The following is a 144,179-nucleotide window of genomic DNA, read 5'->3' on the forward strand; positions in this document are numbered from 1 at the left end:
AGAACACTTTGGTTCGATTGAGGTGCTTTTATTTATTTATTTGTATTTTGTATTATATAACTTCTTAACATTAACTTATGTTCAAAATTTAATACACTTTGGTCTTGTAGCCTAATGATACTTTTCCGAAGTGTGAACTTGTATCTTGTAATTAAGGTCTAAAGGCCAATTGAATTTGTAAGGAATAGAGGGAAAAAAGGGTGAAAGTGTACCTTCATCATTTGAAAAGAAAACAATTAAAAAGTGAATGAGAGAAAAGAGAGATTCATTGTATAAGTATTTATAGAGAGGAAGGATCTAGTCATCCACTACTCCATTAATTTTAGGATGAAACTCGTGTTGCATATATGAATTTAGGTTTTGCGTAAAATTGTGAAGACAATTGTCTTTGAACTTTGTCATAAGCATAATAGAAACTAGATAATTTTTATTTTGCACTTGATTTACTTTTATATATATATATATATATATATATAGAAATTGATTTACTCTATTTTTGTGGATTAATATGCCACTAAGCAATAAGATCATAGCTTATACTTGACTTATTGATGAAACCCTTATTTTGCCATTGAGTTTCCTCATACCAAAAAAATTAGAGTTCAATAATCATAGAGCCACAACCATTTTCACAAAATATTTTATAATTGTTGAAATGGCAAGTTGTTAAATGTGAATAATAAAGTGATATTAATAATAAGTCCTAATAAGAACCAATAAAACCTTTCAACACAATTGTTCTTATAAAAAATTATTATGTTTATAGTATATTACTTGTAAGGGCTCGATTCGTAACGACCCAAAATGATACTGGGTTCGCACATAAAAAATGCCCAAACAATATCATTTGTAGAGCGTGGGTTTGAAAGGCTAGGCCTTAGTCACCGGACGGTGGTTTGCCGTGGTGTTCATACAGAATTAAGTCACGTTCACTCGAGGAGTCTTTCTCCTGGAGGCGGACTGGGAGGCTCTGGTTCTTGGCCATTTTTCCCCAACCCCTGTTTTTGGTGCATCAACCTTCACATTATATAGCCCTTCTTGGTTGATCTTAGCCCTCCACTTGTTGATCAGGCAAGTGTCTACTTCAGTACCCGTCCCATCAGCTGTCCCCCCTTACTTTTTGTTAGTTGCGATAATTGAAGTCACCCTGTCCAGGCGTCTTTTCTCATTAATATGGTTAGGACGTTGGCGGGTGCATTTAATGCGGAGGGGACGTATTTGCCTTGAACCAGTTTTACACCGTACCCCCACGTGGGTCCCATTCTACTCGCCTCTTCTTCAGGGGGCTTTTTGGGGGCAGCCTTTAACGGGATGTTACTCTTCCCTTTGAAGTCATGGAGTGCCGAGGACAGGGTCATCCTCGTCTGTTCCCCCCGACACTTCGGCCTTTCCCTATTCGTCCTCGGCAAATACCCTCATCGGCACGGGCCCCGGGCCCTAGTAGAGCGTGGGCCAGATCATAAGTTCCCTGGCCCCACATTACTCATTAGAAATATATTCACTCAACCAAGGGTAAATTTTATGGTAAGATAGAGATTTCATTATTATTTTCTATTTAATTATAAAACTCAAAAGGGGATTGTTATTTTTGTAAAATTTTGTGGTCATTTTCATTTTCTTATGCCTCACGGAGGATGGTGTAATTTAACCAAAAACTAGTTTCAACTTTCAACTATAATTAGATAGCTTTGCGAGATTAATAATGTAAATATATATTAATCCAGTTCCATTATTAATTAAATACATCAATTTAAAGAATGGGGAGAAATGATAGAGATGAGAATTTTTTTTTTTTTTTTATATTAAAAGGGAGGGTGAATTTTTGACAGAAAATTTTTTACTATGTGACTTTCTTCTTATTCTTGTTTCTTAAATTTTATTAATTAAAAGTTTTGAAATTTTTGAATAATAAGTACAATTTGTGCTCTAACTAATCCTCGATCAACAAAAGTTTTACTATTATTATTATTATTATTCAGGGGAATTAAGATTTTTTTTTTCTTGTTTTTGTTTTCCAAAGAGTAGGAAAGAATGAATCTAGATAGTGCACCAACCCCCACAAGGAAGTCATTGGCCTGAATTAAGAAATGATTTTGTTAGAATTAATGCCAAAACTTTACACTGAAAATTGAATATGTCAAACCAATTGGACAGTGGAACCGGATGTTTGTTAGAAAACAGTTTAGCTTACCCAGTAACTTTTCGATCGAATATTTCCTTTTGTTTTAAGTATACGACAAGTGGTAGTGGATTTTAATCTCCACCGTTTATTTAATTAGTGAGTGATGTGACAATTTATTATTAAAACAAAATGAAATTCCAATTAAAAAAATACTGAAAATAAACCAAACCCGTTAGAAGAAATAGGATAAAACACAAGAAATCCGGCATTAGTTAAAAGAATCTCAGAGAAAGTGCATCGTATAATTTTGTGAATTTGTAATGATGGATGAACCTTTTCCCTTATCCCTTTTTTTTTTTGGATAGGCGTTAGTGCAGGCATGACAAGAAAAAGGAAAATACTAGGAACATAAAAAGTCTCACAATTTTTGTCACAACTCATCACATTGCGAGTAATGAATAATGAAGGTCAAATAGTGGGTCCATATCTTCACTACTCACAACTCGTCACGTGACGAGTTATGTCAAAAATTGTGGGACTCTAGACTTCCCCTAACATTACTCCAAGAAAAATAATACCTTTTAAGGTTGTAATAAGAGCAGTACTGTCATCCATTTTCCCCATATATATGTGTGTGTTTCTCAAATAAATAAATAAAAGAGCAGTACTGTTCTTAATGGGATTTCACAGTTTTTTTTTTGTTTTTTGTTTTTGTTTTTGTTTTTTTTTTTTTTTTAAGCCTACTGGTCTATGTCTCTATGTTCGTACCATGAAATAGAAGTACTGTTTCCTCTCATCACAATAGCGCCTTTACAAAAATAAACATGTACCTAATAAAAAGGTATTTTAAAAAGTTATACACAATTTTTTAAATTAACAAACCATAAGCACAAACTATTGCATATATCAAATTCTATGTATTCACATCTTCATCACAAAGAACAAAAACTAATTAAGAAAGACATGTATATTGTTTAGTCCCTATGCCACTATTTAACACCTATCTAGTGCAATACCTTGCGTGGAAAGGCATATAAGCACTCAAGATGCCAACAAATGTCACTGATGAAAGACAAAATTAAGCTATACTAAAAAAAAAATAGAAAATGAAAAACAAAAAAAATAAAAAAGGTGGCAAGAAACTTCTTGAAGGGAATAAGTATCAAGACTGCTTTTTTTTCTTTTTCTTTTTTTTGATGAATAATTATAAAGACTACTTTTCCTCTTAGTGTTTGACTATTTTAATTGATGCTACTTGTAAAAAGTCGTAAAGACCTAATTGCCCGCCCAGTTGCCCTTAGGCCTTAGCCTCCTCGATCTATAAATTGAATTCCCCAAAGTTCTTGATAATATGAATTCATATGAAAATTTTTGTCTTGCTGCTTCATGTTCATGGCACTCTGATCAAATCTCTGATCGAAGTTAGCATTGATGAGCATTAATCATCTTCAAACATTTTTTCTATTCATACTTCTTCAGATTGTCACATCTCATCCACCAAGAAGGTGAGGTTTCTATAATTTAGATTCATACATCACAAATGCATGTTAATTTTCTTTGTTTCTAGTTTGATGTTTGGTAAAATTTAGAGAGCAAGCTTTGTTATTATATTTATATGTTCAATTTTGTTTATTTGTTATTTCTTTCATTAGGTTCATCATGGCATTTTCCACATTCATGTGCCAACAAACACAACCATTTCTAGATTTTCCATCTAGTGGGCTGAAAATGGATCTCTTCAATCCTCAAAGACACAAAGAAAAGGTAGTGATTGTAATGGGAGCAACAGGAACTGGCAAGTCAAGACTCTCCATTGATCTTGCTAGTCGGTTTCCGGCCGAGATCATCAACTCTGATAAAATGCAAGTGTACAAGGGACTTGACATAGTCACCAACAAAGTCACTGTAGAAGAGCAACGTGGTGTGCCTCACCATTTGCTAGGGATAGTAAATCCTAATGCTGATTTCACGGTAACAGAGTTTTGTGACAAAGCATCACATAAGATTGAGTCAATTGTAGGACAAGGCCGCCTTCCAATCATTGTTGGAGGCTCCAATTCTTACATTGAAGCCTTAATAGATGATGATGATTTTATATTTAGATCAAAGTATGAATGTTGCTTTCTTTGGGTGGATGTGTCAATGCCTTTGCTTCACTCATTTGTGTCAAAGCGAGTTGATCAAATGCTTGAAAAGGGCATGATAGATGAGGTAAGAAAAATGTTCAATCCCAATTTGGACTACTCAAGAGGGATTAGAAGGGCAATTGGGGTTCCGGAATTCGATCTATATATTCGAAGTGAACAATTTTTAGACAAAGAACAACGTGCAATGTTACTCCAAGAAGCAATATGTCACATTAAGGAAAATAATTGCAAATTAGCATGCCGCCAAAGGGAGAAAATTCACCGGCTTAGAAATATGAAAGGGTGGAATATGCACAGGCTTGACGCCACAGAAGTGTTTCGAAAGCACGGAAGAGAAGCAGATAAGGCATGGGAAGAGCTTGTAGCTGGACCAAGCGGTGAGATTGTTGGCCAATTTCTTTACAATTTGGCCACCAAGGTACCTACAAATGTCGCAGGCATTAAGATGAGGAATGTAGGAGCTGCCATTGCAACAGCAACTTATCAGAGGATGCAAAAGGTGGATACTTGCTTCTGACGATATAATTAAGAGAGAGACAACGGAGATCTACTTTTTGAACCAAATTTTGTACTAGATCACATTCTACTTCTCTTCTTCTTCTTCTTTTTTTTTTTTTAAACAAGATAACATTCTACTTGTGAATTGTGATTCCAACCATATACATCTCTATTTTTTTTTTTTTTTTTGAGTAAATTACAAAGTTGGTTCTTATCCTTTACACTATATCTCATTTTGGTTCCTAACTTTTTAGTTGTGTCAATTTAGTCCCTAATCTTTTTAATATTGTATCAATTTAGTCCCTGCCGTTATCTTTTAGATAGAAAAAACTTATGTGTCAAATGAGAAAAAATAAAAATTGTTTTTTCACGCCACACCAACTTCTAATTATTTTACCAAATCAGATTAAAATTAGTAATTCAGAAGTTTTTGTCCTCCGCCAGTCCACCCCCATAGTCCACTTCACCAACGTCAGGAAATTTCGGAACACACATCAGGTTGATCACAAGAAGATGTGGAAATTATAAGATGGTGTGGATGGGTTTACGGCTAGAGATAGGAGGTGCCAAAAAGCCGATTGGGTAGCTGAACTTTATTACCCAATAAGACAGGATGCAAAGTAGAGCAACAAGGTTGCCGATTGGGATTGTTTGCTGTTGGAGATTGGGCATAATGCTTCTGCAATGTAGTGATGTTCCCTATTGTTTGTGATCTATATTTGTAAATGTCTATATGATTCGAATGAATTGATATTAGTATTGTCTTCAGATTTTTGTATTGTTATATTTAACAATGATTAATATTAACAGATCCGGAAAGTTGTTTTCAATGTTTTTTATTTAAAATTCTAATCTTACTTGGTAATAGGTCTAGAGAAGGGAGACGGTGTTGGATTTATTTTCTTTGGAATCTTGGGTTGAATCAAAGCTTGCATCGATGGGTCTCTCATGCTTAAGTGATGGTGGCAAGCTGGCAATGTTGCAGAGAGAGGTGAGGTGAGGAAAAGAAGACGAGGAAATTACACTGATTAATAAGTGGGCTTCTTTTTTTTTAAACCGTAGGATTAGTAAATTGCCGTGCGTCATTTAACATTTCAATTTCAGTTTTTTTTTTTTTTTTTTTTTTTTTTTTTTTATTTATCTGACATGGCAGTATAGTTAGCGGTTGATGTGGCATGGAAAATCATTTTTTATTATTTCGTTTGACACATCAACTTTTCCCATCCAAGGGATAACGGCAAGTCGGCAATGACGAAATTAACACAGTATTAAAAATATTAGAGACCAAATTGACACAATTAAAATGTTAGGGACCAAATTGAGATATGTTGTAAAGGATAGGAATCAATTTTGTAATTTTCCCTTTTATTTATTTAAGTTTAATATAGTTTATGTTGCCAAGAATTTTGTCACTAAATTTACATCCCCTTTTATATATATATATATATATATATATATATATATAAATATATATATATATATTTATTTATTTATATATATATATATGTATGTATATATATATATATAGAGAGAGAGAGAGAGGGGGGGGGGTTGGGTTCAAGTTACACCAAGTGTAACTTTAAGCAATGTTATATTACTCAATATTTTTTAATTGGATGCGAATTTTGACAAATTCACCGTTAGATTACATTATCTTCGTATATTGTCCATACTTGTAAAATTTCAAAGTGGTCAAAAATTAATAGTTATATCATCAATTAATTGTTTAAATTCAAGCTTTTGTAATTTAAAATAATGCATAAAAGATGAGTTTATAGATTGAATGGTAAATAACATCCAATTGACATGAAAATTGGTATGAGTGTTAAGAACATATAAAACATGTAATTCAACAATAGGATTTTCAAAGTTACACCAGGTGTAACTTTAATCCAACTCATATATATATATATATATATATATATATTAAAAGCCAAAACTCAAAGAAAATCCAATTAGATTTCAATTGAAGTAACATCATAAACTCTTAACAATATTCTCTCATTGAGCTTAAGGTAACATAGACCCATCATTTATTTACTTATTTTAGGTGAACTTATTGGGATAATGAAGATGCCATTAAGCCAAAAGATCATTTGTATATGTGTGTGAAGTTTTTTTTTTATAGACTTGAATCACAGCCCTTATCCTCTCTCTCATTCCACAAGAACTAGTACTTATAAAGTGACCATTATGCTAAATGTATGCGGTAGTGGCAAAAAGGTCATTAATAGTACATATATGTATGTACAAAAGGCAAAAAAGCTAAAAACTGGAGTATTTAACTTTTGACAAAATAATCACGGGATCACGGTCTAATAATCCATGATTCAATAGTTGAAAATTTCATTAAAACACCTATAACTTGATCCCATCATACACAAGCTGATCAAATTCGACAAAATGTAATCAATTGTAAAGGAAAAAGTAATGCCTAACTTTCTTAAGGATAAATTGCTTTTGTTTTGTACTCTAATTTTCCTTATGGCCTATTTGGAAGTTAAAAAAAGAGCGGGAGTAGAGTAAAGGGAGGGAGACCTTGTTTGGAAGTTTTTTAAGGAAGGAGGGGGAGAGATTTGAAGGGGTTTCAACTACCTCTAACCCCTCATTTTTAATTCCCCCAAATTGGAGAGATTTGGAGGGAGAGTAGAGTAGATAAATTATTGACCAAATAAATTCCCCAATTTACCCTTTCTAAATTAACAAAATTACAAACCGATTATATAAAATAAATTCACATTATTTCATTTTCTGTTCTTTTCAAAAGGTTCTAAAGAAGGCAAAAAATTAGTAATTACACTAGAAAGTTCATTTTCCGAGCAACCAAATAGAGATTTGATACACATACTTCATAGAATGAACCAGAAATAGCGTATAAACCCCAACCTTTCCTTCTATCCCTCACAATCTTCAACCTCACCAAAACACCTCGCTGAGTCAACCTATTCTCACACTCCAACTTGCACCCACAACTCAATCTGCACTCGTTCCCCATATCCAACTCATCCATCTCAAAAAAACAAGGACACCCATCTGGGTCCTCATCGTCACACCTCTCGCAATCACACCCAGACACACTGTGCCCCAACTCGTCCACCAAACTCACCGACTCCACACCGAGTCTACTTGAGCTGCTAAAACCCAGCGAACCCCATGACTGGCGCTGGGGTTGTGAAGAAGAAGAAGAAGGGAAAATCTGTGAAGGGGTGTAGATGAAATGGGCATATGGGTGGTCATCTATGGTGTTGTGGAATGGGATGGAGAGGTTTTCGAAGGATCTGGAAGCATCCGAGGATCGACGAAGAGTGGTGGATTTGGAGAGTTGGTTTAGGGATTTGGAGGTTAGAGAAATGTTGGCTAATTCTATTGGGGTCAGCCATGGGAGAATTAGCTCGAAGCTTTGGAGGAAAGTTCCAATTGGGTTATTAGGCTCTTCTTGTTGTTGATGTTCATTGGTTTGGCAATGTGGTTTTAAAATTTTCACGGGAAAAAAAGAAAAACGATTTTCCCGAAAAATGGAAGGAGGAGAGACAGAGAGACAGAGTGGACTGAGAAATCGAGGTGTAGTAGTAGAAAGGGGAAAATAAAATAAAAAAAATTGAATTCACGTTCTAAGCAAAATAAAAAAAAATATATTAAAAATAATAATAAATGAGAGAAACACTCAAAATTTAATATTTTGTTGATTTTTTTAGTAAACAAACAAACCAAACATTTTTTTTCTTATTTTAATTATTATCAATTAAGGATGGTTTTTTTAGTATAATAAAAAAGCAGAAAAAATATTTCATCATAGACCAATGTTGATTATTTAATTCACATTAGAAAAAAAAATTATCAAAAAAAAAATTGCATGTTATAGTTATAATTATTTAATCTAACAAATTAATCATAGACCTAACCAATGTTGCAATTCCATTTTCAAATAAGGGTAAATTTGTCCATTTAAATCATTTTATCATCTTTCCATTATAATTTTAAAAACATCCAAACAAAAGGAATGACTAATTACTCCCTTCCCCCTTACTAATTTTAAAAACATCCAAACAAAGTGTAGGATAATCATTTATCTCTACTCTCCTCCCTTCTAAACTTCCAAACAAGCCACTAATGATTAAGACATTCAAAGAAAAATCTGAATGTAATAATTAGGAGTGTAGATTTTATTTTCTTTTTAAGGAACTTATCCATAGAAAGAAAAATGTTAATGCTCCCTAATAGTGGCCGTACAGTCAGAAAGCAACTTTGAAATATAAATCAATCCATGGTGGCGATTTAACCCAAAAAAAAAAAAAAATCAATCCATGGTGGCGGCGAAAACACACCGCACGCACGCGCATCTTCCGTACACAGTGCGCTGACTTACTTTTCCAATTCTATCGTTATTACAACTTGTTTGTTGGGCTCAAAATTTTTACTTTTTAATTTTTTTTCCCTTTTTATCAATTTTTTTATTTTTTAAAATTAATAAAATTATTAATTTTTTAAAATTAAGTAATTTTTGGCGATAAATATCATACAAATAACCTACCAAAAGTTATATAATCTTTTATTTTTTTGGCTGGTGTATTAGTGTCAGTGTGTATTGATTAAAGTTAAAAATTTTATTGCAATAAATCGTTTTTTTTATAGGGTCGCATAACATTTAACTAAAGTGATATTATTAGTTTTAATTACTTCTTAATGTGTGAAGCACCCTGTTAATAGTTTAAGTTTTCTTTTAAACAAGTTTATTACGAGGATACTTGAATTTGGAAGTGATTTTCTGTCACTTGAAGGATTCTAGTATAGTCAACAAGGGGTCATGAATCCAATCTTTTTTTCTTTGCAAAAAGAAAAAGAATCATAGATTTGGTTGAAAATTCTATATTGATTAAAAAATTGTTGTGTTAGTCAAATTAATGTGAAAATAATGACACTTTTAAAATTTAGATTTTCAAGATCATGATTTATAGGTCCAACTCATGATAATTAATTGACTTGTTAATGGTTTAATTTGAAAGCTTGAAAACAAAAAATATTTTAAATTCTCATGTAAGGTTTAGAAACACAATATTTTCAAAAGAAAAGCCGTAAGATAAATGTGGTTTTGAACCTCTTTCCCTATAATATTATAACTTATGTTTCTACTAAGAGATCACTTTATATATATGCAGATGATCAAACTTGAGTCTATGATGTCTATTCCACAGTAATGATTCTTTATCATCTAGTTTGATTCCATATTTCTTATTAGACAACAATAAGAAATCACTTATATTAACCTAAAATTTCTTGAATGGTGGAGTTAGAGTTTAGTGGATCTTAAAAATTCTTTTCCTAACTTTCATCTTGTTTTGTTAATCGATAATAAGAAAGGAACTCTTCAACATAACTGGTTTCTTCATATGATATGGCCACACCACTATGCTAAAATGACATAGAATCTATTCTAGAATGTAAGTTAAAAAAGAAAATAAGAGTAGGAATATTGATATATCGGACAGTCTGATCTAGAAAATCATTGCTATTTTTCAAGACGAATGATTCCAATCACAATCATAGAATATATCCCAAACATACCTTGATCAGACTAAAATTTGAAAGGCTTCAAATTATAAGTCACTTAATGATTGATTTGAGGCTTTTAGACAAATATTTGTCTTTGATGTGCAGCCATTATTTTTTAAAACCCCAATTGTTCAATGGGAGATTAAAGAAGAAACATGTCCACTACCTAACCAAAAATAAATTTGTCTCAGGCTTTTGGGGCCCTATACCTAATTAAATTTGTAAAACTTTACATAAACTTTTTTGTTTGCTATGAAATTGTTATTATTATCTTTAAACTAGCAGAAAAGAAAGTTTTTGGTGAGTGGAATGCATATGATGCGACTTGACACAGATTACATCTTTTTTTTTTTTTTTTTTGAGACCCGATTACTTCTACTATAAACAACTTGTAAGCCAATTATTCTTTTTGTATGTAAAAGCAGATGTAGAATAATCCAAAATGACATTAGTCACTTTCTTTAATTTGGAACATAACCATTTGGAACCTACTTGAATTGACTCACAAACAAATTGATGATAAAAGCATTGTATTGAATGGAGCAAAGAATACCAATCAAGTGGGGCCTCACTCTTGAAAGCAGTACTAGTATCTTTGGAATTAGCTGTCCAGATAAGAAAACTTTAGTTTTGTCCACTAGGAATGATGCGATGCGATCAGAGTCTAAGGCGGTAAAGTAAACCCAAACTTATTTGTCCACCCAAATTCGCCCATTCTAATTGAATCCAAACTCACCTAATTATTAATTGAATTAAATGGGCATCAACCCAATTAGACCCAGTAATTATTGGGTTTTAACTAAAACCCATTGAGACCCATTTAACCCAAAAACAAAATACCCAAATTCAAGCCAGCCCTTTCCATAAAAAATAAAAATAAAAATAAAAAGAAGAAAGAGAGAAATCTAGGCCTCAGACATTTCAGGGTTTCACAAGGGTTTTTTCATTTTCCCTCACTTTCTCGACCTCCAATCAAGTTTTAGTCGGAAACCCAACAATTTCATTGAGAGATTTTTAGATCTGAGAAAAAAAATTGCACAAAAAAAAAAAATCAAACATCAAAAAACCCATGCGAAGAAGAACCAAAAACACTAGTAAAAAAAAAAATATATATATATATATATATATATCGAAAACCCACAAACCCAGCAATCCAAAATCCATGAACCCAAAATTCTCTCCGTCGCTGATCATGGCGTCGTATTGCTGTCCGCTTTGACCAAGCACACATCATTGAAGAATGCGGTCCTCTCAATCGCTCCGCTGAAGCAACAGATCTCCGTCCCCTTCGTCCACGAGAATATCCGTCAAATGCTCCGTCAGCCCAATCTCGCTCCTCGACTCATTGTTCTCCCGCGAACCGCTCGAACTCACTCCGGATCCAACACCGCACAACAAAACCAAGTCCTCCATCGACATCGACAACAACAAGGAGTCTTTGTATTCCTCGCCGTCGTATTGGTTCACACAATCTTGACCGTCGATCTTCTCGTTAGCCATAGCAAATCTTTGAGAAAAAATAAAATAAAATTTCCCGGAAATTTCAGATCAAATCTCAATCGGAAATCAAACAGAAAGAGAGAAAGAGAGAGCAGAAGTGGGAGTTTTTTTGGTCAGAATTGAAGTGGGGAGGCAATGGAGGAGAAAGAAAAAGAAATTTTAGATCCAAGAAACGTTTTTTCTTTGTTTTTTCTTTTTTCGGGGAAAGTAGAGTGGGGCCAAGAAAGTATGGAGGTTTTCACTTTAATGGCATTTTGGTAATTTGAATAATTGGGTGAGTTGGAGTTTACCTATAATAATTGGGTTAGATTGAATTTTGATTAGAATTAATTAGTTAAATAGGTAAATGGGTTTTATATACCCAACCTAATTATGCTCACCCCAAACCCACCCATTTGACACCCCTAGAGCGATCCTATAAAAGTTGGCACAAAATTCCCATGACCATGAAAGTAAGGAAAAAGAAAATACAAAAAATAAAAACATTTCATTTTGTTTTTTGTGCTGAAAAATCATTACCTGATAAAGAAAAAGAATGCTAATGCTGAAACCGTGCTACACAATTGTGAATTGTGATTATCTAACTGGTTGATTCCAATTTCCAACCAGGCAATCACTTGAGTGCTTTCATAGATGCTTGGCGTAAAACATTTTCCAAAATTTTAAAATTTACATTTATAATTTAGTTCAATTTTGCAACAAGTATATAGGTGTCTCCAAAGTTGAAGGTATCGAATCTTTGTATTGAGAAATTGATAGCGTTGTTGAAGATCTTTTATTTTCCTTATAGTTCTTTTGTTTACATTACTAAATTGTCAAAATGTCAACTCCTTCGCCAAATAATCTTGCTACTTGGGCCATTTGTAACTCAACTCAAGGGTCTATCTCCATCTCAACTATTCTTGTTTGGGTTTTTTCCGAGCAAGTCTGACATGGTTAAAACTTTAATCCCTTTATGGTGGTGAACTTTTATTCTTTGCCTTCTTTCAGTCTGATACATACATATTCAGCAAAAATGTCCAAAACTTTTTTTTATTCCCATATGATCACTCTAAGTTTGTTATTACTTGGCCCCGAGCTTAAAATTTTTAGTTTTGCCACTGCAGTGTTGCATCCCAAATGTCCAACTAGCTATATGCCCATGCTTATCTATGAGAAGACCTGAGCTATCAAACTCAGGCCTCTTCTCATCTGTGTTTTTTACAAGCAGATATCAAAGCTCAAACACCATTTATATTTCTATTCTCTATGCATGAAAACTGCATTTTCCTCTTATATAAAGATGGATAAGAATATGAACATTTTGGTACATTCCCATGCCAACTTCTTTTAATTTATTATGAATTATCAAATTGGTACAGACAGAAACAGCTAGTAAATAACAAACTAGCACTCAGCAACAAGACCAGGTAGTATTAGCAGATAACCATAATTTAAACCAACAAAACCAAACATAATTAGACTAAACATTGGTATAATTACTTCCTCATTGCTATAAGCACTGCCTTGCATCATAACGTAAATGTATGTGATAATCAATGAGCTCTTCTTAGTGTCCCCGCACAAGTATAAGTAACCCTGCAACCTTCACCAGCACCAATATCAAGGGTGACTTCATGCACAGACCTCAGGAGGAAGCTTGCATAGGGAGGCAAATGATATAGAATTTGACAAACACATTTGCTGTCCACCTGTTGCGCCCACCGGCAACAATTCTCTTCTTGAGGTGACATGCCAGGGTTGACAGGAGGAAATGGGCCAACAGGCGGGGTTGGGCCAACAGGAGGAAATGGGCCGACAGGTGGGGTTGGGCCTACAGGCGGGGTTGGGCCATCAGGCGGGGTTGGGCCGGCAGGTGGGGTTGGGCCGACAGGTGGGGTTGGGCCAACAGGCGGGGTTGGGCTGACAGGCGGGGTGGGGGGAGCGAAGACGCCATACCAAGGGCTCTCCCTATGCTCGTGCCTATGTCTATGTCCATGTCCATGTCCATGCCTACTCCTGTGATGGTTCTCATCACCATCATCTCCTCCATCATCGTCATCATCTTCATTAGGAAACCATGTTGCGTACGGTGGAAGATTAGGAGATGGTTCAACAGGAGAAACTGGTGTTGGAGGAGGGACTGGGTAGAAGGGGGGGAGTCGAGAACATGCATAGTTTGCCAGTTGAAATTGTGATGCACAAAGTGGAGGGAAATTTGGATAATATGGAGTTGGATTTGGCATTGGAGTTGGAGTTGGAGTCGGAATTGGCATTGGCGGAGGTTGAACCTGGCACTCTGACTTGGGCACAAGCAACATGAATGCTGCAAAGAGTGTTATTGTAACAATGTTGAGTTTCTCCATGTTAGTAGTCCCTATCTGTTTCAACTATAACAAAAACAGGGAAGAGAATGGTTTTAGGTGATTCAGACTGGCCTTGCTTCGATTTATATACTTGTACATTCAAGGACTGCTCGTTTCAAAAAATTAGCTCTTTCTAGTGGGACGACACTAAAATATAGGATTGCCAAGAGAATGATGCTTATTTTCTGGTAGATGTATGGAAGAGTTTAGGTTCTAAAGAACTGAGAATGCCTCATTCATTTTATGTGATAATTTTGTTAGGTGACGTACACGCTCTTTTAATAGGTATTCCACTAACAACCTTCTTCATACCATAAGAATATTGTAATCTTCTTCCTTCCTTGAAAGAAGGGAGAAAAAATAAAAAGGCATATAATTCATGTTTTATTGGTTTGTTATATTGGCCCAATCAATCACCATATGATTCGCACTGCAATGATCATACAATTTATTGCTAGAAACGTATGCAGTCAAAACTTAATGCAATAATAATCTATATATATATATATATATATATTTTACTTTCACACCCCACAATTATTTATCATATATCAATCATTGCCGTTTGATAACCAAAAAAAAAAATCTACAAAAACCATTAATTTTTGGGGAAAGGAAGAACGTTGACACCAAATCTCTTCATATTTAAATTTAGTAGCATATGAGTTGTATACACATACACTAGTACAGGACTCAGGGGCGGCTCTACAGCCACCCTAGGAGTTCAAATGAACCCCCTAACTTGGACAAAAACAAAAATTTATATATAAAATTTCTTAAAATTTTTTGTTTTGACCCTTGAAAATAAAATTTTGAACATCTTGAATATTTTGTTTAAATCTAGCTAAAATAAGCTTGAATATGCTCAACTTAGTGCTACTTTCACAATATTTTCATAACAATTTTAAAATAAAAGGTAAGTAACAAGTTGTAACTGAATTTATCTAGACCAACAATTGACATCATTTTTTTTTACATACTATTAACAACTTGTCACTTAGATTTTGTTATGAAGGTGTTGTGCAGTAACACTACTCTTAAAATTGCTCATTTGTTTTAAAATAAATAAACCTTATCTAACTCTGGCTTACTTTACTATTGACGGTGGAATGAAACTATTTTTCCTTGCACTTTTTTTCTTCATTAGCGAAAAATTACACCACTTTTAGCACTAAAAATAAATTTACACCACCTCTACAACAAACCTATTTGTATCTACATCTGTGATTTTTTCCTCATTTTCTCTATCTCTCTTTCTCCCTTCTATGTTTTCTTTCTATCTAATCAAGTAAGTTGATAAGTGCTTTATAGATTTCCAAGTTTAAGAAGTCTTGTAGTGCTTTACTCCAATTCCAAGATAATGACCATGTGTATGGTAAAAAAGTCATACACTTCAAATGCAAAAACTTATATCAATTACTATTTTTTTTCTTAGTTTCACATTTACTCCTAGACCAAATCTTATGTGTGTTACTATTCTTATTTATCTTTTTTTTTTTAATTGTTAGTACATATAAATATAATAAAATTATTGTTAATTTGGCAAAAAATTTTATTTAGTTATTTAATTATATTTATTTATGCTGTGTGGGGACCGAGGACCGAAGAGTCAATACCAAGGAACAGTCTTCGTAATTCAGGGTTAGGGGGGTAAGCAAGTTTTGAGAACCTCATCTACCCGAGGAGAAAGAAAGAATCAAGGTAACGGGTATCCCTAAAAGGCCCAAGGAGAGGAAAGGTTATGGCAATCTGGGTAAGGAATGTGGGAGGAAGTTTCCTGAAGGATATCCCTTCCACCTCTGCATTCAATGCCCTCCACAAACCTTATCAGTTGCATTAATGTGGAAATGACCCATGAATAGGTAACTTCACAGCTAGCATTTCCTTCTACCACCTTCATTAGAGCCTTGATGGGACAAATATCTTGGGAGAATGCCTAGAAACGTACAAGTGGAGGGTCAAGATGTATAGGAAAGGACTATAAAAGGAGTGGAATCCACCTAAAAAAAGGGATGATCAATTTCCAAGAATTACTAGAACAAGAAAGAGAGTTGGAGAACACACTTAGTGTAAAACTTGAGCTGCTATTATATAAAAGAAGCTTGTCCTTGGGCCTTCCCGAGGAGATTACTAATTCTAGTTGTTGTTTAAATTCCGTTCATTTTACATCTCGGACTCCTCAATTTTAGGCTTGGACATAAAATAGAATTGCACTTGGTTAAATTCCTCACACTCTATACAAATTTTGTTGTTTGGGTCAAATTAAAGGACATGGTACCATTGGTCTAAGTGGGCTTGGGCCTTGAATTTTTGAGCACTTACATATGCATTCAATGATTGTTGTCTTATCGATCTTTAAACTATTTTAGATTATTGTATAATATAGTTTGTATACTAAATTATATTTAGAATACACTTTTAGACTATCTGTGTGTATATATATATATATATATATATATAAAACCGAAGCCTCTGGAGCTCCCATAATTTTTCACGTCACTACTATTTTCTTTTTCTTTTTATTTTAGATTCTTTTTATTTTAGGTTTTATATCTTATATATTTATTATTTCTCTTCAACGTGTAATTATCTTATCAAGTGTTACAATAATTTAGTTTAAGTAAAACTCTATTAGATATATGTTTCAAGAGCTTGAAAATTCTACTTCAACTAAAATTCTATAACAAAAATTTCAACAAATATAAACTCCTACTCTTTTTATTTAAGTATTTTTTTTCACGTAATATATTATATTTTCTTTTGAAAAACTTTCACTTAACTCTATTAGATATATGTTTCAAGAGCTTGAAAATTCTACTTTAACTAAAAATTCTATAACAAAAATTTCAACAAATATAAACCCCTGCCAAGGTCAAAACCCTTCATACTCACTCAAATTTTCATAAAGAAAACACACACAACAAATTGAAGATTTTGCAACGTTGTAATGTTGTATCTATGGAGTTGCTCAGAGTAAATGCAGAGGTAAGGACATGTTGCCATCTTTCATGCTTTAACTCTCTATGATTAGTTGATTACTACTTTATAATATTGATATTGTTGTGACTTATGAGTGAGTTTATTAATATGAAAAATCTACATGTGAAAATTTTAATTGTAAAAATTTGTTTTTACAATTAAAACATTAGATTTAATCGTAATTTTGATTTAATAATTAACAATTTCATCAATCAAATTTCTCTAACATTGGTGTAATTTGTATTGCTATGTATGTTATATATAGAACCCTCATATGATCTTGGAAAAATCACTCTATAAAAAAAAAAAAAAAAATTGTCATCAATAAAAAGAAGAAGAGCTTATTCCTAACCATCAAAACCACAAATTTCATGTCATCAATAATCAATTTTATATTAATGTTGTGATAAATTCCATAGGTTTTTTTTTTTTTTTTTTTTAAAGGACAAGTATAGTCCATATGGGAATGGTTTAGATGTTTCCTACTTGATTTTGGAATCTCAAATTGATTAGTAGAATAATATGGAGTGAGGAGGTGCATTATTCATATTAAAAGTGGCAATTCACATTGATAAAAAACTAAACAAGAGCTTGTAATAACCTCTATGCATATGGTGATGGTGTAGCGTTGGTGCATGTGAGAGTTAGAAGACAAAGTTTTGTTTTTTTTATTTATTTAAAATATGCATCATACTTGGTTGATACCTATACAATACTTATGAGAAACTATTTTAAATTATAAAATAATTTTTCTATTAACTTTTAATTAGTAGTTTTTTTTTATACAGGACTCTCTATTTGTTTTTTTAAAATATATGTGATTTTAAATTTAACTATCTCGTGCATCGCACGGATTAGTGACTAGTTTTATATAATATGAAAGTTGTATATACAAAATAATCATAATCATTTTATTTTTTGCTCCTCCCACAACAAATTTCTAGCTTTGACACTATTGACCCCTAAAAAGAAATACTAGAGCCGCCACTGACAGGAATACAGGCAGATAAGAGCTCCTTAGAATGATCCTAGACTCCTAGTTGAGCCCTGTTGTGCAGAATCTTTCAAGTAAATTAAGTGGTTATGGTTACATAAAAAATGGATCTTACTTAGTCAAACGAAAACCACGTATTCAGTTAAATCATTTTCTACCCAAGATGATCCTAATTTGATTTTATATATAAGCTCATGAAGGAAGAGGAGAACAAATTACAATCACAACTTGCACAACAAAGAGAAGACTGTAAAGAAACTGAATGTGAAAAACAACATTATGAAAACCACTTGAAAACCACCAAATTCTGTATAATGTGGGGGAGGGTAGCCATGTTAGTTTTTGGCATGACCCATGGTGTGGGCCTACTCCTTTGAAGGAACTCTTTCCTACTATGTATGCTTGCTCTTTATCTAAAGAAGAATGGCTCCCTGACTTGGTTGTAACTACTTCAGAAGGAGGTAGGAGCTAGAATTTGCTGTTCCGTCATGGTCCTCAGGATTGGCAGGCAGCCACGATCTATTCCTTTTTTGAGTTTATTTATTCCTCTATGCCAAGGGGTGAGAGGGATGATCAGCTGGTTTGGAGATTGACTAAGTCTGGTGTTTTTGATGTGCGCTCTTTTTATAAGTTATTATCTAGTCCTAACACTGATGCCTTTCCTTGGGAGTGTATTTGGCATACTAAGGTGCCTAAACGAGTGTCTTTCTTTCTTATGGATAGCAGCTAATGATGGGATACTCACCATTGATAATCTTATTAAGAAATGTCAATTTCTGCCTAATAGTTGTTGCTTATGTTGCTGCGATGGGGGATCAATGGACCACCTTCTTCTTCATTGTAAGTTCTCTCACGCCTTATGGTGTGAAGTTTTTGCAATGTTTGGGATCCAGTAGGTAATGCCAAGGTCAGTCCGCTTTTTTTTCTTTATTTGGAGAAACTGGTTTGGAAAGTATCTTTCAACCATTTGGAATTTGGTCCCGGCATATTTAATATGGTTAATTTGGCCAGAATGTAATGCTTGCATTTTTGAAGACAAGGCAAGAACATTAGAACATCTAAAATGTCTCCTTTTTCGTACTCTACTTCTTTGGGCTCGTGTTTGGGGGTGTACGAACTGTACTACTGTATCTAATTTTTTAGTTTCTATTTCCTTTAGCTCTTGATCTTTTTGTATTTGTTTTCTTGTTCAAAGTGTACACCATCGTGAACATGATGTTCAAGTTTTTCTCAATAAAAGTTTTATTACCTATAAAAAAATTAAAAAAAAAAAACCACTTGAATGCACAAGAGCTGAAACCCCAGGCATTGCAAAGGAAAAGTAGTATCTAGTATTACTGAACAAACTCATAAAATATGAGGAAAGGTTCAAAAATAATCATGTCAACATAGAACATTGGATAATGCTTTGCTGAAGAAACAATTTACTGCAACCATTTCAAGATCTACTCCAGGGTGCACAATCCTTTCAATTGCTACTATGAACCAAATGCAATGTCATTAAAAGTCTCATTCAACATCTAAGAATATAAAATAGTTTTCCTTAAACATTTTACAAAAAATCCAACTGCCTCATGGCTTTTACAAAATTCAAATGTTTTCTTGTAAATAAATTTCCAGAATATACTACAGGCTAGTTATTGTTTATCTCACGTAATAAATTCTAACCATCTCATTCACCCCCAGTGCACCCCCCCCCCCCCCTCAAAAAAAAAAAAACACAAAAACAAGTATTGTCAGTTGCATTAACAAGAGCGTAAAGAGCATGAATAGAGTTCTGTCTTATGGGATTCTTTATTATTAAAACTGTCATCAGAAAGCTAAGATCAGACAAAGAAACAGAGAAAATGCTTTGGGCCTCCTAAAAGTGTGCATTAGATCAAAACCTGAAAGAGATGGCCACAAGTGTGTTTATAGAATTAAAATTTGATATCACATCTGCACTACCAGCACATGAATATTATAATTATGAGAAGATCAATAAGCATACACATCAAAATTTTACAAGGTAACTGGTGCGGGAGATTCAAAAAGATTTTTATTTTATTTCACAAAGTCAATTGTATTTTAATTTAGGCCCTAGGATTTAAGTAGGTTTATGAGAATTTTTATTTAAAGTCGAGGTTATTTTTGTGGTAAGGCAATTATTGTTTCCTACGCCTATTAAAACTAGGGTTTAATATTCCTATAAAAACAAACTATGTACTCTCGTCAAGAGAGACTGATGAAATGAAATTTTGAATTGGAAAAATTCCAATTGCTGGGTAGTGATTCCTAGCAACTTTAATTCCTAAGTTTTTCTTTGCTTGGTGCTGATTCCAAACAAACCCCTAAGTGCTGATTAGGGTTTAGCATTTTTATTTTGTTCAATTTTCCCTTTTATCCCCCATTTGATACTGTACTTCATTAGCAACATATCTGAGATTAACAAATATCTTTAATGTAACATGCATAACCACACCAACATTGCTAGAAATATGACCATTGGGAAGGGAAAGACATGATCAATATTCTCTTTAAAATATCTTAGATTTATCCATTCCAAAATGTTCTCAAATATTCCTTCATAGACAGCAATCACAGTAATATATTATGACTTAATCTGAATCTAAAGCATGCAAAATGTAGATTTCATCTCCCATCACACCTTAAGCATGGCCAACACAATCAAGGCTTCAATATTTCTTTATCAAAGCAAAGGGGTGTATTTTTTTTTTTTTTTATTGATAAGTAATGGAAACTTTATTGATAAAAGAAACTAATCACCCAAGTATACAGGATGTATACAAAAGGGACAGTACAATATATTACAAATATCAATCAACTCAATAAAGGTTTTTATTTATTGATTGTTAAGTACTTAAGTTACATATGCACATAATGGGTCTTTAGCCCACAATCTCACCTTCCCTCTAGAACTTATAAGGGGTACCAGTTGAACTAGAGCTTAGGGGTAAATTTATGCAGAACACAGGCAAATGTAAGATATAGATTTCTTCTTCTTCTTTTTTTATTTATTTTTATGCGGAATGTCAGAACAGGATAAGGAGCTAAAGATAAATTTAAAAATTTTTCTTAATTTGATCCACAGCAGTTCATAACCTATGGAATGTGTAATTATTGTCGTTTTGTATTCCTAAAAAAAATTATTACAAGAGTAATCACAAATATGACAGAAATGATGATGACCATATCTAGTTGTAACTCGTAAGCAAATTAGCAATATCATAATTAATTAACAATGTTCACTCCTTGGGTCCAGCTGGTTAATCTAAAACCAGTTCTAGTGCTGAAATACATAACCCAAAAGCTTAGCTACATGCATTAGTGTCCCTTCCATGTGAACTGAACCCCATAACAGCAAAAATGGGTTTATAAATAAATAAATAAATAAAAACCTTAATCTAGCCATCATTTTTATGATGCTTGGTTGTGCAATGTGCAATCCATGAATTGCACCAATGTCAAAAAAAAAAAAAAAAAAAATGTCCACTCATGAAATGCATTCTATTTTCAATCAAATCCATAACATACACATGATTTAACTAACTCTGACAATTGTAAAAGTTTTACTCCGCAATTATGTTGAGAGGTCAGTCAGAAAACTTCTTATTTGAGGAAGAAGAAAACATATTAGAATATGCTTTCACATGCTGTCCTGTTGAAAGCACTTTCCAACTATGTTTCAGAGAATAAAGCAACACCTCATTTGTAAATTCAGTGACATCAACCATCTCCATTTATTTTGGATAAAAATTTTGGTTGTACTTTTTTACATAAAGGATACTACATTTCCTCACGATTGTTCAATTTCTCAACACAAATGCAGCATAATCTCTATAATCATCCCAAGTATTGATAAAGTCCTCTTTACCTGCAATGCTTGGTCTTGAAGCCATCCTTGCCATTCATGATCACAGAGTAGTTCTCCAAGCTGTAGTCATTCATCACACGCATGCTTGTCATATTCAACATTCTTCATTGCCATCATTTCCATGTCTTTATTAACTGCTTCCCTGTGATACCTCAACTGCTCTGCTCTCACTCTCCATCCCTCCTCCAACAACTCAGCAAACTTATCTTTTATCTGAAGCAGTGGATCCCGATCAATCAACTTATCACCCTTATATGCTTCTCTCAACATTGCTGTCTTGATCCCACCTTTCAACGACATGTAGAATATCCCCGAATGCCTAGTAAACACACTCGAGAAAGCATTTGAGAACCTATACTCATCACTGAACTTCCCCAATATCGGCACAGGAACCCTCTTATGCAATGAAAGCGAAAGCAACTCATGGAAAACCCCCACCATCCTCTTCTCCATTTCCCTAGATGCCTGATCCAACTGTGACACATCCTCATACGGGGACACATAATCAAGCTCCATCCAATCCCTAACCCACTCCCTCATCTCCTTCCTCAAGAAAAACCCCGACGGAAGCTTAACATGAAAATTAGGCCTAACCCGAATCCCCGTTAGCCTTGACTCCTCCTCTGCCCTCCTCTCAATAACCGATTTTGCAAACTCGGGTTCCCACGAAACCAACTCCAGAAACGATTGCCCCTCACCAGGACACCCTACTAACCTAAAATACTGAGGATACTTGGGCACCAAGTTAACCAAAAAATCATTTGGAAAACCAAATTCCCTCTTCACGTGTACCAACTTATCCACACTAAGAACCTTATCCTTAGACATCATCAATAATTTACACAACTTAGACATTATCCAATGCTCATTTTCACTATAAACCCTTTCCTCTTCTTCGAGAAAATCTTTGAGCCGGTCCGAAACTCTTATAAATTCGACCGGTTGGGTTTTGGGTTTTATTTTATCATAGTAACTAGTAAATAAACCAGGGTTTTTTGTGAGAAAGGTTCTAACTTTCACAGTTAGCCCCATTCTCTCACGGCGTTTTTCGAGGTATCGAAGTGGGATCACTTGGCCTGGTTCGTTAAGAACCTCCTTGACAACGCGAGCACATAGCCTGTACCGCTTGTCGATCTCTATTGCTTGGTCAAGTTTGGAGTCCTTGCGCCACACAACTTTGAGACTCGAAATGGGTTTGGTTTGGAAATTGATAAAAGGATTTGTGGGTGTGGATTTGAGATTATGGTTCAAGTAGGAAAATATGAACTGGGTTTTCGATAACATACCTGGAAATTGAAGTACCAGTCGAGAAAGCCACACTCGGTAATACAGCTACTGTGAAAGTCTCTCTCTCACACGCTCAGAGAGAGACAGGCAGTGTCAGCAAAAATTTCAGGGGTTTTTTTTTTGGGTTAGAGACTGTTTGATGAGTTTTTTGAGTTTTTACTTTTTAGCCCAATTGAAATATGAGTTGGGCCCATCAAAAAAAATATGAGTTGAGCTTGAGCCCTGCTTGTGTCAAATCCTGTATTTGAAGCTTTATGATTTTTTTTTTTTTTAATTTTTATTTATGTGAAGAAACTTTATGATTTTAATATGATATATATATATATATATATTTTTTTTTTTTTTTTTTGGGGGTGTGCTTGTAATATGTAGTCTAATTGTTAATTTTCCTTGACTTATTAGTTGAGTCTGTTCATGACAAGATCAAATTAAAGTAAAAGTTGATACAAAAATAAGGACAAGTCTTTTTCAGTTTTTGGTTTTTTGCATCCAAATGATAAAAGGGTTCAGCAAAAAAAAAAAAAAAAAAGAAGATAAAATGATCATGAGGGACCTTAAATGTGAAACTGTATTGTTTAGGGACCTTTAGATTGTGCATGGTTTGTTATAATCTCTAAATTTTAGTTGCAATAATTGAAATTATTGTCCTGTTAAAACAAAACAAGAAAAAAAAAAATCATTGCCCCGTAATGTGTTTTTCATATCCCAATTCATTTTTATATTGACTAGTGACATTACTTAGCATGTATTTTGATTCATTTTTTCCTGTTAACTTATTTGTCTATGTATAGCGTTTTTAAGCCTTTTAAAAAAAATTAAGGAGGTATTTGGTATATGAACTTAAAAACTAAAAACATGTGTTTGAAAACATGTGTGGAAATACGTATGGGTGAAAAAGTGTGTGAAAATACGTATAATATTGTTTAAAAATTGAAAACATGTGTTTGAGTGGGTGTAGCAAACAGAGCCTAAAATACAATTGTACCTTTACCAACTTTTAGAAGAAACCTAATTCAAACTTATTTAATTATTTTAGTTATTGGCTTGTGAATAATAACCATTTTGTGTAACTAATGAGTTGAATACTTATATATTACAAGCTCACAAGTCCAAACTTATTGTACATGCTCTCTTTTTTTTGAGAAAGAATTGTACATGCTATCTCAATTACATGATTCGTAGGTTACTGGCACATAATTTTATTGGTCCACATAAAAATTAAAACCCATATTTATTTTCAATTATAACTTAATCTCATGGTCTCAAGTTAAGCACAATTGAGTCAAGAGCTTTGTAGCTTAATAGCAAAGCCTACAATCCTATATTAGGAGACTTAGAGTTCAAATATCTCCTTCTCATTGTTGTAATTTGTAACTATCGAATTACCAACAAAAAAAACTAAACACAATTAGTTTTTTTTTTTTTTTTTTTTTTTTGAGAAAGAAACACAGTTAATAATGACATGAAAAATGCAAAAATTATTATGAAATTTAATTAAAAAAATTATGATCATTAATGACTATGAATGTGATTGGTATCACATTGACACATAAATTTATAAGACTTATGTATATTTTAATTAATTCAATTAATAAATGTTTTTATTGTCATCAAATAAGAGACCTTGTTTCAAATCCCATGTGCACCAAAACTCAATTTGTATCATGGTTTGATAATAATAACAATCATCATGAAACAAATTCTATCAAAGTTATTTTGAGAATTGGCCTATTTTGAATTTTCTAAATTTGAATTTGTCTCAAGAAGAGATGAGCTGTATGTGTAAATGAAACTTAACTTTTGAAGAAACAAATATATATATATATATATATATATATGTGTGTGTGTGTGTGTGTGTGTGTGTGTGTGTGTGTTTTGATAATTAGAAGAGTAGGATTTGAATCCTTTACATCTTTATTAAAATTATTTTCAATGATAAAAAGACTATATTTCCAAATACTTTTAAACGAATCATAACTAGTCGCTAACCCGTGCGATGCACGGGATAGTTGGTTAAATAACAATTACAAATAATCATACAAAGCTTGCAAAATATGTTCTTTAATTATAAATGTAGGGTGTTTCACATAACACATAAAGATCACACCTTGGTTTCTCTATGTCGATGAAAAAATTATTGCTGACATTCCAATAGCTCATACACAAATTTGGGCATAATATGAATTCACATAATGCTCAATTGCAAATCAATTTATAGTCTACCACCAATCTAAATCATATAAAAAAATTTATTGATAAAATGAATATTTAAAAGTGTAAATAATCTCATGACAGCATTAGCAAGACCATGCATTTGCTGCTAGGGAATAATATGCCACATAAACACATGGGGCACTATGCCACTATCTCTTATAAGAAGCAACTCATAAACACAATATGAAAAGAAACAGCTGACAAATAGTCTAAGTATCTCTGCTTATCTACTCTTTTTGGCCCCCAATTTTGATTATGCTGGCTTCTTGAAAACTATTGAGGAGATCATTTGCAGCAACATATATCTGTGTCAGATGCATCTAATTTCCTTTAGATACATCTTAAGTACATGCAAATAATAGTAGTTTGAAAGAGTGTCTATTTGAAAGGAATCAAACGAAATGCCTATATATTTCAATTTCAACTATCTCTATAAACAATTAAAACCAAATTTCATAAACTCTTGGGATACATCTTAAGTAAGACATACAATCAATTTCAAAAACACCAAATGTTGGGTTGAAAGTAATACACAATTATTCGAAGCAGTACTATTAGGCTTAACCAAGCCACTCTCTATGGAAAAAATTTAAAATACAGTAAGGTTCATTTAAATAGAGACAATGCAATAATGTATTAATAGCTATTTCTATGAGCAAGAAAATAAAAAATATTTGAAGCAATTGCATGAAATCATTTAAGTACATGCCATCAATGAAGCTGCTGGAAATCATTTTAAGTACATACCATCAATGAAGCTACAACATTAACATTGTTCATAACATTATTTTATTATTTGTAGCACAAGTTCTTTGTTCGTGATAAGCAATGTGGGATGTAAGATATACATTGGTGCATGGAAATCTACAAAATCACCTACACAAATACAAAAAAGGAGAGAGTTAAATCAATGATTGTGTAATAATCATAGTGCAGTTTAGATAGAGATGAATTCTAAATGCAGGTTTAGTCTCCTCCTTTTTCAAGTCTATAAAATTTACAAAATCATAGATGCATTGCAAACAAACACCAACCGATTTGATCAATCTATGATCAAATTAAAATGGAGTATATATGTTCATATTATGCTATTCTTCTTTATTATTAAACAAATTAACAACTTTCCTAATACCTGAACAACATGAACTTTTAAAAAGGAAAGAAGTGAGAGACCAGCCAAAACAAATTTATTTATTTCCTGATGTTTAGGGGCTGTTTGGTAACGTTGTTCTAGTAACGTTGTTTGTATTTTTTGGAAATATGTGTGGGTGAAAAAATGTGTGAAAATGCGTGTAATGTTGTTTAAAAACTGAAAACATGTGTTTAAACTCCTATACCAAACGACCCCTTAGTTTTTTAAAAGTTGGCAATATCCTGCAAAGGTTTGTGTAAGGACTCAATTTGTAACGACCCCAAATTGGTGTATTGGGTTCGAACGTTAAAGGCCCAAACAATAAAATTTGTAGAGAGTGGGCTAAAAAGTTAGGCCTTGGTGAACAGACAGCCGTTAGTCATGGTGTTCGTAATGATTGCACAGAGGTGAATTGAGCTTGTCTAAGAAGACTTTCTCCTCGGCACGGCCTGGGTGGCTCTGGTTCTTGGCCCTGGTCCCAGCCCCTTTTCTGGATTGCTTCCTTCTCCTTTTATACTAGCCTTTCCCCTCCCTTCAACGTCCACGTGTAGGTTCAGCTTTCTAGGGTTGATACTTGTCCTATCAGCCTATACCCAAAGTGGTTGGGGGTGGTTGTAAAAACTGAAAAGCATGGCTCTGTCAGGCGCAGAGTACTTAATTACAATAATGGCAACCTTTCCCTTGTCCTTTGTCGCCACATTGTTCAGGGGTCTTTTCCCCATCAATGCGGAGGTGTTAGCTTTTCCTTGAACCGCTCCTATACTGTATTCGCCCTTTCTTCTGGGAGTGCTTTGGGGACTGCTTTTGATGGTATGCCGTTCCTTCCTTCTAGGTTTTGGGATGCCGAGGACAGGATCGTCCTCAGCTATATCTCTAGGCCATTTGGACTTCCATTGCATGTCCTCGGCAATGCCTCTCCTCAGCGCGGGCCTTGGGCCCTAATGTAAAGTGGGCCGGGATCACAAATTCTCTGGCCCCCACAATTTGCATTTTGAATTTCTCAACTCCAAATATTTTCCTTGTTCATGACCTTTATTTATTTATTTATTTATTTTTGTATATAATACAACAATCACACTCATTACTTAAAATTAGGGCTCAGATTCATTAACTTATCATTAAAAGATTTTTAATGCACCTATCAAAATGAATACTCATGGCAATCTCAATTTTCAATCAATCTTGTATTCCCAAAATAAGGCTACATTGAACAAAGCAGAAATCTAACAAAGAGGCAAATGAATTACAATCTGCACAATATAGAAGTATTAAGGCATAAACAATGTAAGAATGGAACCTTTGTTGTTGCAGGGAAGGAACGGCACAGAAGCAGGAGAAGAAACTATACAGCATGAAGGAAGGAAAAAAAAGAGAGAAGCTATACAACAATAAAAACTAATCCAAAACCGTAAATTTTAAACTATCTTCACATTAAGACAGAGTTTTTATTGACATTAACAAAACCCACTACAGGCTCCAAACCCATCAATCTAAAAGAGAAAACACTCCCAAACAAAACCCTAAATCATATTTAACAGGAAAAATTATAAAACAAAATTAGAAAACTTAATGGTAATAGTGTCTAAGAAGAAAGACTGGTCTCTAATGGTGGTAAAAAGAAATCACAGAGTGGGCCTAATTTCTAAGCTTTTCTTTACAGCCAACGGCAACAACTAAAAATTGGAGTATGCCTCAATTTGATATACAAACCTTGTAGATATCAACGGCTCAACATCTAACAACTGATTGGCAAAATGGGTTTTGATTGGGTTTGCTTGTTATTCCAGTTCTAGCTGCCATCAAGATTAATAAAAAGGTATGGGATCTAAAAATTTAAAGCAACACAAATCAAGATTAATAACAAAATAAAAAACCAAACCTAACATACCATATCGTCCCCCCAACGGCCAAATGATTCTGGCGAAAACCCACTAAGAGAAATAACTGTAGCCTCTCTCCAACGGAATCGTTTTAGTCCCTGAAACTTGATTTGTCCCAATGTCCCATGAGAGGTGGTCTGTTAGATCTGATTGGCGTTTGGGTTTTGGGGAAGGAGAAGGGTAGAGAGATAGAGAAAGAGAGAGAAGGGTATGGGTCTTGCAGTGTTTGTTGGGCTGGGTTTGCGTTTGAAGGAGAGACAGAGATTGAGAAATAGGTTTTCCTATCAGGTATTGTTTAGAAGTTGAAGATTATCGGGTTTGTTTTGGGGAGAAATAATTATTGGGTTAGAAATAGTTACGGTGTTTAGGGTTTAATTTTTTTTAATAGTTTAATTTTTTTAAAATAATACTGACGTGGAAAATTGTGAGAGCTTTTTAATAGTTTTATTTTTTTAAAATAATGCTGACGTGGAAAATTATGGGAGTTTCAAAAGTTTCGGTTATATATATATATATATATATATATATAGATTAATAAGATTAGATAGTTTTCAAAATAATAATATTAATAAAAAAATGGCCTAATAAACTTTGTAATATACTTATGTATTATTATTAGTTTACTCTAATCAACAATGACAACTAATGGGGATCAATCTAAGGTCAACATGTCCATAGTGGTCGTCCAAACAGTCAAACCACATCTATAATAATAGCATCAGATAACCTTAAGGGAGAAGCCCAACAATAGCATCATGTATGACTGATACTCGTCCATCAGTAGCAAGACCATTCAATCTCATGATGGTCGTCTAGGACTAACACAAGGGCATGGATGACCAAAAGATACTAACGAATTCTAAAAGAAAGCTTCTCATAAAACTCCATGGAATCAGGCCATGATGCACTACTACTAAAACGTGGAAAGAATTCCCCATGATCTGCTCCATGTTTCCCATTTCCTCTATTAACCACCCATATCACCCATGATTATGGTGGATCCGAACAAGTAAACTCACTTTTAACTCTCTATAAAAGGAACAAGTCTTATTCACCCAAGGTAAGTCTCACCATCCACTATTTTTCCCTTCCTTGTGTTCTAGAGAAAAAACTGACTTAACCATCGGAAGGTCCTTGGCTGGGTTACACCGATCACCCATAACAATTCTTTCTTTATTTCAGGATCTATAGCCATTACCAAAGTCCGAAGCATTCCAACCTACTGATTTTCGTGCATCATCAATTGACGCCATCTGTGGGAATGAGACTAGTTAGTTAAATTTCTAAGTGTTAACTTCTTAGCTTTCCAAGACAGAAAGGCTGCATGGTTCGAACTAGGTCTATGGCCACTAGTCCAGGACACCTAGAGAGTGGAAACGCCTCCAGTCACCCAAATCATGCACCACCACCCCCCATGATCATCCAACAACAGTTGCAATCCATGGCAGCAGCAATGGCAGAATTGACACAACAAAACCAAGAGTTAACTAGAGAAGTTAATAGACAACGTCAACAGCGACGTGGTGAAAAGCGAGACTAGAATTTGGAGAATGAAGGGACTAAGAATAATGCTGAAGGAGACCAGTCTAGAGGTACCATTACTCATACGGTACCACATTTGGAAAGAGAGATAGACCAGATGAAAAGAGCCATGGAAGAGATGAAGGATTCCATAATGAGAGCAAATCATGTGGATGACCCCATCCATAGGACTAATTCCCCCTTCATTGGGTCTATCACGAGTCATCTTCTGCCCTTCAAGTTCAAAATGTCTACCCTGGACTCAAATGATGGGACGCGAGATCCTTGTGATCACATTGCTACGTTCAAGACAATCGTGCATCTCCAAGGTGTTCCAGACAAGATCATATGCAGAGCCTACCACATTGAAAGGCTCGGCAAGGGTATGGTTTGGTAAGTTACCACCAAATACCATAACCTTGTTTCAAGAATGAAGTAAGTTGTTTGTCAACAATTTTGTTGGAGGTCAAAGGCAAAAGCGTCCCTTGTCCAGCTTATTGAACACAGAGCAAGGAGAGAATGAGAGTATGCATTCCTTTATTAGCCGCTTTAACAGAGAAGCCTTTTTAGTGGACGAGATGGATGACAAGATCCTCTTAGTAGCTTTTTACAATGGTGTCAGTTCAGATTTGTTTAACCATAAGCTGTATGACCAGGAGCTACTTACCAAAGGCTAGTCAACCATATGTTTTGTCCACAAATTGGGTGAAATGTTGAAGTGTACGTGGAAGATATGCTAGTCAAGAATGCAAAGGAGACACAACATCTAGACGACTTCCAAGAAACCTTTGATACACTTAAGCAGTATAAGATGAAGCTGAATCTAAGCAAATGTGTCTTTGGAGTTGCATCAGGGAAATTCCTTAGTTTTATGGTTTCACATAGACGGATTGAAGCAAATCCTGATAAGATCCAAGCGATCTTGAACATGGAGCCCCCGAAGAATGTCAAAGACGTCCAGAGCCTCACTAGATGAGTAACTACCCTTAACAGGTTTGTTTCAAAAGCTACTGACAAGTGTTTACAGTTTTTCAAAGTACTAAGGAAAGCGTTTGAATGGATGAACGAGTGTCAACGAGCGTTTGAAGACTTGAAGGCTTATCTCACTTCAACTCCGCTGCTAAGCCCGTTCAAACTAGGAGAAGAGTTGTATCTTTACCTAGTGATGTCCCTTCATGCAGTGAGTTCAGCCTTGATCAAAGAAGAGGAAAAGGTATAGAAACCCGTCTACTACACTAGCAAAGCTTTAAGAGGAGTAGAAGAACGATATCCGCTAATCCAAAATTAGCATTTTCATTGGTGACAGCAGCAAGAAAGCTCAGGCCTTATTTTCAAGTTCATATAATCAACGTCTTGACAGATCACCCGCTAAAGAAGGCCATGAAAAAGTTAGAGGCCGCTAGACGACTAATCCAGTGGGCAGTAGAACTTAATGAGTTCGATGTACGGTACAGACCAAGAGAAGCAATAAAAGCTCAAGTCCTAGCGGACTTCATTGTCGAATTCACTTTTGCCAGTAGTTAGCAAAATGAAGACTAAGGGGCAAAGTAGTGGGTTGTCCGTGTGGATGGCTCGTCCACACAACATGTAGAAGGAATTGGGATGGTTTTACACTCACCAGAAGGGGATCATCTAGAGTATGCAGTCTATCTACAGTTCCAAACAACCAATAACAAGGTTGAATATGAAGTCCTACTTCAAGGCTTGGAGTTAACAAAATCATTTGGAGTAAATTCAATCCTAGTCTAAGGAGACTCACAGTTGGTAATAGGCCAAGTGAATGGAATGTGTGAAGCTAAGGAGGAACGAATGAAGAAATACTTGAATAAAGTTAGACAATGCATTAAAGGCTTCACAACAGCGCAATTTCAACAAATACCAAGGGAGGAAAATGCAGAAGCCAACTCCTTAGCCAAGACGACATCTACAGACAATATAGCAAGAGATTAAGTTCAAGTCCAGTATATTCCAAGTATTGACATTCCGGAAGTGAATTAGATAGACGGAGTTGCCAACTAGACCTCCCCCATTATGTCTTATCTCAAGCATGGAGTTCTTCCCGAAGATAAAGAAGAAGCAAGGAAGTTAAGGGAAAGAGCAATGAGGTTTGCCCTTGTAGACGAGGTGTTGTATAAAAGGGTTTTTCTTAGCCCTACCTCAGGTGTTTAGATCCAGACAAGTCCCTTTACGTCCTAAGAGACGTTCATGAAGGAGCCTGTGGAAACCATTCAGGGGCCAGGTCCCTCATCTATAAGATAGCCCACGCCGAATATTACTAGTCGTCCATGCAAGCAGATGTTAAAGCTTATGTCAAAGCGTGTGACAAGTGTCAGCGCTACAGCAACATACCTAGGCAACCATTAGAGTATCTCACTCCAATGGTGGACCCTTGGCCCTTTGCTCGGTGGGGACTTGACATCCTTGGTCCTTTTCCCATGGGGACGAGACAAATGAAGTTCTTGGTAGTAGGGATTGATTATTTTATCAAATGGATGGAAGCAAAGCCCGTGGCAAGAATCACTGAGTAGAATGTTAGAAGTTTCGTCTGGGAGAACATAGTTTGCCATTTTGGAATCCTTAGGGTGCTCGTCTTAGACAATGAACGTTAGTTTGACAATACACCTTTCAAAGAATTTTGCAAGCAATTAGGAATCAGGAATCACTACTCCTCGCCCTACCACCCACAAGCCAACGGACAAGCAAAAGTTGCAAACCGATCCTTGTTGAAGATCATCAAGACTCAGTTTAAGGGGTAAAAGGGATATGGCCAAATGAATTACCCAGTGTCCTTTGGGCATACAGGACAACAGTAAGGACTCCAACTAGAGAGACTCCTTTTAAGTGAGCATATGGAAGTGATACAGTGATACCTACGGAGGTTGGTCTAACTAGCTAGAAGGTGGCTACTATAACAATAAGGAGAATGAGAAACAGCTTCGTCCAAGCCTTGATCTTATTGACAAGGTAAGGATGGATGCAGAACAGAAGGTGACGCATTACAAGAACCTGATAACTAAGCACCATAACGCATTGGTAAAGCCAAGAAAATTCAATGTCGGAGATCTCGTCCTGAAAAGGGTGTCCTTGACTACAAAGGACCCTGCTCATGGAAAGTCGGAACCTAACTGGGAAGAACCATATAGAGTCATCAATTCCAAAAGATGAGGTTCATACTACTTAGAAGCCCTTGATGGACAAAAGCTAGAGCACCCATGGAATGTAGAGTACTTGAGAAAGTACCACTAGTGAAGAAGACTCGTCGGGAAGGCCAACATGGACAAGACTAAAGATTACTAGTGATTTATAGAGTTTATCTATGTTATCTTTCAGCACTTATGTTTTTCAGCAATATTTTATGTTTTCTAGCATGCATTTTGAATTCCCTAAAAAGCACTAGCTACTAGCGTGTGCTATGGACGATGTTATGAACAAAGTTCTTTTGTATATAAAGTAATTTGAATTCCCTAAAAAATGACTAAGTACTAAGCATGGATGATGTCTTTGGACGATGCTATGTACTAAGTCCTCTGATGTTTATGGACGATGTTATGTACAATTATTGTATGTAAAGCAGCTTGAATTCTCTAATTTAAGTGTTGATGATTTTGTGAAATTAATGTCCATATGAAATTAAAGACATTCAAAATCTCTGGACACAGAGATGTGTCGTCATGAGCCATCCTTAGACGAGGAAAAGACAAATTGCCACAAAACCTAAGGCAATAACATTAAGTACAAAGGGAATGAACAAACCTCCCAGTACACTCGTCCAAAAATAAAAGACGAAGAAAAGCATGCATGCAACACTTTATATGGATAACATGTCCAATTTGCTTGGCAATCCAAGCTATATAAACATATAGATATAAATATATATATATATATATATATATATATTTAGCCAAGCAAAATTCCAAGAATAAGTCTAAGGATGAGGATAATATTCATACTCCAAAATAAAGTCCTATCTATGGACAAAAAGTACTTGGAACTAAAATTGGCAATAAAAATATGGACAAAAATATGTTCATAAATAAAAGGTTAGACAACCTTCGTCCAAAAACCCTCGAATGTGTCAAGCCTAAAAAGGAATTGTATCAATGCCCGTCCTTAAACGTGGATGAGCTAAATGTAATTGCATAAATCCAAATGGTCCAAAACAACGGACCCTATAAAGAAAGAGAAAAACAAAGGAAATAAATAAAAGTGATTACAAATTCTTTTATAAACCACTGGGGGCATTATCTACAGACTTTGGTTCATCCATGGTAGGCTAGGTGGAGGCGTCATCTTTAACATTTATATCCTTGGAACTCGTCTGGAAAAGTGAGCTCTCAGCAGCGATGCGAAGCTTGATAGGGCTGAAGTCCATTTCAGGGAAGTGTTCAATCATGTCCATACAAAAGTCTCCAAACCCAGCAACATAGTTCCTGTCCAAAAAGTCAGTAAACTCGCTGGATGCCTTGAACTCCCTAATAGTAGCTGCTTTAGTTTCTCCTAGAATAGTGCAGAGCTCGTCACTTCTCTTTTGGAGGTGGTCAAGACAAGTGTCTTTCTCAATGGCATCTGCTTTTAACTCTTTGACGAGGTTCTTCAGCTCCTTTACCTCGTCCTCCAATTTAACCCTCACTTCAGCTCGATGACTGGATTCTTTCTCCATCTCACAAATCTTCGCCTGAAGACTGACCCTTTGCTTGTCCAATTCATAAGCTTGTTGGGACGCCGCCATAAACTTAGTTATAGCCTATATAAAAAGATATGGACATGAGACAAGTGGACTAGTATTTTAATTTATGAATGATTAAAGACGAGAAAAAGTACCTTAAAGAGGTCAGAATTGTAGAACGCTCAAATTCTTTAACAGACATATCATAGCATATGGCAACGTCCTCCTCAGGCACAACTTGTTGAAATCTCTCCCAAGCAAGGCCTTCACTCCTGAGAAGTGTCATGGGGCTACCACTTAGAGGTTTGGACGGGGTAACTTCAGGGGGATTAGATGAATCCAAGTTAAGGATTTGCACTGAAGGCTATTTGGCAGAGGTAGGAGGGACGATATAACCAGCCTTGATGACCCCAGGCTTAGACGACCCATGTTTAGCCTTCTTGTGGCCTCAATGACAAGGAAGACTCTCCATATCTATTGTCTTGGATAGAGTCTTCCTTTTCTCTACACCAGACGAATGAGGTTGGGAGTGGACTTCCTTATGGATGGCTTCTTTGTCTGCCAAGCCATTCCCCTTGTTCTCCTTCATGGTTGTCATCTCTATAAAAAGAAGGACGTGTTAGAATTTAGACAAATTAAACAATCAAGATACAATGTAAATAACTCACGTCTATGTGTAGTGAGTTCATGAGCGAGTGTTTCCTCAATTGGTTCAGGTCCAAGCTTCCAAGTGGCCAGATGACACAATGTTACTAGAGAATGAAAAGTCCTGTCTGTAAACGAGCGTGCCTGCTAGACACGGTTAAGATAGAACTTACTCAAAGAAGGTCGTCTTATAGCTATAAAAAAGAAAGCAAATAGAGTTAGATAAATATAACAAAAGAAGTAAAACGAGTAGTGAAAAGTAACATACCCTCTAGATGAAAATTTCCCATCTCACCAGTGTAGGGAGGAAATGGGTCTCTGCCTACCTCAACAGGTTTTCTAGCCTAGAACCTAGAGATGAAGAAAAATTTTGTCTTCCATCTCCTATCAAAAGTGAGGAGGGACTTGACCAACCTACAATTTGAACCCCTGGCAGAAAACTAGTAAAAGCCTAGGTGATAATGTCTGAAATCGTCAGTATGTTGTTCGTCCAATGGAGCCAACGTCTTCTTGTGTGTCTACAAAATAAAAGAAAGGTTTTGGTGGAGAAATCACCAGTGGGGTGTTTTCTTAAAACCCTCCGATGATAAAGTCAGAAATGGCAATAGATAATCGAGCAATCAGAGCTTCTTACGGGTATTCTAAGTATATTTTGTACGTATCTTGCTTCTCTTTTTGTTATTCCTTTTATAGGGGTTGAGCCTTTATGACCTGCCTTCATTACACTATTGATTGGGCTATATTACCTCTATAACGTTTCAGGCTATTGAATTTGGCCATCTTTAATAGTCATCGGTTATAGAACCTGCTGGAGGTTATGTCAATTACTGGTGCATTAATGTCCATTTAATATTGCTTGGACGAATTATTTTCTGATTCTTCAGTTGCCCCCTCATTCCGAAATTATTCATCTAGAACGAGACAATTTGTAGTAATGAATTTTGTTCGTCTATGCCACTTCGAATTCCGTTCTTGCCGCATTTATGAGACGCGACTTTTTTGGCCAAACTTCTACCACGTGTCATGTCTTGATTGGTGGTTCGTGCATTGGGACTCAGCGATCTTTCTTCGCCTTGATTTTTCGTTTGTGCTCTTAAAACTGTTCCCTTTCTTTTTTTCCTTATTCCTCCGTTTGGTTTTTAACTCCAGGCACTGTACTCCTTCACTCCCAAGTGAGTTCTTCTCTTTTGATCATTAATGGTTGATTACTCTCTTGTTTGGTTTGATTCCCCTTCGATTTCTTTTTTCTTTACTCGACTGTGTTTTTTCCTTCAAACTTCTGGTAGGAGAAAACCTAAAGTTGGTGTGTGTGTGACCCGAGAGACCCCTTTGAGGGAGGTTTTGCTGTTGTTGTACCCTTTGATTCATTTTTCAGTTGGTTTTGCTCAGTTTTTAGAAGAGAGAGTAATGTTTGAGGATAAAGTAAAATCTAGTGACTTAGAGACTAGCTTATCCTCTAGTGAAAAAATTTTGCTCAAGAGATGGACACCACTTCGTCTCTTGCAGTAACATTTCAGGCTTGGAAAGAAAATTGTGGGTTTTCAAGAAAAGATCATGAAAAAATGAGGGATAAGATTGTTAGTAAATACCAGTTTCCTCCCCTAGCCTTAGTTAGGCTTCTTAAGGTGGATGAAAGAGCTTGCACCTTCCTACCTGAGGAGGTGTGTTTCTATGAATCATATTTCTAGTGTGGGTTGCGTTTTCCCATCCACCCATTCTATAGAGAAGTTCTTTTTCGTCTAAAGATTGCTTCGGGACAACTCATTTCAAATGCTTGGAGGACGATGGTGTGTTGTATGGTGATTTGGTCTACTGTGAATGATGGAGATTTTATCAAGATGGACAAATTTTTATATTTGTATCATCTGATGGAGTCGAAACTCAAAGGTTATTGGGAGTTTAGGCCTTGGGATAAGAAGTCAAAAATTGTATTGGAGTCTCCCTCCTCTTATCGAGATTGGAAACAACGTTTCTTCTTTGTCTCGGGCGAAGGTTGGGAAACTCTTCCAAACGAGAACCTGGATGAAGCTCCTAGGTTTCTTCGTCAATGGGGGACCCCAGTGTCTGGTGTGTCTTTTTATGCCCCCTTCTTTCATTTCCTTTGTATTGTGCTTCTAACGATTTTGATCGTGTATTCCTTCTTTTAACAAAAACTCGTCTGCATTTGAAGAGTCGTTACAATGATCATTTGAAGAGGGTCCTAGGATACGTTGGTGAGGTGAAAGATTTTGACGAACTGATCAGTCCTGACAGTTTATCCCTTCATTTCCTTGGTCCAAAACCTTCTGGTGGTGTTTTGCAAACTCTTGAGACGAACAAAAGAAGTTAGTTCATTTTACTTCTTCTCCAGATTTCTTTTTTACATACACATAGTGCTTGCTTTTTGATGTATTTCTTTATGTAGGGATGACTAGTAGGTTTAACAAAGCTAGGTATGTAGAGCTTAAGCAAAAAGAGAGTGAAGAAACCCAACCTAGATGGAGTCTTCAAAACAAGAGGCATCGTTTGAAAAATGGTGGTGGTGGTGACTTAGAAAAATCTTTTTTTCCTTCTGTTGTCAAAAAAGCTCTCCAGATTTCTTTTTTACGTACACATAGTGCTTGCTTTTTGATGTATTTCTTTGTGTAGGGATGACTACTAGGTTTAACAAAGCTAGGTATGTAGAGCTTAAGCAAAAGGAGAGTGAAAAAAACCCAACCTAGATGGAGTCTTCAAAACAAGAGGCATTGTTTGAAAAAAGGTGGTGGTGGTGGTGACTTAGAGAAATATTTTGTTCCTTCTGCTATCAAAAAAGCTCCTTAGATTCCTTCATCTTCCCCAACAGTATCGATTAAAGAACTGACTCCTCCATTTCAATCTCTCAAAGGTCACAAGGGAAAGCTTGTTTCTGACTTTTGGGATGACCCTGGTTTAGATGTATCTAAGGCCCAAGACATGATTTTGACAGACGAATTAAAAATTTCTCATCCATTGAATCACTTGACTTAGTTACCTAACATCTTCACAAGAATGTTCAGGTTTGCCTTCTAAAACAACTTCTCTCTTGTCTTCATTGCCCCTTTTGATCTTTCTAACTTTCTCTATTCCAGATTCTGGCGGAGTCTATGTTCATGACTGCCAATTATTTGGAAGTGGAAGAGAAATTAGCTTTAGCGCAAGTTAAGGTCAAGAAGCTTTCTGCTGAGAACACTTCCTTGAATGAAAGCATGAAGAAAATAGCTACTAATAGTAGTGAGGTCAGTAAGCAATTGAAGACGGTCCAGGCTGATCTGGTAATAGAGAAAACTTTAAATGCTCAGAAGGGCGATCATTTGGCTAAGGCAAAGAAAGAAGTTAAAGATGTTGTAAAGAACTTTAAGGCGTCAGACGAATACTCTGACAAGCTAATGATGAAGTATATTGAAGGGCTGTCCGCAGGTCGGTTCGGGTCGGGTGAACCGACCCACTGAAATCGGGTGAACAACTTAACGACCCACCGCTGACCGTCAATGACCTCGGGTCGAGTCGGATCAGTCTTCGATGGACAACGGTTGGGTTGGTCGGCCTCAGTCTGAGTTTGAATCATCGAATCTTCACCAAATCAAGCTCAAGCTCAAAATCACCACATTAAGCCCAAATTTGAGCAAAAATCACCGGATCTCAGAAAAAGTCAAAGAAAAACCACAACATCAAGCTCATATTTAAGCGAAAATCACCGGATCTAAGCAAAAATTAAAGCAAAAACCCCCACATCAAGTTCAGATTTAAGCAAAAATTTCTTCTCATCGCCGTATCTAAGAAAAATCGAAGCAAAAGCACGCGCAAATCCGAGCAAAATCTTTATCTCACTGCCTGATCTAAGCAAGAAAACCTAGATCTTCACTGGATCTAACCAAAAACTACCAAACCTAGATCTAGGAACTCCATCCTTCTTTCATGGGTTTCATCGGTCGGATCGGGTATATTAGGTTTTGAAGAAGAAAACCCGCCATTTGACCCGCCTAAGTTGGTTTTTGGTGGCAGAGACCCATCTTTGACCATCACCAATATTGGGTCAGCTGGTTTTCGGGTCGGCCTAGGTGGTTTGGGTTGGTGGGTCGGTTCTCAGGTTCCCGTGGACACCCCTATTGATGGTTTTGAGCTTCTTCAGAAATATCTTGTCAAACGTTATCCTGACCTGAACTTTTCTTTGTTGGACATTGAGGAGGCCAAGAAGGAAATGCTGACTTGGGAAACTGGACCCAACGAATGTGTTGGAAAATCTGGTTTTGTATCCCATACAAAACACACAGTGGAAGCAACAATCACGGATCTACTTCATTCATGAAAGATAACATGTAACCTTGAATTCTAGAATAAAGAATAGAAAGCATACCTTGATGCAGTGAAATTCAAAACCAATACTTGAGAATACCTTTAATCTTCATTTCAATTCCATATAGTGCCCAAGAAGTGTGGTCTCTCAATCAGTCATTTTGTACATTGATTCTCAAAGAAAAATCATTCTTCTTCTCCTTGTGGAGAAAAACTGATTTCTTTTCTTTTCATCATACATACGTACAAACTACATTAGTAGTTTCTTTATTTAATAACTTTTATTAAATAAAAACTGATTATCTAATTGGGTTAGCCTTTTGGGCCTATCCAATTGGGCTTTAGTTTGTGACTTGAGATGGGACCAAAGGGAACAAATAAAACTCTAGCTCCAATGGGCTCTGTCAACTCTTGACAAATCCAAAGTTACCATTAATTATATTCAATACCACTATAAGAATATAATTGCACTCTAGGCCTTATTAATAAATTATATCCCAAGACTTTATTATACATACAACCCCTTCATTAAAATATTCGTAGTAATACAAAGTCATGAAATAGACTGCCACTTTGAAGATTACTACATTCTAATCTTTGAGTACCCGGTTTAATCCTTTATGTTATTCATCATATATTTATGAAATCTAATTCCATAAATATATACTTTAGTAACTCCTTACTAAAGTGGTTGGGCCCAACACTCTGAATAACCAAACTCATTAAACTTATCTCAAGGGAATATTTTATATCTCCGTTAAGAGATTATGAATTCCATCTTGAGAATATATGTTCCATCAACACTAAATGCGGCTGCCCAACATACTGAGGTTTTGATCGTGTCTTATAGATCTCACTCTTGATATATCAAAGCAACCTACACCTCATGATCAGGTCCATTATTCTCTCAGGATTTAGAGTTGATGTAAATAGAAGTCGTGAGATTTATTATTCATTTGACAGTCATTAGGAGAATAATAAATTTCACAGCAGTCCAATTCAATATGTCTTAACTCTTAAAACATATCAACATATCAACTAGAAGTCTTCAATTCTATGATCAAGACAAATCATCTTAGTTGAAATGCTATAATCTTCGCAGATGAAATGTCTAATTTCATCACCGACTACGAACTAAAATTCTAAGTTTACAAAAAACTTGTGATTTATATCTTCTGTGACTTTTCACATAAATCACATACTATACATCTTATGGACTAAAATAATGTCTCATTAGTTCATTATTAAATAGTCTCACATAATAAAACAATTTAATTATTTATGATATACCAATAAATTGGATTTTAGGGCATAAACCCCAACAGAATGCCACTGTAATGGACACTGAAGTAGGTGCTAGAGGTGGAGAGGGTGATGCTGGAAGTACCATCCCTGCTAGTGGTGATGCTACTGTAGTGTTTGTTTTTTAGCAAAGACAAAAAATTCTTTCTCTTTGGGCATGAGACAATATTCTATTTTCTTTTGGGCTCGTATGTTTTAGGCATAAGACAATATTGTTGGCTTTCTTTGTTTCTAATACTTTGTTGTCATTAGATGTTCTCTGCTTTTTTATTGAACCTTGTGAATTTGTGATAATATATCTGCTTTGTTTGCAATTGCTATGTCTTTGAAACTATATGTTGTAAGAAATTTTGTGTTGGACTATTAAATATATTCATTAGACGATAGAAATATCTTTGTTAAAAATTCTATGTTGGACGATGACAATACTTTGCGATTGATGCACGTGGCAAGGCAATTCATCTTTTGTTTGTAATTTGTCTTACATGCGTGAATGCTGCATGTCGCTGGGCGATTCTTCTTGCGAGTGCTACATGTTGCTGGGCAACTCGTCTTTTGGTGCGAAAGCTGCGTGTAGCAGTCAATTCGTCTTTCATCTTTGAGTGTTGCATGTCGTTGGGCAACTTGTCTTTTTGGGCGAATGCTGCGTGTCGCTGGGCAATTCGTCTTACATGTGCGAGTGTTGTGTGTCACTAGGCAACTCGTCTCTTTTCTTCATAACTTTTTTATGCTTTTTAGAACAAACAACTCCATTTTGGAAGAGAAATTTTAGGATCTTTTTTTTCAGGGTCTCTTGTTTAGGAAGGACCTTTATTCTTGAATGAAATACAAAAAAAAGGGGAAGTAGAACTTGAAGCTGGAAAAAAAAAAATGCTTACTGATAGTATTTCTTCAGATGTTCAACATTCCATGGACGAGGCAGATCTATCCCATCCATGCTTGTTAGACGAACTTCCTTCTCGCGTGTAGCTTTTGACTTTGTAGGGTTCCTCCTAGTTTGGGCCTAACTTTCCTTGTGTTGTCTTTGGTGGCTTGGGAGGCTTTTCTTAGGACCAAGTCGCCTTCTTCAAATCTTCTAGCTTTTACCTTGCTGTTGTAATATCTTGAAACTCGGTTATGGTACCTGGCCATTCTTGTACGGGTTCTTTCCCTCAATTCATTGAGCAGATCAAGATTGACTTTTAGTTCTTCGTCATTCTTTGATTCGTTGAACATTGTGGCTCTAAAGCTAGTGAGTCCAATTTCCTTTTCCAAGCCCTCCAAAACCCAAGACAATTCTCCATAAGGATTTTTTTTTTCTTTGGCTCTAGTTGCAAGCCTCTATTGCTGGTCGGGATGTACATGTAAAGCCATGAGTAAATGATATTTATTATAGAAGAATTTCTTATGTCATTCAGAATGTGGCCAATTCGTAAATTAATGGGGACCATTTGCATGTAGTTTCTTTAATCTCACTCTTCACCACTAAATCCTGAAGCCCTAACTCCAATGCAAATTGCATTGCACTGCATAATCTTAGAGCTTGTACTTCAACCTAATCATTTCATGCTTCTATTCTTGCACACATAGCCCAAATACAATGACACCCACTATCACGATCTCGGAAACGGAGCCAAAACCCAAACCCAAAAATCACGATCTTGACAACGGAGCGGCTTGGGTTTGTTGATCTTGGCACCAAAGGTCTGTTTTCTGGGTTGGTTTGTCTCTGGTGGTGGTCAGTTGTTTTCTAGGTTGGTCTGTCTTCGGTGGAATGTTTTTTGGATTGGTTCATTTGGGTTCTGGGTTTGAGGAAACTTGAGTCTTACAGATTCAAGTTTCACGTGTAACTTGATTTTTTAAGATTTGAGTTGTTACATTGAACTCATATCTAACAAACTCGAGATGTCAGTTTCCTAAATAATTTGAAAATAACTAAATAAGTTTGACCTGTTTTTTTTTTTCTAAATATTTCAAAAAATTATGCCTGTTTGGAAAAAAAAAAAAAGCTCTCATTTCTACTCTTCTGGATGAACCCTTTCGCAACTAAATAACATTTAAAGCAAAAGCTGCAAATTGCTCTTTTGTAATCATTAATTTTCTGACCTGAAATTCTAGACTGCCCCATATATACGCTGTCTTATAAAGGCATACCTGGACAGCAATAAAAATTAAAAAAAAAAAAAACCAATATTGAAAATAAAATAAATTAGTACAAAACTACAAATGAGAAATTGACCCTATAGTTTGTCGCATAGCCCATTAATAGTCATTATCTCTATTGTCTCTTTCCCATCGCATATAAAGAAAGTAACGAAAGCATCCATTCTCCTGCATTTCACCCACATACATCAACAAATCCAAACCATCCATTCCACGGGACCCACTTTCAAAACAAACAATCCAACATACGAGTACAACATCTTGATTTTGATTCCCCAAGCCCTAATAGCCCAGGTCATAATTTTTAATTGATGTGACATAGTCAATTAATCATATATTGATATATATACCTATGAAATCCATGAAGTATTTAAAAATAATAATAATAATAATAATAATAGCCTTTTAAATATATATCATTGTAAATTTTTTTTAAGACTTTCTTTCCTTTTTCTGTATGTATTAAAAAATACTTAGCATTTTCAGAAGGAAAAACAGTGTGTTAATTTTACATTGAAAAATGAGTGTGTGTTAAAGAAGTTTAAAATTTGTGCTGTGTATTCAAGAATTAAGTCATTTTAGATATACACCACTATAAGTTTCTTTAAAATCTTCTCACTTCTCATTGAGTGTGTTAAAAAATACTTAGTATCCTTAGAAAAAGAAATAATAATAATAATGGCTATGAGAAGAAACCGGATCAGGTCATGGGTGGGTTGAAATGAAAATATGAAAAATAACAAAATATCTTTTATTTAACTTATTTTGTTATGTTTTAATAATAATGAGATAAAGATGAGAGATAAATCAAAGGGATGAGAGTGAAAATGCCCATAGAAATATACCACTATTTTAGTTTGGAATGGTAATAAAATGTGTAATAAAAAAATAAATTCTAAATGTAATATATACATATAAGTTTAAATTGAAAATATAAATAATTTAAATAAAATACTTTCTCACTACAAACATATATGGGTGGGATTAAATATATATTGTAATAATTGTTGATTAGCAAGAAAAATGTACGGTTCTTCGAAAATGTATAATTTTGGGACTTCTGATGATTGTTCAATGGATACAAATTATGACCCAAATCTTACAAATATTTTGATCCCAACAAATGATGATGTTATAGCCTCAATTTGATTAATTCTTAACAGATTGGTATTTGCAATTTGTGACAATCGTTCTTTATATTAAATATATATATATATATAGATGAGTTGGAAAAATCAATCTTAGCCAATTTAAGAAAAGTCTATTTAGGATAGAGTGAAATAGAATATGGATCAAATGGGATATTTTTAGTCTAATTTTTTTAAGGAATTTTGATAATTCAATAATTTTTACAATAAGTGACTTGCAAGACAAATAAATAATATCACTTATCTTAAACTAAAAAAAAAAAAAAATGTTGCAAGAAGAGAAGCAGCAAAAGACAATGCTACTCCCGCGCCGCACGTGACATTTCCCCTCAGCACCAACAAAAGTACAAACAAAAGAATTAAAAAAAAAAATAGACACACAGTCACACTCTTTGTCTTTGTTTATTTCTGAACCTATCTCGGGCTCGGTTTCTTCGGTACTGTAATCACCACACCACCGAACTCCGACGACAAAGATCTAGACGTTCATGATGATGAAGATGAACGCGGCGGCGAACGGCATCGTTTTCGAGGCGGAAGATACTCGCTTCGGTACGCCATGGTGGTTCGTCTACGCCGGAATTTCTTGCTTTCTGGTCCTCTTCGCAGGTATCATGTCGGGCCTCACTTTGGGTCTCATGTCATTGGGCCTCGTTGACCTCGAAATCCTCCAACGTAGTGGCACTGTTACCGAGAAAAAACAGGCTGGTCTGTCCCTATCTACAACCCCTCTCTAACCCAAAATTAAAAAAAAAAAAAAAACACTTCCTTTGAGCTTCATATAAATTTTATACTTGTATTTATTGATTTGTTTATAGCATGGATTAAGATTCTTTAGAGTACTCAGCTTATGCCTATGTGAGAAATGAGTATAATTGAATATTGGCATCTGTATATTAAAATGGTGTTGTTTAGTATTTCAACTGTTTAAATAGATAGTATATGCCAAAATAGTGCTGGGTAAAATTTTTGTTTGGGGGATATGGTAAGGTGTCTAAAGCTCTTAGGATTTTAATATGATGGAGTTGTTAGAGTTATATCAGTACATTTTGAAATGAGTGATTTTTTAATGTTATTGATGAATTAAACAAATGTTGATTATCACAATTTTGGTATTTGTTTAAATTATTAATAGGATTTTGCTAATGTGTGCAGGCACACGTTAAGTCATCCATTTTTGAAAACATTTTTTCGGGAATTAAAAAAGCTGTTAATACTTTTTTAATAACCAATAAAATATTTCCAAATATTTCCAAATAACCCATTGTTAGTGCCAAAATTTTTGGATTGGTTATGGATTCTATAAGAACTTGTTAGGGTCTAATTAGGGTTGGCCGCCGGTATTATTTTCTTCATTCTATTCTATTCAAAGTCATAGTCTATATTGACGCTGGTGATGTTGGCAAATAGGATTTTGAGATGAATGGATGTTTAGACATTGTCATAAATTTAAAGGGTTATTCTATGACACCTTTTGGGAGTGGTACACACTATGGTCATAATTGTTAATCTCAAGTTTTAAAATTTAAAATTTTTATTTATGTTTGTGGAAGAATGGTGGAGAGTAAAACACTTGAAAATATATTGTAGATTCAAATAACACAGAGGTGCCATAGAATTGTTCAAATTTAAATAGATACTGAAGTTGTGTTGGTCAATATTTGTTTAAATGATGATGACATGGATGGATGGATGGATAGGATAAAATATTAAGAACTTCAGATGATTGTTTTCCTGATAACATAGTATATATTTGGTTTTTTTGCTAATTTTTTTATATGGGGTTGCTGACATGTATGCAGCGGTTATTTTACCGGTGGTGCAAAAGCAGCACCAGTTGCTGGTTACTTTGCTGCTGGGTAATGCTTGTGCTATGGAGGTAATTTAAAAGTTCCTTGCTAGAGGTTAGATATATTTGGTGGGTGACAGAGTTTAACCAGTTATAAAAGTTAAAACTAGGAAGGAAATGTGTTTGGTTTGTAATAAATGTGGTACTTTGGTTGTTGGGTCATTGGTAAGAGTGTAAGTGGAGTGATAAAAAATCGAATTGAGTTACATTTAATGGATATCATCTACTTCTCCTATTCAAATCTTTGTAAAGGAAAAAAAAAAACCCAAAAATGGTAGTTGAATTAACTAAATGACAAACAAGTGTGGAATACAATTCAATAGGATTTTGGTGTCAGTGAAAGTCAGAAAATTATTAAGTACCACAAGAGTACAGCTGATGAAGTACTCCAAACCAATAAATGCAAACCATGTAATATAAAAATGTACTTTTTTCACATTTTATGTCATGTTTTGTATTGGGTAACTTGTTTTTATTGGTGTGGAATACCACGTCGGCTATACTCTAGGAGTACCTACTAATTACTTATCGAGATGGTTTCTCTAAATAAGATTCCAAAAGTTTCTTAATAGCTTGGGGAACTTTTTATATACACATGTTCATTCTGACGTGTGTAAGTATAATTTACTATGTTTGGAAATATTGGACTTGTCTAGGTTTGAACTCATATGTAATAACCATGAAGGTTTCGCATGTGATTGACTATTGTTGATGTTTTGCATGTAAAAATTGTTTAAATGGTTTGTGCCTTGTGCTTGGTTTTGATTTTGCAGGCCCTTCCTATATATCTGGATAAAATTTTTCATCCATTTGTTGCCGTTTTGCTGTCTGTAACTTTTGTTCTGGCTTTTGGAGAGGTAACGGTGTATTTCTAATTAATTGGTGATGCTTCAAGTTGCAAAAACTATAGCCTCAACTGGCAGTGGCTTATAACTTACCATATTGGGTCAGATTATTCCACAAGCCATATGCTCAAGATATGGACTCGCAGTTGGTGCAAACTTAGTGTGGCTTGTGCGTATTCTAATGATCATCTGTTATCCAATTGCTTACCCAATTGGAAAGGTAATGTTTTAGAGTGAACAGATGAATTTAATTTTCTCATGAGAAACTTCTACATCATATGACTATAGATCCCTAGGGAAAGCATCTTGGGATCATTGTAATCATAATAAAGATCACCATGGTTATTTTACATACTATAATTTGCTGCATAATTGTTTTTGGTGTCCTAAGACATTTAATTTTTTTGCATTAGGAAATATATGGCTGTTTTCAGGTTATAGAGTTACAGATTATAAAATGTTTCCTGATCTGGACAGCTTCTTCTTTAAAACATAAAATATCACGATTAGGAGATGTTTCACTTCTAGATATTGCTATAGCAACCTTTTGAGTTGAATAATGAATTCATTGCCTGTTTTCTCAACAACTCAATCATGTTTGGTCATTTGTGAATAAGTTTGTAGTTGGTGGTTTTCAGGATGATGTTGAGATCCAAGCAAGTAGAAGTTTGCAGGTGGAATTATGCTTTATAGACCAAAAGGGGCTATTGTGAACTTGAACTTAATATGTTTTTTGCTGTGCTACATGAGTTTTTGGTGAGCCATTAGAAATGTGGGAACCATCAATGGTAATTCCTTGTCAAGTGGATGGAATCAAAGATAGCCCTCACGATTCTGCTTCTCTTCTTGCAACAGTCTGAGGTCATTTAACTTGAGAAGATGTCAAAAAATAGGGCAGCTGCTCTGATGTATATGTATTTAGACATCATTAAGCAGTTAATGGATGGCATTTAGTGGAAATAAAGTCTGAGATAATCATCGGTCTTGCCTAGAAGGATGCATATGTGGCAAAGAACTAAAACTGAAATATGATTTGGACTTGTTCATTTTAAAATTTTTATCAAATGTAAAAACATGAGCATATGAGAGTCCACAAGGAAGCTTAAATTAAGGGTTTCAGATGTTGATTGATATTTACAACATTGCATGCTTGTGGTTGGGCCAATTCAGGGGTAAGGCCACCAGACCATGCCATGTGAATGCTTTTTTTCTTTGCAGACACAAAAAGCATTCAGGTGTTATGGTCCCCCTTTGCCTGGGAAGAGAGAGGGGGGGGGGGGGGGAATGCATGGACACCTTTACTTGGTGGAATTGTTTTCATACTTTTCCAACTAGGTGGTGCTTGAGATTGGCTAGTTTCATAATTGACTTAAAACTTTTATTTCACCAAGTGCTCTGAATTTTTGAGCATATATTAAAGTTCTAAGTGGTTTCAGGTTCTGGATGCCGTACTTGGACATAATGATGCGCTGTTTAGACGAGCTCAATTGAAAGCCCTTGTCTCTATCCATGGCCAGGAGGTAACCTGCTCATATTGGAAGTCTCTATTTTTTGGTATTAATATTCCTTATTGGACAAGAAGTGCTAAGATGATTCAACTAACATACAGGAAAACATGATATAACCAGCTCATAAGTTTGTATGTAAATTTTGTGAAGCAGTGCAGAAATTGCTACAACTAGGATTTTAATTCTCTTGGTTTTTGTCTTGACTTTCTGTTTCTTAATTTTAGGCTGGTAAGGGGGGTGAACTCACACATGATGAGACAACAATTATCAGTGGAGCACTGGATTTGACTGAAAAGGTAATTGTTGCTATAAAAATATATTTATTTATTAAAGATTTCAAATGTTTTCTCTACTTGTACTTGATATTTAGATGTAGCAAAAAATTCCAATAGCCATCTAATTTTTCTGAAGGTGAAATATTGTGGCCTCTCACTTGGACACCTACTTTGTACAAACACAAAACTTCATATTATCAGTCATATGGTTTTCTTTTTTTGGTCAACACATAATCTTAGTTTTACCTGCTTAGTTGTTGGTATTTCTTCAAAATATATATATATATATATATATATTATGCTCATTCTGCTCCAAAAAGGTTTTAGTTTGTCGACAAGCCACACTTATATTATCATCCATATTGTTCTTTCTTGGTTAATGTGTAATCTTAGTTTTACCTGCTGAGTTAGCGGTATTTCTTCAAAAAAATTCTGATGCTCCTGCTTCAGAAAAAAAAATATATATTTTGACTAAAATTCCAGGCGAGTTCCTGTTATCTAATTTGAGTTAATTTTAAAATCTTTATGTTTTTATTACTTTGCCTTTGTTTTATAAAATGATCATAATTCTGAAGTTCCTTTTGATACACAGACTGCAAAGGAGGCTATGACACCCATCGAATCAACATTTTCCTTGGATGTCAATTCGAAATTGGACTGGTCAGTTTGGCTTCAGCCTGACTTTCTCTAAACTTCCTGTTCATTTTGCTTGTGGTTATGGCAATGAGTTGGTGACAGAAGCTCTAACTTCCTTCTATTTTGCTTCTGGATGGGCATTTAATTGTTGGGAGCTATTGTTGCCCAAAGAGGAGTTGAGTGAGCTATTAATTAAGCATATCATAATGGTCAGCATGTATAACCATGTGTACCATATTTATATTGTCTAGAATTGGAGTAGGTTGTTTAGGCAATTAGGCAATGAGGACAAGATGTGAAACAATGATAATGGGAGCTACAGTTAAGGCATAAGAACCTTGTCCCCTAGTCTGGATGACATTTCCTGGATGCTTATTTTTGCCAATGCTGCTCTTTTAAACAGAATATAAAAGAAAAAGAGATGGGCTTCTAGTTCTAGGACCACTTTTCGGTGAACAAGATGAGCATAACTCTTCTGTTCTGTTCCTTATTATTCAGGGATATTTTTTGCCTTAAATTTTAAATATACACTTATAGATCAGAAATAGAGTAATAAAAGATGTTTATCAACTTTTTTAAGCAGGGAAGCAATTGGAAAAATTCTTGCACGAGGTCATAGTCGTGTCCCTGTCTATTCTGGAAATCCCAAAAACGTTATTGGTCTCTTACTGGTAATGGCATGTCCTTCATCTTTTTTTCTCCTTTTATCTCCTTCCTTTTAAAATGTGAAAATTGGATTTCCTGTTATTGGTACTGAACTGATTTTTGAATTGGTTATTACATTTGGTAAATATTTGTGGGATTAAGGTGAAAAGTCTTCTCACAGTACGAGCAGAAACAGAAACTCCAGTCAGTGCTGTTTCCATTCGGAGAATTCCTAGGTGTGGCCTTTTCTCCTCAGTATCTCTTATTTCCATTCCTCTCTGAGCAAAATATGAATTCTCATGCATTGATGTCCCAGGGTTCCATCAGACATGCCTTTGTATGATATCCTCAATGAGTTTCAGAAAGGAAGCAGTCATATGGCAGCTGTTGTGAAGGTTAAAGGAAAGAGCAAGAACCCTCGGCCCCAAGGGGAGAAATTTGAGGAAGAAAAAGTAGCTAATGGGAATTCTCAAGTAACTGTCCCCTTCCTAACCAACCGTGATGATAAATCAGAAAGTGTTGTCGTTGACATTGAGAAACCTCCAAGGCCTATTACAAACAAGCAAAATGTTCATAAAAATGGTGCTGTCACAAGCAGCTTGCTATCTTTGTCTGAGGATATTGAAGATGGGGAAGTCATTGGTATCATCACCCTGGAGGATGTTTTTGAAGAGCTTCTGCAAGTAAGCCTCTATTTCCACCATTACTTATATCTGGAGTTCTCTGTTGATTTGCCTGACCTTTGGCTGAGCAGCAGCAATCCAGACTCACCAAAAATTGTACTTTTGAATGCTTGTACCAACCGATCCAATCTTCTAATTAAAACATAAATCCTCAAGTGGATTGGTCCAATTTGATTTTGTACACTTCAAAAGAAGTGCCCATATTATTTCAATTTGCACAGGAATTTTTTTTGGATACATTTTAAGTGGGAGAAGGATTCGACCCATGGATTTCTATGTGGGAAAGACCAAGAAATGCCCTTTTGATCAAAAGGCTATTTGTTAAATTTGCTCATCATTTATCCATAACTTATGGAAATCTTTTTTTTTCACCCTCCCCTTCCTAACTGCAGGAGGAAATTGTAGATGAGACAGATGTGTATGTTGATGTACATAAAAGGTATGATGTCATCTGATTTTGCTGGGTTTTAGTACTTGCAGTCAGTTATAATTCACTAAATGAATGTGAAATACGTGATGTCTTTTGCAGGATACGTGTGGCTGCTGCAGCAGCTGCAGCTGCTTCGTCTTTTACACGCCCTCCATCATATCGGAGGCTGACTGGTCAAAAGCCTGCAGTGAGTAAACCTCACTTATCTGTTAATTGTACATTTTTATGACTCTTGATTAAATCACTAGCATGGGAATATAAACTAGAACCTGAAAGTAGAGGTGAGATTTGGACATAAAAAAGTAGGGCAATGAATATCCTATTTGATGTGTTCTGTCTTCATGGAACACTTTTTATTTATAAATTTTTGGATAAGATTCATGGAGCACTTATTTTTAGCCATATCTTATGTGAATTATTCTATTTGATATCTATAGCCAAGCCCAAAATTTTGAGACTAAAGCTTGGTTGTAGTTGTTGTTTGGTAATGCAACTTCGTCTGTACATATTGGCTGCTAGCATGATTCTAAACTGCTTATGAGTACAAAGTCTTGGTTCATAACCTATGTTATATGTTTAGTGCAGTGAGTTAATCTGAAACTTAAATGATTTATCAGATTACATGCTGGATATTTTTCAGGGAGGTCAAAGTAAGCAAGGACAAGCCCTGAAGAAGTTTGGGGAGGATGATTCAAATCCAATGAAGTTTTCAGAGAGTCCAAAGGAACCTCTTCTGGGAAACAAGAGATAGTTTGAGAATTTTGCTTGCAACAAATGGCCTTCGAAGTTGGAGGTTATTGTTTCTGTATTACACCAACCAATGTAGTTTGCAAATATTTATAGATTTTAGGTTTGTTTTTTGGGGTGTGTGTGTTTCATGTGTGATATATGTCACATACTGAAAGTAGTTTTGTTTGTATGTGAAATTTTGGTCTAGATAAATTGGCAGGCTTTACAAGGTTATGGCAAAGGGCCGTTGTGGTAGGACAATCATCATGAAAGAAAAAGGCTTGTTCCTTTCTACTATACTATTCAACTTATTTCCAGATGCTATCTAAATGAAACAGAACTTTTTGATTTTCTTAACATTGGGATGTAAAAGACTCTGGAAGTTTCTCTTTCAGAAATGCTACTAACCCGTGAGATAAACAAGCTTGACTTAGGACGTGCATCGTGACTCTTTCTCTTTCTCTTTCATGATGCATGAATAGCTTTAGTGGGTTGCTGTTTTCAAACATGTGGAAATTGAAATATGATATCTTGTGATCAAGGAATAATTATGTCATGCATTATGGGTCCATTGTTGTGAAAGAGATTATGCATATGTTGAACAAAAGACAAGTTATAATACTATTAATGAAAATGATTGACATTACTCCAGGCTGCTTCTTTTTTTCTTTTTCTTTTTTCTTTTTTTCTTTTTTTTTTTGATTTATACTCCGGGTTGTTTTGGTTGTTCCCGGGAGCTGATGAATGTACATTTTTACTTGGAAAACACCTTGGAACTTGGAAGTTGAAACTCTTTTAGTCTTAAGCAATTCCAAGCCACTTAGATTAATGAAGGCTTAAATTAGGATGCCTGTTCTTGGAAAATCCTTTTAAGCTTTTAAGAAATTAAAAAAGAAAAAAGAAGTGTTACGATTACAACATTTTCACAACAAAACATAGATATTTAGTTGTTATTGGTTCAAATTTGAACCTACCACTGAGATTAGTTTTTCGTTCCAACAATAACAATCAGTAACAATCTGTCAAGTAAGATTTGTTGTGAAAATGTTGTGAACATAACAGTTCTTTATAAAAAAGGTCCATGTTTGAAAGGAGGGAGATGGGTGGATTTTTTTTGGGAAAGTGAGAGAGATAGGAGGTTAACAAAAAAGAGAAGAGAAGATGGAAAGGGTTGTGGAAAATTATACTAAATCTTCTTTAAGATTTGTTTAGAGAAGATCAAATTTTATATAGTATTGAATCGCTTTATTTGGAATTGTAAAACTTAAATTCAGTTTTTAAGGTGTATTATTTAAAATGTGGTACATAAATAGAGATGAATGCTATTGTTTTCCCCTACCCCCTAAAAGATACTTTATATTACTAATTGGTAATATTTGAGTTGTTGCAATTCAATTGATAACTAATATTATCAAGAGTTTTGTAACTCAACTAGTTGACAATTTGGCATCTCATAGTATTTCAATGACCTTTAAGGTTTAAATATCTCATTCTTGATGTAACTATCAAATTAAAAAAGAAAAAAGAAAAAAGATAACTGATGTTAAATTTCTTGGTTAGATTAGTGTAAATTTGAATGCATATTATTTACTCTTTCTAAAAAGAAAAAGCAGAAAGGAAAGAATTTTTTTAAAAAAAAAAAAATGTAGAGCATGTGTACGCCTGTCCTCAGCCCATGGATGTCCAATTCTTTCCATGCCAAGATACCTTCTTTTTTTTTTCTTTTTTTTGGTACTAAAAAAATGTATAAGGGGGATGGATAGTGACATCATTTTCGTAAAGTATATGAGGCACATCACTTCCCAAGTCTCAGCCGTAAGTCTACTCTCAGTCATGGTGCCTAAATACCCATAAAGAGAATCCCAAGAAATTTGAGTCCTGTTAGGAGTAGGACCCGATTCTCACAAATCATTAAAGTGATATGTTCTTAATGATAAGTTAGAACTTATACATACCAACTAAAATAGTCTATATCAACGATCACGAAAAATTTGTTTAAAATTTTGTGAAACTGAAATCTCCTTTTTTTTTTTTTATTTTACCCAAGTATTTTGTTTTTTGTTTTTTTGTTTTTGTTTTTATATTATTACCCCAATAAATGTTGACTTACATTTTCATCTTCTGTATATATTACTCTCTCCATCCCACTTTGTTTGTCCTATTAGAAAAGTCAAACTTTTTAAGGGAACATCATTTATTATCTTGTCTACCTTTTAAAAATGTATAAGTTTCCAAAACTACCCTTAAATAAATTTATCAAAAATTTGAATTATTAATAAAATAGGGGTATAATAGGAATATTAGTAAATTAATGACTTTTATTTTTAGAAACGGGACAATATTTTGGGACATCTCAAAATCGAATAGAGGACAAACAAAGTGGGACGGAGGGAGTAAGAGAATTCAAAAAGTTAGTTGTTATTGTCAAAAATACCCCTAAATTAATTAACCAACAACTTAAAAATGGGATTAAAATAGTAAATTGGAAAAGCGAAGTTAGTTATTACTTTTTTTTACTGTAAAAAATACTCTTACATAAAATTTAAAAATGAGGTTAAAATAGAAAATTGATAAAAATAATAAATTTCTACTTCTACGTTGAAATGTCTTCCTGATTCTAATAAACTCCTACTTTTACGTTAATTTAAATTCCTACTTCTACTCACTAACTTCCTACAAAATAGAATTACTCTTTTGTTAGTTTTAAAACTCCTTCAATCTACAAAACTCATCCCATGTATTCATTTTTTTTTAGTTCATCACGATGTATTTGTTTCTTCTGTCCTCCTTTTTTTCAATATTTAAAAAAAAAAAAATCATTACACCCTTAAGAACGCGCGTGCTGAGAGGTTAGTATTTTTTAAGATAGAATACTTAGAGCATTCGCATTTCATATCTTCAAACTATTTTATTTTACCACTCAAAGAGCATTCTCATCAAGTGTGCCAAATGCCAAATATTTGGCATTTGGCACACCAAACACTACTATTCAAGTTTCATGAGGTGTTCTATATGTTCTATAATTTTAGAACATTCTACAGTACCGTCTCAAATATAAGATGGTACGAACACAAATGCCATTTCAGAAAAATAGTTTTTTATTCAACATTTTCTCTTTCCTCTCAATATTTAATTCAACGTTTTCTCTCTCTTCTCACTGTTTTCACTCTTTCTGATCCATGTTCTCTCCCTCTTTCTTTTTCAGATCACCTCCCTCACCCTCAAAACAACAGTATGGCGACCTCACCGATCAAGCTGCCGAATCACAAATCACCCTCCCTCACCGTCTCATCGTTCTATGTACGCCATCGTTCAACGGTACGACGGCCTCACCGATCAACGGTACGCCATTGTTCTATGTCTTTATCTGGCATTCTCATCGCCGATCTCGAGTTTGTGGGTTTGTGCTGGTGGATGTGGGTTTGTGTCGGTGGTAGATGTGGGTTTGTGTCGGTGGTGAGTTTGGGATGTGGGTTTGTTTGGTTTGGTAAATGTGGGTTTGTGCCGATCTCTCTGGTTGTGTTTTGTTTTTGTTTTTGTTTTTGTTTTTTTTTTTTTTGAGGTGGCGTTGGTGGTTGTGAGTTTGTGCCGGTGGTGGCTGTCGGTGTTGTTGCGACAGTGGTTGTTGGTGGCCGTTGTTGCGACAGTGGGGGTTGTGTCGTTGTTGTTGACAATGAGAATGAGGATGATAGGGAGTAATTAATATATTATTTTAATGTATAGTAAATATTATTTTAATGTGTTGTAAATATTATTTTAATGTGTTGTAAATATTATTTTAATGTATAGAATTGAAGTATAGAACATCTGATAAATGGTATGTTGTAAAATGATGTGCTAAAATGATAAAGTAGGTTTTTGGAGTGTCAAAATGACATTTTTTATGAGAGAACTGATGAGAATGCTCTAAAAAGTCACTTTATCAATTATACAATACCATTTTACAGTACATAGCATTCCAACTTTTATTTTACCATATTACACATTAAAATAATATAAAAATATTTCTCTCTTCTCTCTCTTATCTCTATTTCTCTTACTCTCTCAACCATCCCCCCCCCACCACCATCGTCCAGCTTCTCAGTCCCACCACCTACCTCCATTGAGCAGAATCCAGCCAAAAAATCAAAATCCAAAATCCAAATTCAAAATCCAAAATCAAAATCAAAACCAAAATCCAAAATCAAACCAGAAACCCACCACTGCCAGAAACTTGTGCTGCCGCACCACCTGACTTGCGCCTACATCAGTCACAAACCCACTCGCCGATCTCCACCTGACCCACGCCCACTCACCGATCTCCACCGCTAGAAACCACAAAAAATACCCAGAAAAATACGTTAAAGATTGCATGCCGATCTCGCGCCAAAATCTACCTAAATCAGGCCGGTCTTGCCACAAAAAAAAAAAAAAAAAACCCAAAAAACAGTGAGTTGAGAATGGCAATCACACTGATCCACCTAAAGATTATCATGCCAATCTCGGAACATGCTTTGGCCAACAGCGAGTTAGAGAGTGAGAGAGGGTAGATGAGAAAACGATGAAGAAAGAGAGAGTTGAGAAAGATAGAGAGCATCTCAACCTAGAGAAAGAGAAGACAGAGGGAAGAGAGAATAAAAGTGATTAAAAAAGAAATACAATAGTGCTAAGTGTCATCCTACATTTAGAATGGTACTATAACAACATTGTAAAATTTTTTACAATCATCATCATTTAGCAGTTCGGATGGAGCATCATTTTAAAGGGTGTATGATAAATCAAACTTACATTTCCCATTTGGCAGTCGCAATGGGAATGCACTTATACATTTACTAATCACATCCTGCAAGTTGTGATAATGACAAAAAGCGCAGAAGAAAAAGCCTCGAAATAAAGAAAGAAAAAGAAACGACTATGAAGCTTCCAAGTCGTCTCTCTCTGACCCCACCCATAAAGTACTATGATGTATGAACCCCCACCATGCAATTGCAATGCCCTTTCTTTTTTGTAAGAGTATGGAAACATCAACTTTCACACACAAATTTTTATCATGCTTTGGATTAAATCTATTTACACAATTTTAATCACAACTCACTTATATGACTAGTTGTAAGACGCGAAAAAAATGAAGGGTCTATAATTTCACTACTTACAAGCTGTCACATGGACAATTTATAACAAAATTATGGAAACAGTTATGAACCTTATGATAATCGACTTACTCCCATGCTTATGTGTCAACTCATAATTAAATTTTAACACTTTTTTATGAGTCCACCACATATATTTGAAGATATGATACTGATATCCAATTGGGTAAGGCTTAAATCCAGTACATCCTCCACATTAGATCCATGCCTATCTAATTAAGAGCCGACACACAAGCTGAACGCAAGAATTGAGGTGTGAGAAATGAATAAATCTACTGTCATTAAAAAGTGACAAGTTATAAATAGTGAAAATAAAATAATAGGGTCATATAATTTTATGATTCCACCGCCCACAACTTGTCTATTTTGTGAGGGATAACTACATGACTAACATTATTACTCTAGAAAACCCCAATATATAGAGATTGCTTAGCTCCATAGGTCTCCTCGTTTACCTTTCCCCAAATCCCAATTCCCTCACGCTAAATAAATAGTAGTAATCCCAACACTCCAAAATTCCAAATACCCTTTTCATTTCAATTTCTGTGTGTGTGAGATATACGCAGTGGGAAAAACAAGGTCAGTGCTTCTCTTTCTCTCTCTCTCTCTCTCTGATTTACAACAGCAGAGAAGCATAGATGAATAAAGAAGAGAATTTGAGGAAACAAAAAGGTTTCAATCTTTTTTTCCTTTTCCTTCACTTCTAAAACCCTAAAATTCTTTGCTTTTCCTTTTTTTCTAGGCATCCAAACAGACCATTGTATGTTTTTATTAAAAAAGATTTCTTTTTTATTGTTTCTGCTAACGTTTTCGCACCAAAAATTAGTTATAAAAGAACTGAATTTTAAAATTATTATTTTTTCTGTAGTATGAAATTTAGTCGATTATCTCTATAATCAGTAATTAAAGTGCAGAAAAAAGTAAAAAGATTGTAACTTTTTTGTTTTTGGTTTCAATTTATGTGCAGATAACAAGTTATTGGAGATGGGTTTCAAGTCAGTTTACAAATGCTTACAGGAGATATTTCCAAAGGTATTAAATTTCACTTTATTGAAGCATTGGGTATCTTAATTTAAGGTTCAACTGAGTTTGCTACTTGTTATTTATGTTTGTTGTTTGATAGTTTTATGCACTCTTTTTTTTGTGTTTTTATTGAAGTGTTTAATGATTTTTTTAATGAGAATTTATATGTTGGATTCATTTTGTAGTTTATTCAAGAACCATTGTCTATATATTGTTGAGAATTGTGAATTTTATGTGAATCAGAATTTTTTTTTTCAAAGTTTTATTGTGAATCTTGGATCCATGATCTTGTCCTCTACTTTGGTAAATTTGTGGGAATAATATTGTGTTTTATTAGCTACTTTGTTTTTGTAATTAGTGAAAATTAGTTTTGTAAAATGCTTGCCTTTAGAATTGGTGTTGAATTTTGTTATTTTTCTTTTAATTGACTTGAAGCTTAAAGTTTTATGAATTAATATTTGAGTATGAAAACCTTTGCAATTGTTGTTCACGTAGTGTTTCTTATGATCAACACTTTACTCCCTACGGTTATTCTGAATATTTTCCTGTCTAATCCAATTCAACAACTTTTTTATTTATTTTAAAAAAAATTTAAAGTCTGACTGAAGACATTTTATGGATCTCATTCTGCCTAGGTTGATTCTCGCTTGCTGAGGGCTGTAGCTATTGAAAATTCCAAGGATGCTGATCAAGCTGTGGATGTTGTTCTTAAGGAGATAATCCCTTATTTGTCCAGTCAGTTTGGTGGTCCTGTTAATCCTCATGAAGATTTTTTGACTAGTGTTAGTCCTCCTGAGGATAATGAAGGTATTCTCAATTTTTATTGAAAACCTTCTGCCACTGTAATTTATTGAATTCTGATTCAGTTAGTTGCTGCAATTGCTCTATTGTCCACAATTTTTAGTTCATCCTGTTTTACATCTGCCATAGCTTGCAGCTACTTGTTTGTTAAAAACATTTCTTTCCTTTTTTGTTTTTGCATGTATTAAAAGGGCTGCCATTGCATTGGGTGAATTGATTTGAGTTGCTTGTTTATAACATATTATATGCTGAATGTGCAGTTGAATCTGAGGACCAGGTTGTCTTGTTGAGACAGCAGCAGCGGACAGTTGACAAAGCAGATGTGGGGCTGTCTTCAGAACTACGTTCAATTGCTAGTGATGATGCCAAGGTAACTGAGGATATAGGTGAGGCACTTCATGTGGACTCAACAACTTTGGTTGAAGTGCAGAATGATTCTATGGATTTAGATTTCTATGATGCAAATGATGGTAATGATCAATCATGTGGCCATACTGAGAATGAGGAAGTGATTTTAATTGGGATGACTCACGAAAACAGTGCCAAAGTGGGGTTGAATGAGATGGTCCATGTCACATCAAGTGCTTTGTTGGATGAAGGAAACAATGACCAGAAACAATGTTGTGAAAATACTGAAAGTGATGAACTGATTACTTGGGGAGCTTGGGAAGAAAATCATATCAAAGTTGGGTCAGAGCAGACCCACCCTGGCATGACAACTGCTTTGATAAATGAAAAAGATGGTGTCAGAGGTCTTGACGTTCCTGTGGCTGATGACTTGGATGTGGTTATTTGTCTAAAAAGTGACGAAGAAGAATCATGTTTAGATAGCACTAAGGTGAGTATGCCTATGGCTCAGCTCTTTACTTCATCTGTTGAAGAAAAGTCATCAGTTTCTTCAGAATGTGTTCAGTCAAAAATTGGTTCTGAACCTTCTGTTACTGAGTGCCAGGCACAAGTGTCCAGTGGTTCTGATGATGTTACTTCCAAGCAAGACTATTTTGTTGGTGACATGAGTGATATTGAGGATGAGCCTACAACTGGCACTGTTGTTACCCGATCTGGCCAAGTATGTAATCTTGAACTTCTTGAAGAGATCATTGAAGATGCCAAAAATAACAAGGTACTACCATTAGATTTACTAATTCTAAACTTTTGAAGTTTAAACAAGGATCAATGCCTTTGAATTAACTGGAATTTCAGCTGTATTGTTTGTCAATAGCATCTTCTTGTATCTAATTCTTGTTAAAATTGATTCACTAAATGGTAGCTTGTTAATGATGCTTCCTAATACTTTTTTCATGCTCAGTGCGTGTTTTTCATGTGAAGCTTGCCACTTAGCACTTGTATTGATTAATCTGTTTTTCATATATGATGTTTGCTCTTTTCAGTTTTGTGATATCATTCATAGCCTCGTTGCCTTTGTGCATAAGTAGTTGGAGAGTCCTGTGAATTTTCTTTCTCCCAATTGGGCAGATGATCATTGTGCCCTGCATATGTTTATGTTCCAATCGGTCTTTTTGTCTAGTTGAATTCAAATTCTTTGAGATGATGAAGATACTTAATGTTGCAGCACCTTGCATTTTGGTATATGTATGCAAACCTTAACTGGTGCAAATTGTAAACTGGATTATGGCTCATTTATCCTTTGGTACTTTGAGAATTGAGGAAGGTCTTTAGTTAGAGATACAGACACAGGTTAGATGATAAAGCAAATAAAAGAATTAAAGGAAGACGACATGAATATATATATTTAGGTAGAGTTTCTCCTGTATGTCTTCAACTTCAGGGGGGTATTTTTTAGTTGTTGGATAAAATTTTGTACAATTGTTTTATTCGCTTTGATGATTTCTCCACAACAAAATGAGAGAACACTATTTTTTTCTCCATTTGATAGGTCTGGTTTTTTTTTTTTTTGGGGGGGGGGGTGGTAAATTTATGAGAAATGGTATGGCAATATGAAATCAGAATGATGAATATGGAATTATGCATAATGATTGATGACTTGTGTCTGCTTTTGACAAAGTTAACGCTTCTTGTTTGTGATCAGTCATAATGTTTAAAACAGTCACGGTTTTGGGTTTAATTTAGGAGAAATGGTATTGCAATAGGAAATCAGAATGATGAATATGGAATTATGCATAATGTGACTGATGACTTGCATCTTCTTTTGACAAAGTTAATGCTTCTTGTTTGTGATCTTTCATCATGTTTAAAAAAGTCACGGTTTTGGGTGGTTTATGCTTGACATAGGCTCATTGCATTCCATAATTAGCTCTATTAACCGTATGCAGATTTTTTATTTATTAAGATTTAAATTTTCTTGCTTTTTGCCCCCTTGTATGTTTGAAGGTTACTAATGACTTATCAATGGTGCAGAAAACCTTGTTTTCAGCTATGGAGAGAGTTATCAACATGATGAGAGAAGTGGAACTTCAGGAGAAAGCTGCCGAAGAAGCCAAACAGGAAGCTTCTAGAGGTGGACTGAATATTCTGGTCGAGGTGGAGGATCTGAAACAGACGTTGGTGCATGCAAAGGAAGCAAATAACATGGTTGTAAAATACCCAATGAATATTCTATTTAGATCCACTAAATTTTATTTTATTTACAAATCGGTTTTTTAGTTAGTAAGGATAAGAGCTGAGCCCTATCTCTTAACCTCTGTAGCATGCGGGAGAAGTGTATGGAGAGAAGTCGATTTTAGCGACTGAAGTGAGGGAACTTCAATCTCGCGTACTCAGCTTGGCTGATGAAAGGGACAAATCCCTTGCAATTCTCAATGAGGTATTTAACATTTTGTTACATCTAAGCTGGAGGCTTTTGCAATGTGCGCTTTAAACTACAAATATTCTGCAATCAACAACTTATTTTGCAATTAATTTTCCTACTAATTTGTTAGGCTTTCATTTGGATGGTGGGGAACATTGTAAGTTTATCTCGAATAAGGGCGTCAATTGCAGGATTTCAAAGTTTGTGGTGTACATTGTAAATGGTACCATAGTACCGTTTACACTTTACAGTAGTTTGTTGTAACTTGTAATAAACCTATAACTAAATACAGTGGCTTTCATATTAATCCACTTTGCTAGAGGTTTCTTCTTAAAATCAGCAATGGCCAAGAAATGCAAGAAAATGTTATTTTGGTTTGCACCCTTAACTTAAACTCTGCATAATTGGATTTTGGTTTGAGCTCTCTAGACAAAGGTTCCTAATAAAAAAAATGTATAGATGCTGTCAACAACATTATTCTTTGATGATGATAGTTATATGTCAAATTATATGAAGTTGCAAAAAGGGTGTAATCAATATTTGAATATTTTTTAATTTGGATTCATTATTAACCCCCTTCAGATGCACCAAAGCCTAGAAGCACGATTATCTATCGCAGAAGAGATGAGGAAAGCAGCTGAGCAGGAAAGGCTAGATAAAGAAAAATCTGCACGAAAAGCTCTTGCCGAACAGAATGCTATAATGGAGAAGGTGCTTCAGGAGTCGAAGATACTAAAAGAGGAGGCAGAGGAGAATTCCAAGGTAGCAATCGATTTGACTCACCATGGACCTCTTCAATGAAAAAGAAATGACTACAATTTTTGACCTAATCAAATTTGTGCTTATTGCAGTTGCGGGAGTTTCTAATAGACCGTGGTCACATTGTTGATATGTTGCAGTAAGTTTCTTTGTTTCTTTTAAATGAAGTTTTGATTGGTACTTCACTGTTAAAACAAACAATAGAGGTCCTCCATTGTCTTTTAAAGTGATTGATGTGCTAACCTTTTGAAACATTAATACCCTCTCCCTCCTCCAAACTCCCAATGCTGCATGTATGCCTGCACACAAACACACAACACAACTGTTATAGTTAAGCACTCCACACAAACACACAACACAACTGTTATAGTTAAGCATTCATGGGAGTTTTTAGAAAAAAATTCGGTTTGAGGTTAGGGTGGGGGATAGAGTGAAGATTTGGACAAATCAATGGTATGGGGATTCTCCACTTCAATTGACATTTCCGGTTGTGTATGGGATGGCCTCCAATAAAGGGGCATCAGGGGCCTCTTCTTTTGAACGGTTGGGGATAGAGGAACGGAGAAGCTGGGATGTTCGTTTCATTCGGAGACCAAATGATTGGGAAATGGGTGGTGTGGATGCATTTCTTTGTACTTTGGGCTCTAATTTACTTCCAACTGAGAATGGAGATCGTATGCAATGGAAGTTGTCGAAGAATGGGGATTTTGATATCCAATCGTTTTATAATAAGTTAAGAGGACCCTTGCCCATTATATTTCCTTGGAAAGGTGTTTGGAAGGACTGCTGTTTGTGATAAAATCCTTACAGGTGACAATTTGAGGGGTAGATGGATGGACTTTGTTGACTGGTGTATTATGTGTTGTTGTAATGGGGAGACGGTGGATCATTTGCTACTGCGTTGTGGTAAGGCTTACCGGTTGTGGAGTTTGGTGTTTAGTTCTTTTGGGATTTCTTGGGCCTTGCCAAGATCAGTTGCGGATACTCTCTTTCATTGGTGGAATTGGCCTGGAAAGCATTCATCTAGCATTTGGAATTTAGCTCCGCTGTGCTTACTGTGGTGTCTGTGTAGGGAGCGAAATTGGAGGACTTTTGAGGACATGGAAAGTTCCAATGATCAGTTATTGGCTACTTTCAGTGGCTCTCTTTTTGATTGGTCTAGGGCTTGGGGACTCACCACTAGTGATTCTCTCCCTATATTCATTAGCTCCCTTCTTTGTAATTAGTATTTTTTCTTTCTGTTTTTTTATCATCTTTTTCTGTACTTTTTATCTCTGCCTTATGATTTTAGCATGAGGTAGTTTCTTTGAATATACATCTTTTTACTAATCAAAAATTAAAAAAAAAAAAAAAAAAGTCAAAACCAATAGAAACTTTATCAGTTGTCCAAATTTACCACTGTATAACATGACTGATGCCACCACTACAAATTTTTGCACATTCTATATGCCACTTAGTTCTTGGCAAAGTTTGGTCAAAGAAATTAAATCAACATTCTTTAAAAATAAATTTAGTATTTTAAATTTGGTATCTGCTTAGGTAAACCCTACATAAAAAATAAAAAACGTAGAAGTTATTTTGTAGTTTATTTTTCCAGGTTCTGTTCCGTTGCTACATGTGTACATATGTATGTATGTCATTGTTTTTGTTGACCTTGGAAGGATTCAGGTAATGAAGTGTTGTCATTTTATCATTGTGCAGAGGAGAAATTTCTGTTATTTGTCAGGATGTGAGTCTACTGAAAGAGAAGTTTGACGACCGTGTTCCATTAAGCAAATCTGTTTCCTCAAGCCAGACTAGTTGCATCTTAGCTGCTTCTGGCACATCTGTGAAAAGCATGGTATCTGGTCTGGTTCCTGAGGGCACTTTAGCTTCTTCAGGCTCATCTGTGAAAAGCATGGAATCTGATATGGTTTCTGAGCACAGTTTAGCTTCTTCAGGTTCATCCCTTAAAAGCGAGGCACCTGTTTTGGCTACTGAGCAAGGGAAGTCATCTGAGACGCCAAAGAGGACAAGCCCAACACCCTCTGTTGACAGCCTATCGCCAAAAAGTAGACCTGAAGTGGAAGGAACCAAAGCTGATCACCAAGCACTTTTAGATGATGGGTGGGATTTTTTTGACAAAGATGCAGAATTCGACATCTGAGGTGCATATATTGTGAATATGGCAGAATAAAATTCATAGGAGTCCTTTTTATGAGTCTTGTAGTGGTCAGCTGTCTACCTTTTTTTCATTTCATTTGCTAGTTAGGATTTTAATATTAGCACCGCTGGTTCTATACATTATGATATATGGTAAACTGGATGCTGATTACTATCTCCAGATTCTATTTTGTACAGTGCATATCTTGAACAATAATTGGAGAATTCTATGCAGAATCTGTATGCAAGGTTTTTTTTTTTAATAATATGAGCCATACGTGTATGTTAAGATCTTTAGGATTTTATTGACACTAGGAATTGATTGGAAACTATGCATACACGGTAAAGTTGTTTTGGTAGTAAGGGGGGACTAATGGTCCAGCAAAAGATCTAAAAAAAATCTAAGCGTGTTATGATATTAAGATTTTTCATGACCCATGTCTTGGCTTTTAAGCTTTCCCAAATTTCTGTCCGTGTAACTCTCATGTTTTGTCTCATTTGGACTAGCATTTTCTAATGGTGCTTCCATAGATTCCTGATCTCTGCGAAGTGAAATTACGTTTGATTGTATATTTTTAGGAAAATGGGTTTCTCAGGCCTGTTTAATCCAGATGGGATTTATTAGACAAAGAAATTCATTTGCAGGACCAAGTTTGATGCCGATACCATCTCTACCTAATCATTTATTAATCTTTGAGTGAGGCATAGGGTGGGAGTTTCTTGCTTATCAGCTTTGTCCCTGCTTAAAACCTGATTTGGCCAAGTTGATAAGATGATTCATCCCAACTAAACAAATTGCTTAGTCCCAAAAGAGAGAGGAGCTATTTCATATATCCGGTGTGAACATCTTATGTATGTGGGAGTTACGTTACATATACCTGTTATCTAAGGTAAATATCTATAGATTCTCAAAACAAAAAAAGGTAAATATCTATAAAAAAAAGAGGACAAAAAAAAAAAAAAAAAAAAATTTCTTGCGTGAGTCAAAGGCTTTACTTATGACATTAAAAATTAGTCAAACTTGGATAGGAACCTTGTAATAATAATTATCTCATATAGTAAATATATGCCTCGTCTGTTACATAGTATGTGGGCTTTATTGTTGTGTGAGACTCATACACTGTAAAACAGAGGATGCATATATACTATGCATATACATTCTTTGAACCATGATAAACTGAACCATGACGTTTATCGTGGCAATTGGTGCTACGGCTTCTTAGAAGTAAAACTTTGATTTGACCTGTTTAAGGCAACAACAGAGTTGAATGCATATTTGGTTGTTATGTCATACATCCATTGATGGTTAAGAGATAGCTGGAGTCTGCAGAGGTAATTGCTCCAAGGATGAGATGTGTCACCACTCACCAGATTAAGTTTCATCTTTAGAGAGTGAAGGGCCCAGCAAGTTGAAAAACAGTAGCTATGAGAGATATATATACACACTAGCAAAACATAACTTAAACATGTAGCTAATTCAGCTTTCTTCCTATGGTACTTGTCTTTTATACATCCACTGGACATTCCCAGTTTGATCTGATTTTTGTCTCTTATAACCAAAACTACATCAAATCCTGCTTTACTCAATGCTAATTAAACTCCCACGAGGCCACAGCTCCCAGGTATACGAGCTTCCACCTAGTCAGTTAGGCAAAGACTAATTGAAGGCCAAGCTTCAAATGGAGCTCTAACTGCTCTCCAAGAGCTTAGTCATGCCAACATAGGAGAATCACTGTACATCTCCATATGAGATAGAGCCGTGCCCGCCGCTCTCTAACTTGCTTTGAGCATCGTTGCCATGATCGAACCTTCAAACTCCTTGTTGATGAGAATGTGTTAGCTGCCATGTCTGCCTATGCTGAAATGGAAGAAGTAAACAAATTTGATGCAGTAACTAGGAACTTTGGTTGGTATTGAAGTTGTTTTGTGGTCCTGAGGGGGTCTTGGGCATCTAGGCCTTATATAGAGGGAGAGGGATTGGGAGATAAGAAATAATCAATATGTGGTGGGTGACAAATGTTGGCCTCTGGTTGGGCTAATAGGAAAGGTCCCATTGTCCAAATAAGAAGACAAGCAGACCTATTATCCTGTCTCCTTGCCAAACCCGCATGATAATGATCTCTCATCAACTTCTGCTCAAAGAGGGTCACCCTTGTCTCGCATGGATGCATGCGCATTAAATACAAATACTAAGTTTGTTTTTGTAATTAAATTTTTTTTTTTCAAATGAGAAAAATATCCCTGATCATCTTTTTCATACAAATTCTTATAAATTTTATATTTGTGAAGACACAAAAACTATATGATTTCTTTAATGCATGCACTTGCTTGTTCCTTCACTTGATTTGATTGTAATCTCTACATAAACCCAGCTTATCCATTAATCAAACTGGAAACTGAAAACTGCAAACTAGACAAATTGCAACTGTTTGTTTCAACAACATTCCTTTTATTTATTTATTTATTTTTATCTTCTATATTTTGTTTTAAAATGACCATGAGCTTATTTACAGACTTGAAATCGTGATGTAATACCAAGATCAAATGATAGATGGATGATTAATTTACATCGATTGCCAAAAAGGGTACTTTCATATTCTAATTATTAATATTTTGTTTTTATTAGAAATTAATAATAGTTAACATGAGGTCATAGCAACATTTTAATATGATGAAAATATAGATGTCAAAGTGGATAGACAATAGTAATTAATAAGATTATCACAAAGACACACTACCTTACGTGTTTCATTGATTAGAGACTATTATCAGCATGATCAACACGATAGGTAAGAAGGGTCAACCAAGCCAAAGAATCATTTCATCATGAAAAGTTGAAAGGCAAACTGAACAATTCACAAATCCATTTGTCTAATCTAATCTAGTCAATAACCCCAACCTGGATGTTAAATTATATTAGCTGGCTCAATAGATGTTGATTATTGGGAATGAGAGGTGGGGATGAAGGATTAAAGCTTTCTACCAATAATCTGTAGTGTAGTGTATTGTAGTGTAGTGTGTGTTTGAGAGAGAGAGAGAGAGGGGGGGTTGACTTCAACTTTCACATTATATAACTTAGAACTTTTTTTTTTTTTTTTTCAATGTTAAATCATTCCATAATTTTTTATTAGATGCCTTTTTTTTTTTGCTTGACAAATTCACTATTGACTAATATTTCTAACATCATTCATGCTTGTAAAATTTCAAAATATTAAAAGATTGATAACTACATAATTTAAAAAAATGTTTAAACCTCAAGTTATTTTGTATTTTAAAATTACACATCAAGGATTAATTTATACATCAAACTAGTAAATAATATTTGATTAATATGAAATTTAGTATATGTTAAGAATAATGAAAACGTGTAATCCAACAATAATATTTTCAATATATTTATATAATAAAAAATTATTAAGTGATGTAAAATTAACAAAGAATTACACTAGATGTAACTTGATTTTCTCTCTCTCCCCCCTCTCTCAATATATATAAAACAAGGAGAATGCATAATCTAACGATGAAAATTTGAAATTATTAATAAAAAAAGCTAGTATCAAGTAGTAAAACTTTGGCAAAAGTAAAACCAAACATATAATTATTAATTTATAAAGGAACCATTTATTCCATTTGCAAATTTGTATAAGATTTCTTTTTTGTAAAAATGGTGTTTGGCATTAGTACTTGTGTGTCATATATAGCAAGATCTTCATGATAGAAATTTAGTTCAAAGAATTTGCACCATATGCAACACCATTTTTGGCACTGAACACATCTTCATGCTCTTGTACCCATTCATCCAGTCACCAAAATGTCTAAATCCAATGTTCTTACTAGCTAGACATTGATTCTTTCACAGTTATAGATTGATATTGATTTGCACTTCGTCATTATCTCTATGTCTAACCCAGTAGTAATATCATCATCATCATCATTCATTTTCTATTACGACATGGTCATGGTCAGTCACAGTTGTACCCTCACAAAACTCCATGATCACGTGCACCATGTCGAGCAAAGCTAAAACCAAAATATAGTCCTAGTCAATCCAACATGCCGGCCACTTATCATTGCTGGCAGTGACAAACCAGTTCAAAGTCATTTCCATGCAACGCATCTTTTTGAAAATTGAATCCCTACTGTCACAACTTTAGGTCAACACAAACGTTGAGCCCTCACCTTCGACATTTACTTTACTAGGGCTACGTATGTGACACCAAAGGTAGACACATTGGGCCAAGTTAGAGCAACCCTATTCAAATTTAGAGAATTTGGATAGCAACAAGTCTGATCCAAGTCACTGTCCATGGACCCCAATGAATAAAGATTCTTTCTATCTGGGCCTAGCCCTCATGCAAAACTATGTCCCATTCATAAGGACTACCTTAAAGAGTGGTTCAAGCTTTATCTATGTTGAGAAAATTTTGAAGGGATAAGGTTTGTGTGGTGTGCTAAAATGTGATAATATGTAGCTGATATAATAATCTGTATTTGGAATTGGATGGACCAGATGAGTGTTGATCTTATGATATGGTTTGATGATTAGGAAATTAAATGCGCACGTGAAATAAAAAAGTTAAAGAGAGAAGGGAGGAGAGGTGGTTGACAACATTATGTGTAGGTGTAGCTACAAATTGGTGTGAGAAGTGAATGTTGTGGACCTTGTGGTTATGCCACTTTAAATGCACTTTGTTAGTTGAAGCAGTAAAAGTTCAAGCTGTATTGGGAATTTTAGAGGCAGATATCAGATTGGGATGAAGGATTGATCTAGTTTGTCATGGTTGTTGTTTACTTGTTAGAATAGGTCTTGCTGCAAGCCAAAAAGTAAAGAATTCCATACATAACAGGGTTCATTGTAGTTCATGGCTTATCACTTTTTCTATATTTTTGAAGTATGCTAGTCAATAGGAATTTCAATGTTTTGAATTTTAAGTCTGCAGTTTCTACTGTTTCAAGTTTCAACTGCTAATGTATTTGTACCATGAATGAAATAATCTTCTCTCTCTCCTTTTTTTTTTTTTTTTTTAATTATTTAAAAAAAAAAAAAAACTGCCGGGAGAAGATCCTTGGGTAACACACAAGTTTTTAGGCCAAGAAAAAAGGGGGAAAAAATGCAAATGAGAAATTTCAAGAAGATAAGAAATTATAGAGAAGCACTATTGTCCACAACATTTTCATAACACTTTTATAACAAATCATAGGTGATAAGTTGTTATTGGTGCTAATTTGAATCCACAACTTAAATTACTTTTTTGCTCACCGTAATAACTAATAACAACTTATCACTTAAGATTTTCTGTGAAAGTGTTGTGGACATAAACATTTCTCTTATAAATTATAAGATAGAGGCAAATCTATAACTCATATTTTCCAGGTGATTGAACCTAGTGGGATTGCTATCCAGTAATTTCTGACAGTTTATTTGCTAAGGATGAGGGGAAAAAAAGGGATAAAAATTAGTTTTGTACTTTTGTTGCTTATTTGGTTAGAACATTGACAATAAGAACTAAAAAAAATATAGCTTTTAGCAACTCAAAACACTATTTTATCTATTTTAACACCACACTTTGAGCATTCACATCAGCTCGTTTAAAAAATTCTGTCTATTTTACACCAAAAATCTACTTTTTCTATTTTACACTATCACTTTTACAAAACACCCACATCAGTTCATCTATTCTATCACCCCTCTTATTTAAATAATCAATTTTCTTAATTATTTTATTATTTCTCTCACCTCACCCGTTTTTTATACGCGCTCTCTCTCCCTCTCTATCATATTTTCTGATTTCTCTCTCTCTCTCTTCTATCTCTCCATACCCGGTCTCTCCCTCTCGGTCTATCTCTCTGTCTCATCTCTCTCCCTCTCGGTCACAAACCAATCCACATCATCACAGCTCCGATCACCGATCCACAGCTCCGATCACAAGCATCGATCCACAGCAGCACCGATCCACAGCTGCACCGATCCATAGCTCCGAGCTCCGATCAAGACCCATACCCACGAGCTTCGACCAAGCGAGACCCACGAGCTCCGATCGTTCCGATAAGCACCGATCTGTCTCTTTTTTGTTTTTCCGTTTGGGTTTGTTTGTTTTTCCGTTTGGGTTTTTTTTTTTTTTTTTAGCAAGTATATCTCTGTGTTGGTTTTTCTGTGAGGATGTGTTTGTGTGCATCTTTTTTTTTTTAGCAAGTATATTTCTGTGTTGATTTTTCTGTGAGGATGTGTTTGTGTGCATCTGAGGAAAAGATTTTTTTTTAGCAAGTATATTTCTGTTTTGATTTTTCTGTGAGGATGTGTTTGTGTGCATATGAGGAAAAGATTTTTTTTTTTAGCAAGTATATTTCTGTGTTGATTTTTTCTGTGAGGATGTGTTTGTGTGCATCTGAGGAAAAGAAGATGAGGAGTTGAGGTCGTTGTGCACGGAGAAGAGAGAGAAAAATTGGTGTGAACGGAAATTAATAAAAAACTAAATACACATGCTACAGTGCCCGTGTAAATTTACACGGGTACTGTAACTCGTTGAAAATTTTAGATGATTATGCATGATTTTAGATGGACTGATGTAGTGTGTTTTTTGCTTCAAAATGTGTAAAAATGGTCAAAATGTGTATTTTACACATTTATACACAATTATCCAAGAGCTGATGTGAATGCTCTAATACTCCCAATATCAAAGGTCTTATTTTATGTTCAACACATTAAAATAATATAAACAACACAATAAAATAATATATCTAATACAATAAATAACAATCTCATCCATCAACACATTAAAATACTATTTTTTTAACACCACACATAGAAAATTATTTTTTGTTTTAAATTTTAAGCTACAGTGAGCTACTCCATATAAGTAGATAACGGTAGCGGTAGCTGATAGTCAATTATTTTGAGTTTAGCTTTTTTGCTGTACAAGGCATTTTGAGAGTATTGGTTGCTAAATTGACTTTTAGTCCATTTAGCAAGGGAATGCTCCAAAAACTAAAAAGTGGAGATAAATGGCAAAAGACTAGAAACCAAAGTAAAAACTGCCAGCCAAATGGACAGGCGAAAAGTTGCAAATCAGCCTGTTGTCAATTTTTAATTATTAATGAAAACTTTTATTTTAACTTCGATTTTTTTTCCCATGGGCCACTCAATAGCGTTCCCAAAGTCTTCTCATGATAAGGACCTTCGTTCATATACTTGCACTCACTAATTTTTTTTAATTTAATTTATTTTTAAAGAAAAACAACTCTTTTTTTTTTTTAATTTATTTATTTATGGAAAGAAAGACAAAATATTGTAAATGCATGCATTCCAACATCAAGAAGTAATTGACCCAATTACCTAACCCTATGTTTCAACAATTCGACTAGGAATAAATTTTTTTTTTTTTTTGGAGACTTATAACTTATTTAGGTAATATTAATCAGTAGAAATAACTTTTTTTTCACTACTTATTGAGGTGAAATTGAGAAGTTGTAATTGGTGGCTATAAGTCACCAGTTTCACAATCCTATCACAAAGACCATTTTAATTACCTACTAATCACAACTTATCACCTTAACCTGTGGTGAAAAAATTTAAAATTTAAGTTCATAAAAGCAGCCAGTCTCTCCCTCCGATCAGGCCCCTGCGATCAGGTATTAATCCAATACCGGCCCTTATTAAAGGCAAGGGAAAGACTTAAGTCTTAGATTCAATACAGTATCAGCCAAAAAATTAAAGGTTCAGGTTGTTAATTGAAACATTCTTGTGACACTTTGACATACAAATCATGTGATTAAGGTGGAGGTGAGCTTTGCGTGCAAGCTCTTAACAAAACCCTCTAAAAATGGATATATATACTTCTCAACGTTTTTTCAACCGCATATAGTGATTCACTCAATTGAACAACTAAATCTTTAACAATACATCCCATCAATACATAAGCACAGAAACTGGCAATTACAATAACACAAGACAAAGGAAGTGAAATTCCTATATGGGAAATACAGATATATCGACTCAGGAATACCTAAAACATAATTACCATAAAAAATTTCTGGCACCAATAGTAGTAGCTTTGAATAAATTTATTCTTACTAGCAGAACTGAGTACTAGTCTCATGCAATTCCCAATGCTTTCTTGATGTCACCCTGCGTCAAACATACAAATGAAAGGGGGGAGGAATGAGAATACTAGAAAGCAAGCTAACAATGCTCTCTTGGAGAGAGCAAGAAATGATACCTCAATGGACAAAGGAGAAGTGGATGAGCCATAGCGTTGAATGACACGGCCTTCCCCATCCAATAAGAACTTGGTGAAATTCCACTTTATCCTAGACCCCGCGAATCCAGTTTTACTTGATTTGAGGAACTTGTAGACAGGCGCGGTATCCGATCCATTGCAACGTATCTAGATATAAAGGGAAGCAGAGATCTATTAGGTAGATTGCCGATTGTGAAATAGTCAATCTTAAAAGTTCTGACTTACTTGGCAAACGATATTTATGGATGAAAAGCCAACAAACATAGTGCAATTATTTAAATGGGAAATAAGCAACAGTGTAAATGAAAGGTAAAATTTTGTAGCTCTGATGTAATGTCAACTTCTATTCTGTTTCCCGTCACTTCCAACCTCAGTTAGAGCCAGATTATCAACTCCCAAGAAAACTTGACATTGTCGTCCATACCAAGAGTCCCAAAATTACCTCCAATGCTTCATTTAAAATTGGAACCCAAAATAATCCAATATTTTTCAAAATTCTAGACAATTCTTAACATGGAATATGAACTGATCTTTATTTTTTAACTTCCCAAATGGTTCTCTGGATTAACCATAACATGAACTTATATTCTTAGAATGAAGTTTTTTTTTCTCATTCTCACATCTATATTTGAATTGACCAGTATCAATCATGCCCCTCAAGATACTTTGAGATATGATGTGCTTCTTCAAAAAACAGAAACCGCAGAACATTCCAACTGCTGGGGGAATGATGAGGCAGCAAGGGATCTAGCAACCACTTCCCTCTCCATTTCATTCTAATTAGTTAAACTCATCCTCTTTTAAGAAATTCCAGAGAGTAAAGCTAACAACTTGATCTATTCACATGGACTAAAAGATTCATGTTTCTTGCAGCATCTTGCAGAGAAAAGCACAAGTTCCTATTACAGGTTTTTAATTTGCAAGTTCCAAAAATTGCTTTCTGACAGAGAACATAACATGACACCAAAAGGCAACAATTATACTTCAATTTGCAATCCATGCAAAAGAACTCCAAACATTACAAGATCCTAAACAGTGACTGTGAGTGTGTCTGCGCACATGCCATGCATGTGTAATACTGATGTCTTATATGGAATTCAGAAAATCCCATTATGACGAAGAAGAAAAAAAAATCAGATTACCTTTTGAAATATTGGATATTCAGCTTTGTATCGCGTGCAGGCAAATTCTTGTACCTCCTGGCTTGTAGCAGGCTCTTGGTGCAAAAATTGATTACATGGAAATGCCAAGATTTCTAGACCTGAAATCACCCAAAAACATATGGTCAACTGTAACACTCATGGATAAAATTAAAATTATTGACTTGTGCCTTAACTGATAATTACAAAGCTAAATCACTACTGAATATATTAAACAACCCATATCAAAAACTATTTATGAGATTGTCATCACACTGTAATTTCCCCTCAACAATGACAAAAAAAAAAGCAAAAACATTAACAACATTTTGATCGGTACTATTTCATAAGACCGCAGATAACAGTAGTAACCAGAAAAATCCAACATGGGTATGCGACAAAGAACGAAGGTAACAAAGCAGATTTTTTTTTTTTTTTTTGGAGATTTAATTCATCATATAAATAGGAAATTCCAACTAAATCAATAACAGGTGGATCACAAAGCTCATTTTCATACACGTAAGTACATAAATACACACACATACACACAGGAATCGAAAAAATTGATAGAAGAGCACAAAAGCCCAAACCTTTGTCCTTGTATTTGCTGTAAACCTCAGTCAACTGGGTGTAATTCGAGTCTGTAAACGAACTATTCATTCAAAATCAACAACCCCATGAGCAAAAATTGAAACTTAGTTAGTTATTTGGTTATACAAAGACCTCCCAATTAATTATAATAAAAAAAAAAACACAAAATCTAATCCCAAAGAAGTAAAACAAGGAAAAGTTTATGAACCATTTGGAAGCAACGTTAACCACAAGAAGCACTTTGCCTTTATAAATGCTAAGGTCCACATCTTTGCCCTTAGCATCCTGCACCAATTCCCACAACCAAAGGAAAAGAAAAGAAAAAAAAAAAAAAAAACCAGAATGTTCAGAGAAAGATCAGTTTTTGTGATTGAATGGAATGGAATTAAACAAAACAAAAAATTACCTTGACAGTGAACTCATGGATAGATTTTTCTGGGACAGACTGATTACCACCCATTTTGCTGAGTTTGATGGAAACAGAAAATAGGTTTTCCTATTTTTATTTTGAGTACCAAGAAGAAGCAGTGGTTTCAAACGAGTTTGTCTTACGTACGGCAGAGGCCTAGCTTGATTTGCTCTGTTCTGTTGATATTTACTCTTATTTGGAACCTCATGGGTCGGTTAATGGTTTCATTTTTATCTTTTATGTTTTGAGAAATACCAAGTCAATGCAATTTTTACAACAAATCTTAAATATTAAGTTGTTAATAGTTGTTATAAGTAGATAAAATAGTAATTGAAGTGATAGATTTAAATTAAAACCAATATTATAAAAATGTTGTGGAGGCGTTACAATTAATGTTAAATTACCTTTAAGTTAGTTTAAAGTAAAATTTCTATTTGAGGAAAAAAAAAAAAAAGAAACCAAACAAACTTTGACCTTTTGTCAAATTATACACTTTGAGTTAATTTAAATTAAGATTTCCATTTGAGGGAAAAAAAATACCAAAAGCCAAACAGACTTTTTACCTCTTTTACTGATTCCAATTAAGAGAGGTTGTTTTGTAAATTGTGATTCATAATATTTGGAATTCATTATAATAACATCTCTAGTTAGATTACGCTCAAGTTCATTTAAAGTAAGATTTCTATCTGAAGAAAAAATAAAACAAACAAAAACCAAACAAACTTTGACCTCTTTAGCCGATTTCAAAAAAAAGAGGCTGTATTGTAAATTGCGATTTATAATATCTGGAATTCATCATAATAAAAATTCAATAATCATAACTTCTCATTTTGATAAGTTGTGAAAATATGTGTGAAATAACTTGTTTACCTAAATTTAACTAAAACAATGATTTATAAAAAAATTAATAAGAATAAGTCAATACCAATTTTATAAAAATCATTGTATCGTCTTGATTTGAGATATACCAATATGATTTGATTTTAATTTTTTTTTAATCTATAGGAATGGAAGATAAGATTTTAAGTAGCACAAAATTACATAATGTGTGATAAAATTTTGTAAGCATTTTTTTTCTTAATTTCCATTTTATAATAACAATTCAATAATAATTCTCTCACTGGTTTATTGTTATGTTGTAATTTTTTTTATTTTTTTTTATTATAATACCACTAAATTATAAGACTTTATCTGTCTAACCAGCGACACAATTCAACAAGAATATAAGTCTTCAACGAGCTACTCGAATGTGACTCAAAAACTGTTGTATTTGAGCTATAGTAAGTAGCACCTTGCATGGCACTAAATGTCTTCTTGCTTAATGACATAAAACTTTATCTTTGGGACCTCGATTGGTTTCAATTCTCCCATGTTCGTAGGAAGGGGAAGTGCAGTGGCTCGTGCCCTGGCAAGGAAAGAAAAATATAATCCTGATTTTATATGAATGGACTCGGGTCATGCCATGTGAAATACTTTCTCTGTTTGTTCTTAAAAACTATGCTCTGATCTAAAAAAAAAAAAAAAAAAAAGGAAGAAGAAGAAGAAGAAGAAAAGAATAACAACAGCAACAACAACAAAACAGTTTAATTACAATTATAGAACCATTAATAATTATTTGCCTATCTACCTACCTGTTTAAGGCGAGTATGACTTTATGGATGGTACAAAATATTTGATGAAATAAATTTAGACTAAATAAAAGGGAGTTTCAACTTTTAACATAATTTTTAGTTTATACAAGAAAAATAATACAACATTAGAGAGAATTGATATTTTTTTGTAAAACCTTTTTATTCTTTCAGGTAATATTATCAAAATATCAACAAGTTTTTAACATTGAAAGGTAAGAATGATATATATATATATATATATATATAAATATTTTTTTTTGGTTATTTTGTTTTACAAATATAATTTGGAAGATCATTGATTCATTGGTGGTTGGACATTTTATCCCAAATGGATTTTTTATTTTTTATTTTTAAGAAAAAGAGCGCTCCTTACATAAAAATTCCCAACGATTTGAAAAGTTTGGGGATTAATTAAGTTAAAATCGACCACCATTTCTCTGTTGGTTCTGCCTGGCTTGCAAGGCTAATTTTTTATTTTTGTCCTTACTTTTCTATTTTACCGCTCTTAGTTCTTAAAATGAAAAATGCGGATTATTTTGTTCCTTACCGTTAGCCCACTAACGACAATTACTAATGTGGCAAACTGAATACACTGTTGACACATTAAATGTTGATGTGGCTATTAAAAAAATATTTTAAAAAATAATTTTACATTTTTTAAATACCATGTGAGACCAGCATTTTTAATAATAAAAAAAAACATCTCAAAAAAGTTAGAAAAAAATTTAATTAAAATCTAATAAATTTTTTTTTAAAAAGTGTAGATCTGGTTTTTCTGCCCAGACTGTTAAGAGCCCGTTTGGTTTGTCATTTGAAAACACAGTGTTCAGTGTTTAAACACTGAACACTAGTGTTCAAAAAAAAAAATGTTTGGTGTACCAATTTTGTCCTTATTATTTGGAAAATATTGCTCAAAAACCAATGTTATAAAATCCATTTTTTGAAATCAGCTCTGGATAGTTTTTAAACAATAAACACTAGTGCTTAGTAGCAATTCCGTAATTATCTCAAACAACAAACACTAGTGCCGGTTAGCTTTTTCATACTTTGTCAGTTTTTTTTTTAAATGTTTTGACTCTCTCCTGATTTATGGGCTTCTCTCTCCTAATTTAAAATATATTTATTTTGTACTTTGCTCAGCTTTTTTTATCATTCAAAACACACATACCAAACACATATTTTATATTTTTTGAACACTGAAAAATGTTATTTAAACTATGATACCAAACACATTTTTTTTGTTTTATTCACACTAAAAATACGTTTTTCAACAACACTTTTTAAACCACAATTTTCACATATTTTTAAACAACAATTTTTAAAAACTATAACCAAACGGGCCCTAAATTGCTTTCTAGGAATTCAAAACTGTGGATCATTGGACTCTAAAACTACACATATAGATCATATGTTACAAATATTGTACATTGGAATAGATCATCTGGCCCACTTTTAGCAACCTAAACACTTTTTTTTTTTTTTTTTTTAGGAACCAGACCATGCGGTCCTGTATTATTGGAAACAAGATAAAAACAGTTACAAAGAGTCACGTGTGACTAGGGGAGCTATATCATCGGGTACAGAATTCTAACAAAGCTAAAGCTCACAGCCAAACTTAGATGATCTAGCTAAAAAGTAGCAACCGAATTGCCTAACATGAGAAAAGTTGGAGTAAGAGAACACGACAAATAATTGAAGGATATCATTAATCACGTGTCCATACTCCTGATGTGACGAGGCTGACGCTAGTATAGCTTTTATAATAGTCTATGCATCCCCCTCAAAAATGCAGTCCAAAACACCTTCATCCTTGGCGAGAAACATAGCTCTACGACATGTCAGGGCCTCCATTGTTGCTGCCGAGATGAGATTTTTTATTCTTTGGGCTAGAGCACGAAACACCTTATCAGAAGCATCACATATCATTGCTCCCAGGCCTGCTGCTCCTTCTGTCGTGAAGCATGCTCCATCAAAGTTAACTTTGTAATGAGGCAATATTGGGGGGATCCATCTCACTGCTCTGACCGACTCTGTATTGGGTTGATACTGAGGATTCTGTGCAGCTAGAAAATCCTGCAGAAGGGTATTAGCTCGACCCCTGATATGCGTAATCTTCACAAATTTATCCCCACATCTGTCCGAGTTTCTTTTGCTCCAAATCAGCCAGAAAATGATAGCCAATAGATTAGTATCAACACGTTCTTTCAATAGAAAAACCATCCCCAGCAAATCACTGAAAGTGTCAAACTCATATCTCAACAATTTTGTCAAGACCTTGTTACCTTGCCAGATGACGTATAGAGCGGGACAGCTCCAAAGGGCATGAACAGTGTCTTCACTTCCCGTCAGACATCTTGAGCATTGGATTGAATTCACCGCCTTTCTTTTCCACAGATTGCAGAGGGTAGGGATGGCATTATGGGATGCCCTCCATATCATATGCTTAACCTTGTGAGGGATTTGTAAGCCCCAGATGCTATTCCGTAGCCTCTGCTTCATCTCTGAATTAGAGCAGGTTGGATTCAAGTTTCTCTCTACACCAACAATTAAGTGGTAGCCACTACAGGATGAGTATTTACCATTCTTGGTGAGGAACCATACATGCTCATCTGGGATGGATTGGCAGGTTAGAGGGATACCAAGAATCAAGTCAGCTTCATGAGCTAATATAATTTTGGGAATTCCTTTGTGCTTTCCGCAACCCCCTGATCGTATTTCTTGGGCTTCCACTCCTTCGGGTATGTTCACTACTAGTAGTACATATAAACTGATTGTATCATGTGATTCTACTCCTACTGCAGGTAGCTCCAATTTGGATAATCAAAGGAAGTTTTGGAAGGGTCTGTGGCAGCTCTGGGTTCCAAATAAAATCAAGTTTTTTGTGTGGAGGGCTTGTAATGATGCTCTGCCAACTATGGAGAATTTGCATCGAAGACATATCACCCCTTCTGATAGGTGTGAACTCTGTAAAGAGCATTCTGAGGATGTTGTGCATGCTCTTTGGCTGTGTAAGGAAATCTCTAATGTATGGTTGTCTCTAGAGTGGTTTCACCAAGCAGTTCTCATCCAACCTTCTAGTTTCTGTGAGCTTCTGTCCAGGTTTCTGCATTGTCGAGATGAGTACCGAGCTGAGATTTTTGTTATTGCTGCGTGGATTATCTGGAATCGAAGGAATGCGTTGCACTTTGGTCGAAATGCCCTCCCTGTTGATCGCATATGCAGCAGTGCCGACAGTCTTTTGCAAGAGTTTTTGGAATCCCAAGATGAGGAGTCGGTCCCTCCTCGCTCTCCGTCCTTGTAACAATGGTGTCCTCTGGCACCTAACATTTATAAGGTTAACTTTGACGCGGCAGTCTTTCGGTCTTCAAACTTGGCTGGATTAGGTGTTATAGTGCGCTACAATTGTGGTGCAGCTATTGGAGCGCTTTCCATGCCCATTTCTCTTGGTTGGTCTGTGGCTAAGTTGGAAGCTTTGGCCTGCCAACGGGCTATCCAGTTTGCTTTAGAGATTGGTCTTACCCGTGTGGTTATTGAAGGGGATTCTGCTGTTGTCATTGATGCTCTTCAGCATTGGACGGATGAGCTCATTAGCTATAGGAATATTCTGGATGATATTTGTAGGGATAAAGGCCTAGAATGACATGTTGGGCCTTGGGCTTTTGTTTGGGAACGCTGAATTATTTGAGGAGAAGCAAGTAGTTATCAGAAGTCCCCAATAAAAGTCTTATAAGTGAGGAACGAATGGAAGGTGATCCGAGGAGGAGCTCTTCCTCGAATATGATGAATGCAGCTCAAGCATGCATTCCAGCAACTAAGGTAACCCTCCAAGAAGTTCCAGAGATAGGAACGTGTCTTATGAACATGCAAGAAAGAAGGAAACTCAAAAATATCTAAGGAAAAGCTGCTACCACCGTATTAAATGCACTACAGCTACTTTTCTAGCCTCATTTATGTAGAGAAGACCTCTGAACAGTGTTGCCTTGGTGAACGCAACTCACAAAAAGCCAAAAAGGGTGTTTGATAGGATAAATACTCAAGTAAGGGCTTAGATGATCAATAAATGTAGGATCAAGATGGTCCAAAGAGGTCTATATAACATGAAAGACCCTCCGTAGAAAAGAGAAAGGAAAAACTGTAAACAAATCTATAATAAAGCTTTAAGAGTAAATATTTAGAATCAGTGTCCTCGGACCAATCCGAGAATGTTATTCTTTAACAAACTTCTGTTATCTTTCTCTTTTTTGCATCAAAACCTGTTTTTTCTGTTATCTGGTTTACGAGAGCTCAGTTTTCCAACCCATTCTCTACAAATTTATTATTTTGGGTTGTTTTGGGCTTAAGTCCATATACTCGTTGGGCTAGAAGTCCAAACCTGATCTTTACAATTGGCGCCGTCTGTGGAGAGGAATACTTAGGTGTTAGTGAGTGCAACGTTCAACCATGGTAGGTTCAGATCCACGACAGGCAGAATCCATAGGATCCCAACGAAAAAATCCTTTTGTCAACCTTGAGCGGAGAAGAGATCGAGAAAGGAGTGTGCATAGTGCCCGAACCAGAAGAAGCCAGTCACGGGGAAAGGGTCATCTCTTTCTAAAAGAGAATAGCAGAGCACTGCAATTGGAAATCGACCAGCTGAAGAGAAAGCTGCGCCATGGACAGCAAAGGCGAGCCTCTTCTAGCTCGGACGCCTCCCCTGACGTTGAAGAGGATGGTAGTTACAGAAAAAGGTCAAAGACCCCACCTAGCGAGTCTTTCTACTATAAAGAGGAGCACCACCACAAATGTAAGCATAAGAGCCCCCTTTCGAAAAGGTGTGGGAAATGACACTGTGGGCAAGGTGTTGGATCAAATCTCCCGGTCGCCTTTCACGCGTAGAATTGAGCGAGCAAAACTCCCCCGACAGTTCATTCAGCTCGTGTTTACATGTATAATGGCAGGACAAATCCTGTAGAGCATGTGAGCCACTTCAATCAGAGAATGGCCGTTCATTCCAGAGACGAAACCCTGTTATGCAAGGTCTTCCCATCCAGCCTAGGACCCGTAACAATGAGATGGTTTGACAGCCTGAAGGTCGATTCCATAAACTCCTTTAAGGAGCTTACCCAGGTGTTTGGTTCTCGCTTCGTCACTTGTAACAAAGTCCCTCGGCCCCTATCTTCCCTACTATCCTTGAGTATGAGAAAGGGAGAAACCTTGAAAACATACTCGGACAGATATTGGAAGATGTACAATGAGATGGACGGTAACTTTGAAGACGTCGCCATCAATACCTTCAAGAGCGGCCTCTCGACCGAGCATGGTTTAAGGAAGTCCCTAACGGGAAAACCTGTCATCAATCTGCTCCAACTCATGGACCAGATTAATAAGTATAAGAGGGTCGAGGAAGACCAGTAATTGGGTAAAGGAAATGATAAGATTATCCTTTAGGAAAAGATGGATTTCAGGTCAGACCGATATAATAACAACCGGCCACGAAGAGATTTTGCTGGTCAGTCAGAATCTACCAATACTCAGGCGGTCAATGCAGTGTTTCGAGAGCCAGTGCACCAGGTTCTAGAGAAGACTAAGAATGAACCGTTCTTCAAATGGCCAAACAAGATGGCTGGAAACCCCCTGAGGCACAACCAGAACCTTTATTGCCGGTACCATCAAGACCAGGGACATACTACAGAGGATTGCAGGAATTTGTGGGACCATTTGGACCAGCTGGTCTGAGAAGCGAAGCTGAAACAGCTATTGCACCGTTCCAATGGCCGGGGGGGCCAAACAAATTTGGAACCCAAGAGGGATGATTCTTCAAGAACGCCCTTGGGAATGATCAATTTCATCTTTGCTACTCCCGGTAGGACCGATTCTTGTCCCTCTAGAGTGATGTCTGTAGCTCGATTTCCCGCCGAGAGCAAAAATTCGAATCCTAAAAGAGCCAGAATGGAAATTTGACCCATTCTGGGCTTCTCGGACGAGGACAAGATCGGAACCATCCAACCTCATGACAATGCTCTGGTGGTCACACTCAGGATAGGGGGTATGATGTGAAGAGAGTGTTAGTGGACTAGGGTAGTGCTATTGAGATCATATACCTCGACTTGTACAAGGGGCTGAGATTAAAACCCGAGGACCTGACAACTTACAATTCCCCTCTGATTAGTTTCGAGGGGAAGACTGTTATTCCAAAAGGTCAGATCAGACTACCCATACAGACTAGTTTGGAAGTGGTGGAGGTAGACTTTATCGTGGTGGATGCCTATTCCCCTTACACGGCTATTGTTCCCAGAACCTGGCTCCATGCTTTGGAAGCCATCTCATCCACCTTGCACTAGAAAGTGAAATACCCCTCGAGGGGCCGTATCGAGGAAATTGTGGGGAATCAATCTGTGGCTCGGCAATGCCTTATGGACGCCATCTCACATCAACACGAAACTAGCTCTTTGGCCACTACTGAAAAGGACTTATAGCAATCAAAAACTCTAGAGTCGCCATCCCATGGACCAGCCGAAGAGTCGAAATGCGAGAATTTGGAAAAATTTATCATAGGTGGTGATCTGGAGAAGTTCTTTCAGATCGGGGCTTAGCTGCCTCCTCAAGAGAAGGAAGAGTTGTTGGTGTTCCTTAAAAGAAACATTGATGTGTTTGCATGTGACGCTTATGAGGCCTCAGGGGTGGGCCTAAATTTCGTCTGCCATCATTTGAACGTTAACCCATCCGTCACTCCCAAGAAGCAACCACCTCGACACCCCTCTAAAGAACATGCAAATGTTGTCAGGGAAGAGGTGATGAAGCTCAAAAAGGTAGGGGCTATCAAGGAGGTCTTTTACCTCGAATGGTTGGCCAACACCGTAGTAGTGAAGAAGAAGAGCGGGAACTGGCGAGTGTACGTGGACTTCACGGATTTGAATAAGGCCTGCCCAAAAGACCCCTTCCTTATGCCTCGAATAGACCAATTGGTGGATGCAACGGTAGCCATCCTCGGATGAGTTTCTTAGACGCCTTTCAAAGGTATCATCAGATACCACTTACCTTGGACATCCAGGAAAAGACAGCATTCGTCACTCCCACTGGAAACTACCATTATAAGGTGATGCTATTTGGCTTAAAAAACGTAGGGTCAACCTATTAAAGGATGATGACAGGAATGTTTGAACCCCAGTATGGCAAAAGTATTGAAGTCTACATAGAAGACATGGTGGTGAAGAGTAAGGTGGTGTCCGAGCACGTTAGAGACCTCAAAAGCATCTTTAAAATCTTGAGGAACCATAGGTTGCACCTAAACGCTTCCAAGTGCTCGTTTAGTGTCGGATCAGCCAAGTTCTTGGGATATATGGTGACTCACAAAGGTATTGAGGTCAACTTTGATCAAATTAAAGCCATTAACAGTTTACAACCACCCTGGAATCCCAAAGAGGTTCAGAAGCTTACCAGAATAGCTGCTGCCTTGAACCGGTTTATTTCTCGGTCGGCGGATAGGTGTAGACCTTTCTTCCTCTTGATGAAAAAGTGGAAAGGATTTGAATGGACCAAATAGTGTGCGTTGGCTTTCCAACAACTTAAAGAATATCTATCGTGGCCACCTATCATGTTTAGTCCTGAGGTGGATGAGGTCCTGTTCGCTTACATCGCCGTGGTCCCTCATATTGTAAGTTTAGTATTGCTACGAGTTGACAATGGCGTACAACGGCCAGTTCACTATGTAAACAAATCACTACATGAGGCCGAAGTTTGGTATCTACCACTAGAAAAGGCCGTTTTGGCGGTGGTGCTTAGTACAAGAAAGCTTCCCCATTACTTCCAAGCACATACAGTTGTCGTCCTGACTCAGCTTCCACTCAAAACTATACTTCGAAGTGCTAATTACATGGAGAGGATTGCTAAATGGGGTACGATCCTAGGGGCTTTTGATATCAAGTACATGCCTTGTACCTCTATCAAGGGCTAAGTCCTCGCGGACCTAGTGACCGAGTTCGCCGAATCCCCATTAGAAGAAGTGACAGAAGCACAACATATGGATGGAAAATTGGTTGGCATGATCTCCCAACAAGACCCCCTATCTTGGAAAGTGTACGTCGATGGTGCAGCAAACCAAAAGGGGTCCGGAGTAGGGATAATATTAATATCCCCCAAGAAAATCACTATTGAGAAGTCGCTAAGACTGGGCTTCTTGGCCATAAATAACGAGGCTGAATATGAGGCCCTGTTAATGGGAATGACCATGGTTCAAAAAATGGGCGGGGAGGTGATAAAGATGTTCTCGGACTCAAGATTAGTCGTTGGCCAAGTAAAAGGACAATTTGAGATGAGGACAAAAGAATGCAGAGGTACTTAAGTCAGGTGGGACACCTACGGTCAAGATTCGAATCTTTCAACCTGTTGCACATCCCTAGAAGTGGAAACACCTATGCTGATTCCCTGGCCATGCTTGCTACCTCCTTGGCACAAGGTCTCCCTCAGGTCATCCTTGTGGAAGATTTGTACAAACCCGCAGAGGTGGAGAGAGAAATGGTTCATGTTCACCAAATCAGGGTAGGGCCTAGCTGGAGGAGTTATACGAGGGGATCTGCGGGAGCCACACTAGAGGTAGATCTTTGGCACACAGGGCCATCACTCAAGGCTACTGGTAGCTAAAAATGCAAAAGGAAGCACAGGAATACATAAGGAAATGCGATCAATGTCAAAAGTTCGCGCCAAACATGCATCAATCGAGAAGAGCCCTTAATCCTCTGTTCAACCCTTAGCCGTTCGTGTAATAGGGCTTAGACATTGTAGGCCATTTCCCCAAAGCAACAGGAAATAAGAGATACCTGCTAGTCGGCACGGATTACTTCACCAAATGGGTTGAAGTCGAGCTTTTGGCAAATATCAGGGACGTGGACGCCAAGAAGTTTGTTTGGAAAAACATTGTCATCTGATTCGGAGTCCCCCATACCTTCATCTCGGACAACGGCCTTCAATTTGATAGCAAATCTTTTAGGAGATACTGCTATGACTTGGGAATCAAGAACAGATAATCTACCCTAGCCTATCCCCAAGGGAATGGTTAAGCCGAGACCGTTAACAAGGTCATAATGAGTGGACTCAAGAAAAGGTTGGATGATGTAAAGGGAAAATGGGAAGAAGAACTGCCACATGTCCTCAAGACATACCGAACAACGCCTCGTAGATCCACCAAGAAAACCCCCTTTTCGATGACATACGGTGCCGAGGCTGTTATTCCTCTGGAGACCGGCTTCCCTGCACTGAGGACTAGCTCTTTCAATCTGAGTAATAATAGTGAGTTACTAGAAAAGAGTTTAGACTTTGTTGAAGAAAGAAGGGAGAACGCAATGGTTCAATTGGCATACTACCAACACAAGCTCAAGCAAGATTACGATGCCAACGTGAAGCTAAGACCATTAACACCGGGTGACTTGGTATTAAGAAAGGTCCTAGGTACTGCAAAGAATCCAGCATAGGAAAAGTTAGGGCTTAATTGGGAAGGACCGTACCGTATCACCTCAGTGGCTGGTATAGGAACGTATTTTTTAGAAGATTTAGATGATCATGTAATACTACGTCCTTGGAATGTAAACAACCTGAAAATGTACTATTATTAATGAAAGTTTTCTTTATCAATATGTCCATTCATTGTATAAGTGCATTGTTCTTTCTTTATAAGTGTTTAAACAAAACCTTAGTCATGCCTGAAGTCCTCGGACCAGATGCTTTGGGGAAATTAATACACTATTACATTTTTTATATAAGTGTTTAAATAGAACTTTAGTCATGCATGAAGTCCTCGAACTAGATGCTTTAGAAAAATTAATACACTATTACATTTTTTTATATAAGTGTTTAAACAGAACCTTAGTCATGCCTGAAGTCCTCAGACCCATACTTTGGGAAAATTAATACATTATTACATTTTTTATAAGTGTTTAAACAAAACCTTAGTCATGCCTGAAGTCCTCGGACTAGATGCTTTGGGGAAATTAATACACTATGACATTTTTTTATAAGTGTTCAAATAAAACCCAAATTATATCAGGAGATGTGGTCAACTCTTATATGGCTGGTACTCAATTAGATTGATCCAATAGTTACCAACGTATTGTTTTCTATTTTGAAGTATAAAGTAGCAACGACACAACGCTATTCATGATAGTGATAATCCTCAAAGCATATGAAATAAAAGTGCAAGGGATTTCCGAGATAAAAGAAAAAAGAGAAGGACATTTCTATTAAATAAGATGAGTACATTACATTCAGACAAAGTGTCACCACAAAATCCCTAAGTACTACAAAAAGCTCCTAAGTACTAAGCCTTTGCCCTAAGAGCATGAGGATCTTCTTGCTGGCCTGGCCGAGAGGTAGGAGCATCCTTGGCCCTATTGTCAGCTTCCTTAGTCCTAGCCTCTACTTCTTTTGCCTTAGCTGTAGCATCCTTGTCCTTGGCGGCATCTTTGACTTCGGAAGAGGACTTTTTCTCCTTACCCTTACCCTGATCTTTGGGCCCCTCAACCCCTTGAACTTGGTCACCAACTAGGCTGGATCCTTGTGGAACCTCGGGAAGAAGGAGTGCAGCTTGAGTAGTCAGAGGTTGCTCCAAGGACTTAGGAACAAGGGTAAAGGGAAGTGGAAGGCCACTTGGGATCGCACGGATATCAAGATGGTAGTAGGTCTTTCCTTGATGCCTCCACTCTGAGTCTGCAGGAACTCCTGCAATGTTAAGGGCTTCAACCAATGTGGCATCACAGTAGTCCTTGCATGCCTCAGCCAACTTCTCAGTTAGCCTGATTTGTGTCTCCTCTACGCCAAGAGCTAGGCTGCTTGTTTCTTGGCCTCCAGTGCCTCCTTGGCCAGTTGAGCTGCCTCCCTGGCCTTCTACAGCTCCACCTTTAGATCCAGCGCAAGTTGCCTAGAAGTGGCTAGCTCTATCTTAGTTTGATAAAGCAACTTGTGCTGGTCCTCGGCTTGAGTCTCAACATTCTTTAGGCCGGCCAAGTTCCGATCCCTCTCTGAGGCGGTCAACTTGGTGGCCAGGTCTTTATTCTCCTCCTTTGCGGCCCCCAAAGCCTTCTCGGCATCGAGATGGAGGTTAGCCTCATTCCTGGCATCGTTCCTAACTCTATTGACCCACTCCTTGGCCACATAAACCTCCTGGGTAGTCTGCATAAGAACAATATTGTAATCTCATGTAAACAGACGAGAAAGCATACTAGTGCTAAAATAAATAAAAAGAATGAGAATGTGGACTTACCAAAGCAAGGTCTCTTTTTAGGGACAGGAAAAGGTCATGCTGCTTCAGCTTCCTCAAGGCATCCATATCCTTGGGTAGGAGAAGTGGCTGCTCCAAGGACTTAGCCACATGCGCAGAATGACCTCTCTGATACTCCCTAACGAAGGCGTTCCACGGAATTGCAACCCCGTCAACCTCTAATCGAGGCGACCACACATGCTGTGGTAGGCGCACCTCAGCCAGGTTTTGCTCTTCTCTATTGTCCACGGATTAGGACCTCTTATCCTTTGGATCCTTGACAGTCTTTTGCTGCTTCGTGCCTTTCTGAGGGAGCAACTCTCCCTCCTCAATCTCTTGTATCGGCTTTTTCTTCTTTAGGTCCCTCATCGCATGTAGGCTAGGATCGGTAGGGAGAGGAGTGGGAGGGGGAGGAAGAGTTGGAGGAACTGAGGACTTGGGTACTTCTTATGAAGTTGCCCCTTATTCCTAGAGGCCATGAGGTCTCGCAAGCTTTTTCTCTGGTTTAGAGCCATTTCTTCTTCCTCGGAATCAGAGTCAATCTAGGCAACCACCAGTCCCAAAGTATTGGCTGCCAAAAGCCTATCAATGTCAGCCTCAGATTCCAAGAGCATTATCGGCCCGCCTGGAGCTTCACCTTCGTCCTCAAGGCGAAACTGGTCTATCTCGGCCAAGAGGGACAAGTGTGCAGAATCTGTTCCTTCTCTTGGAGTAGCTACTTCCTGGGGAACACGCTGGATGGGCAACTGGACGGGTGGAAGATCTCTCCGAGCTCGGAATCTTGGCTTCGAGACTTCTATTCAATTCAGTCGAGGGTCGCTAGCCTTTATTGCTTGACCTGCGTCCTGGAATATACGAGATAGAGGCTCATAGTCCAAAATTAAAGGAGCAGCCCGTAGTTTTTCGTCCTCGCTTACGAATATTTCAGATCTCAACAATTTTTTAAGAGCCAGTACGTTGACAAGACTTAGCCTCAGAGCGACGTGGTTTTTGTCTGCAAAAAAGACACCCGTGGAGGAAATGATGGTTAGGTCAACAAAAGCTATCATCCGAGAAAACGAAAAATCAAGGAAACTAAACTATAGGACCTAATCCTAATGCACCCCACTTGGATCACCCGCCCGAGTTGGGCAGTGAAAACTGTCATGCCACTCCCTAGAGACTAGGAGGTAATCGTCCTTCATACCTTTGTTTAACTTGGGAAGGCACGATATCAGTTTGACGATGTCGGACCGGGACTTTAGGTAATATCCCGCACCGGCGAGCTTATGGCACTCGTACAAGTGGACCACATCAAGCCACGTGAGCCCCAAGCCCATCTGCTCATTGAGAGCGTCTACGCAGCCCAAGACCCCAAAGAGGTTAGGGGCGTACTGATGGGGAGTCAACCTGTGGTTAATCAAGTAGTACCTAGTTACCCTACCCATGGGAAGCGTCATTCCTCCCTCCAAGAAAGCAATCATCGAAATGACGACTTCACCTACTTCTCTATCGGTGAGAATTTGGTTTGGGGCACAATATTACAGGGTTACTCCCTGCGGAATACGGTATTTGGCCCTGAAACCCTCCATAACGGCTAAGGATTCTACTCAGTACTTGAACCTACCCATCTAAGTAAACCCAGGGGACGCTAAAAAAGGTCTTTCGAAAGAAAAGAGAGCGGAAGAGGCCGGTCGAGGAGAAAACAATCTGAGGGAAAAGTGAAAACTTATGGAAAGTGAATGAGTGACACTATAGGGAGTTCTGGAGAAGTTGAAAATTCTTAAAAGTTTGAAAGCTTTTGCAAAATGAGGAGAAAGAAGTCCTTCGGGCGCCTTTTATAGGGGGAGAGATTGATTGTGAGTTATCCCACTCAAACTTCGAAGAAAAAGGTTCACTGTTAGATATGCATCTTACCGTTAGATCTGGGGAACAAGGCGCTGCCTGGAGCAATCAATGGCGCCTCACGAACTTCGAAACGATAGCAGCAATTATAAGACGCGTTAACCTGTACTCCCACACGTGTAAATCAAGGGGTCAGTTGACTTCATCTCTTGGGAATCAAAATCTCACTTTTTCTCCTCGGATGAGAGTGAAAAACTGGAATTTTGAGGGGCTATTGTAGGGATAAAGGCCCAGAATGACATGTTGGGCCTTGGGCTTTTATGTGGGAACGCTGAATTGTCCGAGGAGAAGCAAGTAGTTATCAAGAGTCCCCAATGAAAGTCTTATTAGTGAGGAATGAACGGAAGGTAATCCGAGGAGGAGCTCCTCCTCGGATATGATGAATGCAGTTCAAGCATGCATTCTAGCAACTAAGGTAACCCTCTAAGAAGCTCCAGCGATAGAAACATGTCTCATAAACGTGCAAGAAAGAAGGAAACTCAAAAATATCTAAAGGAAAGCTGCTACCACCGCATTAAATGTACTATAACTACTTTTTTAACCGCATTTATGTGGAGAAGACCTTTAAACAGTGTTGCCTTGATGAACGCAACTCACAGAAAGCCAAAGAGGGTGTCTGATAGGACAGGTACTCAAGTAAGTGCTCAGATGATCAACAAGTGTAGGATCAAGATGGTCTAGAGAGGGTTATATAACATGAAAGACCCTCCGTGGAAAAGAGAGGAAAAACTGTAAACAAATTTGTAATAAAGCTTTAAGAGTAAATATTTAAGAATCAGTGTCCTCGAACCAATCCGAGAACCTTATTCCTTAACAAACTTCTGTTATCTTTCTCTTTTTAGCATCAAAACCTATTTTTCTGTTATCTAGTTCACTAGAGCCCAGTTTTCCAACCCATTCTCTACAAATTTATTGTTTTAGGCTGTTTTGAGCTTAAGTCTATATACTCGTTGGGTTAGAAGTCCAAACCTGGTCCTTTCAATATTCTTGTTCAAGCCTTTGCTTTTCAGTGTATTGATTTTATTTATGTTAGCTGTATGTGTAATTCTATTGTTGATGCTTTAGCAAAGAAAGCTAATTCTATTATGTAGCTTCAACTTTGGTTGGAAGATCTATCTGCTGACATTGCTCCCCTTGTGTTTCGTGATGTCCATTGATTTATTTATTGAATAAATTCCAAGGCCTGGGGTCTGGCATTTAAAAGATATAAAATTATTTTTTAAAATAGTTTTTAATGGTCACATTAGTGTTTAATGTGCTAGTAACAGTATACTCAGTTTGTCACTTAAGCAATTTTCATTAGTGAACTAACAATAAGAACTAAAATAATATGTATTTTTTATTTTCAAAACTAAAAGCAGTAAAATAGAAAAGTAGAGCCCAAAATAAAACCAAAATGTAAAATCTAAAATTGCATTTACGACAATGTTAAAAATAGGAAGTTCAATCATTCCCATTTGCAATATAAAATAAATAATCTCGTCGTTGACCACTTGTGGCCGATGGAAATTTTGGTCCACTAACTCCCTAGTACTTTTTTTATTGATCACTCAGCTTCAGTGTATGTGATATTAAAACTATTTATTGGAAAATGACTTTTGAAGATCAAAGATAAAATTTGACAGAGTCAAGAACTAACCAGAATCCCTTGTGTGCTAAAGGATACGTAAACATTGAGATGCTGACACTTCAACAACAACAAAAAAAAAAGAAAAAAAAAAAGGAAGACCATCCTAAAGCAGGTGCCAGAACTTCGCCAATCATGCATATAAAGCTCCTGGAAGTTAGGTATACCTTCTTGAATTTATTCATAGAAAAATCCTTACATACAAAATAATTGAAAATTATAATTGGCTTATTGCTATATTAAATAAATTGATTAGTGCAAGAAACTAACAAAAATGAGCGAACCATTCACTGGTCTCCTGCAACCTATTACTCTCATAAGTCTAAAAAATGTACTACTATCAAATTCGCACTAGCATAAATGGATGAATCCGAAATACCCAAAAACGATTGCATTGGAGAGAATGTTTCAACAACTGCCCCAGAAATATATATTGATAAAATTCCTATGAAGAGCTTCCAGGGAAAAAATTATACTAAAAATCTGAACAGAAAATTTAAACGAACAAAAAAAGAAGGAAAAAAAAAATCACAGCTAGTAAGTTACAACTCTCAATTGTCTCTACAATGACCGTCTTCCCGCTCTGCATTTGCAGAAGAGAGAACAGAATGCATATATACAAATCTGGCATGCCAACATGCCATTCTTCTGTGCCAAACCCTCTTCTTCTGAAGATCAGTGCCTTGCAGCGTAAACAACAACGGCCCAGAATAAATAACCGAAGCTATTGAACAAGCAGCATAACCCAGATAAAAAAATGGGTCATACCTGCCAATTATGGACCAACAATGTGATTATTAAAAATTTAGCATTCCAAGGATATCCTAGTTAAAGATGAAACTTTCTAGAAAAATTAAGGATACTTGAATTTGAGATATGACAATGACATACCAGTCCTAGTAGCGACGTTAAATCTCATCTTGGCTGCCAAAAGCTTGGACCTGAAACATGACACAGGATATTCTTAGCCTAGAATTTAGCAACCTACAGTGCAATACAAGAGAAGAGTAATTGGTGATCCAATTACAATAAATCTGAAAGCACCAATTTTTTTTTAAGGTTAATCTGATAGTGCCTAAACAGCACCTAAACAGAATTTTTTTAATAGGTAAATGAAAACCTTTATTCAATAAAAAAAAAAATAGTACAGCCACTGTACACAGGACATGTATAGAGGAGACAAAAGAACCGAAACAGAAATATAAATATTAAATCAAATAGCTAAGGGAGAAAAGGAGAAGAGAGAGCTAGTAATTTTTCTATTTGGTAAGATTTGAACCAAATGTTCCCTATCCCCCCAACCCCAATCCTTTGGCCGCCTAAGCCACATAGGATTTTTCTTTTTTCTTTTTTCTTTTTTTTCTTTTTTTTTTTCTTTTTTTAATTTACTCAACTCATTAAATAAAAGTTCCAAAGAAAAAAATTACACACCTCTGCCTGCCACTGGAATTGGACCTTCAAATGGAGGTCTATAAGGTATGGCATTTCTATGATTCATAGTCCGGGGGGGAAATCTCCATCCTTGGCCTGGTAACCTTGTGGGCTCACATGGAGGACCAACATATGGACTGGGTGTATAAGATGTTCTGCCTTTGTCAGGATATCTTGGACCTAGGTGGAGAGAAAAAATGAAATATTAATTAAAAAATATGTGAAAAGATAGTACCAAAGCAAACAATGGCATTGCCAATAGAACCCAGCTATTTTTTTTTTGGCAACTGTACTTATAAAACTTACCTGAAAAGGGAGGTGCAGGAAACCTCCACTGATCATGATGCTCATATGGGGGTGGTTTCATTCTCTCATGGTTATTGAAAGAGTTTTCTCTATCAACATTCTGCCCAAAGTGGAATCTATTGGAGTAGGAAGGTGGTGGGGCATCCCTATGAGGCCTTACACGCTGGTCCCCATGAAAATATGAGAACTGATTTGATGGTGCAGGATGAGGTGGCCGTAAACCGTAGTTTTTATTATGCAATGTAGCACCATTAGTTTGTCGACCATTATTCACTGCCTGTCCAGAGAAATTGCTGAACGAGCAAGAAGCAGACTCAGCCATCTGTGTTGAAGGATCTCTCCATTCAGGAGAACCATATCGTATTGTTTGGTCAACTCTTTGTGCAACAGGCTCCTGAGTCACAGATTGAACTATGTTGTCTCGCATATTCTGCATGCAAACACAAAAATCAAAAGGAAACAGCACATAATGAGTTTCTTTCTACTACATTGATGCTAAAAAGAAAGAAAGAACAGGCAACATAAAAGGAGGACGCACATGTTTATCCACACCATTGGCGTAGGAATCTGACATAGCAGAAGGAACAGGGGGTGGAGGAGGTGGTGGAGGTGGAGGGGATGAGGGCAGTGGCGGGGATGAAGGTGGCACGTCCTGAGGTAGTGGCGGAGCAAAGGAAAGAGGAACATGCTGTTCACACTGATTATTCGATGTCTGTATGGCATTGACTTCAGTAACATGAAAAGATGAACTTGTTTCAACTTCACAAGAAGGAGCAACGTCCTCCATTTCAAGCTCACCGTCAACATCTTCTAATATATGTCTATGCTTTTCAATTGATGGGATTGATTCATGTTCTTCACGGGCTTCAGAATTATGCTCAGGAGTAACTGCCTCAAAACTCTCCCCATCAGAATCGCTTCCATCATCGTCATCCTTAAGCATGCGGGGCATACAAAATCCAGGAAGCTGAAGACTTGAATTGCTGCAAAATGTCGAAAAGTCTCAAGAAAAAGGTATTTGAAAAAAAGAATATGAGATAAAAAGAAAACAGATCAATTAAATTCAAACCTTCCATATTCATCGACAAGCATACCCTCCATTTCTCTAACAGGATCATCTAAAGCCCTTTCTGTTCTTGCTGAACGACGAGCGTAGGGACCTGCAGAAGATGAACCACTTAGGGAGTCCAATTCTCGCATATGGTGACGAACAACAGATTCTGGAAGGATTCTCCTTTCCAACCAAAGCCTCAAAACCTATACCCAAAAAGAGGAAGGGTTAAGCACTAAACCAAAATAATGAAAAACTACAAAGTAGACAAGGATATTAATTTAATAAGATTTTTTCCCCTTATTTCACAAGGAAAGTTTCTTCACTTGCCCTAAGACACTGCTTGCGGTTTTCATGCCCAGTACTTCCAGGTGGAGCAGCAGCTGACAATAGCCGTGGCAGCACTGCCTGGATAGCGGAAGGGTAGATACCACCAACATCACCTGAAAAATTCAAACTTAGTTTTAACATCAGTGAATTCACATTTTGTTAACTAGCTTTCATATGTTGGATCACAACATGATAACAGATGCATTACCTTTCAAGCTTCGAGAGCATTGAGTAATGGAATCAACAAGGAAGAATAAGTCCACCCTCCGATGTAAGCTTGACTCAGTTTCCAAATTACGGACAAGAATTTCCACCACCTATTTAGAAAATAAAAATAAAGATACATCAAAGAAAAACACATGGCAAATGCTTATACTTCAAATGCAGCCTAAAATGGAAAGAAAGACCATGCAAAATATCTTCACTATTCTGAATGGATTTCCATGTTTTGCAGGAAACGACAAATTTTATAAGATGTAACACTACTGAATTGAGTCCATCGTTCCGGTGGACTGAAAAAAGCACAAATTTGATACCTAGAGATATTCAAGTACAAAAACTGCAATTGGTTGCTCTGTAAAAGGAGATGTTCAGTCACAATAGTGGAAGGCCTATCTCCAAACTGTGGAATGAGTCCATAGAGATGTCGTGGTAGTGCGTTTACCAAATCGAGATAGTTTATATATAATTCTCGATGGTAAAGGTGGAAATCACAGGTTAAGGTTAGCAAATTACTATGGTCTTAAACCAATCTCCTTTAACCAATGGAAGCAATTAAAATCCAAAGTGAAAATGGACCATGAAATGGAAAAAATGCTACACACGCACAAAAGGAAATCACAGCCCAAGAATACAATAAGTATTAAATAAATCCACCACAAAGTCAACTACTAAGATTTAATGTATCCAAGAAATCATCATTTTTGATAACCATGCCTTGAATAGAGAACTTAAAAAGCCTTTTTAAGCCTAAGGACACTCCAAAATTGGTCACACAACATTGTTCTTTTCTTAAATTAAAAAAATAACAAAATAAAAATAAAATTAAAAAAAAGAAAAAAAAAGAAAAGAAGAATCCAACAAAAAGCCTTTTTAAGCCTAAAGGATGCTCCAAAACTGGTCACAGAACATTGTTCTTTTCTTTTTTAAAAATAGAATCCAACAAAAAGTATAATGTCCCAAGCATAACAATTCCTTTGCAACCCAGACCTCCAATTCCTACATTCCAACAGAACTAGAATCATCCTAGGCATCATGTAATTCACCCTCAACAAAGAAAACCAAACTGATCAACTTCCCTGAGACTAACAGTGTAGCAGAACAGAGGATATATTACCATAGATGTAAGTGAAACAAAAGATAGTCCACATTACAATGAATGCAATTCACATATGAGCACCCCTGGTTGAAGTCATGTAAACATAAACACGACATTTTACTATCATAACCTGCTAAAACTAAACTTCTATCCTGAAATACTTTGGAATCTCCCTTCCCTTGTATGTCAGGATAATCCTATCTAAAAAAATTAGTGAATCTTCAACAGAGATACTATTGTTGACCAACAAATTGCTACTAAAGAAACATTAAAATACAAACAAAAAGGTATAAAAAATTTAATTTTACTCATCAAAAAAGGGTATAAAAAAACAAATTTCTATGTATGAAACCAGCGCTCCTCAAATCTTTTAAGTTATTGGCAAAGACCCATATAACAAGTCGAAATGTCAAATTTATTCTGCTTTTCAAAATTAACCAAAATAAAATATTTAACAATTTAGCAATTACTCAAATATTTTTACATAATCATACTATTTATATTTCTTGTCAACCGGCCTGCAATTTTACAAGAAGGAGCATAGTTTACTAGCCCCACATTAAGGAAAATAGTCTCCCAAAAATTGCAAATAGATAATTTGGTCAAGAAAGAACTTTGCAAAAGATAGACTGAATTAATTACTGTGCATACAAAATTTCAAAAGGTGGTAGACACAGTAATAAGAGAATGGTCATAAACCCCTTCAAGGCAAAAGCCATTATACAAAAATTTAATATTATTTACCTCATCCCTGACAATTTGCCACCTTACAAAAGGTGTCAATTGCATATGAAGATCCTCTCCATTTGAAATGGATTCATTTCATGGTTTAGATTAAATATTACGTATCTAGTGCACATCATTTAAAATTTTGAATGACATGACATTATTTACATTGTTGATTCAAGAATTAAAATCTTAACCGTGAAATGGACCCTCTCTTTATTTCACTTGAAATGGAGAGGATCCTATTCCGTCAATTGCCTACATGAGTTAACAGACAAAAAAAAAAAAAAAAAACAAAGTAGACAACTTTTAAAATACCCTTTCTTACTAAATTTAAAATGTCCACAATTTAACCAAGTACTGAACTAAAAATTAGATAGGAGATCTAAAATAACATTATCATACCTTAGCAGCAACACCAAACTTTGCACAGTCAATAGCTATGCGTGTTGCTCTACCAATGCTCTCCTTTGTCCTTGTCAAAGTTCCAAGCTGTCCTTCAAAGGATGATAGAGCAACAGGTGCTTCCCCATGTCTGCCTATAGATTTTGGTTTTTGAGTTACTGCTGATTCAAGTTTTTCTTCTTCATCAACAAGTGGAGCAAAAGAGGTTTTCTTGTGGTGTAAATGCACATCAGGACTACAGCTGCCATTATTTTGAACAATATTACTACTATCTGAAGTAGACATGTGGCAGTTTGAGGTGTGAGTTGGAGATGCCTGAGCAAGAGAATCTCCTGCATCGGTTAGAGATGGACTTGACCTGATGACAGAGATATCCTTTTCACCAAGGTGATCATCAGAAAAAGAATTCGAACTTGGACCCTCTGGTGTATGATAATGTTTGACCTCTTTCACAACCTCACACCTAAAACAAAAATAGTATAATAGTAATGAACAATTAGTACAGAACATACTATAAATTAAGTTATAAGAATGAGGAAGAAACAAAGGGTTCAGATAGCCTTTTAAAAGTTGTTACACGTTACATACTACTAAAACTGTCCACTTAAAATTTTCATTTTCCAAGAAGTTTAACAATCAATTCTCAACTATTCATTTTCTATTTTTTCTCACTGTTGTCCCCTGACAATTGAGGCCACAGTGGAGGACAACCTGCTTTATGATTATGGCAAGAGTCCGCATGGATATAAGAAAAAGAAACTGCAAGGATTCAACCTTTGTGGGTTAGTAGCACAAGATAGTATCTATTATATTGTTGCAAAGCTGCAGTAAAGTATTAAAAGTGTGCTTACATGCCGTTTACTTTGCTTTTTTCCTCCACTGAAGGCATCAACAAACACATGTTATCCTCGCAACCAGTATCATCTGCAATGTACCGATGCATAATGGTATCATTTCTAGGTGACACTTTATGACTCTCATTAGGACAGGAGGCAGGACGGGAACTCATCCCCATTTTATCTGTATTATCAACTTCTTTATCAGAAATTTCAGCTTTACAATTGGTCAATTCAACATTTTCAACATCTCCTTCATCCTTTGGAGGCAACAAAGGATCAATTGAAGTCCCATTAAAACAGAGGTTAGCCTGTCTTTCATCAAGACTAGGAGATACATATGATGCACTTTGAGTTGGGTCTGCAGTTCTAACAGCGCGACTATCAAAAGAACCACTAATATCTTTGCCATCAACATCATCCCTAGCATCAGGGAAGACATCCTCGGAAAATTCATGCTTTGGGATCTCTGAAAATTCAACTGGTTGATTGCACAAGTCCACCTCCATTGACAATTTACAATTTTCCTCTGAGATTATTGGGCTTTGACTTGTAGAAAATCCAGAACCACATACCTGAGAAGAAATATTGCCAAGAGAACCCATACTCGGCAGTCCCAGACAAGTCCTTGCTTTGCTTTCCACAGCCACATGAGGGCTTCCTTTCATTGGAGAAATACAACATCCACTAACTACAGTTTTCAAGGTTGGTGATGCTTCATTACATGCTTGACCTTCTTCAGCAGCATTAGCTGACATAGCTTCCAGAGCACGATGAAGGCGTTTAGACGGAGGTAAAGCTGCTTCACCATCCATTGAGCAGCCAAATGATTGATCTTTCTTAACTTTCCAAGGCTGAGGTCTATTCATTGAGACTTGAGTGCAATGCTTGGAAGGTGACAATACATTATCCAGAGCTCCATTCACTACAAGTGAGTTTCTGTCTGTAACACTATCATCATCATGTTTTTCATGCATGCTGATCTGCTCTGATGGATTAACTGTAGATTCCTTTATGGTTCTCTCTTCTGTCTGTGAAGAGCTATTGAATTCCTCCTCTGCAGATGATGATTTTCCCATTCGCACCCTTGCTCGTTTCACCAATGGCAGGTGCTCATCTCCATCTTCCTTCAAGCATCTCTCATTCATCTTTTCAAAATCTCTTTGTGAATTTATACTAGTATTCTGCACCCCAGCCTCCAAACCCATCTCCTTGTCCAATGTGGCAGGAGGCACAGCTGAATCATTAGTCACTCGCTTTCTGCTTGGTTTCCTTTTCTTCTTGATGACAATAGCCTTTATTTCGAGATCAAGCCCTTTGCTTAACTCAACATCTCCATCCAAACATTCAACAACAGTATCAGAGTGCTCAAGTTTACAACCAGACTCGATCGTGCTGCCTTCATTTAGACTAAAGGTGTCAGAATCAGCTGTGGCAATTTCAGAACTATTTTCTTCAACACTGCCATTTGAAACGAAAGCAGCAGAATCAACATCATCCGACTCAGATGCATCAGGTGACTTCCTGATTTGCTTATTCCTTCTTAAAGAACCCTCCCGAACTACATTGGCTGATTTGTCTCCAGCATTATTGCCACCATCATTGCATGACATTGTGAAGGTTCGTGATCTACGGGTTTCCAACCTTGATGAACTTCTAGACCTTTGAGCCTTTCTATAAGTGGCACAGCTCTGTGGCTGTATGAGACTGGATCTTTTTTTTGAAGAGTAAGTAGTTAGCAAAGGTGTTGCTGTAACCGCTGCAGTATCAATAGATTCCTCCCCTAAGGCCTCTTTATCAAGCAAGGCATCGGCAGGTGCTGCAGCTAAGGCATCCTCAACAAGAACACCAGAGTCATTTTTATCTGTTGTGGTAAATGAAGTTTTTAACTGGGAATTTTGATTTATTTCAGGAGTTTCTGTCTGATCATTCAATTCGACGTTGGCTGCTAAGTCAGCTGAATTCCCACCCTTTGCAGGTGCAACCTCATCAGCAGAGTTTAAACCGTTGACTAGATCCTGTTTCTTTAATTTCTCATAGCTATCGATAATCTCCTGGACAGCACGTAGAAAATCAGCACTCCTGCCATTACGTTTGACCAGAAGAGATTGTTTCTTCTCTTCAGTAAATGCTTCAACATCAGCAGGATTGCAGAAGCCTCTGAATGACAAGGTATTGCCATTAGAATAAGGTTAAGTTGCTTGCTAACGTCAAATTAAACTCTCATAAGGCACACTTAGAGAAGAACAAGAGCGACACTGAGTAAAATAAACCAGAACAATTGATGTCCATAGCAAACAAGTGAATTCACTATCACCACAATGGATCCAAACAAGAGAAAATGTTGACAAAGTAACACAAAGATATAAAGTGAGTGGAACCAGAACAAAGCCAAGCTTGAAGAGCAAAATCCATCTTGCATTAACTCTCACACATTAGTAAAAACACTTGGAACATAGAAGTGGAAGGCATGACTATTAGTATAACACATTGAGATGCCATATTTATACATGCTACATTTCAAAGAGAAACAATACATAATGCCAACATGAAATGAACAATCAATATGTCAAGACCACACAACATACACAGATGACTATGTAACAATGTTTAAACTTTTAAAGTAAAAGATTTGTATGCTTTCTCTTGCTTCCCTCAAAAGAAAATATCATAGAAAAAGAAAAAAGCAGATGGAAGAGTAAAACGTTCTCTGGCCTTGAACATTGAAGAGAAGCCAATGGCTATAGTTTTCCAATGAAAAATTGGAAGTTTATCACCTCCCATTGAAGGAGAAATTTACAACTCCACATTTGAGCTGCAACTCTGACCTTGAAGACATACAAGCACATCCATAGTACTTTTAATCAGTAGATACAGATATAAAGAACAAGTATATTAATAAACTATTTGTCTAACTCCAGGTCATTTTATATTATTACGTCTTCCCAGACTTCAATCAATCCAATGAAGTTAAAACCTCCATATCCTAACAACTGCACTTCAATATAAAATAGGGTAATTTAGAAAAATAAAAATTAAAGAAAAACATTCTGCACTTTAACGTTTCACTGATAATTAAGGGCAATGGAACGGGACAGAGTCTGATAATAAAAAGGAGAGGTGAGGTCAGAGTATTGAGGGACAAGTGTTTTGGGATGATAATAAAATATGCATAAAAAATTAAAATATAAATAGAATATTTTTTTTATAGGATATGTTTTATTGCAAAAAAAAAAAAAAAAAAGACATACAGGAGCCTAAAGAATACGGAGAAGAAAAAAAAAAAAAAAACTATGTACATAGTGACAACAATGACTATAAATTCCGGAATGGATCTGTTACCAGTTACTCCCCATGCTCCAGACCAATCAAATAAAGAACCACTAAACAAAGCTACCAAAAGGGTTCTTGTTGTATAAATAGGATATGTATAAACAATTTAAACATATGTTAAATAAGATACACACACAGATGCATACACTATGGGCGAAAACCTGACCTCCCATGTGGGGTGGAACAGGACAGGTCAAACGGGGTGGAGCATTTTTGTCCTCTCTAACCAACATAATTAAGGCTCCATTCCATACAAGAGGGCATAGCAATACACGATTATGGTCCACCAACTACAAAGAGAACAACCATATAACTATAGAACTCAAAAAGCCTTAAAGTTCATATTCAGATGACCAATTGTCAATCCAAACAGATTTTTAAAAAGTCAGCATAGCTGTAGCTTCAGCTGTAACCAAATAATAAGCCCAACCTCCAACCACATCCCTAACAATCAACTGATAAATTGATCAACAAATAAGCTCAAAGCCTAGAAAATTTCTTTTTCCATTTTGTGAGTAATATGGAATTTTATTAGAAAATAAAGGGAATGTAATATGGAAATTTATTAGAAAATAAAGGGAAGCTCTTAAAAAGATGATTTACTAATAGTGTGTTTGGTTGAGTAGATTTTAGGGGTAAAAAGAAACGAGGGGAAAGAAAATGGACTGGATAATCCAGTTTTCCTCCAATTGGTTGAAAGGAAAAAGGGATTGACGGAAACAAATGAGTGTGTGCTTTCAATATCTTGGCTCACCAATTCATGAAAAGAAAATCCAAACGCAAAACTGAATAAATTAATTTTTAAAATAACAAAAGAAAGGAAAAATAATCGATTTCTCAAATTCAAAATATTTACAAACTCAAGGAAGTTCATAGAATAGCATTCATGAACTTAGGAAATTACAAACAGGTTTCAACATATCCTTAAGAAGTTACAAACACATAAAGAACTTAAAACTAAATAGAGACTAATTCTGCAGCATATAAATTGAAAAGATCAAACAAATGCATGTATGTCAATAAGCTATTTTGGAATTGGAGCTCTAAACACACAGCTTGTGAAAATCTCCATGGATTCCATTGGTGCTGTGGGCCAATGGTATTTAATCAACTGCTCCTATGGCAGTGCCAGGAAGTTAAAACCTTCAAAACTGCTACAGCTTGTAGGATAATGGGGCCTATTCGATGAACAAGATGATAATTTCTTTTGTAAGCAGAATACTTTTTTTTAAAGTCCTAAAGAGAACACTCTCCAAGTAAAACACAATCAGCTTTCATCCAGTAATAAGAAGTTAAATATTTGATCCATAATCAACAAAGGTCCCGCAGAACCAAATTCATATCAAATCCAATCAATATAGACTATCTTCACATGCACTTTGCACATGTTTAGAGTTTTTTTCGTTTTTAAATTTTTACTTTAAAATGTCTAAATGTTAATTAAAAATTTATTAATAAACGTAACACATAATAACATATATAAGGTTTTTTGTGTAAATGGCATCACGACATTATCCCATATATATATATATGGTCCAAGTCTAAATCTTATAATTTAATTGTCACAATAAGTGGGGAGGGGGGATTCAAACCCTGGTTCTACTTATAAAAGTTATAGGAGAAACAGGCAAGTCTAAATCCTATAATAACCAATTGACATGAAATTTTGGGTGCGTGTTAAGACTTGAGAATATTAAGAACATGCAATCTAACATCTGAGTCTTTAAAATATTAATTTGATAAGTAGTTATTGAGTAGCATAACATTATGCAAGAGTTACACCAAATGTAAATTGATCCTCACATACACTTCTTTTTCAATAAGTTGGTTGCCACTCACGCCCACAAAGAAATCTTAAATGAAAGTGCAAGTGATGATTATAAATCAGGAGGGTCAGACCTTAATATGCACTGAACCAACAAAAAAAAGGGCACCAACTTATTACCATAACATTTTTTTTGATAGGTAATAAGAATATTATTAAAACAAACTAAAATACAGATGAAAGCCAATACAAGGTGTTCATGATGGTGAACACAAGGAAAAGCAATAAACAAAACAAACAGCCCTATGAATCCTAATAATTCCAACTTATTACCAACTTATTACATAACATACCCAATGAATCCTAATAATTCCAAACATCTAAGGATTATGACATTCATATAAGGTGGAGGAAAACAAAAGCATTCAAAACATAAATGAAGAGTATGGATTGAACCGCCCAAAAAAAACATAATCATCATCGCAAAAAATGTGAGTAATATAAACATGATATTTGAATTGGGGATACAAAAATAGTGTAAAAGGTATCCAACAAGCAGTAGTAAAAAGAATCACCAATGAGTTCTAGCTCAAATGGTACTTCGGTACTTCCTCCTCCCATAATAATGTGATGGGGGGTTAAGTTGTGGGTTCAAGGTGTGTAGCTTACTAATAAAAACATAGTTAAAAGAATATACTAATTTTTTAGTATTGTACCAGGGTAGAAAATGAGGGAAAAAAAAAGTACACACAGCCCACCCCTACACTCTACCTCATGTATTGAATATGCCTAAGACAAAACTGTTCATTACAAGCAAACTTATGACCTCACAAGTTATATACTTAAAAATTACAGTGCATGAAGAAACCACCCTGAAGTACGGTCCTAAACCCATGCAACTCAATGCTCTCACAGTGCTGTTGAGCCTCAATTGAGGCTACTGCCCACAATCTACCATTCAAATATCCACAAACACCTTTAAGTCCACACGTCAGATAACCCATACCCACTAACCTAACCCAACCATCCCTTCAACCACCTTTAAAACCCCACCTCAAACAACCCACATCCACTAGCCTCCACAGCATCACTCACATCACTGGAGGATCAATTGGCAATGAATCTTTCTTTTTAGATGTTATTATGTATTATATTTGAAAATCATTGCTTCACTTTAATCAGGTGCAATTTTGTGCTTAGCACCTATTCGCACCTATTCTCTAAGACATTCGTGCGCTTGACGCTTTTACCAACACTAGTTGGATTGTAAAGAGAAAGGAGGAGGGAGGAGGAAGCTGAAAAAGATTATTGTGGCTAAAAGTGTGGAACATGAGTTGGGAAGTCAAGTTGAAGTAATTTACCACTACAACCCTTTGTATAGACTACATGTATTCAAACTAAGATGTGTGGGAATTTTTGGCATTTTAAAGAAGAGGACAGAAAAAGAGAGGAATCCCCTTTTTAAGTATAATAGATGAAAGGATTATCAGCCATCCCATATAGCATGTAAGGATGAGCAAAAAAACATAAACGTAGATGTGTTTTTGTGACAATGGTCCTTGGAAGTAAGGGGCGGAAGGTGAGGTGATGGTTCAACCCTTTGTGCACAAAGTGTGTACTTAACTAATGAAAAAAAAAAAAAAACTAAAATTTTCTCAGTTGCACTGAAACACAAAAAAGTATTTTAGACCATCATTTAAAATATGCAAAAGAGAAACCCTGTAGAGCTCTACAAGAGACTTTCACCATTCACCCACCCCAGCACCATGAAGCAAACCATCAATAGAAGGAAAACAGCCTCCCCATTTACTACTTGGCCAAGGACCACTAATGACCCCTCTCATAATCAAAGTCACTCAAAAGTTAAAACAGTATCTTATACCCCAACCTCAACAAGTATTGGTAACTTCCAATTCAGATCCTGCCCAAGCCACACCCCAAAAAAAAATGATACCTTTCCGTAGAGCCTGAATAGTGGCAAATGACAAGATACTATCAATACAAACTTCAAGACCAATGTCCATTTATTTTTCCTACTAGAAGTAAAACAGGGTAAACCATATCACTAATCTTTATTGTTGTAGAAACCAATTTTGCTTATTTAAGCCAAGGAAACAACCAACCTTTTCATAATTAAAAAACTACAAACAATATATACAGTACCATGGTACCTTCAGGATGACACACATTCATTTCAATTTATTCTAATATATAAAACCCCATTCATCTCAATAAAGGTGAGATCGAGGGTCCTAAGCCTAGAATAAAGCAGTTAATCTTAAATCACCATTTTCTTTCTAAGATGCAGATACATACATATATAGCAACAGATGCCCATACTACACCTCAGTTTCGAACCTCTTTAATCTCTCATTTAACAGTGATAAAATTTAAAATGTATGCCCAAAATAAATTTCCAGCCATGTTACACATAATTGAAAAGAGAAGAAATCGGAAAATTTGAAAACAAGAAAGAAAAGGAAACTAGTCAACAACATAAATAGCACACATGCTGCTACTAAACCTCAGTTTTGAACCTCCTTTATCTCTCATTTAACAGTGACAAAAATTAAATCTCAAATACTTATCAAAATAAGTTTCAAACCTCATTACACATAATTAAAAGGAGCAGAAATAGGGAAAAAGAAAAGTCATAATACAGCATAAATAGCAACATATGCTGATATTGCACTTCAGTTTCAACCTCTTTCAACTCTTATTAACAGTGATAAAAAATTAAATCTATAATTCCATTCAAAAGAAGTTTCCATTACACACAATTGAAAAGAGTAGAAATCAAAAAAACAAAAAATTTATTTAACAACATAACATACTGAATGCCTTATATTCCAGGCCTGGAGTACTTACATCTGTTCTGGCTTGGTTCCAAAGAAGTGGACCACTACTTTCTTCCAATCAGCTGCAAACCCCAAACTCTGTGGCTCTCCCACCTGCCATTAGCAATCAACTTAATAAGCCAACTGGAATATTCAGCTACCCCATCCTTAATTTGTAAAGATTTCCTAAATACTTTAAATTGTAGATTGGTTTTTTATGTGAAAACCAAAGGGGAATCAATGAATCATCTTCTTATACATTGCACCATACCTAAGGAGCTAATGAATTTGCTTTTATGCCAATTTAGAGCTAGTTGGGTCATGCGTAATTCAATAATTGCTATGTTAGCTAGTTGGATGGGGAATTTGGCAAAGTCAATAGTGCAGAAATTTGGATGGTGGCTCCTTAATGTCATCTATGGTGCTTGTGGAGAGAGAGGAATAATCATACTTTCAAAAGAAAGGAGTTATTAGTGGCACAAATGTTGTTAAAAGCACACTTAAACATGCTTAGAGCTCAAAATCCCAAGGTCTTCGCACTTTACTTGGCCAAAGCAAAGCTCATTTAGTGAAGCGTGCCTTTGAGCTTTTTGAAGAAGCATAAAGCATGCCTAGGAGTGCTTTCATTTTTTCTTTTAGTTAGTAATAATCAATTTATAAAATGAGCCTACTTCATTTACATGGAAAAATGTTTCAAAAAGTTGCCTAAAGAATTACAAAATGTTATGCACAAGAGGAAAATGATTCTAAACACTCGGGAATGGAGTTACAATTAGTAAAACCCCACACCCTAGACCAATCAAACAACAATCTAGACATTATAAAAATATATAAATCATAAAAATTAACTACTCAATCTTAATGAAATAACACGGACCATTAATTTATTGTACACTCGAGCAATGATAAATTTAATATTCCTGTGCTTTCTAGGCTATGCCTTTGGGATATATTTAAATTGGACTATATGATACATTTGATCATAGCTATCACATCTATGAATTTTTTATAAAGCACAAGATAATTATATAGAAAGTTGTGTTTAAACTATTTATGACCAGATTATAATCGTATCATGACTATCATCCATTAATAATTATTTTCAAATTTACATTTATATCAAAAAATACACAATTATTTTCAAATTTAACATCCAAAAATTTTAAGAAATTGAAATAACATATGTAAATTGTTGAGAATCCATAGCCATCCACAAAAATATGGGTGTAAGGCTTTCCTGTTGTTGTTGTTGTTGAAATAACTCATGTAAAATTTGAACTAACATGCTTTGTGCAATTGCACTATTCATTTTAGCTAATAGGAAAATATATTACTATTTTGAGTGCATTAACTTTTTTATTATATTATGAATCTTTCAATTAAATGTTTATATATAATATTTAAATAATGTGCGTTTTACTTCAATTGGGCACAACTAGGCTTCAAGAAGCCTATGCACTTAGGTTCAAGTGTTGTTAAAAGCGTGCTTAAAGCGTGCTTAAGCGCAGATCCCTTGGGGCTTTTTCCCTCTAAAGCAAAGCGCCCTCAAAAAGCACACTTTTTTTACCCTTCTTATTAAGCACAAAGCGCGCTTTTTTGAGCTTTTAGTAAATTTTAAAAAAAAAAAAAAAAAAAATCCTGATTTGATTTTTAGCCATTAGATCTAAATATGTTTGATATAAGCCATTGATATAATATATAAAAACTAATGGTGTGGTGTGCTACCATACACCTAAGCCTATCTCTTTAGATATTTTTGAACTTTTAACCATAAACCACACAGACAAACACTAAATCAGACACTCACAAAGATAGTATTACTTAACATTCTAGTACTTTTTAGCCTTTGCCTTCTTGGTTCTATACTTCTATTTTGATTCAACCATGTTTTGTAATCATGGCCATCAAATATCATGGTTGCATATATTTTGTAAAGCACAATAGAATTATATAAATGTTATATAAATTATATAAAATGTTTTATTGTAATTTATATGATTAATTGATCACTTGATTGTTATATTGATCATTAATAAATTTTTTTTTTTTTTTAAATGTGCACTTCACATCAATCAGGCGCTTTGCGCTTTGCGCCTAGGCTCTAGGAGGCCTTTGCACTTAAGTGCGTTCAGTGCTTTTAATTCAATTTGATGCTTTTACCAACACTATGTAACACTACTCAAGTTTGCTTTCCCCAAGATATTATTGGAGTGTACATCAACTACCATCCATTACTCTACTCTTTTGATTTATGGATTTCCACAATGGTTCATTTTTTTAGATTTTAATCTTGCTGTATTTTTTTCCTTTTGAATTCTTTAGCCACTCTTATGTATACTCTAGGATTTTGAAATTTCATCGCTTATCAAAAAGTTTTTTTTAAAGAAAATTACACAATGAACATCAACATCCCCACCCCCAAATTCAATTCTAAATTAAAAAATCTCAATTACTGGAAATTCTGTACAATGGTATAAACCTAAAATCTAAAGGGAAACAAATACCGAAGCTTTACCAAATTTACAAAACAATCACATCCATAATCATCCAATTAAACCCCCAAAAAACACATAAAAGTTAACTTTTTTTTATTCAAATCGCAAACTCCACACCAGTAATCGTACACAAAATCAAAGAATACATTCACATGCTATCCGAAACCCTAACTAAAGCAAATCCATTCAACAGAGAAAACACCAAAAAACGAAGAAAAACCAAAAAATAACAATAAAGATCAAAACTTTATACCTTGGCAGGCCAGGCGGGGAAGCCCTTGACTTTAGCGAGCACAAGATCACCGACCTTCCATTGCCGGCGAGCCGCCGCAGCCGCCGCCGCTTTACTTGAGCCTTTTCTCCGGCTCGGCGCCATCGGACTCGAAAACCTTACCCAATCAAAATCGAATCGGGTAGGCCAAACCGATAACCAATACAACAAAGAAGAAGAAGAAGAAGAAGAAGAAGAAGATTCTAGATTCACGCCCAAACAGCCCTTGGAATTGAGCGGTTCGGCACACTGCACGGAATTCCCGGAATGGATTCCCAGGCATTGAAATCACGCAAAGCTCTCAGAGAGAAAGAGAGAGAGAGACTCTCAGTCTGTGACGAAACCCTAATTTGTCTCAGAGAGAGAGAGAGAGGGTTTTTTTTTTTTTTTTAATGTATTTTTGTGGAAGAAGCGAATTCACAGAGAGAGAGAGGGATATGAGAGAGTTGGTTAGGTAGGGGGCAAGTTAAAGTGCGCTAGGGGGCGTAGGATAATGATTTGAATTGAGGACAGGAATTGTGGGGTTAACGTGCGCACTCTGTGTGTGTAGATGAATCTATCAATCTACGGCTTTTAGATACTGTGTGTGTGTGTCTGTGTTGTGTGCAATGTACGTGTGACCTACTTATTACTTTACCTGTCTCTTTTTTTTCAAAATCTGAGACTCCCCACCCCTCGTGCTTCTAGCGGAGTAGTGGGCTTTCAAACTCAAAATAACTTACTCCCTTGACTCAGCTTTAAATGCTGTAGTATTTACTTTTCAGATATGTGGACTTGGTCCTTGGGCCTGAGTACAAGGTTCATATGTGTAGGCCAGCGTGTATATTGTGTGGCCTATATGGTCTTCTTTGTTTCGCTACCAACATTTGGGCCCTTTGTGTGTGGACATATGAATCTGGGCTTCGTTTGGAACTTTGGGCCCAATTAAATAGTAGGGGATGGGGGAGATGAGGTTTGAAGTTTGAACCACACATACAGTACATCACAAATGATATTATTACACATAGCTAGAGCCTAATTCTAGCTATGTGTATTCTTCATACGGTGTCTAGAAGATAAGGGAGCCATGAGTGCTCCTAATAGTGGTTGTGTCATAACTTAATCTCAATTTCACCTAATGATTCGTGAATTATGTGTGTATGAATCTTAATTCTATAAATGTCACAATTAGAGCATTCACATTAACATGTGTAAATTTTTTTGTCCATTTTAGTATAAGAACTTACTTTATCTATTTTACACAGTCACTTTTAAAAAACACACATTAAATCATATATTATACACACTATTTTATTTAAATAATCATTTTTATTCTTTTTTCATTTACTCTCTCTCTCTCTCTCTCTCTCAAATCTTAAATCTATCTGGCCTTTCACACAACTCGCCTCTCTCTCTTCATCATTGTTATTATTGTTCTTCTTCTTCTTCTTCTCTTCTTTGCAATATGAGTTTGATGATTTCTTTATGGATCTATATATGGATTTGATGAGTTTGGGATCTTAATTTAGGATGTGTTTGACAAAGAAATAGCTAGGGAAGAGGGTAAGCGAAGAGAGAGAATCAGGTGGGTGAAGTGAAGAGAGAATCCGGTGGAAGAGGTGAAAGAAAAAATTATTTAAAAAATAAGGTACAAAGCTACAATAACCGTAAAAATATGCACAGTTAGAGTATTCACATAAGTCCGTCTAAAACTTTTCATCTATTTTACCATAACAACTTACTTTTTCTATTTGACACAACCACTTTGCAAAAACACTCACATTAGATTAATTATTGGACAAAATTTAGTTACAAAATTGATTGTAACCTAAGGCTATAAGCTTACTCAATAAAATAAACATTACTACATATTTTGAAAATTTAACTGTTAAATTGCATGTTTTTTACACTTTTAATACACATGTTAAATTTTGTGTCAATTGGATATTATGATTTTGTTTGAGATTAGAGGTTAAAGTTAGCTTATTTTTGCTACTATTCATGAATCTCACTACACTATTTCAGCTAATCTTTTATCTTTATTTACAATCCTTTCAATAAAAAGTTTTTAGTTTCAGCTAAATAAGTTATTTTCAAATGGACCCTATATACTATATGATCTATAAGCTTATATTTTATGCATAATTTTAAATTACAAAAACTAGTAATTTAAACAATTTATTAATGGCATAGTTATTGATTTTTAATTTTTTAGAAAATTTGCAAGCATGGAGGATATGAGAAGAAAATGTAATCCAATGGTGGAATTCTCAAAATTCACCTCCAATAAGAAGATATTGAGTAAGGTTATAACCTTAGGCTATAACTAATTTTGTAGCTAAACTTTATCATTATCTATTATACACCATATTTTATTTAAATAATATTTTTCTCACTCAACTTAACACACTCCAAGTCCACTTTTTATTTCTCTAAACACTCTCTTTCTTTCTTTTTCTCCTTCTCCTTCTTCTTTCTTTGATGAGAGGGCTTGATGAATTTGGGATCTAGATTTATAATAAGTTTGAAGAATTTGATGATTTGTATAGATTTGTTGTTGGATTCAAGAGAAGATAGAGGAGAATGAGAGTAGAGGAAGAGAGAGAATCGGATGAGATAGGATAAAGAAGAGAGAAAAAAAATAAAAAGTTACAGTAACCGTATAAATATATATGGTTACTATCACAATTTTGAAAATGCATAGTATTATAGAAGAATTGATATAGGTAGATTTTGAGCAAAAATGTATAAAATGATGCACTCTTTTTATTATAGAGGGACAGGTGCAAGTGCTCTTACTGTAGCAAAAATGTATAAAAATAGTACCATAGAGAGATTGATGTGGTCCATGTGGATAGTTTTTGAATAAAAATGTATAAAACTTACCACTTTTTCTATTTGTGATATAATTGCTCTTATGGTGTATCTAAGAGGCCCCGTGCTTGTAGGGGGCTTTCAAAGTAAGGCTTTGAATGAAATGAAAATGTTATAGAATATACTTTTTCAGAAGTGTGGGCTTAGTCCTTGGGTTTATTTGGCCCACTTAAGGTTCATAATTAATGGGACCTGCACTTGTGGGCTACTGTGTAGATTGTGTGGCTCAAATGAAACGTGAGTGGCAATTGGCAAAGAACTTTTGTTTCACCAGCAACTTCTGGGCCCTTTATGTGTGGCAATAGGAATCTGGGCTTGATTTGGAAAAGTGCTTAATTTTAAAGTGGTTTGGACCCAATTGAATTTCTCGTGTCCATGCGTATTCCACTATTCCTCCTGAGGTATCTAGACGATGAGGGAGCTAGAGTGCTCCTTACAGTGGTTGAGCCATATCCTAGTCTCAACCTCACCCAAGGTCCCAAGGATGCACATATATTTCCTATAAATAAAGAGTAGTAAATAAAGAGTAGTGTTACATCTATAACATCTTTATAATATTTTTACAACAAATTATAAATGCTAAGTTGTTATTAGTTCTAATTTGAATTCATAAATTAAATTATATTTTTGTCCATGCATAACAACTAATAATAACCTACCACGTAAGATTTGTTGTGAAAATATTGTGGACTTAACATTTCTCATAAATAAACATATTGAAGAATATTCCTTCCTATAAATGTGTGGCTATAAGAATCTTGAATTGGAATAGAAATAGGACTAAGTTAGATGAAAATTTGTATAACAAATTATGTGTGGCAATAGGAATCTTGGACCGGTGATAAAAGCTTAAAAACCAACCATTATAAAGTGGATACCATGGATTTGAATTATATAGCATAACAATATTATCTTTTTTTTTTTTTTTTTGAGAAAAAGGTAAGAGAGGCTTTATTAAATAGAAAAAAACTTTTGAAAAAATTACACCGCAAAATCACCCTGGAATACAGCATCCAAGTCCTCGGGTAGTTCTTCCACCCAAACATCCACATCTGCAGGTAAAACTGCTCTACGGGCAAGGGAATGGGCTAACTTATTACCTTCCCTTTTTACATGATGAAAACTACATAGCTCTAAACACGAACCCAATCGGCGAGTCTCCTCTGCCACATGACCAAACATAGTAAGGCAGCTGCCCTGCTCGTTCAAGGCCTGAATAACACGCAAACAATCTCCCTCAACCATGACCTTGAAAATGCTAAATTCAGTTGCAAAGAGGACCGCCCGCCTGGCTGCTAAGGCTTCCGCCAGCTCCACCGTTTGGGGAAGTTTAATCTTCTCACTTAAGGCTGCGATAATATGGCCACCTGAATCCCGAAGCACCACACCCAACCCAGCTAGGCCCAACTGCTCAAACATGGCCGCATCAAAGTTTGCCTTGTAAACAGGCTCCAGAGGTGGTTTCCACTTGACTGGGGGAGGAATGATGTCCGATTTCCTTGCTCTGTTCTGCACTTCAAAAAATTCATTGTAATACCAGAATTTAAATTTTAGATTTCTCAATTTACCTTTATAACTTTAATTTATCTTATTGTTAAATCATTATCGATTAGATAATATGGGTATTTATTCTAAAAATAAAAAATAAAGATAGGAATAAGAATAGGGGTACGTTTGGTACACTGAATGTAGATCACATTAGGAATAGTAAACTTTATTACTGGGAATAGAAGACATTATAATGGAATAACTATTACTATTCATAAGTTTGATTGTTACATATGGAAAGCTTGTAAAAGATGATGTATAAGGAAACTTTATATTTTTGTAAATATATTAATTTTAAAACATATTATATATACTAAGGAATTGCTATTACATCCATTTTAAAGAGGAATAGCTATTCTTCAATTTAAAGAATAGTCATTCCAATGTAATAACTAATCCATGTAATAAAGATGCAACCAAATGATTGAATTCCTATTGCACATGAATAACTATTCCATTATAAGAGCTATTACAGCATACCAAACGTACCCTAAGTATTACAATGAATACGAGACGTTGTAATGTAATACTTATTACTGTTCATTTGTTTGGTAACAACACAATAATAGAACCATGAAAACAATGAAATGAAAGCATTTAAATCAAACTTAAAGATATATTTTAGGAAATATTTTACTCATATAATTATATTTCCTAAAAAAAAAATATTTTTTAAATTTGAAAGAGAGATTAATTATTTTTTATGATTTTTTTTTTTCATAATTGTTATGTGCATATGTAAAGTTTGTTTATTTGGAAATATATTAATTGCAAAAATTAATACACCTACTAAGGAATAGTTATTACATCCATTTTGGAGATGAATAGTTATTCATTATTTTAAAGAATAGCTATTCACAAGGAATGACTATTTCTTGTAATAAAAATATAACTAAACTATAGAATAGTTAAATCATAGGAATAACTATTACATTACAGTACCTATTACAGTCTACCAAACATACCCTAAATGAAGTTACCCTTCATTAATAAGGGTATTTTTAAACCACATAATAGTTCAGTAGAAAGAGGGGAATCCTCTTATATATAGTATAGAATAGATAGAAGATAGATATAGACTAAACTCATCACACGCATTTTGCACGTGCAATAAGGCTCTTTTTCATTTTTTATTTTAGGTTTAGTAAAATAATATTTAAAAGTAAGATAGAGATAATGTTCTAATTTTTAGGATTTTGATAACAATTTGAAAACCTAAAAGTTAGAAACTCTTTTAAAAATGGTAAATTACTCCTTTAACCAGTTTGTATTTTTAATTTTAAAATTATTCAACTAAAAGATAGGGGTACTTTAGAGAGTTTAAGAATTTGTGTGAGAATATTTTAGTATGTAAAATATTAAAAACCAAACAATTCACTTGCACAGGTAACATTATTATTATTATTATTATTAGAATTTAGAAGAAGAAGAAGAAGAAAAAGAAGAAGAAGAAGAAACCTGGTAACATTATTAATTGCACTCAATACAGTGTTTAAAAAAAAATTGATATTAGGATAATTTTAATTCATTTGAATCAAATTTGCCAAAAACCAAAAAGTCTCCTACCTATATATGAGGTGTGTTTGATTAGACATTTCAGGAGTCTAAAATTACATTTTTAAAACTCAAAACTCTATTTCTCAATAACTCTTTATAGCTTTTTTACAAACGCTTATTTAAACAAAAAAATATTATTTGCAATAGTTTATACAAACTCATGCTTAGTCATATTTATATATATATATATATATATATATATTTATAGTTGCGCGTGATGCATGCAATTTTTTCTCCTACGGTGTGAAAGATTATAAAAGATCCCTATATTCTTTCTAAAAGAGTTTTTCTTAAGTCTTAACTACCAGATAAAAAATAAAAAAATAAAAAACAATCCCTCCAAACGAGGATGAAGATCTCCTTAATTTGAAAGCTCTACGAAGGTCATACTTTTAAACGCATGTAAATAAACGATATACTATTTTTTTTTTTTTTTGGCTAAAACCAAACGATATAATATTTGATTACATATTCGGATATTCCAAAAAGAAATTAATGAACATGATACTATTCAAATATGTGACTTTGTAAAAGGCAAGTAGCTCACGAGATATGCTTTTCATTTAGCAAGGTTTTTTGACTGCATGGCTGGGCTGACTGCGTCTACGTACTATAAGTCTATTAACTATATAAAAATAGTCGGTAAGCTTTGGAACAGTATTAGGATTTAGGAATAACGTTTTGGTTTAGTCAAGTTTTTAGACTCATTCTAATTCTACTAAAAAAAACCTATAATACTTATTCAAGTCATTTGACCAATTTGGTGAAATGGATTTTTTTTCCTCGTACACCAGTTTGTTTTTGTTTTATATTATATTATCTATATAGCCTTGAAGTTATAGTATTTGTGCACTGTTTCACTGGCAGTTTTTTTATTTTTTTTTATTATTTTTTTTTATGAGTAAAGCTACAATAGTTTTGTTACATTATTTTTGGTTTGTTCAATTCGCAATATTTCACAAAATAATAAAATATTAACACAACAAATTAGTACAATATTTTCATAATTGTTAAGGTGCTAGTTTCTTATAGGTCAAATAAACTAATAAAATATCATATTGGAACCAACCACAATTAAAAATAAAGTTATTGTGTAAAAAAGTGCTACATTCACAACATTTTTCACAATACTTTCATAACAAACTATAGGTAATAAATTGTTATTGGTTCTAATTTAATTAAACTTGCTAATGAAATTACTTTTTTACCCACCAATAACAATTTGTAACAACCTACTAATAATTTTTTTTATGAAAATGTCGTAGACATAACATTTCTTTTGTGAAAATGTTAAGACATCTTGTTGTCGTCACAATATTTTCAAAACTGAAGAGCTATCAATTCCTTACAAGTCAAAATAAAATATAACAAAATTGTAAATGTATTATGAAAATGTTATGCCATTTCTTGTGTTTCTAGAAATTTTTTATTTGTTTAATCAACATTATTGAGCCAAAATTTATAGTTTCACATACAATTTTCTTAAGTTGACTTTTTGTACTTTTTTTTCTTTACGCACAATTTTAAGTAAAAATACATAGTTTTACACCAAAAAAACAAAAAAAAAAAACAAAAAAAACAAAAACAAAAACAAAAACTTAGGATAAAAACACTTTTCATCCTTTATATTTGGGGCAGTTTACAATTCATCCTTTAACTTTAAAATCAAGCAATTTTTCCTTTAATATTTTGGAAAAGAGCAAATATATCATATTGTGATTCTTTTAGTTAAACTCTAATGAAAACTTATGATTTTTAAAATATTTTTTTGTATAATATCTAAAATACTCCTACTAAATTTTAAATAGCCCAAAATTTTCTTCACGTATTTTGAGTTTTAGATGGTAGTAATGTTTAAAAAGTTAGAATGATGATATAAGGTGTTTTATTATTATCTAAAAAACATTGATTTTCTAGGTTTAAATTTTCAAAACTTTTAATTTATCTAATGGAAAATTCAATGACACATGCCTTTTGTTATTTTTTTTTTCCTTTTCTTAGCAAAACTCAATTGCTTATTGTTGGAAGATGATGATATTCATTATCATTCTTAGAGGTTTTTATTTAGTGGATATATTGCCTTTAGCAAATAGATACTAAAAAACTATTATAATAAAGTAGATATTTATATGTTAAATAGCTATCCTAACTTTGTGTGTGATCAAAATTCTTATACAAGTGAGATTAACTTTTTATGATATAATTATCAAAATTCTTAAAATTAATATCTCTTTTGATTCATGTAAATCTTTATGTACTTTAAAAATCAAACGATTTATTTCTTTGTTTTATGATATAAATAAAATTTAGAATTGACTTTAATCACTACTCTTATTTCATGCAAGCATGTGTATTGCACGTGCTACGCTAACTAGTATAACTAAATGGTTCAAATTCATACTACACCCAACAAACGTATAGTCGCTGTACTAGGCGGTACCCTTTTTTCGACTGTTTTTTTTTTTTTTCTTTAGAAAACAATGTGTAGTGGACTCATTTGGAGCTAAAACAAGATATGTGTTAGATGCATTTACTATTCTATGTTAAGTTGTAATGAACACTGGTTTGATTAGCTATTCATTTAGTAATGTTAGGAATGCAATATTTTTTTCATTTATATATTGCAATATTATTTTTATTAGTTGTAGACCCGTGCGTTGCTCGTGATAATTTTTTAGATAAAATATTATTTTAGTCCTAGACTTTATAAAGATTTTTTTTTTTATAATAAATAGTTTTATCATATTTTTCATAATCTTTTCTATAACGTTTTTTTTACCATTATCATATGTTTATTGGTTGATGATTTGCATAACATAGACATTAAATAAGAGATAGAACTGTTCATTAAATTTTTTTATATCATGGTGTATGAAGATTATGATTATATATATATATATATATATATAAGGTTTAAATGAAATGTCAAAAAATGAGATTATAAAATTTTCCAACTTTATTTCTAATATAATTTCTAAATTACTAAAGATCATCTCTCTTTTTTTTTTTTTTTTACAAGATAGAAATTCTACTCTAAAGTAATCTAAGTATATATGTGTGTGAAACTCCATTTTGGAGACTTGAACCCCGGCTCTTACCCCCCACACCCCACAAAGTACTTATACTTGTGAAGTGACCACCGCACTAAGGGTGCGCGGTGATAAGAACATCTCATTTTTAGTTATGCTAGGAAATATAATTTTCCTAGTTAGAGTTTGATTAGTTTTAAGTTTAGATTTTGTATTTTTTTTAGAAAGAGTTTCAACCTATGACGTCTGCTCCTGATGATAGCTATTTATCATAAGACTAAGATATCAATTGGTTTTTGGTGTAGGCGAGGATTGAATTCCAGATCTCTTATTATATATAATTTTTTATTATTGATTTAATTAAGTTAATGTAATGGTTGATTTTATTGAACTATAAAGTTTTCAATATCCTTTGTATAGCCATCCCTATTTTATTTCTTACTCTTCTTAACCAACCTTTTATTTTCCAAATAACGGTTATTAATTGATGTTTGATTTCATTTCTTTTTTTCTTTCTTCATTTATTTTTTTATTACTTTGTATGTTCCCTCACTAGTTGTAAATTTTATGGTTATCAATAAGAAATAGATATAATGGATGACTTAAATAGTTATAGATATAGTTACGTTAGTAGTATGTCAAAGTCTTTTTTTTTTCTTCTGAATTTTCAAGGAAATATGAAAGACATTTCTTTAGTATTATACATATACATATACATATATATATATATATATATATATATATATATTCAACAATTTTTTCTTCAATACGGTCAAGTTGTTGACCAATAATATGCAAAGATTGATTAGTAAAATTGTTTTGTTCAATAAGACTAACAATGGGAGTTTGATCATCAGCAATTTTGAAAGGAGAGGCCTTCACTTCCTCTTTTGTCACTTCATCCTTCTTAGTAGTTATCAAAATTGGTTCATGAGGAGGATGACTAGACCTAATAATGGTTTTATCTATTTTAACAATATTTGATTTTTTTTTTATCACATTTAAATGTTGTTTTGAAACCTCATCTTTTGAAACATAATGGTTTTCAAGAAAATCAAAAAACAAAATATGTTTTTTCAATTGATTCATCTTTTCCAACCATTTTCTCTTAACACGGTCTTTTTTAGACTGAGCAAAATTATTTTGGAAATATTTTCTTTTAGGTCTGTTTTTGAAAGCATAAACTCATTATACAAAGAATCCCAATCAATCTCAAAATCATCATTTAAAATAGTCAAAACTCTTAATTGATTTTGGTAAACAGGAGGATTTTCAATAGGAGGAGAATCAAAGTCTGATGGAGTAACAAATACAGAGTCTTCTTCATCATCAACAGCAACATTGCCATGAGGAGAGGAAGATTCAGCTTTAGTATAATAGAAAGGAGTGCTTACTTGTGAATTACCACTGGAAACTCCTTTTAGCTTTAAATCAGAGGGTTTTTCCAAATTCTTTTTCAAAAAATCATTGATCTCTTGATCTCTTTTTGAAATACTTTCAGATCTAGCAAAGGAATGTCTTCCTTCGTTGATCCTTGATCCAGCAAAGGAATGTCTTCCTTCATTGATCCTCAAAGGTGGATTGTTTTGAAAACTTATTTTAACAGTACCATCAAGATATTGTTGAATATGGGTGAGATCTAGTTCATCAAAAACAGGTTTAGCAGGAGGGGATTCTTGTTCCAACAACCAATCATTAGGAAGCTTAACATCTTGCCATTGAATCATTTTTGGAACTTGAATTTTAGCATCAGGGGTTGAACATTGAATTAACATGGTTTTACCAGAAGGTTCTTTAGGAATCTTAGCGCATGGGTTCATTTGAGTACCCAATAATCTATAATAAATGCGATAAATCAAAGCAAAAGGCTTACTACCTTCTTCCATGTGATAACCAGATGAAGCAATATTCAATGTCAAGGCTTTAACAATATTAGGATTATCCAAAGCAAGAGTAAGATCAGGATAACAGTTAAAATAAACAGGACCATCGTACATAGAAGCAGTAATCATACCAAGAATACTATCTTTAAAAATCTTAAACCTAGCATCTCTTAAACACATGAGAACAGAAGCATTAATACCCTTTCGGATGAGTGGTTTAATAGCAACTTGAACCATACCAATATGCAAATAACTGAATTTTTTGGCAACAAGGAATTCATTAATATTTCTTTTAGTAAACAGGCAGCATTTTTCATGAACTTTTGAAATAGAGAAAATGTGTTCAACAGTTCTGGCTTTGTAAGCAGAATGAAAAGCACTTTCAACAAAACTAGTTTTATAAACAGTTTTAGTATCAACTTTAGGAACATTCCAATTACGAAAATCGGGATAACTCATTATCATCAATAGTGTGATCTTCTTCATTTACAATATCAGGAGGACAACTAGTCCTGGAGCTGATAGAGGAGTTGGATCTCCATAACCTATCCATACTATCCTAGGTTCAACACTCAGTTATCATGTTTTTCAAATATCATCATAGGTCAAATTATCATAATCAATAATCATTTTTACCCATTAATTCTTGTTTTACCTTATGAGCAAAGATAGGAGGCAGACCGTCAATAAACTTTTCTTTCCAATAAGGCTTATGACAATCTTTCCGGAGCATCACTCTGGAAGTAAAAACATCTTGATACCATCTGTAATCAGACATAGTAGGACAACTCAAATTATTCAAATAATCAAAAACACGAGATGAAATATTGGATGGAGTACCAACAAAATGTTTGAGAATAGTATAAAAGATTTGTTGGAAACTTCAAACCCATGTCTTTTACTAAAAACTGGTATTCAAAACCCACTCCTCTTGATATGCAGTTTGAAGAGAGATCTTTTCAAACACAGTTTTTTGTTTCTGCTGATAAGCTTTATGAATGGAATATTGATAGTTTGTCTGAACAAGAAATCATTAATAAAATGAGTCATATGTCTATGGTTGGTATTGCTTATCAAAATAACCATGACCTTAATCAACCTGAAATTGTTAATTTACTTGTTACTGGTTTTTCTGGTACTCTTCGCGGATGGTGGGATTCATATATCACTAAAGAATCTAGAGGGTCTATTAAACATGTTGTTAAAAAGAATGATGAAAGTTTGCCTATTTTTGATGAAAGTATTGGTCGTGGTATTCCTGATGGTGTTAATACCTTGATCTATACTATTCTCAAACATTTTGTTGGTACTCCATCCAATATTTCATCTCGTGTTTCTGATTATTTGAATAATTTGAGTTGTCCTACTATGTTTGATTACAGATGGTATCAAGATGTTTTTACTTCTAGAGTGATGCTCCGGAAAGATTGTCATAAGCCTTATTGGAAAGAAAATTTTATTGACGGTCTGCCTCCTATCTTTGCTCATAAGGTAAAACAAGATTTAATGGGTAAAAATGATTCTATTGATTATGATAATTTAACCTATGGTGATATTTTTAGTACTATTAAAAAAACTTGGTATCAATATGTATAATGATGAAAAATTGTTAAAACACCAATTAAAGAATAAAAAGAAAGCTAAATATGAAATGAGAAATTTCTGTGAACAATATGGTTTGCCTCCTATTGCTTCTTCCAGGCAAAAAAGTAAAAAATATGATAAAAGCCATAAAAAAATATAAAAAATACAGAAATAACTTTGTTAAACCTAATGATTTCTATGCTAAGAAGAAAAATGTTTCTAAAAAATATGTTAAACAAAGATCAGGTAAAGGTAAATGCTTTAACTGTGGTAAACCTGGACACTTTAGTAAAGACTGTAAAGAAAAACCTGGTAAGTTAAAAAACAAATTTAACATGCTAAATATTGATGATAAAGAGCAAGAAGAATTATTCAAAATCCTTGAATCAAACAACTCGTCTGATTCTTTGGAAGATGATTTTTCTTCTTCATCTGATTCTTGCTATCAATCTGCTGATGATTCTTCTGATTCTCCTAATATTAAAATTGGTTGTAGAGATTTTTGTTGCAATGTTGTTAAAACTGTTAATGCTCTCACCAAGAGTGAAGAAGATGAAAAATTAATAATTCAACTGATAAATCAAATTCAAAATCCTGAATGACAAAAAGAATATTTGGATAAGTTTAAGAAAAATTTGATGAAAGAAGAAACTGATAAAAAACTAAAATCAACTATAAGCTTTGAAGAAACTTTGGAAAGATTTAATAAAAAGAAATCTAAAGAATTAACTGTTAATGATCTCCAACATGAAATTAATATTGTTAAACAAGAGATAAATGAATTAAAACATGAATTTAAAAGCATGAAAAGTGATAACAATAATCTCAAACAAGAATTGATAATGCTAAAAATTGATAAAGATCTTAATAAATCTGATAATGAACAAGATAAACAAGATGAGCACAACGATGGAGTTGAATCCAATCAACAGGCTCTTCTTTCTGATAAAGGTATTGCTGATGCTTTCACTGATCCTCAACTTGCTCTTGTTAATAAAATACTTCCACCAAAATGGTTTACAAAAGTGAAAATTGTTGTTTCTCCTAATTATCATTTCACTGTTATTGCTATGATTGATTCTGGTGCGGATATGAACTGTATCCAAGAAGGACTGATTCCTTCAAAATATTTTGAAAATCTACTGAAAGATTGGTTTCTGCTAATGGTTCTCAAATGAAAATTAAGTATGAATTGAATAATGCTCATGTGTGCCATGATAATGTTTGTTTTAAGATTCCTTCTGTTCTTGTCAAAAATATGACTGATAAAGTGATTCTTGGTCTACCATTTATATATGCTTTATATCCTTTTCTTGTTGAACATGATGGAATTAGTACTGATCCTTTTAGACAGAAAGTAAAATTCAAATTTGCTTCAAAGCTTGAAATTGATATTGATAATCTGTCTTATAAGAAAAATTCTCCCATGAATGAACTTATTCAAGAACTAGTGATGAGTTCTTGCCAATATTTCACTGATGATTTTAAAAGTAATAGTACCAAAATGTTAAATACTATCAATTATCCTAACATTATCAATGATTTTTGCAGGAATTGGACAAATGATGCGTGGATAAATACCACTAATAAGTGAGATAATAATAATAATATTCATATTTATACCACTAGTAAGTGGATTATTATGGAAAAGAAAAATAAGGGAGAAACTCCTACACAGGATTATTCTCAAAACAAAAGACTCCCAGTGGGACCTTTTGCAATGCATGAAGGCGCATCATCTGGGATAAAACTCAACGGATCAACATCCCTTTTGGGATATGTCCCAGCTAAAATGACATATTCAAGTGGTGATATGATAATTGCTTTACAGGAAGTCTTATCTAGATCCTTACAATTTCATAATGGAGTCTACAGTGAATTACCAGATTCCATAAAATATATTCTTGATAATCTCTACGCTGCTTTTACTAGAAACCATCGTTCCCTGTTTGAAAAAACCCTCCAAGCTCTCGAAATCCACCTTGTTAATCTTACTGCTCAAAATGAAGCTTATATAAGCCACTATGCTAACCTTATTTCAGAAAAAATCCTTGCTTCGAAAAATGACCTAGTTTCAAACCTTGTTCCAGGAAATATTCTTATTTCAGAAAATAAGGCTTTTAGAAGCCATCTTGTTGACCATCCAAATATTACAAATGATTCTTACATTAGTCAACTCTTTGGCAAAGAGGATATCCATTCAAAGGATAAAATGACTATAATGGGCACTGATTATGCAAGATTGAGCCTTAAGACCCAATCTATGTTAAGAAGTGTTGTTGCCAACTTGCCAACAGATATACAATCTCGTATTCTGAACAGCAAGGCTATGTTCCGGACTGTTGACTTATGGTTCAAGTATTTCAAGAAACTTGTTACAGCCACTATTCCTGATCTTGATGAATTAGACGAAGGTAATAATGTCTTTATTCAGCTTGATTGGGAAGAACACTTTGGGAGTACCCGCAGAGTGTATGAAAAGAAACACCCATTTCCTGGCCTCTTGATAAATTATGATGATGGTTCATTTGTTGCTAATGATTTAGATGATGATGATGACAGGGACCCTCACTGGCTTTCCCAAATGTTTGAATATGACTTTATCAGGTTTATAAAATTAACAAGCCATTGTCAAGCCAGCCAACCCCCACAAATTGTTCAGGATGCTATTAAAGGATTTAACAACCCTTTTGTTTCCATCAGATGTTGGAGTACATTTCCAAAATGGGAAAGAGATAACTGGATGAATGTCCAGCCCTCAAAGCATCTCATTCTCATTAATGGTCACACTCACCAAGGGCCATGGTTTGAAGGAAATTCCCATTTGTCCTTTGATGATCCTTTTACTCTTGCAGAATGTTGGAGAAATTGTTTTCATAACCAAATTATTAATGTTGCTCAGAATTTATGGAAAAATTACCATTTCATGGGAAGCACAGATAGGATTTCTGTCTTTGGTCCCATACCATATTCTGATGCCATTGCTCATTTGCAGATTGTTGATCATTTTAATCCAAGAAGTCTTCTCATCCCGGAGAAAACTCCAACGTTTGAGCCAATTTTATATTGTGGATTCTGTAATCAGTATACTATTTACCATGAGCATGAATGTGATTCTCCACAAGGTCCTTTTGATCCTTTTGATGGTTATCCATCCGATGCTCCCTCTACTGATTGATGAGTTTATTCCTGAGATTACTACTGTTACAAGACTGATACTACTTTATTTGTCTGGCTATTAACAAAAGCCAAAATATTCCAATGTCCTTAATGAATATGTTGCTGAAAATCCGAAACTGTTTCATGATACTCCAAATTTGGCGGAAGATTTTGATTCTCCTATTTGTCTGGTCTGCACAATAGCCAAAAGCTTCAATGTTTACTACTGTTAGAAGCTTGTTTCCCACTAATATGACGCTTCTGAAGATTCCTAATAATTACTCTCAATTGGCACAAGATGACAAAGTTTCTTTCTTTTGGTCTTTTGTGATTAGTTCTTTTGGGCACCAATAATATGGCCAAAAAGGTGGTCTAGAATCTAAAGACATCCATTATTTGGTCTAGGTTCTCAAATTTTCAGACATTCCAGCTCTACGGATGATTCCCCAAGATTTGGAGACAAAAAAGAAAATTTACTATTCAGTGACTATTTACCTGTCACTATTCATCCGTTACTGTTCATGACACTGTTCACTCCGAATTTTACCTATTTAAGGGGGGTTGTCCTTTATGTTTGGAACAAGTTTTACTTAAGTTTTTACTTCAGAATTTTCTTTTCTTTGAACTCCTTTTCTTAGGAAGCCTTCTTAGAGAGAAAATTCATTATTTCTACTACTACTATTACCTTGTTCACTACAAACCTTGTAACTCTACAAACCTTGTAACTAAGACTAGTTCAAGTTTTGTAACTGTCAACCTTTTCTGAGATCTTGTATTAACTACTACTACTATTGTAAGTGTTTTGTACTACTTTCAATAACAAGTATCTTCAGTTTTATGTTCATTGTTCTACTTGTTGCTACTGCCACCTTGGACGGATTACCGCCATAACGGATGGTTCTAAATTGCTTTAATTTACTTTGAATTATTGCTTTCATTTACTTTGAATTATTTTTTATATATACTGCTTGGCTGGTTCTACTACCTTATTATTACTCTAACTTATTCATTTACATTACTTTCATTATATTATACTGTGCTTCCGCCTTCAGCTGTGCGTCCTTCCCCCTTTATGATATTAGAGCCAATTTTATATTGTGGATTTTGTAATCAGTATGCTATTTACCATGATCATAGATGTGATTCTCCACAAAGCCCTTTTGATCCTTTTGATGGTTATTCATCCGATACTCCTTCCACTGATTAATGAGTTCATTCTTGAGATTTCTACTATTTGAGATTACTGCTACTTATTTGTCCGGCTTACACAAAAGCCAAAATACTTCAATGGCTTTGAAGAATATGTTGCTGAAAAATTGGAACTGTTTCAAGATACTCCGGATTTAGCGGAATATTTTGATTCTCCTATTTGTCTGGCCTGCACAATGACCAAAAAATTCAATGCTTACTACTACTAAAAGCTTGTTTCCCACCAATATGATGCTTCTGAAGATTCCTAATAATTACTCTCAATTGGCACAAGATAACAAAGTTTCTTTATTTTGGTCTCTTGTGATTGGTTCTTTTGGGCACCAATAATATGGCCTGAAAGGTGGTCTAGAATCTAAAGACACCCATTATTTGGCCTAGATTCTCAGATTTTCAGACATTCCAGCTCTACGAATGATTCCCCAAAATATGGAGACAAAAAAGAAAATTTACTATTTAGTCACTATTCACCTGTCACTATTCATTTGTCACTATTTACTATCACTATTCATCTGTTACTGTTCATGACACTGTTCACTCCGAATTTTGCCTATTTAAGGGGGGTTGTCCCTTATGTTTGGAATAAGTTTTATTGAAGTTTTGCTTCAGAATTTCCTTTCCTTAGAACTCCTTCTTTTAGGAAGCCTTCTGAGAAAGAGAATTCCTTATTTCTACCACGACTACTACCTTATTCACTACAAACCTTGTAACTCTACAAACTTTGTAACTAGGACTAGTTCAAACTTTGTAACTGTCAACTTGTTCTGAGATCTTGTATTAACTACTACTACTGCTGTAAGTGTTTTGTACTACTTTCAATAACAAGTATTTTCAGTTTCACATTCATTGTTCTACTTGTTGCTACCGCCACCTTGGACGGATTGCCGCCATAACGGACGGTTCTAAATTGCTTTCATTTACTTTGAACTATTACTTTCATTTACTTTGAATTATTTTGATATATACTTCTTGGCTGGTTATACCGCCTTATTATTGTTAAATTACTTTCATTTACTTTGAATTATTTTGATATATACTACTTGGCTGGTTCTACCGCCTTATTATTGTTCTAACTTTTATATATATATATATATATATATATATGCACATTTGATCATTTTTGTGGCTTAAAGAGTCAGACAATGGACCACTCTTAAAAATCAAAATCCAAAGTCCAAACGCGTACGTACCCAGTCAACAAACTCAATTAATTTCTTGTATATATATATATATATATACCTAGCCAGAACCTTTTTCTCTTCACAATCACATTAATTCTTCCCCTCCTTTGCTTTCAAAGAAAGCTATTGTTCAACTTCAAAAAGTTCAAACCCCTACAATCTCCTCATCTGATTCTGCTCCACACACTGGATTAGAATTTAGAACAAGAAGTGCCATTGCAAAGAAGTAATTAATTAAAGCAAATATGGCAGTCTTGCCCATGCCATATTCCATCAAGTTGCATCCAAATATGCCAGTTTCCAAGGCTAGTTTGGTCATTACAGGGAGAAGAAGCCTAGCTCACGTCAATGTAGCTTCAACAACCAAAAATCTTCAGCTAGTCAGCAACTCATTTAGAAGCATCAAATATCACGTTCCAAGAATTCTCTGAGAAGCAAATTAAGTTGGTTGCAAACCCAACTTTGACGAAAGATACTAGTGAGAGTGATTGTCAAAGCTGGTTTTCTGATCCAAATGGTGGGAATGAAAGTCACGAAGGGCTAGATAAAAAGGTAGGTCATGTAATTCAGAGGTTGGAAACAGTTGTAGAGTGTGTCATAGAATTGGAGATACAAAAGTTCAATAGAAAAATCAAAGGAGATGTAACATGTGAGCAAAGCATATTGGTGGAAATTATGAGCAGAGATATTGTTAGCAAGTTCTTGGAAAAACCCATTAAGTATTTGAGAAGTAATGGTGGAAATTTGGATGAGAAGTTGAAGGAGATGAATTTTCTTGCCGGCGTTCTTGAAGAATCGTGTTTGACAAAGGAGGAAGTCAATGCTTAATTAGATCTTTTGTTATTCTTCAATTATGTTTAGGATGAATTACATTTTAAGTACCACATTTTAGAATTAGTTTTAAATTAAATTATTCATTTTCAAAAGTTTCAATTAAACTTAGTGTCAACAAGGCTCATTCAAACTATAAATTATTTTTGCCTCAAGCTGTTTGTAGAAATGTTTAAATTAACAAAGCAACATTGTACAGCTTATAGAGTGAAATCATTTTTATATATAACAATCACAAGCAGGGGCAGAGCTAAGGGGGGCAACGGGCACTCCTCCTGAAAAGTCCCATGGGTATTATAGCATCTATGTTCCTTTCTTAAATACTTTGCCTGACATTGGAAAAAAAAATAATAAAAATAAGAGTAGTTTGTACAATTATAGAAAAACAGCCCTGACACCCAAAAATAAAAGGGAAAAAAAAGCTCATACATCTTCTAAATTTACTAAATTTTGAAGTAGTGGCCAAAATATCCCATAAATTTTTTTATTGGCCAATTTACTCCATAAGCTTTACATATCTGCCAAATTAGTACTTCTAGTTAGTGTACTGTCAAAACTAATGGAACGGTCAAGTGAGACACACATGAGCTTAAAAAAAACAAACTCATGCCCCTTAATTTGTAACCCACTGGATTGATGGAAAGGAGAGAAGCCAAGTCTGACCAGATTGACAAAGAACATTTCAAGAACACATTAACCCTCTTACCAACTTGAAATCCCCACACGAACTCAACAATGCACAGAAAACATCATAATCAACGCTAACACCTTGACCCATATACTCCACAACTTGTTCAATGTTGCCCTCCCCACACAAACCCATCAAATCAACATTTGGTGGGTCACTCTCATTTCCATTTTTAAGCTAATCGTCATTCATCATTTGCTCATTGGAGTGGCCAGGGATGGAGCTATGTTATGACCGCCCCCTTCATGGTGGCAATAGGACTTTGAGTTGTGGGTATTGGGTAGTGCGTAGGTGTAGAGAGGTTTGCATGGTGTGGGGTTGAGAGAGAGTTGATCCGAAAATTGTGGTGCTATTCGAGGTCTCAAGTGGGAAGCGATAATGGAGTTTCTAGAGCCCTGAAGAGATAATAGAGAAGCCATCCTCTATCCAGTCAGACCTTGCTTCTCTTCTTTGTTCTTTCCGTCAATCCAGCGAGTTACAAATTATGGGTTATGAGTTTGTTTTTTTAAAGCTTACGTGTGTCTGACGTGACCATTCCGTTAGTTTTGACAGTGCACTGACTAGAAGTACTACTTTGGAAGATATATAAAGTTTATAAAATAAATTGGCCAATAAAAAAGTTTAAGAGGTTGGCCACTACTTCAAATTTTAGAGGGTGTATGAACATTTTTCCCAATAAAAAGAGAAAAAGCTTTATGGTTCACGCCACTTAATAGTTACCATAGTAATATAACTTCTCTTTTTTAAGCTTTTAATTGTCGAGGTTGTCAATGTGATAATTACCATACACTGCACTTTAGTGTTTAACTCCAAAAAATATATATTTATATTCACAACCATTTGAGTTATTCTACAACCTCAATTAATACTATACATATTTTTCACAATTATCCTATGGGACAAATTAAGACTGATTGTTTGTTACTTTCACATACATGTATACAATTTTACTGGTTATTGCTATATTCTTAACATATTTGATTGATTTATTTTCTCAATTGAATTTAAAGAATTAAATTAGATATTTAAACTTTATGTATTTAGATTATTTTTTTTACTTTGTTAGTGACTATGCAACAATTTCAAAATATTAAAAAAGAAAAGAAAAAGAAAAGAGAGAGAGCAAAGGCTATTCAATAAATTAAACTTGGAATGAAAAATAAATTATAGTTTACATTTACATTTATATTAAATTTTGTATGACAATTACAGTTGTTTACAACTTTTTATTCGTTTGGTTATTGATATTGATTTTTTTTTTTTAGGTTATTTTTTGTTTAATATTTTCTTTAAATCTTGCCCCCCAAACTGAAATCCTGGCTCCGCCACTGATCACAAGTGTTGATTTAACCAAGTTTGATCATTTTGTTTAAGTATTTTTGGTTAACAACATATTCTATTACTACTATTTTTTTGGTAAAAGTTAATAATTTGCATCTATTATAATTTAGATTTTTTTTTTCAAACAAATAAAAATGATAAACTTTAGAGAAAAGTAGTAAGGTGTGTTTAAAAGTGGTGTAGTGATATAAAGAAAAGTTTAGGAAGAAAAAATAAGATGAATGTACTGGTAAAGAATGCTAAATTTTAGGAGTTCTCTTAGTTTTTTATTTTATATTTTTTAACTTTTGGGTGTTTTACTTTTATTCTGATGAAAAATGAATAAAAATGGCTAAAATTTTAGGGAACAAAAAAATCATAAATTTTAGGAGTTTTCTTTTTAAATTCAAAACGAAATTTGTTTGAGCTTGGTGAAAGAGTGTAATTAAGTGTGTGTGTGTGTGTGTGTAACCATTAGTTTTTTTCTTAAAAAAAAATGAAAATTTTTATTTGACATTTATGATCCAATTTTTAACAGAAATTACATTTTATTAATGAGATTATTTTTGAACCACAAAAAAATCCAGTTCAAAAAAGAAGAATCCTCTTATATATAATATAGATTTCTAAATAGTTATTCTCTCTCTCTCTCTCTCTCTCTCTCTCTCTCTCTCTCTCTCTCTCTCTCTCTCTCTCTCTAGTACCCTCATGATTCTCCCCTTCCATTTCTCTTTCATTTTTATTTTATTAAGCACCCTCATGATTGTCCCCTTCCATTTCTCTTTCATTTTTATTTTATTAAGGCGAAAATGCACTTTTGGTCCCTACATTTTGGGCCTTGTTATAATTTGGTCCCTAAATTGATTTAGGTCCTAGGTCAGTTCCTGATTTTCAAAAATCGTTTTTAAAATAGTCCTTACCATCAACCCAATGACAGAAAATGTTGAGGTGGCAAACGGAATGCACTTTTTGTTGACATGGTGTTGACATGGATATTAAAATATTATTAAAAAAACTTATTTAGCATTTTTGAAATGCCACGTTAGATTTAAATTAATAAAAAATTAAAAAAATCTAGGTCAGAAATTTTAAAATAAATAAACATTAATTTAATTAAATTAAGAAAAAAAAAAGCTTTTTCAGTTAAAAAAATTGAGTTCCTATCAATTCAAATAAAAAAGAAAGGGCCTTTTCTCTAGAGATGAGGAGGTTTTGGTGTTGTGTTGAGTCTGAGTGGTCATGACCGCCAAGTTCTCCATCTTATAGCCCCTATACGCCGATCTCACAGGCGGAGGAGGAAGACAAGCTGGTGAGGGAGGAGGGAGGATGAAGCCGAAGTTAGTCTTGGCTTTGGGACCACGAAGGCTGAGGGCCGCCTCGTCGTAGGCTAGAGTGGCTTCCTCTGCCGTGTCGAAGGTGCCCAGCCACTTACGGGTCTTCTTCTAGGGGTCTCGGATCTCTGCCGCAAAATGGCCCCATGGCCTTTTCCGAACACCTCTAGGTTTGAGGTTTGAATGGGTTGTTGGTTTGAATGGCTTTTGAGTCTTGGGTTGGTTTCAAAGTTTCAGTGGTGTTGTTTTGGTGGTTAGTGGTGTTGTTTCGTTGGTCGGTGATGTTGTTTTGGTGATTGCATCGAGTTTGAATGGGTTGTGGGTCATGGGTTTGAATGAGTTGTGAATCTTCAGTGGTGATTGGTTGAGATATGGGTTTGGGGTTTTTTTTGAGATCTGGGTTTGGGGTTTGGTTCTTTGTTCTGGATGTTGATGGTGGTAGTGGTGGATGTTGATGGTGGTAGTGGTGGTGGCAGTGGTGGCGGATGGTTTGGGTTTTGTTTGAGTTTGGGTTTGACTCTCGACGGTGGGTGGTGCTAGGTTGATCGGCTGTGGGTGATTGTGGTGGTTGTTTTGGTTGTTGGTGGTGGTTTCAGTTTGTGGGTATGGATTTTTTGTGTTGTGATTGATTTTGAGTGGGTTGGTCAATTGGGTTTGTCTTGATTTGGAGAAAAACATGAAGAATGAAGTTCATGTTCTGGGTTGGAGGTTTTTGGGTTTGACATTTTTTTGGGTTGGAGGTTTGATGATTTTTCTTGGTTGGTTTTCTCATGTGGGTTTGAGTTTGATGATTTTTTCATGTTCTGGAGGCTTCGGTGGAGGATAGGGATTTTGTATGAAATTTTGCATTGTTTTTGGGTTTGATTGTGCTCATGTTCTGGGTTTGATTCTTCTTGGATCCGGAAAGAACATGAAGAACAAGTTCATGTGTTCTTACCTCCAAAAAAATAATGAAAGTAATAATAATAATAATAATAATAAAATTAGATTTAAAAGTTTGTGCTTTTTTTTTTAAATCAGTTTGAATTAAATTGAAATTGAAAAATATAAATTATTTTTATTTTTTTAATTAAACTGACATAGCATTTAAAAAATGTTAAATATATATATATTTTTTATTTTATTAGCCACATCAGCAAATAGTGCATTCTGTTTGCCACCTCAGCATTTTCTATCACTGAGTTGACGGTAGAGACTATTTTAAAAATAATTTTTGAAAATCAGGGACTGACCTAGGACCTAAATCAATTTAGGGACCAAATTGTAACAAGGCCCAAAATGTAGGGACCAAAAGTGCATTTTTGCCTTTTATTAATGTTGAAGCCACCTTAATTATTAGGAAACCAAAATACATCTAACCTAATGAGATTAAAAGCATATTATTTAATTAAAAACTTTTGAAAATGTGAGGTTTAAGTTTTTTTTTTTCCTTGAGAAAGATGTGAGGTTTAAGTTGAAACAGCATCTGAACTATTAATTTTATTTATCTTTGTGTTTGTATATATATACATATATTTTAATTTAGTTCTTTTCTTAGTTACTAATTGGCAATTTAAACAACATTAAATGGTTTTTTTGTGTTGTTATTTTTTTAAGTCTCACAATTACTCAACCTGCACTTAGCATATATTACTGCCTAAATAGTGCCCCCACAAGGTTTGGTGTTTCTATTAGGAAGATCCAAACCTTGATTCCCCAATAGAAAATTGTTTTAATTATATTATACATAGTCGCATTTTGTTAATTTTTTGTTGAGAAAGAAAGAATTTTTTTTTTTAGAGAGTTTCAACCTATGACGTCTGTTCTTGATTATAGCTCTTTACCATCAAACCAAGACATCAATCGGTTTTTGGTGTAGGTGGAGATTGAATTCTAAATTTCTTGTTCAACCATTAGAGACTTTACCAATTGAGTTAATTGAGCTACAAGACTCTTGAAAAATAAAATGTACGATTTAAACATATGATTTTTCTTATATAATGATTATGCTTTTACCACAATAGAAAGAGAGTTGAGACAACAAAATTGAGAGCCAGAGAGACTATTTGCACACATATAGGAATTAAGGCAAAAATGAATAAGCCGATTTGAATTTAATAGTTGCTCTTGGAACTACATTTGGTGTAATAGACTGTTGCACCATGCAATAGTGATTCAATAGGTGAGATTTGAAAGTTCAAATTCTCTATTAATCTCAGCCCTTGGATAGAAATTTTTTTTTTTAACCTTTCAAATTTTATTTAATTTTTACTTTTTACCTTCCAAACTTTTATATCCCACAATTGCATTGTCTAATTATATTTAGGGCATGTTTGGTATATTGAATGGGGATTACGACTGGAATTGTAATTTTTATTACTAGGAATAAAATGTTTTGTAATGGAATAACTAAACTTAGGGGTGTTTGCAGTGCGGTGCGGTGCGGTTTTAGGCCATTTTTATCACTGCCCTTTGTGGTGCGGTTTAGCCAAAACCATAACTACACTGCACCTCATTTTTGTCGTCACATATGTGGTGCAGTGCGGTGTATAGTTTAGCCAAAACTATAACTGCATCGCACCTCATTTTTGTAGTCACATCTGTGGTGCGGTGCAGTGTATAATTTAGCCAAAACCATAATCACACCGCACCTCATTTTTGCGGTCACATATGCGGTGTTGTGCGGTGTATAAAAATTCATCTGTTATATAAAAATTCAACATATATATCACCATACAATTCAACATGTATCAGTAATATCACTATCTCAGATTCTCAAGTATACATCAAACATGTAATGAAGTCAAGTACTTTGAACAAGGTAGAGTAGCAAGCAACTTAAATGTTTTAACTATCAAAATCTAATGCTCTTCAATCTTCACTTTAGATCAAGAATATGAAGTAAAGAGTTTATGTGAAACACCAAGTACAAAGCAAAAAGGATTTACCCATACTTAAAGCAATTTTAGTCATGCCTACTAATTTCAAGTTTCAATTATCAAAACCATAATGCAAACAATTCTAAAGCAAAGCATGAAATGAATTACAAATCCAAACAAGTATTAATTGTAAAACCAACAAGAAATTGTTCAAATGAAAATGAATGCAAAAAAAGAAAAAAAAGAAAAAAAAAGGTTTGTCCATCCAATGCTATACTTCTCCCCGTATTTTGTAGCTCACACTCCAAGTCTTCACTTAATCTTCTTTCTCTGTTGCCAATTTCATCAATTCTATGAAAATAAATACAGAAAGTGTTAGTAAATTAATAAACAAAGAACAATAAACTAATATACAATTTAAATATATAGTTTTAGAAAATTACCCGCTTCAACATCTTGCTCAAGACTTTCCACTTCATTCATTGCTTCCCAAAGATTGATTGGTTTAGATGGGGTTTTTTTTAACCAATTTTGAGCACAGATAAGGGCTTCCACAATTTTAGGAACTAATGAACTCCTAAAAGGATCCAAAACACGATCCCCCATGCTAAAGGCTGACTCAGAAGCAACGGTGGACACAAGAATAGCCATGACATCTCGTGCTACCTCGGAAAGGATTACATATCTAGTAGAATTCCCCTTCCACCAAGCCAAAATATCAAAACCCTCCCTATTTTTTTCACTAGCTTCATTAAGATATATGTCCACATCAGTAGTGCATTCATTATCATCTTCTGTAGCTATGTGTTCATCTAACTCATGTAAGCAATCTTCCATGGATCATATGGAAAACTAGCACTTGATTCTATTGAAGAACCAACATTAGTGGCTTGCCCATTGCCTCTAGCACTTGATAATTCAGTACCCTTTGCATAGTGGGCATACAACTTATATAAAGCATAACTTACCAATTTTAATGCAAACTCTACCATCTCTTTTGAATACCACTTATTAAACCAATATTTCAAATATTTCATCTTATATCTTGGGTCAAGAACCACGGTAATAAACATCATCAAATTCATATTTTCAATGTCTCCCCAATACTTCTCATATTTTTCCTTCATAGATTGTGCCATTTCTTTTAAGAAAGGATCACCATCAATGCCACACAATCTATGCAATTCATTTTGAATGCCCACTAGCTCACAAAAATAAGTATTTGAAGTGACAAATAAAGAACCAGAAAAATGTAGAGTTACCTCATAAAAAAGCTAGAGAAAGTTACAAAACATTTTGACATTCACCTAATCCTCACCCTTGGGAGGACCAATGTGCTTCTATTTCCCATTTCCATCTACCTCCATAAAGTAAGAACTAAATTCCACACCCTCTTCATGCATCCTATCAAAAGCTGTTTCAAACTTCTCAGCTGCCTCTAACATAAGATATGTGGAATTCCATCTAATAGGGACATCAAGAGATAACAAACTCTTAGATTGGATTTTTTCATCCTCTACAGCTTCCTTGAACCTATCCATCCTTTTTAGTGATAATTTAACATACTGCACTACAGTCCTCACCTTAACAATTGAGTTATGTATGCCTTTCAATCCCTCTTGCACAATGAAATTCAATATATGAGCAGCACATCTCATGTGCAAGAACCGACCTCCTAACATACAACCATCCTTCATCTCCAACTTCTTCTTCAAATAATCAAGAGCCACATAATTGGATTTAGCATTATCAACTGTGATAGTTCTCACCATTTTGATACCCCAATCATTTAAGCACCTTTCAATAGTTTTCCCAATTGTCCCCCCTTTATGATTTGGAACTATACAAAAATTCAAAATCCCTTTTTGATAGGTCCAATCACCATCAATATAGTGGCAAGTGAGACATATATAGTTGAGGTTTTGAATGGAAGTCCATGTGTTAGTAGTCAAAGACACCCTTTGGCCTAATTTCAAATAGCTTATCAACTTCTCCCTTTCCCCAAACCAAAGTTTAATACAATCCCTTGCCACCGTGAGATGAGAAGGCACAGGAAACCTAGGCTCAACCACCCCCATAAAGTATATAAAACCATCATGCTCAACAAATCTAGCAAAAAGGTAGTTCATCCACTATAATCATCCTCGCAAGAGCCATCCGAATTTTCTCAATAGAAAATTTAGCAACAACAAGCTCATTACTAAACTCTCCCTCAACACCACCAGTTTTTTTTGCTTGGAAACTCAAAGTGGTTTGGCTCATGTCAATGACACCCAGAATCTTCTTACATCTTAGTAAATGAGCCCGCATGGATGAGGTCTCATTCCTTCTAGCAGCATTGTATTGCTCTTTACAATAATTGCATTTTGACTTTTCGCAATTTTGTAACCTAACAAAATGCTCCCAAAATGGCTCTCTGGTGGACTGATTCTCATTAACTCTAGCTTTTTTTGGTAGGGGTTCATCATCCACAATCAAAGGGTTATTAGGGCCATTTGGTGCTAGTGGATTTGGATTTGAGGGAGCATCCATCTAGGGCCATTGAAAAAACAAACACACACACACACACACACACACACACACACACATATATATAGGTTAGAAAAAGAGTTTTGCAGGAGGTCAAGGAAAATATATATATATATATATATTGAATGTAATTGAATACACAGTAATTATGCCACATTTGTCTTTCCAGAAAGATAAAATAGAAAATTACTGAGGAAGTGAGTCCCATTCATTGGGGGGGGGGGTTTAGAAACCAAATCTCCAAAAACAGAACTTGCCACAAATATGACAGAAAGAAAAATGACATAGTAGGCTTCATGAATCCTTTTTTCCTTCACAAACAAAGCAACATAGCATGGATGAACATGTAAACGAATAAGAAGAATCTTGAGAGAGGTAACTTAGGTTCTAACCCAAAGACAACAGTATGCAAGGCAAGATTAAAAAACAAATTAAAAATCTATATTAGCTGCAATGAATGTGACTCATTAGAAAATCTCAAAGTTTAAAACTACAATCATTTAAAAGCCCTTATATAAAAGCAAGAACAAGAGTGAATTAGCAAAAATTTGGATGAGAAAAACTTCAAGAGAGAAAAGCATTGCCTTTTTCTTATCAAAAATAAAATAAAATTAAATAAAGGCATTGCCATTTTTGACATTACAAACAGTGAATAAATTCTCACTTTGTTGCCACTTGCCATAGAATATATAAAATAACAAATTCCTTGAAGATGGAAATTGATCACAGCCTATAGCTTCTAGTTAAACAAATATCATATGTGTCTCTGCTAATTCTTTCATAGTGAAACTAAGAAAGAGAAATCAAGTCTCAATTCTATATTAAAGCATACAAAGCAACTGACTCTCCTTTTGAATGTAAATTGAAATAGAATATCACATTCTATCATTGCTAGCTTCCCAATTTGCCTTTTCCTCTCCTTCCTTCTAAGCAAAAAGCAAAGTTTATATATATCTATATACCCAGATTCAGTACCAAACAAAAACAAAGAAAACCCACAAAAATTAAACTTAAATATCTAACATAGGAACCTATTCATAAGTTCGGTTATGAGTTGTAACATTAGAATAAAATTTAAGATCTATTTTAGGAAATATCTTACTCAAATGATTAATATTTTCAAGAAAATAATATGTTTTTAAATTTGAGAGAGATGATTTATTTTTTAATGATTTATTTTCCATAATAGTTATGTGCATATGGAAAATTTGTTTATTTGGAAATATACTAATTTTAGAAATTATTACACACACTAAGGAATAACTATTACAACCCTTTTAGAGAGGAATATTTATTCCTCATTTTAAAGATTAGTTATTCATAAGGAATGACTATTTTTTGTAATAAAAATATAACCAAAATACTGAATAGTTAAACCATAGAAATAGCTATTATATTATAGTATCTGATGATGCCGAAAATAGTACCACCAGTGAGTCACACGTTCCTCGTACGATCGCGAATGGCACCTGCACAACGAAGAGGAATAACCTAGCAGAGAGTACCGGTGTGGTACCGGCCAAACACCCTCCGAAGGTCAAGTTAGAACTATTCTCACTGCTCTAGAGTGCTAGAGAGGGTAAATTATGCGTACCTTAGTTTGTGAGGGTGCTTGGGTTTTTATACTAGTAGAAGTTTGACCTCTTTACCTTGGAGTAGAAGTCCTTTCCTTATAGGAGTCCTTTCCTTATAGGAGTCTTTTCCTTATAGGAGTCCCTTTGAGCGTAATTTACGGGATCCTTTCCTTATGGGGATCCTTTGAATATTATCTAGCGTGGGAAGCAAGTGAACTTGTGCCTGGTCCGTCAGCTTCAATTTACCTCCCTTACTTTTGTTATGCCGTCAGCCTTGGAGCCGTCAACCACGGAGTCAGCCGACAATATGACCGTCAGCATAAGCATCGTCTGTTAAGCTTAAAGGCAATGTATTAAACCGTCGGTTTTATGTCCGTGTGGTTAGGCTCTCCTTTTATCCTCATCAGTTGCCCCCTACTCTACATGTTCGACGCCTAAGACCGTCAGCATGTGGAGTTAGAATGAGAAGATGATTGGAGAAAAAACAAATATGAACGACTCCTCGATCTTCGAGCTATTAAATGCAAGGTCACGTGGCACTCAGTCGTTGGCCTCGTTTCTGGGCACGGGCGTCGCTTCGTCTTCCGTGCGTTTTCTCTTTTGTATAAATACCACGCCCCTTGCCTCATTTCACCATTTCGACCCTGCTGATTTTTCAAGAGAGAATCCGTCACCCTTACTCCCAATTTGATCCGTCAGCTGTCATCAATACCGTCACTCTCAAGGTCGTTCCATCCGTTCAAGATCTGCTTTACCTGTAAGTTCTTCTTTCCTTCTCTTTGCTTTTTTCTTTCTTTTTTATTTTTGCCTGAAAAAACAAAGTCAGTCTAGGAACTTAGAGTATATCCGTCACTTGTAGGTAGTCAGATGTCAAGTGACGCATCGAGTGATCAGTCGTCAGTCCGCGATGGAGCGGGCTACGACGAATTCTTTGGCTCAGGTCAAGAGTCCGACGGCTTTTCTGAATCGTCAGGAAAGGAAACGTCAGCCCAGTCCCCCAGTATTGACGTAGAAGACCATGTCGAGGAAGTTAGGGATAAAGTGTTAAGTAAGGTTGAGGGGAGAGACGAGGAAACTGTTGTTGACGGGAACGGGGATGAAGGCGACGAGGAGTCGGATAGTGACGGGAGTAGGGATGAAAGTGACGAGGTTAGTAGTGACGGGAATGGGGATGAAGGTGATGAAGAGTCCTGTGATGGAACTTCAGGGAGTTTTGGAGGTAACCGTCCCTTCATCCTCCCGGAGGAGTGGGCCGTCAATAAATTCCTTCCAAAGATGAGCAACAGAGTTTTTAACGAGTTGCGTACCCGTTTCCAAATCCCAGACCACATTCCTATCCGTCTCCCTAGAAAAAACGAGAGGTGTTATACAGGGAGGACTGCTGATGTGGGGATGTACGATGCCATGTTTGCTGCAGGCCTTAGATTACCACTGACAGTTTTACACCGTCGGCTGGCGGATTTCTTGGGATTGTTCGTCAGCCAAATTGCTCCGAATGCCTGGAGGATTTTTATTGGTGCTGAGATCCTTTGGGGTCGCTTGAGTGGGGGGAACCGTCACCTTTCGCTAGACGAGTTCTTTTATTGCTACAGACCCCAGCATAAAGTATCTGCTAAGGGGACCTACCATTTTTCTCCACGTGAGAAGAGCTTAAGATTAGTGTCTGATATGCCAGACTCCAATAGAAATTGGAAGAATAGATTTTTCTTTGTTAAAGGGACGGACTGGGTGTGCTGTCCAGATGAGTGGGATACACTGCCCGGCGGTTATTTTGATAACACTTGGGCCTATATTAGGGAGTCAGGTTGCCCCCTTGTCCTTCTTCCTACCGTCTCTTTTCATTTATCAGGGAGTTTTCTTAAGACCGTCTCCTTTAACACCGTCTATTCCCTTTTATTTCAGCTAGCGCTCGCCAGGAGATATCTGATGAACAAAGGGAATTCATCCGTCGGATACTTGGCATACCGCTTGAGCAACGGAAGTGTAGGGACTTGATCACCCTAGACACTCTCCATTTGTATTGTGGGGGTCCAGAACCGACGGTTGAAGCTCGGAGGTTGGAAGAATTTTCTCGTAAACGTAAGTCGATGCCTTACATGACTCGTCGGTTTATCTCTTTCGTCGGCTATCACTGATACGTCAGTTTATTTTGTGTAGAGATGGAAGCTGCGAAGCTAAGGGTGAGGGCCACTGCTGCCCGTAAGAAGGAGGAGGAGAAAGCCAAGGGAAAAGAAGGAGCGTCAACCCCTCATTCCTCTTTGAAGAGTTCAGTTAAGAGGAAGGCTGACGGAAAGGACGATCCTCCTTCTAAAAAGGTAGCCGTCAGTGCCGGGGATGTGCCTTCCACGAAGTCGCCTCCGAAGTCTGGTCATGGTGTTGGGAAAGGAATGATGACCTCTTCCGGTCCCGTCATTGGGGGACCCCGTTGCTTGCTGACCCACAAGGATTATGCTGTTGAGGGGGTAGAATCTCTCATAAAACAGTAGGATCTGGATCCTTGTGCTCAGCAAGGGACGGAAGACCTGGGGGCGTCAGCTTTCTTTGACATAGCACGGGTATGTTTTTTACTTCGATCAATTTAATGCTTGCCTTGCTTTGTGGCTGACGGTTGTACTTCATTCAGGCCTTGGTTCGTGTAAAAGCACTTCAAGACCGGTGCGTGGCCAAAGAAGGCGTCGTTTCTCGAGTTAGGAGGCATAATGCCAATCTGATGGATCAGCAAGCGCAATACAAGGAGGCCGTCCATCTCTTAAACTCAGATCTGAAAGATGTAAAGGAGAAGTTGGGAGAGGCTGAGGGTCAGCAGAAGAAGCTTGAGGAGGAGGTTTCATCCTTACGTGCACAAGTAGAGACGGCTGGGACTGACGCGGTCCAAAAATTCAAGACAACCCAGTCATTTATTGATTCCTGCGCTGATTATTATAGCACAGGTTTCGACGATTGTCTGAAGCAAGTAGCGTCAGCTTATCCAGAGTTGGATCTATCCGGAATTACCATGGATGCCCCCGTGCCGATGACTCCTGCTCGTGAAACTGTTGCTGACAAAGGTGACGGACCCTTTAATTTGGATTCTTTGCTTAATGATGCCGGAGTTATTTTGGCCCAGCCAGCCGTCACTATCCCTGCCGAGTCTTCAGATGCGGCACAAATTGCCAAGGATAAAGCTGACGGGGTCTCCAAGGATGTTCCTGCCACTTAACCCTGGCTTTTCTATTGTAATTTTTGAACAATGTTTTTAAATGCCCTTTCGTTTATTGGGCTTTTTATTTGTAACTCTATCTGCCCCTTTTTATGGCACTTGGAATCCGTTGCTTTGAACATGTATACTGATTCTAATTTCTTATGGCCTCATTTATTTGACGAGATCGTTACCTTTTGATTTTTTTTAACCCCTTTTTTTGTCATTTCTACGGGCTTGTTGGTTTGAGAACCACGTTTGTAAGTAGGGTCTTACTTTTTCGTTAGACCGTCATCTATTGGACCGTCTGCCTTATAGGTCCGTTAGTTCTAGGACCTGGTCCATACGATGATATTTTCATCTATTGGATCGTCGGCTTTTTAGCCTTCATTAGTCCCTTAGCCTTGATGTCTTTGACATCCTTTTTGGCCCGTCAGCTTTTTAAGCCTTGGTGTATTTAACACCTTCATTAGTCCTTAGCTTTTTAGGATCTCGTCCATATGAGGACTGTTTCGTCTTTTGGACCGTCGGGTTTTTGGATTTCTCGGACCGTCGGCCTTAGCCTTGATGTCTTTGACATCTTTTTGGCCCGTCAGCTTTTTAAGCCTTGGTGTATTTAACACCTTCATTAGTCCTTAGCTTTTTAGGACCTCGTCCATATGAGAACTTTTTCATCTTTTGGACCGTTGGGTTTTTAGATTTCCCGGACCGTCGGCCTTAGCCTTGATGTCTTTTACATCTTTTTGGTCCGTATGTTATGGACTTTGCGGTTTTGGCCGCGAACTTAGTAGACCGTAGAAAAAATACACTCCAGTAATTTCCGAAAAACTCCTCTTATTGTCATGCATTCAAATAAAAGTAATTAAAACCAAATCCTGCCCCTTGGGCTAAAAAGAAGAATAGTTGCAAAAGATTAAAGTAAATGATAGTTCTGAGGAGTGAGACTAAAGTCTTGCTGGAATGTAAAATAAAATAAGAAAAAATTGAACTTCGTGCTATCGCTCCTACTGGTAGTATTTTCGTAGGTGCTCGGTGTTCCACGGGTGCGGCAGTTTCTTTCCTTCCAACGTCTCTAGATGGTATGTGCCTTTCCTTTGCCACGACGTGACTCTGTAGGGTCCTTCCCAATTGGGGCCGAGTTTTCCTTAGGTAGGGTCCTTAGCGGCGCCCATGACCTTTCTAAGAACAAGGTCTCCAGCCTGGAAGTCCCTGTGTCGAACCCGGGAGTTGTAATGTTTAGCCATACGGTCCTGGTACCGAGCGAGCCTTTGTTCTGCTATTGCCCTGATTTCGTCTATTAGGTCTAGCTGTAGTCGTATAGCCTCGTCATTTTTGTTTTCGTCGTGGTTGTGCACTCTGTAGCTTGTGAGCCCAACTTCTGCTGGAATGACCGCTTCGCCTCCATACGTTAGTCGGAATGGTGTTTCTCCTGTGGGTGTCCTTGCTGTCGTCTTGTAAGCCCATAATATGCTTGGCAATTCATCGGGCCATATACCCTTTGCCCCCTCGAGCCAGTCTTGATAATCTTGAGCAAGGATCGGTTCGTTACTTCGACTTGGCCATTAGCCTGAGGGTGGGCGGTGGGAGGAATAGTGGTTCTTTATTCCTAGTTGCGAGCAGAAATCTCGAAAGGGGTCGTTGTCGAATTGCCGTCCGTTGTCCGAGACGAAGACTCTAGGAATGCCAAACCTGCATATGATGCATCTCCAAACAAAGCTTCGTACGTTTTTCTCCGTGATTGTGGCCAAAGCTTCAGCTTCCACCCATTTTGTGAAATAGTCGATGCCCACCACCAGGAACTTTAGCTGCCGTGCTGCTGTAGGGAAGGGTCCCATAATATCTAAGCCCCACTGTGCGAACGGCCATGGGGCCGTCATTGGGGTCAGCTCTTCGGTTGGTTGCCTAATAATGTTGCTGAACCTTTGGCACTTGTCGCAGGCCCTGACATAGGCTTCGGCGTCCTTCTGCATGGTGGGCCAATAGTACCCTGCTCGCACAAGCTTGTGTACCAACGATCTGGACCCTGAGTGGTTTCCGCAGATTCCTTCATGCACCTCTCTCATGACGTAGTCTGCCTCTTCTATACCCAAGCATCTTAAATATGGTCGGGAGAAACCTCTTTTGTAAAGGACATCTTTTATCAGGACGAACCTCACTGCCTGGACCTTAAGTCTCCTTGCGGCTTCCTTCTCGTCTGGTAAGACCCCGTTCTTCAAGTATGAAACTAACGGCGTCGTCCAGCTTCTGTCAGAGCATATTTCCTGCATGTTGCTGAGGTTTATTAGCGGAGAAAGCTGTATGAAGGAGAGTACATTACCAGGGATGACCATTTGTTCTGCTGAGGCGGCTTTCGCGAGGCGGTCGGCTCGCTCGTTTTCTTCTCTAGGAATTTGGACAACTTTAGCTTCTAGGTCATCCACTCTCGCCTTTACTTCACCAAGGTACTTCTTCATCTTTTCGCCCCTGCACTCATAGTCTCCATTTATCTGGTTAGTGACGACCTGTGAATCGCAGTAGATGACTACCTTCGCGGCTCCTGCCGCTTTGGCGAGGTCGAGCCCTGCTATCAGAGCCTCATACTCTAATTCATTGTTGGTGGCAGGGAAGTCGAGACGGACCATACATTCAATGGTGTCTCCTTCGGGCGATAATAGCACAATGCCGGCCCCTGCGGCTTGTCTGTTAGATGACCCGTCCGTATATATACTCTATTGAGGGGACTCTGCTGCCCCCTTGTCTTCATCATGAGTGAACTCAGCTATAAAGTCGGCGACAACCTGTCCCTTGATGGCAGTCCGTGGGCGGTATTGAATATCAAATTCGCTTAGTTCTATAGCCCATAATGCCAATCGTCCTGCAGCTTCGGGACTGCTCATTGCTCGCCTTAAAGGCTTGTCAGTCAGGACGTTCACCGTATGGGCTTGGAAGTACGGTTTGAGTTTGCGGGCTACCGTAACCAATGCAAAGACAAGTTTTTCCATGGGCGGGTATCTTTCTTCGGCCCCATGAAGCGCTCGGCTTGCGTAGTACACGGGCTTTTGCACTTTCTCTTCTTCTCTGATCAAGGCCGCGCTAACTGTCGCGGGGGAGACGGCTAGATAGAGAAAAAGCTCCTCTCCTGGCTGCGACGGGCTTAGTAATGGTGGGGAGGAAAGGTAAGACTTCAATTCTTCGAACGCTTGCTGGCATTCGTCAGTCCATTCGAAGGATTTCTTCAATGTTCGGAAGAAGGGTAAACACTTGTCCGTGGCCCTTGACACAAACCTGTTTAGTGCCGCTATCTTTCCATTGAGGCTTTGCACCTCCTTCACATTTCTTGGTGGTGCCATATCCAGGATGGCCTAGATCTTGTCCGGATTTGCTTCTATTCCCCTCTGAGACACCATGAATCCTAAGAATTTTCCTGCCATTACCCCAATGGCACACTTTCCTGGATTGAGCTTCATATTGTAGGAGCGAAGTGTGTCGAATGTTTCTTTGAGATCTCCTAGATGATCTTCCTCCCTTCGGCTCTTTACCAACATGTCGTTCACATAGACTTGGACATTCCTCCCA

General features: G+C 35.6%; 10 protein-coding genes across 16 annotated transcripts; 3 read left to right on the forward strand and 7 right to left on the reverse strand.

Annotated features, from left to right (window-relative positions):
- The first annotated feature begins 3,496 nt into the window (after positions 1-3,496).
- On the forward strand, positions 3,497-4,863 carry LOC115972330 (adenylate isopentenyltransferase 3, chloroplastic). The gene is made up of 2 exons (XM_031092591.1): positions 3,497-3,627; positions 3,775-4,863. Exons 1-2 carry the CDS (start codon positions 3,554-3,556, stop codon positions 4,784-4,786), a joined length of 1,086 nt encoding a protein of 361 aa, XP_030948451.1. The 5' UTR covers positions 3,497-3,553; the 3' UTR covers positions 4,787-4,863.
- Positions 4,864-7,561: 2,698 nt separating this feature from the next.
- On the reverse strand, positions 7,562-11,817 carry LOC115970399 (histone-lysine N-methyltransferase SUVR3-like). The gene is made up of 2 exons (XM_031090037.1): positions 11,591-11,817; positions 7,562-8,315 (listed from the first exon to the last, which is right to left on the reverse strand). The coding sequence occupies exons 1-2, from the start codon at positions 11,815-11,817 to the stop codon at positions 7,562-7,564; spliced, it is 981 nt and encodes a 326-aa protein (XP_030945897.1).
- Positions 11,818-13,112: 1,295 nt separating this feature from the next.
- LOC115971853 (vegetative cell wall protein gp1) lies at positions 13,113-14,247 on the reverse strand. Its single transcript, XM_031091933.1, has one exon. It carries the CDS (start codon positions 14,160-14,162, stop codon positions 13,353-13,355), a length of 810 nt encoding a protein of 269 aa, XP_030947793.1. The 5' UTR covers positions 14,163-14,247; the 3' UTR covers positions 13,113-13,352.
- A 7,473-nt stretch (positions 14,248-21,720) lies between these two features.
- On the reverse strand, positions 21,721-23,448 carry LOC115969888 (protein WHAT'S THIS FACTOR 1 homolog, chloroplastic). The gene has a single exon (XM_031089523.1). The coding sequence runs from the start codon at positions 23,291-23,293 to the stop codon at positions 22,076-22,078; it is 1,218 nt and encodes a 405-aa protein (XP_030945383.1). The 5' UTR covers positions 23,294-23,448; the 3' UTR covers positions 21,721-22,075.
- A 21,160-nt stretch (positions 23,449-44,608) lies between these two features.
- LOC115972328 (putative DUF21 domain-containing protein At1g03270) lies at positions 44,609-52,279 on the forward strand. Of its 3 annotated transcripts, XM_031092589.1 has the most exons (14): positions 44,628-44,947; positions 46,042-46,118; positions 46,862-46,945; positions 47,040-47,153; positions 48,370-48,453; positions 48,666-48,737; positions 49,309-49,376; positions 49,933-50,023; positions 50,160-50,233; positions 50,314-50,680; positions 51,073-51,119; positions 51,210-51,297; positions 51,751-51,903; positions 52,048-52,279. In XM_031092589.1, exons 1-13 carry the CDS (start codon positions 44,728-44,730, stop codon positions 51,859-51,861), a joined length of 1,497 nt encoding a protein of 498 aa, XP_030948449.1. In that variant the 5' UTR covers positions 44,628-44,727; the 3' UTR covers positions 51,862-51,903; positions 52,048-52,279. The 3 variants fall into 3 exon arrangements, with proteins under 3 accessions (XP_030948450.1, XP_030948449.1, XP_030948448.1); XM_031092590.1 differs by having other exon boundaries at positions 44,609-44,947; positions 49,936-50,023; positions 51,751-52,279; XM_031092588.1 differs by having other exon boundaries at positions 51,751-52,279.
- A 5,040-nt stretch (positions 52,280-57,319) lies between these two features.
- On the forward strand, positions 57,320-64,746 carry LOC115971150. 4 transcript variants are annotated; one of them, XM_031090869.1, is made up of 10 exons: positions 57,321-57,640; positions 57,936-58,000; positions 58,627-58,798; positions 59,053-59,630; positions 59,745-59,915; positions 61,172-61,345; positions 61,461-61,577; positions 62,145-62,324; positions 62,414-62,460; positions 64,023-64,746. In XM_031090869.1, the coding sequence occupies exons 1-10, from the start codon at positions 57,607-57,609 to the stop codon at positions 64,465-64,467; spliced, it is 1,983 nt and encodes a 660-aa protein (XP_030946729.1). In that variant the 5' UTR covers positions 57,321-57,606; the 3' UTR covers positions 64,468-64,746. The 4 variants fall into 4 exon arrangements, with proteins under 4 accessions (XP_030946726.1, XP_030946728.1, XP_030946729.1 ...); XM_031090870.1 differs by having other exon boundaries at positions 57,321-57,547; XM_031090866.1 differs by having other exon boundaries at positions 57,320-57,640; positions 59,053-59,915.
- Positions 64,747-65,727: 981 nt separating this feature from the next.
- Positions 65,728-66,392, reverse strand: LOC115972019. Its single transcript, XM_031092156.1, has one exon. It carries the CDS (start codon positions 66,308-66,310, stop codon positions 66,170-66,172), a length of 141 nt encoding a protein of 46 aa, XP_030948016.1. The 5' UTR covers positions 66,311-66,392; the 3' UTR covers positions 65,728-66,169.
- A 5,872-nt stretch (positions 66,393-72,264) lies between these two features.
- LOC115971547 (probable glutathione peroxidase 4) lies at positions 72,265-75,028 on the reverse strand. The gene is made up of 6 exons (XM_031091534.1): positions 74,837-75,028; positions 74,639-74,715; positions 74,430-74,491; positions 73,843-73,961; positions 72,680-72,847; positions 72,265-72,588 (listed from the first exon to the last, which is right to left on the reverse strand). Exons 1-6 carry the CDS (start codon positions 74,888-74,890, stop codon positions 72,556-72,558), a joined length of 513 nt encoding a protein of 170 aa, XP_030947394.1. The 5' UTR covers positions 74,891-75,028; the 3' UTR covers positions 72,265-72,555.
- A 16,541-nt stretch (positions 75,029-91,569) lies between these two features.
- On the reverse strand, positions 91,570-108,917 carry LOC115971546 (protein HUA2-LIKE 3-like). Of its 2 annotated transcripts, none has more exons than XM_031091533.1 (12): positions 108,295-108,917; positions 105,578-105,660; positions 97,627-99,771; positions 96,776-97,238; positions 94,535-94,643; positions 94,327-94,439; positions 94,015-94,202; positions 93,484-93,928; positions 92,946-93,375; positions 92,640-92,819; positions 92,100-92,149; positions 91,570-91,890 (listed from the first exon to the last, which is right to left on the reverse strand). In XM_031091533.1, exons 1-11 carry the CDS (start codon positions 108,415-108,417, stop codon positions 92,124-92,126), a joined length of 4,305 nt encoding a protein of 1,434 aa, XP_030947393.1. In that variant the 5' UTR covers positions 108,418-108,917; the 3' UTR covers positions 91,570-91,890; positions 92,100-92,123. The 2 variants fall into 2 exon arrangements, with proteins under 2 accessions (XP_030947393.1, XP_030947392.1); XM_031091532.1 differs by having other exon boundaries at positions 91,570-91,976.
- Positions 108,918-112,146: 3,229 nt separating this feature from the next.
- On the reverse strand, positions 112,147-113,050 carry LOC115970400. Its single transcript, XM_031090038.1, has 2 exons — positions 113,045-113,050; positions 112,147-112,674 (listed from the first exon to the last, which is right to left on the reverse strand). The coding sequence occupies exons 1-2, from the start codon at positions 113,048-113,050 to the stop codon at positions 112,147-112,149; spliced, it is 534 nt and encodes a 177-aa protein (XP_030945898.1).
- Positions 113,051-144,179: the final 31,129 nt, after the last annotated feature.

Source organism: Quercus lobata, chromosome 12 (genome assembly GCF_001633185.2).
Source record: "Quercus lobata isolate SW786 chromosome 12, ValleyOak3.0 Primary Assembly, whole genome shotgun sequence".
NCBI classification, from domain to species: Eukaryota; Viridiplantae; Streptophyta; class Magnoliopsida; order Fagales; family Fagaceae; genus Quercus; species Quercus lobata.

Coding starts and splice junctions, on each gene's coding strand:
- LOC115972330 (XM_031092591.1), top strand. CDS start 3,554: ATGAGCATTAATCATCTTCAAACATTTTTTCTATTCATACTTCTTCAG. Junction 3,628..3,774: donor ACATCTCATCCACCAAGAAG/GTGAGGTTTCTA, acceptor TTCTTTCATTAG/GTTCATCATGGCATTTTCCA.
- LOC115970399 (XM_031090037.1), bottom strand. CDS start 11,817: ATGGCTAACGAGAAGATCGACGGTCAAGATTGTGTGAACCAATACGAC. Junction 8,316..11,590: donor GACGAAGGGGACGGAGATCT/GTTGCTTCAGCG, acceptor TCGATTTCTCAG/TCCACTCTGTCTCTCTGTCT.
- LOC115971853 (XM_031091933.1), bottom strand. CDS start 14,162: ATGGAGAAACTCAACATTGTTACAATAACACTCTTTGCAGCATTCATG.
- LOC115969888 (XM_031089523.1), bottom strand. CDS start 23,293: ATGTTATCGAAAACCCAGTTCATATTTTCCTACTTGAACCATAATCTC.
- LOC115972328 (XM_031092588.1), top strand. CDS start 44,728: ATGATGATGAAGATGAACGCGGCGGCGAACGGCATCGTTTTCGAGGCG. Junction 46,946..47,039: donor TTGTTCTGGCTTTTGGAGAG/GTAACGGTGTAT, acceptor ATATTGGGTCAG/ATTATTCCACAAGCCATATG. Junction 50,024..50,159: donor ACGTTATTGGTCTCTTACTG/GTAATGGCATGT, acceptor TGTGGGATTAAG/GTGAAAAGTCTTCTCACAGT.
- LOC115971150 (XM_031090866.1), top strand. CDS start 57,607: ATGAATAAAGAAGAGAATTTGAGGAAACAAAAAG. Junction 61,346..61,460: donor CAAAGGAAGCAAATAACATG/GTTGTAAAATAC, acceptor TAACCTCTGTAG/CATGCGGGAGAAGTGTATGG. Junction 61,578..62,144: donor CCCTTGCAATTCTCAATGAG/GTATTTAACATT, acceptor AACCCCCTTCAG/ATGCACCAAAGCCTAGAAGC.
- LOC115972019 (XM_031092156.1), bottom strand. CDS start 66,310: ATGGCAGCTAACACATTCTCATCAACAAGGAGTTTGAAGGTTCGATCA.
- LOC115971547 (XM_031091534.1), bottom strand. CDS start 74,890: ATGGGTGGTAATCAGTCTGTCCCAGAAAAATCTATCCATGAGTTCACT. Junction 73,962..74,429: donor CAGCAAATACAAGGACAAAG/GTTTGGGCTTTT, acceptor GGGTGATTTCAG/GTCTAGAAATCTTGGCATTT. Junction 72,848..73,842: donor AATATCCAATATTTCAAAAG/GTAATCTGATTT, acceptor CTTTATATCTAG/ATACGTTGCAATGGATCGGA.
- LOC115971546 (XM_031091533.1), bottom strand. CDS start 108,417: ATGGCGCCGAGCCGGAGAAAAGGCTCAAGTAAAGCGGCGGCGGCTGCG. Junction 97,239..97,626: donor AAAAGCAAAGTAAACGGCAT/GTAAGCACACTT, acceptor TTTTTGTTTTAG/GTGTGAGGTTGTGAAAGAGG. Junction 94,440..94,534: donor ATGCTCTCGAAGCTTGAAAG/GTAATGCATCTG, acceptor TGAATTTTTCAG/GTGATGTTGGTGGTATCTAC.